Below are 144,179 nucleotides of genomic sequence, written 5' to 3' on the forward strand. Positions count from 1 at the left end.
CCAACTGACTGGACAATCCCTCTCTCCCTGTCCATCTCCAGCTGACTGGACAATCATTCTCTGCCTGTCCATCTCCAAACAACTGGACAATCCCTCTCTCCCTGTCCATCTCCAACTGACTGGACAATCCCTCTCTCTCTGTTCATCTCCAACTGACTGGACAATCCCTCTCTCCCTGTCCATCTCCAACTAACTGTACAATCCCTCTCTCCCTGTCCATCTCCAACCAACTGGACAATCCCTCTCTCCCTGTCCATCTCCAACAGACGGGACAATCCCTCTCTGCCTGTCCATCTCCAACCAACAGGACAATCCCTCCTCCCTCCCTGTCCAACTCCAACTGACTGGACAATCCCTCTCTCCCTGTACGGCTCCACCCGACAGGACAATCCCTCTCTCCCTGTCCATCTCCAGCCGACTGGACAATCCGTCTCTCACTGTGCATCTCCAACCGACTGGACAATCCCTCTCTCCCTGTCCATCTCCAACTGACTGGACAATCCCTCTCTCTCTGTCCATCTCCAACTGACTGGACAATCCCTCTCTCTCTGTCCATCTCCAACTGACTGGACAATCCCTCTCTCCCTGTCCAGCTCCAAATCTCCAACTGACTGGACAATCCCTCCTCTCTGTCCATCTCCAACTGACTGGGCAATCCCTCTCTCCCTATCCAACTGACTGGACAATCCCTCTCTTCCTGTCGATCCCCAACTGACTGGACAATCCCTCTCTCCCTGACCATTTCCAACGAACTGGACAATCCTTCTCTCCCTGTCCAACTGACTGGACAATCCCTCTCTCCCTGTCCATCTCCAGCTGACTGGACAATCATTCTCTGCCTGTCCATCTCCAAACAACTGGACAATCCCTCTCTCCCTGTCCATCTCCAACTGACTGGACAATCCCTCTCTCTCTGTTCATCTCCAACTGACTGGACAATCCCTCTCTCCCTGTCCATCTCCAACTAACTGGACAATCCCTCTCTCCCTGTCCATCTCCAACCAACTGGACAATCCCTCTCTTCCTGTCCATCTCCAACTGACTGGACAATCGCTCTCTCCCTGTCCATCTCCAACCGACTAGACAATCCCTCTCTCCCTCTCCATCTCCAAATGACTGGACAATCCCTCTCTCCCTGTCCATCTCCAAACAACTGGACATTCCCTCTCTCCCTGTCCATCTCCAACCAACTGGACAAACGCTCTCTCCCTGTCCATCTCCAACTAACTGGACAATCCCTCTCTCCCTGTCCATCTCCAACTAACTGGACAATCCCTCTCTCCCTGTCCATATCCAACCTACTGGACAATCCCGCTCTCGCTGTCCATCTCCAACTTACTGGACAACCCCTCTCTCCCTGTCCATCTCCAACCGACTAGCCAATCGCCTCCTCCCTGTCCATCTCCAACCGACTGAACAAACCCTTCTCCCTGACCATCTCCAACAGACTTGACAAACCCCTCTCCCTGTCCATCTCCAACTTACTGGTCAATTCCTCTCCCACTGTCCATCTCCAACTGACTGGACAATCCCTCTCTGCCTTTCCATCTCCAACAGACTGGACAATTCCTCTCTCGCTGTCCATCTCCAACTGACTGGACAACCCCTCTCGCACTGTTCTTCTCCAACAAACTAGACAATCCCTCTATCCCTGTCCATCTCCAACTCACTGGACAATCCCTCTCTGCCTGTCCTTCTTCAACCAACTGGACAATCCCTCCTCTCTCACTGTCCATCTCCAACTGTCTGGACAAACCCTCTCTCTTGTCCATCTCCAACTGACTGGACAATCCCTCTCTCCCTGTCCATCTCCAACTAACTGGACAATCCCTCTCTCCCTGTCCATATCCAACCTACTGGACAATCCCGCTCTCGCTGTCCATCTCCAACTTACTGGACAACCCCTCTCTCCCTGTCCATCTCCAACCGACTAGCCAATCGCCTCCTCCCTGTCCATCTCCAACCGACTGAACAAACCCTTCTCCCTGACCATCTCCAACAGACTTGACAAACCCCTCTCCCTGTCCATCTCCAACTTACTGGTCAATTCCTCTCCCACTGTCCATCTCCAACTGACTGGACAATCCCTCTCTGCCTTTCCATCTCCAACAGACTGGACAATTCCTCTCTCGCTGTCCATCTCCAACTGACTGGACAACCCCTCTCTCCCTGTCCATCTCCAACCGACTAGCCAATCGCCTCCTCCCTGTCCATCTCCAACCGACTGAACAAACCCTTCTCCCTGACCATCTCCAACAGACTTGACAAACCCCTCTCCCTGTCCATCTCCAACTTACTGGTCAATTCCTCTCCCACTGTCCATCTCCAACTGACTGGACAATCCCTCTCTGCCTTTCCATCTCCAACAGACTGGACAATTCCTCTCTCGCTGTCCATCTCCAACTGACTGGACAACCCCTCTCGCACTGTTCTTCTCCAACAAACTAGACAATCCCTCTATCCCTGTCCATCTCCAACTCACTGGACAATCCCTCTCTGCCTGTCCTTCTTCAACCAACTGGACAATCCCTCCTCTCTCACTGTCCATCTCCAACTGTCTGGACAAACCCTCTCTCTTGTCCATCTCCGACTGTCTGGACAATCCTCTCCCTGTCCATCTCCAGCTGACTGGACAATCCCTCTCTCTCTGTCCATCTCCAACGGACTGGACAATCCCGCTCTCCCTGTCCATCTCCAGCTGACTGGACAATCCCACTCTCTCTGTCCGACTCCAACGGACTGGACAATCACTCTCTCTCACTGTCCATCTCCAACCAACTGGACAATCCCTCTTTCCCTGTCCATCTCCAACTGACTGGACAATCCCTCTCTCTCTGTTCATCTCCAACTGACTGGACAATCCCTCTCTCCCTGTCCAACTCCAACCGACTGGTCAATTCCTCTCTCCCTGTCCATCTTCAATGGACTGGACAATCTCTCTCTCCCTGTCCATCTCCAACTGACTGGACAATCCCTCTCTGCCTGTCCATCTCCAACCAGCTGGACAATCCCTCTCTACCTGTCCATCTTCAACTGACTGAACAATCGCTCTCTCCCTGTCCATCTCCAACCGACTAGACAATCCCTCTCTCCCTGTCCATCTCCAACTGACTGGACAATCCCTCTCTCACTGTCCATCTCCAACTGACTGGACAATCCCGCTCTCCCTGTCCATCTCCAACTGACTGGACAATCCCTCTCTCCCTGTCCATCTCCAACCAACTGGACAATCCCTCTCTCCTTGTCCGTCTCCAACTGACTGGACAATCTCTCTCTGCCTCTCCAACTCCAACCAACTGGACAATCCCTGTCCATCTCCAACTGGCTGGACAATCCCTCTCTCCCTGTCCAACTGACTGGAAAATCCCTCTCTCCCTGTCTATCTCCAACTGACTGGACAATCCCGCTCTCCCTGCCCATCTCCAACTGACCGGACAATCCCTCTCCCCCTGTCCATCTCCTACCAACTGGACAATCCCTCTCTCCCTGTCCATCTCCAACTGACTGGACAATTCCTCTCTCCCTGTCCATCTCCAACTGACTGGACAATCCCTCTCTGCCTGTCCATCTCCAACTGACTGGACAATCCCTCTTTCCCTGTCCATCTCCATCTGATTGGACTATCCCTCTCCCCCTGTCCATCTCCAACTGACTGGACAATCCCTCTTTCCCTGTCCATCTCCATCTGATTGGACTATCCCTCTCCCCCTGTCCATCTCCAATTAACTGGACAATCCCTCTCTGCCTATCCATCTCCAAACTACTGGACAATCCCTCTCTCCCTGCTCAACTGACTGGACAATCCCTCTCTCACTGTCCATCTCCAAATGACTGGACAATCCCTATCTGCCCGTCCATCTCCAACCAACTGGACAATCCCTCTCTCCCTGTCCATCTCCAACTGACTGGACAATCCCTCTCTCCCTGTCCATCTCCAACCGACTGGACAATCCCTCTCTCCCTGTCCATCTCCAACCAACTGGACAATCCCTCTCTCCCTGTCCATCTCCAACTGACTGGACAATCCCTCTCTCCCTGTCCATCTCCAACTGACTGGACAATCCCTCTCTCCCTGTCCATCTCCAACCGACTGGACAATCCCTCTCTCCCTGTCCATCTCCAACTGACTGGACAATCCCTCTCTCCCTGTCCATCTCCAACTGACTGGACAATCCCTCTCTGCCTGTCCATCTCCAAACTACTGGACAATCCCTCTCTCCCTGTCCAACTGACTGGACAATCCCTCTCTCACTGTCCATTTCCAACTGACTGGACAATCCCTGTCTGCCTGTCCATCTCCAACCAACTGGACAATCCCTCTCTCCCTGTCCATCTCCAACTGACTGGACAATCCCTCTCCCTCTGTCCATCTCCAACTGACTGGACAATCCCTCTCTCCCTGTCCATCTCCAACCGACTGGACAATCCCTCTCTCCCTGTCCATCTCCAACTGACTGGACAATCCCTCTCTCCCTGTCCATCTCCAACCAACTGGACAATCCCTCCTCTCCCTGTCCATCTCCAACTGACTGGACAATCCCTCTCTCCCTGTCCATCTCCAACCGACTGGACAATCCCCCTCTCCCTGTCCATCTCCAACCGACTGGACAATCCCTCTCTCCCTGTCCATCTCCAACCGACTGGACAATCCCTCTCTCCCTGTCCATCTCCAACTGACTGGACAATCCCTCTCTCTCTGTCCATCTCCAACTGACGAGACAAACCCTCTCTCCCTGTCCATCTCCAACTGACTAGACAATTCCTCTCTCTCTGTCCATCTCCAACTGACTGGGCAATCCCTCTCTCCCTATCCAACTGACTGGACAATCCCTCTCTTCCTGTCGATCTCCAACTGACTGGACAATCCCTCTCTCCCTGTCCATCTCCAACTGACTGGACAATCCCTCCTCTCTCCCTGTCCATCTCCAACTGAATGGACAATCCCGCTCTCCCTGCCCATTTCTGAATGACTGGACAATCCCTCTCTGCCTGTCCATCTTCAACCAACTGGACAATCCCTCTCTCCCTGTCCATCTCCAACTGACTGGACAATCCCTCTCTCTCTGTCCATCTCCAACTGACTGGACAATCCCTCTCTCCCTGTCCATCTCCAACTAACTGGACAATCCCTCTCTCCCTGTCCATCTCCAACCAACTGGACAATCCCTCTCTCCCTGTCCATCTCCAACAGACTGGACAATCCCTCTCTCCCTGTCCATCTCCAACCAACTGGACAATCCCTCCTCCCTCCCTGTCCATCTCCAACTGACTGGACAATCCCTCTCTCCCTGTCCATCTCCAACCGACTGGACAATCCCTCTCTCCCTGTCCATCTCCAACTGACCAGACAATCCCTCTCTCCCTGTCCATCTCCAACCGACTGGACAATCCCTCTCTCCCTGTCCATCTCCAACTGACTGGACAATCCGTCTCTCACTGTCCATCTCCAACTAACTGGACAATCCCTCTCTCTCTGTCCATCTTCAACAGACTGGACAATTCCTCGCTCCCTGTCCATCTCCAAATCTCCAACTGACTGGACAATCCCTCTCTCCCAGTCCATCTCCAAACTACTGGACAATCTCGCTCTCCCTATCCAACTGACTGGACAATCCCTCTCTCCCTGTCCATCTCCAACTGACTGGACAATCCCTCTCTCCCTGTCCATCTCCAACGAACTGGACAATCCCTCTCTCCCTGTCCATCTCCAACTGACTGGACAATCCCTCTCTCCCTGTCCATCTCCAACTGACTGGACAATCCCTCTCTGCCTGTCCATCTCCAACCAACTGGACAATCCCTCTCTCCCTGTCCATCTCCAACTGACTGGACAATCCCTCTCTCCCTGTCCATCTCCAACTGACTGGACAATCCCTCTCTCCCTGTCCATCTCCAACTGACCAGACAATCCCTCTCTCCCTGTCCATCTCCAACCAACTGGACAATCCCTCTCTCCCTGTCCATCTCCAACTGACTGGACAATCCCTCTCTCCCTGTCCATCTCCAACCGACTGGACAATCCCTCTCTCCCTGTCCATCTCCAACTGACTGGACAATCCCTCTCTCCCTGTCCATCTCCAACCAACTGGACAATCCCTCTCTCCCTGTCCATCTCTAACCAACTCGACAATCCCTCTCTCCCTGTCCATCTCCAACTGACTGGACAATCCCTCTCTCCCTGTCCATCTCTAACCAACTCGACAATCCCTCTCTCCCTGTCCATCTCCAACCGACTGGACAATCCCGCTCTCGCTGTCGATCTCCAACTTACTGGACAACCCCTCGCTCCCTGTCCATCTCCAACCGACTGGATAATCCCCTTCTCCCTGTCCATCTCCAACCGACTGAACAAACCCTTCTCCCTGACCATCTCCAACAGACTTGACAAACCCCTCTCCCTGTCCATCTCCAACTTACTGGTCAATTCCTCTCCCACTGTCCATCTCCAACTGACTGGACAATCCCTCTCTGCCTTTCCATCTCCAACAGACTGGACAATTCCTCTCTCGCTGTCCATCTCCAACTGACTGGACAACCCCTCTCGCACTGTTCTTCTCCAACAAACTAGACAATCCCTCTATCCCTGTCCATCTCCAACTCACTGGACAATCCCTCTCTGCCTGTCCTTCTTCAACCAACTGGACAATCCCTCCTCTCTCACTGTCCATCTCCAACTGTCTGGACAAACCCTCTCTCTTGTCCATCTCCAACTGACTGGACAATCCCTCTCTCCCTGTCCATCTCCAACTAACTGGACAATCCCTCTCTCCCTGTCCATATCCAACCTACTGGACAATCCCGCTCTCGCTGTCCATCTCCAACTTACTGGACAACCCCTCTCTCCCTGTCCATCTCCAACCGACTAGCCAATCGCCTCCTCCCTGTCCATCTCCAACCGACTGAACAAACCCTTCTCCCTGACCATCTCCAACAGACTTGACAAACCCCTCTCCCTGTCCATCTCCAACTTACTGGTCAATTCCTCTCCCACTGTCCATCTCCAACTGACTGGACAATCCCTCTCTGCCTTTCCATCTCCAACAGACTGGACAATTCCTCTCTCGCTGTCCATCTCCAACTGACTGGACAACCCCTCTCGCACTGTTCTTCTCCAACAAACTAGACAATCGCCTCCTCCCTGTCCATCTCCAACCGACTGAACAAACCCTTCTCCCTGACCATCTCCAACAGACTTGACAAACCCCTCTCCCTGTCCATCTCCAACTTACTGGTCAATTCCTCTCCCACTGTCCATCTCCAACTGACTGGACAATCCCTCTCTGCCTTTCCATCTCCAACAGACTGGACAATTCCTCTCTCGCTGTCCATCTCCAACTGACTGGACAACCCCTCTCGCACTGTTCTTCTCCAACAAACTAGACAATCCCTCTATCCCTGTCCATCTCCAACTCACTGGACAATCCCTCTCTGCCTGTCCTTCTTCAACCAACTGGACAATCCCTCCTCTCTCACTGTCCATCTCCAACTGTCTGGACAAACCCTCTCTCTTGTCCATCTCCGACTGTCTGGACAATCCTCTCCCTGTCCATCTCCAGCTGACTGGACAATCCCTCTCTCTCTGTCCATCTCCAACTGACTGGACAATCCCGCTCTCCCTGTCCATCTCCAGCTGACTGGACAATCCCACTCTCTCTGTCCGACTCCAACGGACTGGACAATCACTCTCTCTCACTGTCCATCTCCAACCAACTGGACAATCCCTCTTTCCCTGTCCATCTCCAACTGACTGGACAATCCCTCTCTCTCTGTTCATCTCCAACTGACTGGACAATCCCTCTCTCCCTGTCCAACTCCAACCGACTGGTCAATTCCTCTCTCCCTGTCCATCTTCAATGGACTGGACAATCTCTCTCTCCCTGTCCATCTCCAACTGACTGGACAATCCCTCTCTGCCTGTCCATCTCCAACCAGCTGGACAATCCCTCTCTACCTGTCCATCTTCAACTGACTGAACAATCGCTCTCTCCCTGTCCATCTCCAACCGACTAGACAATCCCTCTCTCCCTGTCCATCTCCAACTGACTGGACAATCCCTCTCTCACTGTCCATCTCCAACTGACTGGAAAATCCCGCTCTCCCTGTGCATCTCCAACTGACTGGACAATCCCTCTCTGCCTGTCCATCTCCAACCAACTGGACAATCCCTCTCTCCTTGTCCGTCTCCAACTGACTGGACAATCTCTCTCTGCCTCTCCAACTCGAACCAACTGGACAATCCCTGTCCATCTCCAACTGGCTGGACAATCCCTCTCTCCCTGTCCAACTGACTGGAAAATCCCTCTCTCCCTGTCTATCTCCAACTGACTGGACAATCCCGCTCTCCCTGCCCATCTCCAACTGACCGGACAATCCCTCTCCCCCTGTCCATCTCCTACCAACTGGACAATCCCTCTCTCCCTGTCCATCTCCAACTGACTGGACAATTCCTCTCTCCCTGTCCATCTCCAACTGACTGGACAATCCCTCTCTGCCTGTCCATCTCCAACTGACTGGACAATCCCTCTTTCCCTGTCCATCTCCATCTGATTGGACTATCCCTCTCCCCCTGTCCATCTCCAACTGACTGGACAATCCCTCTTTCCCTGTCCATCTCCATCTGATTGGACTATCCCTCTCCCCCTGTCCATCTCCAATTAACTGGACAATCCCTCTCTGCCTATCCATCTCCAAACTACTGGACAATCCCTCTCTCCCTGCTCAACTGACTGGACAATCCCTCTCTCACTGTCCATCTCCAAATGACTGGACAATCCCTATCTGCCCGTCCATCTCCAACCAACTGGACAATCCCTCTCTCCCTGTCCATCTCCAACTGACTGGACAATCCCCCTCTCCCTGTCCATCTCCAACCGACTGGACAATCCCTCTCTGCCTGTCCATCTCCAACCAACTGGACAATCCCTCTCCCCCTGTCCATCCCCAACCAACTGGACAATCCCTCTCTGCCTGTCCATCTCCAATTGACTGCACAATTCCTCTCTCCCTGTCCATCTCCAACTGACTGGACAATCCCTCTCTGCCTGTCCATCTCCAACTGACTGGACAATCCCTCTCTCCCTGTCCATCTCAATCTGATTGGACAATCCCTCTCCCCCTGTCCATCTCCAACCGAGTGGACAATCCCTCCTCTCTCCCTGTCCATCTCCAAATCTCCATCTGACTGGACAATTCCTCTCTCCCTGTCCATCTCCAACCGACTGGACAATCCGTCTCTCCCTGTCCATCTCCAACCAACTGGACAATCCCTCTCTCCCTGTCCATCTCCAACCGACTGGACAATCCCTCTCTCCCTGTCCATCTCCAACCGACTGGACAATCCCCCTCTCCCTGTCCATCTCCAACTAACTGGACAATCCCTCTCTCCCTGTCCATATCCAACCTACTGGACAATCCCGCTCTCGCTGTCCATCTCCAACTTACTGGACAACCCCTCTCTCCCTGTCCATCTCCAACCGACTAGCCAATCGCCTCCTCCCTGTCCATCTCCAACCGACTGAACAAACCCTTCTCCCTGACCATCTCCAACAGACTTGACAAACCCCTCTCCCTGTCCATCTCCAACTTACTGGTCAATTCCTCTCCCACTGTCCATCTCCAACTGACTGGACAATCCCTCTCTGCCTTTCCATCTCCAACAGACTGGACAATTCCTCTCTCGCTGTCCATCTCCAACTGACTGGACAACCCCTCTCGCACTGTTCTTCTCCAACAAACTAGACAATCCCTCTATCCCTGTCCATCTCCAACTCACTGGACAATCCCTCTCTGCCTGTCCTTCTTCAACCAACTGGACAATCCCTCCTCTCTCACTGTCCATCTCCAACTGTCTGGACAAACCCTCTCTCTTGTCCATCTCCAACTGACTGGACAATCCCTCTCTCCCTGTCCATCTCCAACTAACTGGACAATCCCTCTCTCCCTGTCCATATCCAACCTACTGGACAATCCCGCTCTCGCTGTCCATCTCCAACTTACTGGACAACCCCTCTCTCCCTGTCCATCTCCAACCGACTAGCCAATCGCCTCCTCCCTGTCCATCTCCAACCGACTGAACAAACCCTTCTCCCTGACCATCTCCAACAGACTTGACAAACCCCTCTCCCTGTCCATCTCCAACTTACTGGTCAATTCCTCTCCCACTGTCCATCTCCAACTGACTGGACAATCCCTCTCTGCCTTTCCATCTCCAACAGACTGGACAATTCCTCTCTCGCTGTCCATCTCCAACTGACTGGACAACCCCTCTCGCACTGTTCTTCTCCAACAAACTAGACAATCGCCTCCTCCCTGTCCATCTCCAACCGACTGAACAAACCCTTCTCCCTGACCATCTCCAACAGACTTGACAAACCCCTCTCCCTGTCCATCTCCAACTTACTGGTCAATTCCTCTCCCACTGTCCATCTCCAACTGACTGGACAATCCCTCTCTGCCTTTCCATCTCCAACAGACTGGACAATTCCTCTCTCGCTGTCCATCTCCAACTGACTGGACAACCCCTCTCGCACTGTTCTTCTCCAACAAACTAGACAATCCCTCTATCCCTGTCCATCTCCAACTCACTGGACAATCCCTCTCTGCCTGTCCTTCTTCAACCAACTGGACAATCCCTCCTCTCTCACTGTCCATCTCCAACTGTCTGGACAAACCCTCTCTCTTGTCCATCTCCGACTGTCTGGACAATCCTCTCCCTGTCCATCTCCAGCTGACTGGACAATCCCTCTCTCTCTGTCCATCTCCAACTGACTGGACAATCCCGCTCTCCCTGTCCATCTCCAGCTGACTGGACAATCCCACTCTCTCTGTCCGACTCCAACGGACTGGACAATCACTCTCTCTCACTGTCCATCTCCAACCAACTGGACAATCCCTCTTTCCCTGTCCATCTCCAACTGACTGGACAATCCCTCTCTCTCTGTTCATCTCCAACTGACTGGACAATCCCTCTCTCCCTGTCCAACTCCAACCGACTGGTCAATTCCTCTCTCCCTGTCCATCTTCAATGGACTGGACAATCTCTCTCTCCCTGTCCATCTCCAACTGACTGGACAATCCCTCTCTGCCTGTCCATCTCCAACCAGCTGGACAATCCCTCTCTACCTGTCCATCTTCAACTGACTGAACAATCGCTCTCTCCCTGTCCATCTCCAACCGACTAGACAATCCCTCTCTCCCTGTCCATCTCCAACTGACTGGACAATCCCTCTCTCACTGTCCATCTCCAACTGACTGGAAAATCCCGCTCTCCCTGTGCATCTCCAACTGACTGGACAATCCCTCTCTGCCTGTCCATCTCCAACCAACTGGACAATCCCTCTCTCCTTGTCCGTCTCCAACTGACTGGACAATCTCTCTCTGCCTCTCCAACTCGAACCAACTGGACAATCCCTGTCCATCTCCAACTGGCTGGACAATCCCTCTCTCCCTGTCCAACTGACTGGAAAATCCCTCTCTCCCTGTCTATCTCCAACTGACTGGACAATCCCGCTCTCCCTGCCCATCTCCAACTGACCGGACAATCCCTCTCCCCCTGTCCATCTCCTACCAACTGGACAATCCCTCTCTCCCTGTCCATCTCCAACTGACTGGACAATTCCTCTCTCCCTGTCCATCTCCAACTGACTGGACAATCCCTCTCTGCCTGTCCATCTCCAACTGACTGGACAATCCCTCTTTCCCTGTCCATCTCCATCTGATTGGACTATCCCTCTCCCCCTGTCCATCTCCAACTGACTGGACAATCCCTCTTTCCCTGTCCATCTCCATCTGATTGGACTATCCCTCTCCCCCTGTCCATCTCCAATTAACTGGACAATCCCTCTCTGCCTATCCATCTCCAAACTACTGGACAATCCCTCTCTCCCTGCTCAACTGACTGGACAATCCCTCTCTCACTGTCCATCTCCAAATGACTGGACAATCCCTATCTGCCCGTCCATCTCCAACCAACTGGACAATCCCTCTCTCCCTGTCCATCTCCAACTGACTGGACAATCCCCCTCTCCCTGTCCATCTCCAACCGACTGGACAATCCCTCTCTGCCTGTCCATCTCCAACCAACTGGACAATCCCTCTCCCCCTGTCCATCCCCAACCAACTGGACAATCCCTCTCTGCCTGTCCATCTCCAATTGACTGCACAATTCCTCTCTCCCTGTCCATCTCCAACTGACTGGACAATCCCTCTCTGCCTGTCCATCTCCAACTGACTGGACAATCCCTCTCTCCCTGTCCATCTCAATCTGATTGGACAATCCCTCTCCCCCTGTCCATCTCCAACCGAGTGGACAATCCCTCCTCTCTCCCTGTCCATCTCCAAATCTCCATCTGACTGGACAATTCCTCTCTCCCTGTCCATCTCCAACCGACTGGACAATCCGTCTCTCCCTGTCCATCTCCAACCGACTGGACAATCCCTCTCTCCCTGTCCATCTCCAACCGACTGGACAATCCCTCTCTCCCTGTCCATCTCCAACCGACTGGACAATCCCCCTCTCCCTGTCCATCTCCAACTGACTGGACAATCCCTCTCTCCCTGTCCATCTCCAACTGACTGGACAATCCCTCTCTCCCTGTCCATCTCCAACCGACAGGACAATCCCTTTCTCCCTGTCCATCTCCGACTGACCAGACAATCCCTCTCTCCCTGTCCATCTCCAACAGACTGGACAATCCCTCTCTCCCTGTCCATCTCCAACTTACTGGACAATACCTCCACTCTGTCCATCTCCAACCTAGTGGAAAATCCCTCCTCTCTCCCAGTCCATCTCCAAATCTCCAACTGACTGGACAATACCTCTGTCCCTGTCCATTTCCAACTGACTGGACAATCGCTCCCTCCCTGTTCATCTCCAACCGACTACACAATCCCTCTCTCCCTGTCCATCTCCAACTGACTGGACAACCCCTCTCTCCCTGTCCATCTCCAACCGACTGGACAATCCCCCTCTCCCTGTCCATCTCCAACCGACTGGACAATCCCCCTCTCCCTGTCCATCTCCAGCCACCTGGACAATCCCTCTCTCCCTGTCCATCTCCAACCGACTGGACAATCCCTCTCTCCCTGTCCATCTCCAACCAACTGGACAATCCCTCTCTCCCTGTCCATCTCCAACCGACTGGACAATCCCCCTCTCCCTGTCCATCTCCAACTGACTGGACAATCCCTCTTTCCCTGTCTATCTCCAACCGACTGGACAATCCCTCTCTCCCTGTCCATCTCCAACCGACAGGACAATCCCTTTCTCCCTGTCCATCTCCAACCGACTGGACAATCCCTCTCTCCCTGTCCATCTCCAACTGACTGGACAATCCCCCTCTCCCTGTCCATCTCCAACTGACTGGACAATCCCTCTCTCCCTGTCCATCTCCAACCGACTGGACAATCCCTCTCTCCCTGTCCATCTCCAACCGACAGGACAATCCCTCTCTCCCTGTCCATCTCCCATCCCCCCCGACTGCTGCCCCTGGGCACAGACCCTCACTGACTGGCACAAGATCCGGACGTTTCCAACTTTTCGTCCAAGGGAACCTCAACTTCCTATCTTCAAATTGTCGAGGGAGTGACAGATGGCCCGTGATGGATCAAGGGTGAGAGAGAGAAAGAGACAGAGAGTGAGGGAGGGGGAAGAAAGAGAGTGAGAGTAAGGAAGGGGGGTGAGAGACAAGAGGGAGGGGGAAAGAGGGAGTGTGGGAGGAGAGCTGGAGAGGTGGGGAGGGAGAGAGAGGAAAAGGAGGAGGGGAGAGAGGAAGAGCGAAAGAAGAAGAGGGGGATAAAGAGAGATAGAGAGAGAGGGGGAGGAGGTGGAGGGAGCAGAGTAGGGGGAGAGGTGGTAGAGAGAAAGTGGGGATCTGTGCTCCCTCTATCCACGTTATGCACCTGCCTGCTTGTTAGAAATGAGTGCACTTCAATGTAAGGCTGCGTCTGTCGAATGAGGAGTTTGTGGGTGGAAATCAGACACAGAGGAGCTGCTGTCCTTGCTCATATGGAGGAGGTGATGATGAGAGGACGATGGGTGTTCTGTACAGGGCAGATAGAAACTGCTCCCAGGTCAGTGGAAATGGGGGTGATCTCATTGAAACCTATCGGATGTTGAAAAGCCTCGATGGGGTGAATGTGGAGAGGATGTTCCCAGTGCTGGGGAGATCCAAAAGCAGACAGCACCAACTCAGAATGGAGAGTGCAGATGGGGAGGAATTCCTTTGCTGAATCTGGGGAATTTGTTGCAACAAATAGCTGTAGAGGCCGTCATTGGGTATATTTAAGGCGGAGGTTGATGGATTCTTAGTTAGACAGGGTATCAATGTTTATGGGGAGAAGGCAGGAGAATGGGGTGAGAGGGATAATAAACCAGCCCTGATGGAATGGTAGGGCAGGCCTAATTCAGCTCCTATGTCTTATGGTCTATGGTCACTGGACCAAACATGTCCTGAGGGAAAAATGTTTTTACACAGTGAGAGGTGAGGAAATGGAATTCGCTACAAGAGGGGGAATGAAGTTGAGAAGGAAAATAAATCAGCCGTGATGGAAGGGTGGGACGGACATGACGGGCCAAATGGTCTCTTTCTGTTCCTATGGTCTTGCCCTCTGTTGGAGTGTTGGAGAGGTATGGAGGAAAGTTCTATTGTGATGGGAGCAGGACACGAGTCCCTGATGCAGAGTTTTGACCCAAATGGTCAACAATCCTTTTTCACTCACAGATGCTGCTCAACCATCTGAGTTCATCGGCAGATTGTTTGCAGCTTCATATTCCAGCGTCTGCAGTTTCCTGTGTCTCCATGTTGGCTCTGTCCTGGGAGTGTGTGATGGGACGGTGTAGAGGGAGCTTCACTCTGTATCTAACCCGTGCTGTCCCTGTCCTGGGAGTGTGTGATGGGACAGTGTAGAGGGAGCTTCACTCTGTATCTAACCCGTGCTGTCCCTGTCCTGGGAGTGTGTTGGGACAGTGTAGAGGGAGCTTCACTCTGTATCTAACCTGTGTTGTCCCTGTCCTGGGAGTGTGTGATGGGACAGTGTAGAGGGAGCTTCACTCTGTATCTAACCCGTGCTGTCCCTGTCCTGGGAGTGTGTGATGGAACTATTTTAATTGTAAGATGGAATAGTTTGTCTGGTTCTGCTTTAGTTTAGATTTCCTTTGTTTAATGTGTGGGGGAATAAGGAAAAGCTCACTTACTGCTCGGGGCTTGAAGCCTGGTTCAGGTCCTTGTTGGAAACAGCAATTCTTTCATTTCCCTCTGATCCGTGTTACATCTACCAGGATCTCGGACTACATGGACCTGTCCACGGCAGACGTGGTTGGGAAGAACTGCTATCACTTCATTCATGCCGAGGATGTGGAAGGGATCCGACATAGCCACCTGGACTGTGAGTAAATCCGTTCCTTCCCGATTCCCTGACAGCCCCACTACACGGACCACATTGCTCCAGGAACACAGTACTTCAATGAGTGAGAATTGTCCACAACAACACAATTCAGTCAGTGGATATACTGACCGTAACTGCAAGGCAGCAAAGAAAAATATCTTTCTTTACTTAGAGGTCTCAGTCCCCAGGCATTCAGACTATCTCCAGTTGGTGTAGAGGGAGCTTCACTCTGTATCTAACCCATGCTGTCCCTGTCCTGGGAGTGTGTGATGGGACAGTGTAGAGGGAGCTTCACTCTGTATCTAACCCGTGCTGTCCCTGTCCTGGGAGTGTGTGATGGGGCAATGTAGAGGGAGCTTCACTCTGTATCTAACCCGTGCTGTCCCTGTCCTGGGAGTGTGTGATGGGACAGTGTAGAGGGAGCTTCACTCTGTATCTAACCCATGCAGTCCCTGTCCTGGGAGTATGTGATGGGACAGTGCAGAGGGAGCTTCATTCTGGATCTAACCCGTGTTGTCCCTGTCCTGGGAGAGTGTGATGGGACGGTGTAGAGGGAGCTGTACTATTCATCCAATGAGTATCTGTAGTAATGAGAAGAGGGCATGTCCTGGATGATGAGGATTATATAAAGCTAGGGTGTCTAAGACGTTTGCACAGTACTGTAGTAATTTTATGTATTGCACTGTACTGCTGCCACAAAAAAAAACAAGTTTTATGACATTTGTGAGTGATGATAAACCTGATTCTGATCTGGGTCTCTATTGTGGACTGAGAGTGGGAACGGGTCAGGGAGAGGGGAATCATGGTTGGGAAAAGGGGAAGGGAGAGGGGAGGGAGTGGGAAGCACCAGAGAGACATTCTGTAATGATCAATAGACCAATTGTTTGGAATCACCAGCCCCTGGCACTCCTTCTCTGCCACCTGACCCACACCCCTCCCGCAGCGCCCCACCCTCACCATTCCCAACGTCCTTGGCTCCCTCCATATTTACAACCTCGCTCTCCGTTCCATGTTGAGATAACCCCCTTATCTCAGAAAGGATGTATTGTCTTTAGAGAGAGTCCAGAGGAGATTCACGAGGGTGATTCGGGAAATGAAGGGGTTAACATATGAGGAGCGTTTGGCAGCTTTGGGCCTGTACTCACTGGAATTTAGAAGAGAATGGGGGCATCACATTGAAACCTACCGAATGTTGAAAGGACTAGATAGGGTGGATGTGGAGAGGACGTTTCCTATGGTGGGGTATCCAGAACTGAAGGGCACAGCCTCAGAATTGAGGGGCGACCTTTTAGAACAGGGGTAAGGAGGAATTTTTAGCCGGAGAGTGGTGAATCTGTGGAATACTCTGCAGTGGAGACCAAGTCGGTGGGTATATTTAAAGCAGAAGTCGATAGATTCCTGATTGGTCGGGGCGTCAAGGGATACGGTGAGAGGGAAGGTGTATGGGGTTGAATGGAATCCGGTATCAGCCATGATGAAATGGTGGAACAAAGTTGATGGGCTGAATGGCCTAATTCTGCTCCTATGGCTTGTGGTTTTATGGTTGACAATTACAGAACTGTTCAAAAGCCTTCAGCAACCTAGCAATATATATATATGCCTAAAGCCCAAATTATACTTCTGCGTCAAATGTACGCCGTAGATATAGCGTAGCCGTGTACCCTACGCTGTACTCTATGCCGTAGCCTAACGCGCACCTCTCCCAAAATGTAACTACGCATCGCGGCGACGCAGACCACAACAACTGTGATTGGTCCGCTTGGTAGCGTCGCATTTCCTCCTACGCATTTCCGGTTGCTTCTTCTTCTCCGCCATTTCAGAATTGAGAGAGAAGAGAGAAGAACGTGAGTTGAGCGTTCTTCGCTCAACGTGAGCTCCAACTCCAACATGATGCGCTCAGTTTCAGTCGCCATTGTTTCAAGTACAGGAAGAAACTCAACACAGTGGCATAGAAACCCCACCGCCAACTAGTGTTTTGGCGGTGAATTGCAGGGCAACGCAGACACACCAACGCACAAATATAAATGCTCACAACGGCGTAGGCCACTTGCGTAGGCTACCGCGTGGCCCGTACGCGCAAGTATAAATCAGTCTTCAGGCTTATGCACTGCACTGTGCAAGGAGTGAGAGGGAAAGAAGGCGGCGAAAGGGAAAGGGAGATTGAAAGGCAGCCAAGGAAGGAATGCAGAGAGAAAAGAGAGAGGGCCCGAGAGTAAAGGCAACGAGGGTGATAGAGGCAAAGAGAGAGTGAACGGGGGCAGTGAGGGAAAAGGACTAAAAAGGGAATGGTGGAGAGAGAGAGTGAACAAAGAGAGATGAAGGTGAGAGAGAGATGGAGACCCTGAGGATGGGCAATGTGAGAAAGACTGGAAGGGGACACAGATAGGGGGAGGTGTGACAATCAGATCAGAAGATGGGTATAGTGGAATGAAACCAATAAAGTGAAATAGTTACCAAATTGCTGCTGACAGGCCAGCGCCCTCACCTTGGCTCACCGACTGTATCTTCGCTGAAATTAATCCAACCCCCTCACAATGTCCCTCAGTAGCCCCTCTCCCCAACACCCCATCTCTCCGACTGTATCCCCGCTGACGTTAACCCAAACCCCTCAGAATGTCCCTCACTAACCCTTCTTCTTCAGCCGCCTGTCTCTCTGACTGTATCCCTGCTGACATTAATCCAGCTCCCTCACACCGTCCCTCAGTAACCCCTCTCCCCCAGCACCGTCTCTCTGACTGTATCCCCGCTGACATTAATCCAGTTCCCTCACACCATCCCTCAGTAACCCCTCTCCCCCAGCACCATCTAACCCAGTAGCTCTACACGACGGGGCAGATTTTGGCCCAGCCTTTTGCCCCGATCCAGGGTTCTGTTGACGCTGATCTGCTGTCCTCTCTCCCTAGTGTTGAACAAGGGTCAGGTGGTCACGAAGTATTACCGCTGGATGCAGAAGAACGGAGGGTACATGTGGGTCCAGTCCAGCGCCACCATCTCGATCAACGTGAAGAATGGGAACGAGAAGAACATCATCTGGGTGAACCATGTGCTGAGGTGAGGACCATGTTCTTCCTCGTTATCTTCAACATCAACGAGCAGTCTCACCTCGAAATCAGAACCAGAATCAGGTTTATTAGCACCAGCATAGAAACATAGAAAAACCTACAGTGCAATACAGGCCCTTTGGCCCACAAAGCTGTGCCGAACATGTCCTTACCTTAGAAATTATCTAGGCTTACCCATAGCCCTCTATTTTTCTGAGCTCCATGTATCCATCCAGGAGTCTCGTAAAAGACCCTATTGTATCCGCCTCCACCACTGTCGCCGGCAGCCCATTCCACGCACTCACCACTCTCTGAGTAAATAACTTACCCCTGACATCTTCTCTGTACCTGCTTCCAAGAACCTTAAAACTGTGCCCTCTCATGCTAGCCATTTCAGCCCTGGGGAAAAAGCCTCTGACTATCCACACGATCAATGCCTCTCGTCATCTTATGTGGCGTGAAATTTGTTAACTTAGCAGCAGCAGTTCAATGCAATACATAATCTTGCAGTGAGAAAAAAAAGAATAAATAAAATAAAAAATAATAATAATAAATAAACAAGTAAATCAATTACATAGATTGAATAGATTAAAAAACGTGCCAGAACAAAAATACTGTATATTTTTAAAAAGTGAGGTAGTCTTCATGGGTTCAATGTCCATTTAGGAATCGGATGGCAGAGGGGAAGAAGCTGTTCTTGAATCGCTGAGTGTGTGCTTTCAGGCTTCTGTACCTCCCCCCTGATGGTAACAGTGAGAAAAGGGCATGTCCTGGGTACCGGAGGTCCTTAATAATGGACGTTGCCTTTCTGTGACACCGCTCCCTAAAGATGTCCTGGGTACTTTGTAAGCAGTACCCAAGATGGAGCTGACTAGATTTACAACCTTCTGCAGCTTCTTTTGGTCCTGTGTAGTAGCCCCTCCATACCAGACAGTGGTGCTATGATGCTACCTGACTGGCTGAGCTAGAATATAGAAGGGTATCATACAGAGCGGCTCTTTGGCCCACGATGTTGTGCCGATCTTTTTAATCAAGATCACTCCCTCCCTCATAGTCATCTATTTTCTATCATCCATGTGTCTTTCTAAGCCTCTTAAATGTCCCTAATGTATCTGTCTCTACCAACACCCCAGTTGTGCATTCCACACACCCACCACTCTGTGTTTAAAAACAACTATCTCTGACATCCAATCACCCCCACACTTTCCTCCAATTATCTTAAAATTAGTCACAGTGCGCACTGAACCCAGGAGTGGAGGAACGGCGGTATCTGCTGTGGTGAGCGCCGGCAACGACTGTGGCTGGGAGCAGGAAATGGCAAACTCTGTCACGGTGAGCGCTGGCAACAACTTGACCCCGATGCGGAGGAACGGCAGACGTTGAGCGCTGGCTACGGCTGAACCCAGGACCAGAGGAACCCACGTAGGGACGGAAACAAGAGGTTACACACAGGAATACCAACAGAGCATTGGAGGCACGACTGAGTGACACCACAAGATAATTCGTTCTCTACAAACACAAGGACTCCGCCCCGTGCTAAACGAGAGTCCCCTTTAGATTACCATAGAACACGGAAAACCCGGGCCAGTCACAATAAACTTGACCAGATTAAACAGAAAGCACCAGGGCTTAACAATTCTAGTTAAGACAATAGTTAGTGTCCCCGGCCTATTGATGTTGTTGCCTAGTAGGGGACAGAGCAGGGTTCAAAGTTCAAAGTAAATTTTATTATCAAAATATATACATGTCACCATATACAACCCTGAGATTCATTTCCTTGTGGGCATACTCAGCAAATCTATAGAATAGTAACTGTAACAGGATCACTGAAAGATCAACCAGAGTGCAGAAGACAACAAATTGTGCAAATGAAAATATAAATAAATAGCAATAAATAATGAGAACATGAAATAATGTGATAGAGTCCTTAAAGTGAGATCATTGGTTGTGGGATCATCTCAATGGATGGGCAAGTGAGTGTAGTTATCCCCTTTTGTTCAAGAGCCTGATGGTTGAGGGGTAGTAACTGTTCTTGAACCTGGTGGTGCCAGTCCTGAGGCTCTTGTACCTTCTACCTGATGGCAGCAGTGAGAAAAGAGCATGGCCTGGGTGGTGGGGATCTCTGATGATGGATGACTATATAATATATGGCGCTGCTTTCTTACGACAGTGTTTCCTGTAGTTGTGCTCAATGGCTGGGAGGGCTTTATCAGGGATGTACTGGGCCGAATCCATTACCTTTTGTAGGATCCTCCATTCAAAAGCATTGGTGTTCCCAAAGCAGGCCATGATGCAGCCACCACACTACACACCTATAGAAACATAGAAACATAGAAAATAGGTGCAGGAGTAGGCCATTCGGCCCTTCGAGCCTGCACCGCCATTCAGTATGATCATGGCTGATCATCCAACTCAGAACCCTGTACCTGCCTTCTCTCCATACCCCCGATCCCTTTAGCCACAAGGGCCATATCTAACTCCCTCTTAAATATCGCTGATGAACTGGCCTCAACTGTTTCCTGTGGCAGAGAATTCCACAGATTCACCACTCTCTGTGTGAAGAAGTTTTTCCTCATCTCAGTCCTAAAAGGCTTCCCCTCTATCCTCAAACTGTGACCCTTCATTCTGGACTTCCCCAACATCGGGAACAATCTTCCTGTATCTAGCCTGTCCAATCGCTTTAGGATTTTATACGTTTCAATAAGATCCCCCCTCAATCTTCTAAATTCCAGAGAGTATAAGCCTAGTCAATCCAGTCTTTCATCATATGAAAGTCCTGCCATCCCAGGAATCAATCTGGTGAACCTTCTTTGTACTCCCTCTATGGCAAAGATGTCTTTCCTCAGATTAGGGGACCAAAACTGCACACAATAGAAGGTTGTCAAGGTATGAGATGTCACGTTAAATCTCTGCAGACTCCTAAGGAAGTAGAGGCCCCTGTCGTGCTTTCTTCACAATTGCCCTTACGTGGTGGGTTCAGGTCAGATCCTCTGATTTCAATAGGTTTCAGAGGTACATTTAATGTCAGAGAAATGTATACAATATACATCCTGAAATTCTTCTTCTTAGCAAACATCCACACAAACAGAGGAGTGCCCCAAAGAATGAGTGATAGTTAAATGTTAGAACCCCCAAAGCCCCCCACCACAGCTTCCTCCTCCCATGCACAAGCAGTAGCAAAGCAACGACCCCTCCCCCCACTCCCCCACCAGCAAAAGCATCAGCGCGCCCCCCCCCCACCGAGCACTCAAGCGTGCAGCAAAACATCAATAACACAGACCTGCAGTACCCCAAAGACTACTCGATCACCCGGTAATTCGACATACCGCAGGCTCTCCCTCTCCCTAATAAGGGAGAAAGAGGTGTCCCCGTTTCACAGCGAGGGGGGAGACATAACGAATGACTTGCTGATATTTACGATGTTAAAAGTCTGTTGCGTCGCTTTTTCTGAGTTCCGTGCCCCAGAAAGGAGCAGCTCTCCAGTCACACAGCCCCCGGCAGCGAACCCACTGCTCCCGATGTTCCATGTTGTCCTGCAGCGCCTCAGTCGGGCACTGGCCTCGGATCAGCCCATCCCCAGAGCCACGAAAATCCGGCACCCTGAAGGCACATCAGTCTTCCAGGCCGCATCCTTGGAATATCAAGAAACGGCCGGTCATGAGGTCCCATTCCCGCAAAGAACCAAAGTCAGAGTGTAGCTCCAGGTCAGGATCGTCAAAATTTAAAGCTGCTGACCCTCTCCACCTCTGATCCATCGACGAGGACTGGCTCAGGAACCTCTGGTTTCCCTCTCCTGAAGTCTACAGTCAAGGGTGAACCTCCTTCGAAAGGTAGATCAACTCAGTTTTAATCTGTGCCGTCCAGCACCTTCACAGAGAGGAGATATGTCACAGTCGTTCAGTCAGCTAACCTTCCCACTGTGGCCACAGGTCACTCACCAGCCGGTTACTAAGCCTTCCTCTGCGTTCTGAGTCCTTGGGGACTCAGCCCAACGGTCTTGCACCAGCTTTAACCCATGGTGGTGCAGAGTTCAATCCATCAATCACAGTACATTTATTAACAAAGAATGTATAAATTATACAACCTTGAGATTTGTCTGCTTACAGGCAGCCACAAAGCAAGAAACCCGAAAGAACCCAATTAAAAAAGAATAAAGACCAACCCCTAACGCGCACAGAAAAAGAAAAAAACAAATCATGCTAACAACAGAAGCGAGCAACAACAAAAGCATTCTGAAGCAAATTGATTCCTCAGATCCAATTCCCTAGAGCAGCCCAAAGCCCCAGTATTCAATGCATCGTATTAGCCAGGCAAGTCGCTGCAGAGGCCATAGACACGTCCCCCCAGATGTCAACAGGAATTCAGGCTTTCCTCAGACCTTGCTGCCGTATCATGGCTTTTGATATTGGCAAGTCTTACATTGTCTCCTCTAGCACAGAGTCTGCCTGATACACAGCAGCCCCGCCATCAAACCTGTGATTTATGCTTCACTACAGTCTCTTAATCACACCCCCACCCCGCCCCCCCCCCCGTGCCTTCAGAGAAATAAATCTGGAAATGTTACTGCACAGCCTGCATTTTCAGTCCCCATTGCATTTGTGGAAAGGGGAGAACGAAATGTCATCTCTGCAATACTGTTTAGTAATCTCTACACTGCAAATAATTAGCTGTGACTAATTCAACATAAAAGCATTAGTTGCTGCAATTTATATTTTAATTGCAAGCATTAATTACAAGCCCTAATTAACATGCACCCTAACAGAAGGAGTCACGTTTCTTCATTCCAGTGTCAACTCAATCTCTCTCTCTCACACACACACTCACATGCAATCTCTCTCACACTCATGCATATACTCAAATTTATAATCTCTCACACACACATTTGAACACACGCACACACATTCAAACGTAATCTCTCTTTATATGCATTCCCTCTCTCTCATACACACACACACACAAACTCTCACACACACTCACACAATCTCTCTCTCATACACTCAGACACAATATCTCTCTCACACACACACAAACTCACAATCTCTCTCCCACACACACATTCCCTCTCACACACAATCTCTCACACATAATCTCTTTTTGTCTCTCCCCCCTCTCTCTCTCACACACACACTCATTCAAACTCCAGACTCCACATACTCAGTTTTTCTCTCACACACACAAAGTCACACTCAATCACACAGACGTCCAAGCTCCTGATCTCTCACAGAAGGCTGTGGTTGGAGTCTGATAGCAGTGGGGAAGTAATTATTTCACAGTAAACCGAGGAGGTTCTTTCCCGAGCCTGCCTCACTGAAGCAAAGCGACGGTATCTTGCTAACTGCAGATCCAACGACTCCAACGCCTCAGTACCGCAGCCGACCGAGCCTTCCCACCCAGGTCATTCCCTCTCCTCCTCGCTCCCACTGGGCAGTAGGTACAAGAGGACACATCACTCCAGGCTCAAAGACAGCTGGTAATGGTTCTTGAATAGACCTCTTGTATGATAAACTCTTGATCTCACAATCTGCCTTGCCGTACCCCTTTATCTAGCAGATAGAGAAGTGGAGGGCTATGCCGCAGGGAAGGGGTTACAGTGATCTTGGAGGGGCTTAAAATGTGTCAGCACAACATTGTGGGCTGAAGGGCCTGAACGGATGTAATGTGCTGTGCTCTATGCAACTTTAGCACTACATTCTGCATTCTGTTTTTTTTTAATTATCTCAACGTACTTAAAGTATTGTGCAAAAGAATCAATCAGATATAGGTAGCTGGGGTGCCTAAGACCTTTGCACAGTATTTGTCAACGTGGAGCAGAGAGCGAGTTTGTAAATCTGGCGGGAACAAAGGACATTGGGAATGGTGAGGGTGGAGCACCGCGGGAGGGGTGTGGGACAGGCGGCGGAGAAGGAGTGTCAGGGGTGGGTGCAGACACACCCAGCCCTAAGACACCAGGCAAGGTCATTTGATTCCAAACAATTGGTTTATTGATCATTACAGAATGTCTCTCTGGTGCTTCCCACTCCCTCCCCTCTCCCTTCCCCTCTTCCCAACCATGATTCCCCTCTCCCTGTCCCCTTCCCACTCTCAGTCCACAATAAAGACCCAGATCAGAATCAGGTTTATCATCACTCACATTTGTCATGAATTCTTTTTTTGTGACAGCAGTTTAGTGCAATACAAAAAATTACTACATTACTGTGCAAAAGCCTTATGCACCCTAGCTATATATATATATGTGTGTGTGTGTGTGTGTGCCTAAGACTTTTGCACAGTACTGTAGTCCATGTCCCTCACCCCTCCCACAGCGCTCCACCCTCACCATTCCCAACATCCAGATTTACAAACTAGCTGTCGACTCAATGTTGACCAATACAGTACTGTGAAAAAGTCTTAAGCACCCTAGCACAGTACAGTACATTTGGAATGATCTGTCCTGATAGTATGCAAGCTTTTTGGGCACATATGACAGTAATCAGTCAATTCCAAACTGACTGCTGGTGTCTGCACGAAATAAAATGCTTTGGGACGTCCCGCAGTGCTGAGAAACGTTCAAAGAATCGGTGCCTATTTTTTTAAGGCTCATGTACTGTGCAGATGACAGAGGCCACCTCCCATTCAAGACCATAATGCATAGGAGCAGAACTAGGCCATTCGGCCCATCGAGTCTGCTCCAGCATTCCAATCCCGAACAAGGGAAAATCCGCAGACGCTGGAAATCCAGAGCAACACCCACAAAATGCTGGAGGAACTCAGCAAGCCAGGAAAAGAGTAAACAGTTGACGTTTGGGGCTGAGACCCTACAGCAGGAATGGAACAAAAGATGAGGAGTCAGAGTAAGAAAGTGGGGGGAGGGCAGTAAGATAGGTGAAATCGGGAGGGGGGAGGCGTTAAGTAAAGAGCTGGGAAGTTGATCGGTGAGAGAGAGACAGGGCTGGAGGAGGGGGTGACTGATAGAAGAGGACAGAAGACCGTGGAAGAAAGGAAAGAGGGAGAAGCAGAAGAGAGTGGTGATAAGGTGAGAGAGAGAGGAAAAGGGATGGGGAATGGTGGGGTGGGGCATTACCAGAAGTTTGAGAAATCGATGTTCATGCCATCAGGTTGGAGGCTACCCAGAGGGAATTTAAGGTGTTGCTCCTCTACCCTGAGTGTGGCCTCATCGCAACAGTGGAGGAGGCCACGGACTGACATATTGGAATGGGAATGGAATTTAAATGGCGGCCACTGGGAGATGTGGTGCTTTTACCAAGTCTATACTGGTGTTGTTCCTCCACTCTTCCTACGCTATATCGGTGACTGCATTGGCGCTGCGTCCTGCACCCACGCGGAACTCAACAACTTCATCCACTTTGCCTCCAACTTCCACCCTGCCCTCAAATTTACCTCGTCCATTTCCAATGCTTCCCTTCCCTTTCTCGATCTCTGGAGACAGCTTATCCACTGATGTTTATTATAAACCCACTGACTCTCACAGCTACCTGGACTCTACCTCGTCCCACCTTGTTCCAGCCTCTTCTCTCAATTCCTCCGTCTCCGCTGCATCTGCTCTCAGGACAAGGCATTTCATTTGAGAACTAAGGAGAAGTCCTCCTTCAAAGAAAGGGGCTTCCTTTCCTCCACCGTCAACATGGCCCTCAGTCTCATCTCTTCCATTTCATGCACGTCTACTCTTACCCCATCCTCCCACCACCCTACCAGGAATAGGGTTCCTCTTGTCCTCACCTACTGCCCCACCAGCTTCCAGGTCTAGCACATAATTCTCCACAACTTCTGCCATCTCCAACAGAATCCCACCACCAAGCATATCTTTCCCTACTCCCCCCTACGTGACTCCCTTGTCCATTCGTCCCTCCCCACAGATCTCTTTCCTGGCAAGCAGAACAAGTGCCACTCCCACATCCCATCAAAGTGCATCCATAAAGATTAGCTTTGTTTGTCACGCGAACACCGAAACACCAAAACGTCGTTTTGTGTCAAGAACCAACCCAGTTCGAGAATGTGCTGGGGGGCAGCCTGTAAGTGTCAGCATGCTTTCAAAACCAACATATCATGGCCCCAACTTACCATCCCTAACCGTGTGCAGTTGGATGCCCGGGAGAACATACAGACTCCTTACAGACAGCGCCGAGGGTTGAACCCCCAATCACTGACGCAGTAATTCATTACGCTAGTCACCGGTAAATTACCGCAAGTGTGAAGGTAATTCACAAACCTTTGGTGGTGTTTTTGGGAACGCAGGTGGGAATAAAATGGGATTAGTGTGATTGGGTTTTCGGTGGCTGCTGAGGATTTGATGGGCCAAAGCGACTGAAAATTAACTCTTGATGTTGGCTTTGATACTTTTATTTCACATTACAATTCTGTCCCACAAGAATCAAAATCAGAATCAGGTTTATTATCACCGACGTGTGTCGGGAAATTTGTTAGCTTAGCAGCAGCATTTCAATGCAATATATAATATAGAAGAAAATTTAATAATAATAATAAATAAATTACAGTATACATATATGGAATCGATTAAAAAGCTGCAGAAAACAAATAATATATACTTTAAAAAGTGAGATAGTGTTTATGGGTTCAGTGTCCATTTAGGAATCGGATGGCAGAGGAGAAGCTTTTCCTGAATCACTAAGTGTGTGCCTTCAGGCTCCTTGATGGTAGCAGGATCTTCTGCCTCAGAATCCTTAGCACCCTTTAACGGTGGCGTATTTATTTAGAGTCACAGCGCAGAACAGCGCCTTCTGGCCCAATAAGCCGCAGCGTCCAGCAACCCATCTGTATAAGACTAGCATAACCACGGGACAATTTACAATGACCAATTAACCTACTAACCGGAATGTGGGAGGAAACCCTCATGCCCACGGGAAGAACGTACAAACTTACCACACCAGGCGTCAGAATTGAACTCTGAACTCTGAACCGTGACATCCTGAGGTGTAGTAGTCTCGCGCTTACCCACGGTGCCTGTGGTAAACCTGCCTTGTGCGATGAATGGTGACGTACTATTTTTCTTTTGCCCTTATAGCAAACCGGAGCTTCGAGACACTCCGATGGATATCTCACAGCTCCCGCTATCGTCCATCAAAGCTTCCAAGCAGCTGGTGTTGTCAGATTCGGAGTCCGACTCTCGGGAGCACATAGGTAAAGAAATCTCGCAACCCACGCCCCCCTGTGAAGCACCAATCCCATCCCCTTGGCCAGAGCGTCTGATTGCAGACCCTGAAGCCAATCCAACTGCAAGCCAATCAGAGCTTGTGGTCCGTGGGTTGAAGGACCCCAAACTCAGTTGTCTGCATGCTTGCACGGGTCGAGAAGGCATGGATTTGCAGCAAAGTCCTTGGGAACTCAGTGACTTTCATAGGGGTTATGAAGCTGTTGCTCTCACCGAGACACTGGCCTGAAGGGTGGGCAGGAACTGCAGTGTCCCAGGGTCTGGAATTTTCATGAAACTCAGAGTCATAGTCACAGTCATACTTTATCGATCCTGGGGGAAATTGGTTTTCGTTACAGTTGCACTATAAATAATTAGTAATAGAACCATAAATAGTTAAATAGTAATATGTAAATTATGCCAGTAAATTATGAAATAAGTCCAGGACCAGCCTATTGGCTCAGGGTGTCTGACCCTCCAAGGGAGGAGTTGTAAAGTTTGATGGCCACAGGCAGGAATGACTTCCTATGACGCTCTGTGTTGCATCTCGGTGGAATGAGTCTCTGGCTGAACGTACTCCTGTGCCCAACCAGTACATTATGTAGTGGATGGGAGACATTGACCAAGATGGCATGCAACTTGGACAGCATCCTCTTTTCAGACACCACCGTCAGAGAGTCCAGTTCCATCCCCACAACATCACTGGCCTTACGGATGAGATTGTTGATTCTGTTGGTGTCTGCTACCCTCAGCCTGCTGCCCCAGCACACAACAGCAAACATGATAGCACTGGCCACCGCAGACTCGTAGAACAACCTCAGTATCGTCCGGCAGATGTTAAAGGACCTCAGTCTCCTCAGGAAATAAAGACGGCTCTGACCCTTCCTGTAGACAGCCTCAGTGTTCTTTGACCAGTCCAGTTTATTGTCAATTCATATCCCCAGGTATTTGTAATCCTCCACCATGTCCACACTGACCCCCTGGATGGAAACAGGTCACCGGTACCTTAGAGGAGGGTGTAAAGGGGGAGAGGAGGTGTTGCACTATTTAGTCAACAATTGCATTACCTCAGATGTGAATGAGGCATCCGTTGTTCAAGGTCAACCGTGGATGTTGCACCCTAGCTGTGTAGATATGCAAGCCTGGGCTGTACTACAGGGAGAACAAGCTGTTGCCCAGGTAGCAGGCTCCCCCTCTCCACGCATCTGATGAACCCACAGGAACAGCAGAGACCGATACAGTTTGACACCAGCAGCATCGCAGGAGTCACCAGTTAGCATTGAGCTCGACGTAGGACTGCAATTCCGGATTTCTGTATTTTCCCTCAGCACCCAGAGGAAACCCACGCGGTCACGGGGAGAACGTACAAACTCCTGTACACGAGTGTGAGGAGAATGAAATAACTGTTACTGCGGATCTGAATCAGCACAAGAAAAACAGATAAAGAAGGCATTAATAAAAAATAATAGATATATAGGATAGCTCACTTACATACATTAATTGTATGTCCATAAAGTGGCATACAATCCCACGCGGTCACAGGGAGAACACACAAACTCCTTACAGACAGTGGCGGGAATCGAATCTGTGTTGCTGACACCGTAATAGGCTACGCTGACTGCTGTTGTACCATTTTTTTCCCGGAGCAGAGGCGATTAAGAGGGAACATAACTGAGGTATAGAAAACTGAGGGGTTTGGAGAGGGTAAACTGCAAGAAACCCAAACTTATATCGTTTACGGTCCTGTGAAACTTTTTCAAAGTTTGTAGCTTGTTGTCATATGCACAGGCACATTGTAGAGTACTACAGCACAGACTAGATGGGCCAAAGAGCCTGTTTCCATGCTGTAGAGCTCTTTGAGGTATGGAGGGGTCTGGTCTGGGTGCAGATCAATAGAACTAGGCGGATTAAATAGATTGGCATGACCTAGGTGCGCCAAAGGGCCTACTTTTGTGCTGTAGTGCTCTATAGGGTATGGAGAGCTGTGACACAGATGCAGGTTGATGGGACTAGGCAGAATAATAGTTGGGACTAGACACCTGTTTTGGTGCTGTAGGATTATATAAGGTAAGAGGGCTATGGTCTGGGCGTAGGTAGATGGGGCAAGGCAGAACATTCAGCATGGTCTAGATGGGCCGAAGGGCCTGTTTCTGTGCTGTAGAGCTCGTTGACTCTATTCCAGCACAAGTATAAATGAAAGACTTACTTGCGGCAGCTTCACGAGCACACAGCTTTAGAGACACATCGCTCACGAGAAAAGTATTAACATAAATTATACGAGAAAGAACACAATTAGAATAAAAAGGGAGTCCATTCCAGTGCAAAGTGGACTGGAATTGTGCTGTGCTGTTCTCCTGAGGTAGGGACGTGGTTGAGAAAGGGAAGTTGTACTTCATGAATCCGGTGTGTGGAATGAGACAAATTGCACATAGAGCATTTAAGGAGCAGTTGGAGAGCCAAACGAGAGAGGAAGCAGTGGCTTTTTCAGTGGGATGAGTTGAAAAACGAGGGAGATCATTTTTAATTATGAACGTCAGAAGGGACTGATTGACAGTTTAAAACCACAAAATAGGTGGGCTAGATGCCTACAAGGAACAGTTCAGATTAGATTGAAGTTCAAAGTTCAAAGCAAATTTTATTATCAAAGTAAATATATGTCACTATATACAAACCTGCGATTCATTTTCTTGTGAGCATATTCAATAACTCTGTAGAATAATAACTATAACAGAATCAATGAAAAACTAGGGTGTTCAGCCAGAGTGAAGAAGACAACAAACTGTGTAAATACAAATATAAATAATAATAAATAAGCAATAAATATCGAGAACATAAGATGAAAGTGAGTCCATGGTTGTGGGAACATTTCAATGATGGGGCAAGTGAAGTTGGGTGAAGTTACCTGCATTGTTTCAACAACCTGATGGTTGGGAGGTAGAAGTTATCCCTGAACCTGATGGTGTGAGTCCTGAGGCTCCTGGACCTTCTTCCAGATGGCAGTAGACAATAGACAATAGGTGCAGGAGTAGGCCATTCGGCCCTTCGAGCTAGCACCGCCATTCATTGTGATTATGGCTGATCATCCACAATCAGTATCCAGTTCCTGCCTTATCCCCATAACCTTTGATTCCACTATCTTTAAGAGCTCTATCCATCTCTTTCTTGAAAGCATCCAGAGACTTGGCCTCCACAGCCTTCTGGGGCGGAGCATTCCATACATCCACCATTCTCTGGGTGAAAAAGTTTTTCCTCAACTCCGTTCTAAATGGCCTACCCCTTATTCTCAAACTGTGGCCTCTGGTTCTGGACTCACCCATCAGCGGGAACATGCTTCCTGCCTGCAGCGTGTCCAATCCCTTAATAATCTTACATGTTTCAATAAGATCCCCTCTCAGCCTTCTAAATTCCAGAGTATACAAGCCCAGTCGCTCCAATCTTTTGATATATGACAGTCCCACCATCCTGGGAATTAACCTTGTGAACATACACTGCACTCCCTCAATAGCAAGAATGTCCTTCCTCAAATTTGGAGACCAAAACTGCACACAGTACTCCAGGTGTGGCCTCACCAGGGCCTGCACAGCTGCAGAAGGACCTCTTTGCTCTTATACTCAATTCCCCTTGTTATGAAGGCCAGCATGCCATTAGCTTTCTTCACTGCCTGCTGTACTTGCATGCTTGCTTTCAGTGACTGATGTACAAGAACACCTAGATCTCGTTGTACTTCCCCTTTTCCTAACTTGACTCCATTTAGATAATAATCTGCCTTCCTGTTCTTACCACCAAAGTGGGTAACCTCACATTTATCCACATTAAACTGCATCTGCCATGCATCTGCCCACTCACCCAACCTGTCCAAGTCACCCTGCATTCTCATAACATCCTCCTCACATTTCACACTGGCACCAGTTGTGAGAAGAGAGCATGGCCTGGGTGGTGAACAGTCTTGGATTGTTTCCCTTGGACCACAGGAGATTGAGGGGTGATCTCATAGAGGTGTATAAATTATGAGGGGTATAGATGGGGAGAATAAACTCTCTTTTTTCCCCCAAAGGTTAAGGAGAAAAGAACTAGATAACTCTGATTCAGATTTAGAGTGAGAGGGGGAAGATTTAATCGGAACTTGAGAGGCGACATTTCCACCCAGAGGATGGGCCATAAATGGAATGGGCTGCCAGAGGGAGTGAGGCAGCTACAAATCCTTTGTTCGACATGTGCTGTGTCGTATGACTTGAGTGATCATGGTCTCACCATGATTGTTCTTGGCAATTCTTCTGCCATCACCTTCTTCTGGGCAGTGTCTTTACAAGAGGGGTGACCCCCAACCATTATCAATACTCTTCAGATATTGTCCGCCTGGCGTCAGTGGTCGCATAACGAGGACTTGTGACCTGCACCGGCTGCTCATACGACCAAAAACCACCTGCTCCCATGGCTCCAGGTGACCCTAATCAGGGAACTAAGCAAGTGCCTTGCCCAAGGGTGACCTGCAGGCTAGCGGAGGGAAGGAGCACCTTACACCTCCTTTGGTAGAGACGTATCTCCACCCCGCCACACCGCAGGTCCAATAATCACTTATAAAAGACATTTGGATACATAGATAGGAAAGATTTTGAGGAATAGGGACAAAATGCAAGAAAACAGGACCAGCTACAATGGACCAAAGGACAGATTCTCCAATGCTGTATGACTCTAGAGGCAGTGTAGCATCATAAGGTTGGTGATTATACAAGACACAGTGGTCTTGTGAGGGTTCTGGTCTTCTGGTTGTCCAAAAGCTGCTGCCTGGTCTTCATGAAGATTTTGCCCATAAAAGGCGACTGTCCATTTCTCTCCATTGATGCAAGTATGGAAAAAGCTGCCAGTGGAGTGGTAGACATGGATTCAAAGTACATTTATTATCAAAATAGGTTTACATTATACAACCTTGGGTTTCATCTCCTAACGGGCAGCCACGAAACAAAGAACACCAAAAAAAATTATTTTTAAGACCATCAAACACCAGATGTGTAGAGAGCAAAAAAAAACTCATGCAAACAATAAACACAAGCAAACAGCGTTCTGAAGTCCACAGAGAGTTTGTCCACTGACACGTAGTTCAGAACAGAGCAGCAAGCCAAACTGGCCCATCCTTCACCCTGGTCCCACACACCCTGACCTTTCCAAACTGGTCCACCGCCTAACTTGTCGCCCAGTCACTTCGATCTGTTCTGGGGCCTGGACCCCGCCACCTCCATTTGGGATGAAGCTTAAATCGATCGAACCTCAGGTCTTCCTCGTTCTCGTCAACTGCTGCCTCACCTCGGCTCCACGCCACATCCAGTTGCCTCTGGGTCCAAATGGATTTTACAGGCTATTGTTTGCAAATGTAACATTTAACACATGTTTGGATAAGGCGTATGAGGAGCATTTGATGGCTTTGGGATTGCACTCGCTGGAGTTTCAAGGAATGAAGGGAGATCTCTTTTAAACCTACCAAATATTGAAAGGCTGAAACCGAGTGGACATGTAGAGAACGTTTCCAATAATAGAGTCAAAGATCAGAGGGCAGCCTCAGATTATAAGGGTGTCCCTCCAGAACAGAGATCAAGAGGAATTTCTTTTTCTGAAGAGTTTATATACGTACTTACTTACTTATTAAGCTTCAATGCGGAATAGGCCCTTCCAGCCCTTTGAGCCGCACTGCCCAGCAATTCCCCGATTTAACCCCAGCCTAATCACGGGACAATTTACAATAACCAACTAACCTGCCAACCGGCATGTCTTTGGACTGTGGGAGGAAACCGGAGCACCGGGAGGAAACCCACGCATTCACGAGGGAGAACGTACAAACGCCTTGCAGGCAGTGACGGGAGTTGACCCTGGTCACTCGTACTGTAAAGCATTGTACACAAAACGCTGGAGGAACTCAGCAAACCAGGCAGTATCTATGGAAAAGAGTACAGAGTCGACGTCTCGGCCCGAAATGGGGACTGTTTACTATTTTCCGTAGATGCTGCCTGGCCTGCAGAGTTCCTCCAGCATTTTGCTCAGATTGTGAACACTCTGGTTAAACACCCTAGTTGCTCAGATTTCCAGCATCGGCAGGTCTTCTCTTGTCTGTAAAGCATTGTGCTAACCACAACACTACCTTAAAGAAGAGGCTGATAGGTTCATAATTATTGAAGACCTCAAAGGTTATGGGGAAAAGGCAGAGGGAAAATAAATTAGTTGTGTTTGAATAGCAGAGCAGACTCGACGGGCTGAATGGCCTAATTCTGCTCCAATGCCTTGTGTTTAGATAGGCAGATGAAGGGTTTTTGTGGGATTTGGTACCAGCTGATGCCCCTTTCATCGCCCTCCTTGCCCCTCTCTCCTGCAGGGAGCCACGACCCGAAGGCCACGGGGAAGGCCAGCAACCTGGAGGCAGGCGTCCGGGCGCGCTCGGAGGCCTGGAAGCGGTCCGACAGCCCGTCCGAGGAGGAGATGACCTCGGCCAAGGACGACAGCGACTCCAGCCTGTCGGACAGCGAGGGGCCGAGCGGCAGCAGGAGGAGCCTGGTCCTGCCGCGCGTCAAGCGGATGAAGGTGGAGGGCCAGGCCGAGGCGGGGCCGGGCCGAGAGCTGCGGGGCTCGGGACCCAGTGACGGGGGCTCGGGGGCCAGCTCGGAAGAGGACAACTTGGCCGCCCGGCACCTGTACCCCAAGCGGAGGAAGAGGCCGAGGGACGCCTCGGGGCCTCGGGTCAAGGCTCCGGGGGTGGCCGATCGCGACTCTACCCTCAAGGTCAAGACTGAGGCCACTCCAGCCATCGGCTTCGAGGGCCGCCGTCCGGCCTGGGACTACCCGGCCGAGCGGGAGGCGGCCTACCACCAGCGGGTGGCCAAGGCCCCGCCCGCCGCCTCCGACCACTTCGGCGCGGATCCCCCCCTCAGCCCACCCGGCGCTGCCGAGAACCCCGGCGGCAGGAAGACGCCTTTCGGCCCGTCTCCCCGGGCCTCCGACGCCCTGTCGCCAGCTCCGCCGTCCGCCGACGACAAGGCCGACGTTCTGGCCCTGGCGCAGGCCCAGGCCCAGGCCCCGCCGCCGCCGCCGCCGCCGCCCTCCAGCCTGTACGCGGCCAGCACCATCCGCTACGCCCCGGCCGACGTGGCGCTGGCCGTGCCCGGCAACCTGCTGCCCGCCGCCGCCGCCCACGCCCTCAACTTCGTGGAGCTGAACGGCCCGGCGTTCGGCGCCGAGCAGAAGGCGCAGGTGGAGATGATCTACCACCACGTCCAGCGCCTCAACATGGCAGCCAACCCCTTCGGGTCGCCGGCCGCCGCCGCCGGCCTCACCCAGGTGCCGGCCGGCAGCGTCTTCACCACGGCCGAGGCCCTCTTCTCCACCCTGCCCTTCCCCATGAACGCCGGCACCATCCACCCCCCGCAGGCTCTGGAGCGCAAGGAAGACTGAAGCCCAGCGCCCACCGAGATGGGCCGGAGGATCTCTCTCTCCGGCCGGCCAGTCGAGACAATGGACCTCTGCTCCCCATCTCCTTCCAGTCTCCCCCTCCCTTAACCAAACCCCCTCTTCCCTCCCAACCAGAACGACCACCCGTGTCTCCTTGGCCCAAGTCCACGTGGGCAGTGGGAGTGGGAGAGCTGGGGGGTGGGCATTGGATGCCCCAGGTGGCCACCACCTTGGCGGCTGGTTGTCCATAGGGACTGGCCGACTGTTGGGACGAAAGGGAAGGGTAGTGGTGGTGGTGGGTGTGCCAGCCGAGGCTTCGAGGCCCATTTCCACCTCCGCTACTCGGTTGGGGAGTACCGTAACGAGGGAGGGGAGGGGAGGGGAGGGGAGGGGAGGGGGAAGACTCGAACCTGCCACCGGCCAGGTCCCGGCCCTCTGGGACTTCTCCTTTGTCCGCCCCGGGTCTCCGGCCTCGCCTCGCCCACTCAGTGGACACCGTCGGCGTATCCTGTCCGAGACCCGTAAGGTCGCCGTCCACTCGGCCCACCCAGTGAGGCCTGACCCGTCTCCACCTCGACCTCTTCTTCGGCCGGAGCCTCTCCGGTCCATTGCCCCGTGGGACCGTTCTGTGTATAATGTACAGCCAGTCGGTAAAACTTGTAAAAAAAAATAAGGCAAATTGAGAGAGAAAAAGAAACATTTCCCTTGGGACAGGTGGCTTTAAAGCCGGATTAAGTGGCGTTTCCCCCCCTTGATGGATATCGGATGGGACTTAGCATTCCCCGCTGTGGGGAAGACCCAAACGTCGTTCAGTGTATCCTCGTACCGTCTAGTTTCACACTTGCCTGAAGCTTTGGGGGAAAGTGAGGTCGAAACATCAGGCCGCTTTTTCCGGAGGTTATCCACTTGGAGCGGGGCAGCACCGTTTCGGAGTGAGTCGTTGGGGGTAATGCAGGGGAAACGTTACTGTGCATCTAACCCGCGCTGTCCCGAATCCTGGAGTGCTTGATGGGACAGTGTTAGAGGAGTTTTACCCTGTATCTAACCAGTTTCTTTATTTCCCCCCCCCCCCTTCTCTTCGGGACTATGTAGAAGGAGCATCCCTCTCGCGTCTAATTGTGACAGGGTAGGGTCAAGGACAAAAAGCTGGGTAACCGGACCATTTTATTTTGGGTGTGCGCGATGGCGAAGAGGGTCTGGCCCATTCCGACGGGAAACAGCATCAACGCTAATAGGTAAAACCTCCGACATAAATAGTGGTAATTCAGATCGCAGCTAATATGTACAGTGACCGTAGGCTTTCAACTTTTCGTTCTGCAAGCCCAAAGTTATCACCCAAACCACTCCTTGTACGTTTGAACGACGCAATTTGCACTTAGCCCCTTTCTCCCCTTTTTGTTTTCCTTTTGGTAAATTCAACGTGACCCAAGACCAGATGGTGACTGAGGGCTTCTGCACCGCGCTGGGCGTCGCCCGTGGCACTGTGCCCTGCCGGGCTTTGTGGGATGGGGGGCGGGGGGTGGATTTTCACCCAAGCTCCTCTGCCTCGCCATGGCCCCCGTGGCCCATCGGTGAGCCCCGCCGATGTTGGTGCATTCCGCAGCCCCTGGTGGGTCCAAGACCCCAGGGGTTTTGTGTGGCAAAGCCATTACCTTTCCGTTCGATGGGTCGTACGCAGCACTTACACCCGATACAAACTGCAGACTTGCATTCCTATAGTGCCGTTGACAGCCTCAGGACTTCCCAAAAGCGCTTTTCAGCCGATCAGGTAACCCTCTGGAGTTTAAGTCACTGCCTTTGTGTGAGGCGGCCGGCAGCTTGTGCACAGAAAGCTTCCACACGGGCCGGGGCGATCAGCGGCCGATAACCAAGTCGCCCGGTCGGACGCTCAGGCTGGTCACCCCCTCAGAGCAACGGCCCCCGGGGGCGACACGGGCTCCCTCCCGGCGTCGCAGTGGCGGCTTCAGCCCGGATGACTGAGCGTGCGGCCCCGGAGGACGGTAGCCAAAGCTCGCAACCCCCGGACTCCCAAGCCAAGCGCAACGCCTGCCGAAAGCCGTGTTGCCAACGCAGCTCATGAAAGCCACGGTTTCGTCCCAGGACTGGAAGCGGCTGAAAGGTTTGCGTTGTCAAAATACGGGCGCCTCCTAGGAAGCGGCTTTCTGTTGTATTTTCTCTATCTCTCTCCCCACCCTCCCCCCGCCCCCAACAAGTCGATGTTTGTTAGTCTAAGGCATTCTGTAACAGCAATAATCAGCACCAAGGTGTGGATTAATACTGGCGGCGAGAAGTAATTACAGAGAGGAAGACACACACGGGGGTCGGGAGGCAGCATTTAAACCGTTGGTAGGCAGAGTGACGATTACTTACAGGCCCTTCGGCCCACAAAGTTGTGCTGGTTTTTGGCCAACCAAGATCAACCTAACCCTTCCTTCCTTCCCACATTCCCAACGACCGGTAAAATTCTCCAACTTCTGTAACTTTTCGCATCTCCTGAGTTCCCCTTACGCTCGCCCCATCGTCTTGCCCCAACCCCTCCCCAACCATCCTTCCCTGTCGTCCGGCCAATCCAGTGGCTTCCATTTGACCCAATTCCATGAATCACCTCCCTCTCCCGTCACGTTCGACCATTGTGGCCTTTCGTTGTTTCCAACTTCCCGCCTCGGTCACTATTCCCCCACACGATTCACAATATCTGGCTGTCCAATCAACCTTTGCTTCTTATCATTTCTGTACATCTGATGAAGATGTCCTGCTCTTCCTCGAAGATGGATTTAGAGTTGGTGAACTCCAGCCCTGCCTCCACTCAAGATGTTGACAATGGAGACCCTTACTAATGCCCATGGTATATCCAAATACGACTATCCCAAAGCTATCCTGGCTGGTGTCTTTTGATCTTCTCGGTGTGCCCGCTCTAATAACAATCTAACCCTTTCCTCTCGTGGCCCTTCATCTTTCTTTCATCCCTCATGTCTCTCACCACGGCCCATGCACTCACAACTTTCCGTAAAAAGGAAACTTACCTGTGACGTCCCCCCTCCTCCCGACTTTCTTCCATTCGCCTTGAAGCTATGCCCTCCTTGATGCTTTTTCCCTCTGCACGGAGTCCACAACACAAGCCAGCCCTGCTCAAAGCGGAACTGTTCACGGAGTTTGGCGGCCTGGCGGCTACCTCTATGGAGTGGAATAAAGAGTCGACGTTTTGGGGCCAAGTCCCTTCATCAGGAAGGGGGAGGAAGCCAGAATTAGAAGATGGTAGGAGGGGAGGGAGTTCAATCTAGAAGGTGACGATTAAAGCACAGTACAGACCCTTCAGCCCTCAATCTAGCCCGTCCTTCCCTCCCCTAACTTAGACTCCTTCCCCTTCCTTACCTTCTTATCCTGGTTTCTTAGCCCTTCCTTTCCAGTTCTGATGAAGGGTCTCGGCTGGAAACTTGGACTCTCTATTCCCCTCCATAGATGCTGCCCGGCCCGCTGAGCTCCTCCAGCATTTTGTGTGTGTGGCCCTGGATTTCCAGCATCAGTAGAATCTCTTCAGTGTTTAGGTGGTGGCTACCTTCTGGGCGTTATGGCAATATCAAATCCCTTAATTACATCAGCTGACCAAAGTTGTAAAAGCACATCTGGTTTACTAACACACTCCGTGCAGTCCTAAGCCAATTTAGCCTTGACCACATTGCAACTCTTCAACAGCTTCTCCAGGGCCGTTCCCCAATGGTCAATGAATGCAGGCTTATACAGGAATCGAAGAAAATCCCCCAATCCTTGTAGCAGAGAAGCAGAATTAAAGTACATTTATTATCAAAGAATGTATAGATTATGCAACCTTGAGATGAGACTCTTTACAGGCATTCACAAAACAAGGACCCCATTAAAAAGGCCGTCAAACGCCCAATGCGCAGGGGTAGAAACACAAAACAAATTGTGACAATGCAAGCAAACAGCTCTCTGAACCGAAGTCCATAGAGAATGTCCATCCGCAGACCCTTAGTCCCTCGCCTCCAGCCCCCAAACCCCGGCCTTTTCAATCTGGCCTACATCATCGTCCAAGCATCAGGCTCAGTCGCTCAATATAAATGGAGGAGAGATTTATAATCTCCTTTGACTATGATGCTTGAAGCCCACAAGAGCAGAATTAGGGCTTTCAGCCCATCGAGTCTGCTTTGCCATTCTATCATGGTTTAACTGTTACTCCCCTCCTTCCCCTCTACCCAATAACTTCCTTACCAGTCAAGAAGCGATCTTTTCTGCCTTAAAGACACCCAATCACTAGGCCTCCACAAGCCTCTCTGACATCAGATTCCATAGATTTGCCACCCTCTGGCTGAAGGAATGCATCCTCATCTGAGTTTCCTATTTTCTGAGGCTATGCTTCCCGATGCTAGACTTGCTCTCTACTGGAATCATCCTCTTCACATCCACTCTATCAGAATTGCAGTCAGGTTTAATATACCAGCATATGACGTGAAATATGTCGATTTGTGGCAATACATGATAAAACCTGTAAATTACAGTAAATATTTTATATATATATAAAAAGTTAAATTAAATAAGTGCAAAAGACTGAGGTAGTGTCCATAGGTTCAATATCCATTCAGATAGCAGAGGGGAAGAAGCTGTTCCTGAATCACTAAGTGTGCGCCTTCAGGCTCCTGTACCTCCTTCCTGATGGTAGCAATGAGAAGGAGGCATGACCTGGGTGATGGGGGTCCTTAATGATCACCTTTGAAGCATCGCTCCTTGAAGATGATTTGGATGCTGGGGAGGCTATTGCCCGTGATGTGGCTGACTGAGTTCACAAGATTCTGCAGCTTCTCTTGATCTTGTGCCGAAACAACCCCCCCCCCCAATACCAGACGGTGATGTAACCAGTTAGAATGCTCTCCACAGCTCAGCTGTAGAAATTTGAGAGTATCTTTGGTGACAAACTAAATCTTCTCAAACTCCTAATGAAGTACAGCTGCTGTCGTGCCTTCTTTGGACACGCATCGATATGTTGGGCCCAGGATAGATCCCCAGAGAGGTTGACACCGAGGAACTCGAAAATACTCACTCTCTCCATGCCTGATCTCTCTATGAGGATTGGTGTCTGTTCCCTCTTCTTATCCTTTCTGAAGCCCACAATCAATTCTTTGGTCTTACTGACATTTCAGTAATGATAAAAGTTTAATGGTGAATTTTTAAGTAAATCATAAATATTTAAGGAAAGTTGGTCGGTGTTCAGATGAAACACATTAGAATGATCTCTAACACAAGGAAGCGATTCTGTAGATGCTGGAAATCTTGAGAAACAGGAACAAAATACGGGAGTAACTCAGTAAGTCAGGCATCCTCAGTGGAGGGGAAGAATCAGTAGAAGTGTTGGGCCGAGTCCCAAGACGACAACGGTTTATTCGCCTTCATGCTACTTGACTTGCTGAGTTCCTCCAGTATTTTGGGTGCGAGTTAGAATCACCTCAACTTAAGTTGCATTACAAGATTTCTGCCAGCAGGGGGAAGCACTGCGTCCGTTTTCCACAGTTAGATTTTGACCGGGTTGGAGCTATGTCCAATTGCAATGAATATTACCAAATAAATTACGCCCCAAGTTAGATCATGGCACTCGTCAGGTGTCTGTGTGTCTCCTCCCACCCCCACCTTCCAGGAAAGGTGGTGATAAACTCCAGCCCTGAACCTCTGCAGTTTATGCAGGAAAAGTATCCCCTGTTTATTCATTTTCATAAATGCTGCTGAGCCCCTCCAGCAGAATTATTTAGCAACACAGTAGGCCCTTTGAGCAGGGCCACCCCGGCAAACCTAATTACCCCTGACAATCATGAGACAACTTACAATGACCAGTTAATCTACCCGGTACGTCTTTGGACTGTGGGAGGAAACTGGAGCACCCGGGGAAAACCTTTGTACAGAAAGTACAGAGACTTCGTACAGAACAGCACCGGAATTGTACTTCGAACTGAGAACAACCCGAGCTGTAAAAGCGTCATGCTAACCCTGGCAATATTCCGTCGATACAGCATCGACACAATCTCTTCTGTTCCCCAATACCGGTGGGTTATATCAGAACTTACACCCAATTAGAAGTGATCCCCAACTTCAAGACCAGGGGGTCCCAACCTTTTTTATGCCATGGGCCAATACCATTAAGCAAGGGGTCCATTGACCCCAGGTTGGGAACCCCTGATCTGGATTCAGGGTATGTGTGTGTTAGTTTTAGGTCAGCCCAGAGGTGAGTGTGACCCTCAGATCTGCTGCCCTTGACCTTGGTAGAGCTTGAAGTTTTACTGTTTCTAATGATGACCTCTCCTCCAACCTCCTCCCCCCAGTAGATTTTCATATAATCGCACTTACAAATGTATATTCTGTTATGAAAATGCTTTTCACCTTTGGAGTTCCTGGAGGTTGAGGATGCCTGAGAATTTTACATTCCCAAGGAGTTTGGAGTAAGAGACAGGAGGGATTCATAAGACTTAGGATCAGAACCAGGGAATTCGGCCCATCGAGTCTGCTCACGATTCTATCATGGCTGATTTATTTTCTCCCTGGACCCCATTCTCCTGCCTTCTCACAACCTTTGACACCCTGGCTAATCAAGAATCTAACAACCTCCGCTTTAAATACATCCAATGACTTGGCCTCGACAGCCGTCTGTAGCAGAAATCCACCACCTCCTTGCTAAAGAAATTCATCCCTCTATTCTGAGGCTGTTCCACTTGGTCCTAGACTCTCCCAGGATCAGATAGATACACCCCCTTTCCTGTTCATTTCTGCCCATCCCAACCTCCTGGAGTTCTGCTTTAGTATTTTGAAAAGAAACCTACAACTAGTTGATGACTGTGAAAGAGACTATTCAGCCCACTGATTTGATGCTAGCTCTTAGCAGAGCAATCCCACTCCCCCTGCAGGAATTTGTCCAGGGAGGAACAGAGGGGGTGTACATGGAGAGGAATGTGTGCTGGGGAGAGGCAGAGAGGATTTCCGGGTTTACAAGAATTCCTTCCAAAATGCAACTCGGGAACGAAGGGATATGGGGAGAAGGCAGGAAAAGGGTGCTGATTGTGGATGATCAGCCATGATCACAGTGAACGGTGGTGCTGGCTCGAAGGGCTGAATGGCCTACTCCTGCACCTATTGTCTATTGACTTAGCAGCTCCGGCTGCTTCAACAAACGTAGAACAGGCCCCTTCAGCCCACGATGTTAACCCATTCCAAGATCAACTTAACCCTTTCCTCCCACATAGCCCTCCGATTTACTTTCATCCATGTGTCCCCTATGCCTCCTAAATCTCCCGAGTGTGCCTGCCTCCAGCAGCAACCCCGGCAGGGTGTTCCAGGTCTGTTTAAAAAAAAATCTGCCTCTGACATCTATTTCTTCCTCCAGTCGACTTAAAATTATGCCCTGTCGTTTTAGCCATCTCAGAACGCCTGGTCTAAAGGGTGCACCATGGCCCTAACACAAGTCATGAACTTGAATGACTTAAAACACTGGGAAATTGTCGAGAATCTGTTGTTTATTATAACTGACATATCACAGAGATAATGAACAGGGGGCATTTAACCTTAACCTGCCTTTGGGATGTGGGAGGAACCCCACACGGTCACAGGAGAGCACGCAGACAGCACTGCGGATCAGGATCAAACCTGGTCTCGGCCCTACCGCCCGCAGCACGGCATTTTTTTTTGGTGTTCTACGAGCCCCGAAGTTTAACCACCGAGGGAATGCTTGGGCCAAAAGCGCGAATGACAACTGCTGCCCGAGGTAAGCAGCGCCTCGGACACAAAGGGAGAAGTGGGCGACTTTGAACGGATCTGTGGGGCCTTATCCACCCAGTGGGAAGCAAGAAGCCTCCATACGCACAAAAGTTCGACAAACCAATGTGGGGGTTATAAATATTAATATAGTTACCTAGACCTCACTGCCTTGACGTGCAGGGGCTGGAGAATGAGAGCAATTAATATTCACTCCCTGTCCCAGTGAAAGTGACATTCCCTTGATCGGTGGCTCCGGATCGGGCTACTCGATGACCGCACAGAGTATGACAGTAGTCCCTTCGGCCCATTTATTGTCTGTGTTCTGTCAGGGGCCCAGTAACGAGGTTGTGGCCGCACGAACGGGGGCTCCCAACACCCCCAGTCCCGATTTCTCTCCGTTCGCCGCCAGGGTGAGCTGCCTTCCCTTCGGGTACTCCCCCGCAAACCCACTCAGACCTGAATGGTCACTGTCGGTGTGGGTGGGAGGGTGGGGAGGGAGGAGGGCGGAGCGGTAAAGGGGGGTAGCCCACCCCACTACAACCAGGAACGTCCACTCGCACATTTCAGCCCGTAAGCAAGCGGCAGACACGTTTCTCAAACCTCGTCCGTGAAATCTGAGAACAAATGGTTAAAAAAGGGTGAGTTACCCCGCCACAGGCCCCCACCTTGTGTAATAAGATAGTGAGGCGGGTGGTGGGGTCCGGTGTACATATTGACATACTTGTCAATTGCTTATTGAGGGAGGACTGTGTCCGACCGCCCGCACAAATCCTTGAGGTCGGGCGATACAAGGAAGGAAGAGGTATCCAGACAATGTTACAAGGGACCGAGCTGTCTGTTTAATCCACACCGGCTGGCTTATTGTTGCTTTTCACTGTATTTTGTTTGTAAAACGTAAGCTGTTGCTAAAAGCACTTGTCGAAGGTGCGGTTTCCAATGCATTCCATTGCCTCTCACCTCTGTGTAAGCTGTATAAATGTTAAACATTTGATGTTGCCAATCCGACCTGTGAGGACAAATTGGCTTTAAACTGAGAAGATTAAAAAAAAGGACAAAAAAAAAGCTTGATCTGATCAAGGTTCAAAAAACAAAAAAATACAAACTAACAACAACACTCTCCCGTGTCTGCGAGCCGTCTTTTGGTGTCTTGTTCGTTGTGTGGCTCCTGGTGTCCTCGTCCGCCCTCTGTTCACGGCGTGAAAACTGCAAGTTGTGTCGGCGGCGGGCGTGGAAAAGCCCGGGGCTCCCGCAGGGCCTGGCGCCTCCTCGGGACGGCAGGAGGTGTTTCGGGGGCATCTTGAGGCGGGGGGCACGGCGAGTTCACAGGCCCCCCTCCGGCTGCCGTTCGGTGCACCGATCCGCCCGCTTCCCCCCACACCGGGGCATCTGAAGGCACGGTCACCGACACTGAATTATCGGAAACTGGGCGGCGCGCAACAGGAGGACAGAGAGCATTAGGGGGGGCTATAGGAGCAGAGAAAGTACACCCGTGTCTGGGGGCGGGGGAGTTATATGGCATGCAAATATTTTTAAAAAGGGCAAAAATATGTCAAACATAAAGCCCTGCCCAGGCATTGGCAATGAGGAAATGCATGCAGCGCACTGTCACGGTGCCCACGGTGACTGCAGTCTAACGGCACACCTATCATCCGGAGTCGCTCTAGATTCATCGGCAAGACAAAACAATCCTACCGTCCCCTGTTTCACTCTGAAACACAGGACACAGGGCCAGGCCATTCGGCCCACAATGAACCGGCTAAAAAGCAAGTGTAAAACACACAAAAACTAATCCCTCCTACCTGCACCGTGTCCCTATCCCTCCATCTTCTTCACATCCCCTTTGAACCTACCCCCTCTCACCTTCAATGAATGCCCTCTGGTATTAGACATTTCAACCCTGGGAGACAGATACTGTCCGTCCACTCTATCTCTGCCTTTCATAATCTTATAAACTTCTATCAGATTTCCCCTCAGCCTCTGGCGCTCCAGAGAAAACAACCCAAGTTTATCCAGCCTCTCGTGATAGCACACGCCCTCTAAACCAGACCCTGGTAAACCTCTTCTGCACCCTCTCCAAAGCCTCAACATCCTTCCTATGGTGGGGTAACTGGAACTGTATGCAATTCTCCAGATGTGTCCTAACCAGAGTTTTATGAAGTTGCAACATAACTTCTTCACTTTTGAACTCAGTGCCTCGACTAATAAGAGCAAGCATTCCATAAGCCTTCTTAACCGATATCAACCTTCAAGCAGCCTTGGATCCCAAGGTCTCTCTGCTCAGCAACGCTGTGGCATGGGGAAACAGGATGTTACCAGGGCATCTTGGTTGGCTTTGCCAAGTTGGGCCAGAAGACCTGTTTTTGTGCTCATTTTTTTCTAGGCATCCGTTAGTCTCGTGAGACCACGGATTTGAGTCTTGGAAGGTTTCCAGGGCGCAGGCCTGGGCAAGATTGTATGGAAGACTGGCAGTTGCCCATGCTGCAAGTCTCCCCTCTCCACGACACCGATGTTGTCCAAGAGAAGGGCATTAGGACCCATACAGCTTGGCACCGGTGTCGTCGCAGAGCAATGTGTGGTTAAGTGCCTTGCTCAAGGACACAAACACGTTGCCTCAGCTGAGGCTCGAACTAGCGACCTTCAGATCACTAGACCGATGCCTTAACCACTCGGTGCTCAGTATCCTGCTATTCTCCTATACACCAACCTTAATGGCCCAGTCCCATCACAAGGCTCAGTCTAACAAATGATATTTCAGTGACAATTTTATGACAGTGCTGCACAGCGGACACAATGCAACTCCAATGCAGAGAACTGCCTCGAGGCACAATCTGACATTGTCGGAGATTGGAGAAGCCCCACATCTTGGCAGAGGCACAATTTAAGGATCATTATTGGCATTTAGTGTGTAGTAGACCCTCTGAGCTGCGCTGCCACCAATTCCCCCCCCCCACCCGACTTAATCCCAGCCTAATCACGGGACAATGACCAACTAACCAGTAGGACTTCGGAATGCGGGAGGAAACCGGAGCACCCGGAGGAAACCCATGCAGTCATGGGGAGATCATAGACAGAAAATGAACCCAGGTCGCTGGTACTGTAAAGCGTTGTGCTAACCACAACGCTACCGTGCCATCCCAATAGTCAAAGAGCTTCAAAGAAAGAACATCTATCGCTCTAGATCAGAGGTTCCCAACCATTTTTATGCCGTGGACCAGCGAAGGGTCCGTGGACACCAACAGATGAAGGTCCTCGAGCTGAAGCGTTGGCTGTCCACTTCCCTCTGCAGATGCTGCCTGACCCACTGAGTTTCTCCAGCGTTTTTTTTCCAAGTCAGAATTTAAACTGTTGGCATCTGGAGGCAGTCCCCAACACTGAAGGAATAGAAACCGGACAGAGAATTCAAGGGGCTACAGGAACAGAGAAGGATGCAAATATTAAAAATAAAGGCAAACAACTTTTTAAAAAGACACATAAACGGGTACGTGGATAGGAAAGGTTTGGAGCAGGGGTTCCTAGACCTTTTTTATGCCATGGACCCCTACCATTAACCAAGAGGGTCCATGGACCCCAGGTTGAGATGTGGAACAAACGTGGGCAAGTGGGACTGGCTTGGATGGGCATCTTGGCACGAATCAGTTGAACCAAAGAACCTGTTATGTACTCCTGTTGTTGTTCCTTCATGCCTTGTGTCGCATCGGGTGGCATTTTTGCTGTTTCTGTAGCATTTGTCTGTTTTTATTTTACAAGGCCGAGTTGCTAGCTCGACGATCGACCCGACACGGAAGGAAAGCATGCAAGCAGCCAGCCAGATTCGAACTCGGGACCGTTCACCTCGAAATCCAGTCCTGATGCCACTACACGACTGGCCGGCAACTCTGAGTTTATAATATATAGGCATGTTAGTCTTGTGAGACCATGGATCTGCGCCTGGAAAGTCTTCACTCTCCAGGGCGCAGGCCTGGGCAAGGTTGTATGGAAGACCGGCAGTTAACTATGCTGCAAGTCTCCCCTCTCCACGACACCGATGTTGTCCAAGGGAAGGGCATTAGGACCCATACAGCTTGGCACCAGTGTCGTCGCAGAGCAATGTGTGATTAAGTGCCTTGCTCAAGGACACAACACGTTGCCTTGGCTGGGGCTCAAACTCACGACCTTCAGGTCGCTAGTCCAGTGCCTTAACCACTTGGCCACGTGCACACACAAACTCTGAGTTGAGTTGCTCCAAATTCTATTCTATGTTTACTTGTTTGTCACGTGATGGGGGCTCAGTTGGTGATGAGCGTTCCCATTTTAAAACTCTCCCAACTTACACTAATGAACTGGGGGTGGCAGGGTAGCGTAGTGGTGAGTGCGTTTTACAGTACCAGCGACCCAAGTTCAATTCCCGCCACTGCCTGTAAGGACTCTGCACGTCCTCCCTGTGACCGCGTTTGTTTCCTCCGGGTGCTCCGGTTTCCTCCCACGGTCCAAAGACGTTCCAGTGGGAGGTTAATTGGTCACTGTAAATTGTTCCGTGATTAGGCTCAGATTAAATCCAGGGGTTGCTGGGTAGCACAGCTCGAAGGGCCACTCCACGCAGTATCGCAATAGCCAAATAAATAAATAAATCTCTAGTCCTTGATTCCGTAACCCTGGGAAAAAGACTTGCGCACTTACCAAGTCTATGCCCCTCCTGATTTTATACACTTCTCATTCTCCTACACTCCAATTAAGTCCCAAATTGAACTTACTTTCTGCTTCCCGCATTCCCATTAATTTCCCCCACATTAAGCTGCACACTCAGGGCAATTCAGAACGTCCAGTCTGCAGGTCTATGTGGGAGCGCCCCGGGAAAGCCATATGGTCACAGGGAGGACATGCAAACTGCAGACAGGCAGCATCGAACACAGGCCCCTGGCGCAGTAAGGTTGTGGCTCTTCCTGCTGTGTCACTGTTGACCCTGTCTCGACTGAAGCTCACTCTACACACTCAGTGGCACCCGAACACCTTGTCGTCAACGCAAATACCTTATCAGCCAATCACGTGGCAGCATCTCAATGCATAAAAGCATGCAGACATGGTCAAGAGGTTCAGTTGTTGATCAGATCCAACATCAGAATGGGGAAGAAATGTGATCCAACTTTGACCGTGGAATGATTGTTGGTGTCAGATTCAGTGGTTTAAGTATCTCAGAAATCGCTGATCTCCTGGGATTTTCATGCACAACAGTCTCTAGGGCAGGGGTTCCCAAACCCCTCGGTTAATGGTAGGGGTCCATGGCATAAAACAGGTGGGGAAACCCTGCTCTAGAGTTTACTGAGTATGGTGGGGGGAAAAAAAATCAGTGTGCAGCAGTTCTGTGGGTGAAAACACCCTGTTAATGAGAGAGGTCAGAGGAGACTGGTTCAAACTGGCAGTAACTCAAATAACCACATGTTACAAAGGTGGTGTGCAGAAGAGCTTCTGTGAATGCACAAGACGTCAAACCTTGAAGTGGACAGGCCATGGTAGCAGAAGACCACACCGGGTTCCTCTTCTGTTTCTAATGAAGTGGCCACTGAGAGCATATTTATTTATTTATTGAGGTACAGTGTGGAGTAGGTCCTTCTGCCCTTCCAGCGCACTGCCCAGTAATCCCCCTGATTTAGTATCAGCCGAAACATGGGACAAATTACTATGACCAGTTAACCAGAGCACCAGGAGGAAACCCACGGGGTCAAGGACTGACCACATTCTGGGTGGTAAAAGTTACCCCCCACCCCACCCCAAGGTTCCTATTAAATCACCCTCCTCTCACCTCCTTCACAGCAGCATCCGAACAGGTGGGCTTACTGACAACCAGGGTAAACCATCAATAAATGCTAATCGATCACATTCCACCCTTGCCATTCTCACACAGAAATCAGGCACACTTTTAAAGTTTTAATATCACTTTTTATTTCATTCAACTTTTTTTTTAAAACAGAAAAATGCAAGCCGCCCGAAGTGCTTGGGGTTGAGAGCTCAGTGTTGGGAATGAGCAGCGAGGGTTTCTACGGCATCGGGGAGGGGCTGCTTCTCATTTCCGCACGGCACCCCTATCCACAGCCAGAGCCCAGGAGGAGAGGACAAACGCAGCATTGAAAGATGTGTCAAAAGCACACCATTCAGCCCCTTGCTGATTATTCCTATCCTCCCCATATCCTCTCCGCTCCCGAGGGTGCTAAAGCAATGCCCTTTCGATTATTGCCCCCAAATGCAGACAGGAACAAGGACAATATGCACAGCATGCTGGAGGAGCTCAGCAGGTCAGGCAGCATCTATGGATGGGACTAATCAGTCGACGTTTCGGACCGACCCCCTTCACCCAGTCCTGATGGAAGGTCTTGTCCGGAAACGTCAGCCGATTATAGCATCCATAGATGCTGCCTGACCTGCTGAGCTACTCCAGGACATTGCGTGCATCGCTCCAGATTTCCAGCATCCGCAGTACCTCTTGCGCCTCGGAACAAGGGGAAGCTGTTCGGCAGTGGGAGGCGCCGAGCTGCAGCCAAATGCGAATCACTCACAACGCACACATTGCACCTGGGGGCGGTGCGCTGACTGGACAGGGATCGGGAGAAGGGAGCCCCTGCCTGGGAGTTTATTAACCCAGGACTGCAGGGGCCCCTTCTAGCTGCACGAGGCAAGACAGGATAGCGCAACGCAGACGAGTGACTTTGTTACAGGCACACATCGGTGGGTGAAGCTGCCGACCGCTTCCAGCAACTAAACTACTTGCAGGCAGGGAACAGAAAATGAAGGGCAGCCACAGGCTCTTAAAATCAATAATTTTCCTTTCTAAGCCCCACTCCCCCCCCCCCGATTAAATAGAGAGATTTTGCATTTCTATAGCCTCCTTTCAGCTCTTTATGGATAGTGAGGCACTTCCGGCGCCCCGTCAGCCGCGGCACCGTGCGTTACGTACAGGTTTCGACAGGTCCAAATTCCCGCTTCCACCGTCCACTCCACTCCTCTCCTCTCCACCCCCCGCTACTTGTCCGATTTGCTGCTGTCCTCTTTCGGCTGGCAGTCCTCGCACTCCTCGTCGTAGACGAACTCCACCTCGAGCCGGCCGATGTAGAGGGAGAGGGCGCAGACCCAGAAGAGCGCCACGGTGCCCACCACCAACCCGCTCAGCACGGCCGTGGGCACCGTCAGCATCATCATCCGCCTGAGCAGGAGGAGGTTGGTGATGTAGGACCCGCTCCCGTAGGAGATGCACACTCCGCCGAGGATGAAGAATCCTGGAGGGGCAGAGGACCAGCGGATAACATTAAACAGGCTCACGCCAAACATGCAGCTGCAACAAAGCCGTACCCGCCACAATCATCCGTGCACAGACATTCAGAAGCTCTGCAAGCTCTGACAGACTTATTAAGGCCCCAAGTAACAGTTCAGTTTGAAAACCTCTCAGTTACTGTGCACATCTCAAAGTCAAAGTAAGTTTTATTATCGAAGTTCACAGACGTCACCACATCCAACCCCGTGATTCATTTCCCTGTGGGCCTGCTCAGCAAACCTACAGAATAGTAACTATAACAGGATCAATGAAAGATCAACCAGAGTGCAGAAGACAACAAACTGTGCAAATGCAAATGTAAATAAATAGCAATAAATAACAAGAACATGAGATAAAGAGTCCTTAAAGTGAGATCATTGGTTGTGGGAACATCTCAATGGAGGGGCAAGTGAGTGTACATAGGACATAGAAATCTACAGCACATTACAGGTTGTGCTGACCATGTGCCTAGAGTTTCCCTACCGCAGAGCCCTCTATTTTTCTAAGCTCCATCTACCTATCTAAGAGGCTCGTAAAAGACCCTATCGTATCCACTTCCACCACCACCGCCAGCAGTGCATTCCACGCACCCACCCCTCTCTGTGTGAAAAACTTACCCCTGACATCCTCTCAGTACCCATTTCGGAGCACCTTAAAACTGTGCCCTCTTGTGTTAGCCATTTCAGCCCTGGGGAAAAGCCTCTGACTATCCACACAATCAATGCCTCTCATCATCTTATACACCTCTATCAGGTCACCTCTCATCCTCCGACGCTCCAAGGAAAAAAGGCCGAGTTCACTCAACTTATTCTCACAAAGCACGCTCTCCAATCCAGGCAAGATCCTTTTAAGAGTGTAGTTATCCCCTTTTGCTCAAGAGCCTGATGGCTGAGGGTTAGTAACTGTTCTTGAACCTGTTGGACAAGCCCTGAGATACCTGTACCATCCACCTGACGGCAGCAGCCAGAAGAGAGCAATGTCTGGGTGGTGGGGATCTTTAAAGATGGATGCTGCTTTCCGATGACCGCACTTCATGCTCAGTGGTTGGGAAGGCTTCACTGAGCCTGAAGTGGTCACTGGGCCGAATCCACTACCTTGTGTATAGCAACCTTGACAATCTCAGGATCTTCCCTCAAGTGAACTGCCAGATCACTGCTTACGTACAGAATGCAAAAGCCAAATTTACAAAGAAAGTTCCCGATAACAGCAAAACTTCTAGCAGTGGCCCATCAATCTGCCGAAAGAAGTTAGATACAGAGTGAAGCTCCCTCTACACCGTCCCATCACACACTCCCAGGACAGGGACAACACGGGTTAGATACAGAGTGAAGCTCCCTCTACACTGTCCCATCACACACTCCCAGGACAGGGAAAGCACGGGTTAGATACAGAGTGAAGCTCCCTCTACACCGTCCCATCACACACTCCCAGGACAGGGACAGCACGGGTTAGATACAGAGTGAAGCTCCCTCTACACCGTCCCATCACACACTCCCAGGACAGGGACAGCACGGGTTAGATACAGAGTGAATCTCCCTCTACACTGTCCCATCACACACTCCCAGGACAGGGACAGCACGGGTTAGATACAGAGTGAAGCTCCCTCTACACCATCCCATCACACACTCCCAGGACAAGGACAGCACGGGTTAGATACAGAGTGAAGCTCCCTCTACACCGTCCCATCACACACTCCCAGGACAGGGACAGCACGGGTTAGATACAGAGTGAATCTCCCTCTACACCGTCCCATCACACACTCCCAGGACAGGGACAGCACGGGTTAGATGCAGAGTGAAGCTCCCTCTACACTGTCCCATCACACACTCCCAGGACAGGGACAGCACGGGTTAGATACAGAGTGAAGCTCCCTCTACACCATCCCATCACACACTCCCAGGGCAAGGACAGCACGGGTTAGGTACAGAGTGAAGCTCCCTCTACACCGTCCCATCACACACTCCCAGGACAGGAATGGCATGAGCAATCACATAAAAAGCAAGCTTGACTTGCCACAAGGGATCCTCTACACTATCCTATAAACCACACCCAGGCCAGAGACAGCATCCCCCTCTACTCTGTGCTATCAAACAGTCCCAGGGCAGGCAGTGCACACTTCAGATTCAGCACAAAGCTCCTCCTAACACTGAAGGTTACAGCATGACAAAGTAACAAGTTCCTTTGATTTCCCTGGAATGCAGAAGACTGGGCAGAGATCTGATAGAGGTTACAAAATTATGAGGGGTATAGATAGGGTAAACACAAGCAGGGTTTTTCCACTGAGGTTAGGTGGGACTACAGCTAGAAGTTATGGGTTAAGGGTGAAAGGTGAAAAGTTTAAGGGGAATGTGAGGGGAAACCTCTTCACTCAGAATATGGAGAGAGTGGGGAACGAGCTGCCAGCACAAGTGGTGCACGCGAGCTCAATTTCAACGTTTAAGAGAAGTTTGCATAGATACATGGAAGTTAGGGGTATGGAGGGTGATGGTCCCAGTGTAGATCAATGGGAGTAGGCAGCTTAAATGGTTTGGCACAGACTAGATGGGTGAAAGGCCTGTTTCTGTGCTATACTTTTCTACAACTCAATAACATGGCTCGGAATTATTTGATTCTACCTCTGGATCCTTTGTAGTTTTCCCAGGAGGAACACTTTGTGCAAGTCACCTATGTCATTCACAGCCTCAAATGCTGGACACAATTCACATTATCTCACAGGCCCTTATTATCTTCCCAGTCTACACACACGACCCAACTTGTTGACAGGACACACCCAGTTCACCACTATCCTTCAGGAAGACAGATCAGCTGCCCCAGACCAGGTGGCTCTTGTAAGATAAAGGGACAGAATTACGCTATTCAGCCCATCAAGTCTGTTCTTTGTTCAACCTCATTCTCCTACAACCCTCTGCCCATCAAGAACCTATCAATTTCTGCCTTCAATACACCCAGTGACGGCCTCTATGGCAACGAATTCCACAGATTCTCCGTCATCTCCGTGAAGAAATTCCTCATCTCAGTTTTAAAGGGGCATCTCTTTATTCTGAGGCTGTTCCCTCAGATCTTACTCTCGTACTAATGGAAAATCCTCTCCTTGTCCATGCAGTACAGGCCTTGTCCTCTAGAACGGCTCTGAATGGAGCTATGAGGGAGGATGAAAATGTACCTTGCCCACCACCACGAGCTACCTATAACTCGACAGCACAGAGCAGAACAACCCACAGACAGGGCTGGGAGGCAGTTCCAGACCCCTGCCCATCCTCGATTTCCACTGCCAGGCCCAGGTACTCTTCAATAATCTTCACTTCCTTTAAGATGCTCCTTAAACCTCTTACTTTTTGCCTCCCTCCCCTGACCTAACCCAGCACAGCACCATCCCTGTACAGGTCCTCCTGAGCTTACGAGCACCCAACTTAAAATTCTGCCTGTGCGTGTGAGGGGCATTTGGGAGACTGGCAGAATGCGTCTGCGGACCTGCTGCGTAGCTGCAGGAGCGAACGCGGCTCGTGGCTGCATTTCCGACTTGTGAACTGTTCAGGTTTGCAAACAGTCCTCAGGGACAGAACCTGCGGGCCATTATAATGTAAAGCACGTCAGATACGTGCAATAAGATTTAATCCTTATCTGTAGAGAGAGGGAAGAGGAGTAAAGAGGCTCTGTTGTTAGATGAGAAAATTGATGGCCAGTTGGTGGGAGTTCAATCCAAGAGATTGTATGGCTGCAGTATCATGTATGAACACAAGGGGGAGCTGGTTTCTTTGACTCACCGTAAGCTGCCTCCCTCGCCACGTCACTCTGCATGTAAGCCATAACTCCAACTCCAGTGGCCAGCAGTCCATTCCGAAACCAGGAGAGAAAACCTGTGGGAGACATGTGCGACGTCACATTGTGAAACCTCAGGCCCACCTATCGGCTGTAAACCCAGTGAATTCCTCAGCTTTGGCATCACAACTGAGGGGGTGAGACTACTCGACGGGCCAAATGGTCTACTGGCTCCTATGTCCCATGGTGTAAAGGCAACCCCTTACTCGGCCTGAGGAGTCTACAACCCGATGTATGAACACTAATAAAATGCTACCTCTTTCCTCCTTTCTCTCCTCCTGATCTCCCTACATCTTCCAACACTCACCCCAGACTGTCCCCTGTTCCTTTAATATCCTCCCCCCACTCCATCTGCCCATCACTCACATACCCCCTCCCAGCATTGTTCGCATCTGCCCCCCACCCTCCTCCTCACCACGCTCTGCACACCTCTCCTATCAGCTTTTACCACCTGCAGCCCTTCATTGCCGCCGTTCACCTCTGAGCTTTTGTCACTATTCCCACCCCTCCCTCCCCGCCTGGATCACAGAGCACAGAACGATACAGCACAGGCCCTTCAGCCCACAATGCTGTTCTGACCCTTTAATCTACTCTAAGATCAACCTAAACCCTGCCTCCCACACAGCTCTCCATTTTTCTTTCATCCATCTAAGTCTCTTAAATGTACCTAATGCATCTGCGTCTATACCGCTCCTGGCAAAGCGATCCACTCCCTGTGTAAAAGGAAGTGTCTCTGGTACAAGGGGGAGATGGTTTCTTTGACTCCGCTTACACATTCCTTTAAAGCACCTTAAAATGATGCCCTCTTGTATTAGCGTCCAGCAGAATTTCAGGATTAAATTCAGCAGTGCAACCAGAGTTAAAGAGGGCAGCACCATCAAAGTAAAAGCTGGCAGGGTTAGATTTCAAAATAAGAGCCTGACGCTCCTCGCCTGGCATCTGTAAGGATGTCGCAAGCAATTAATGGAACAGGTTTCAAAGTTCAAAATGTATTTGTTATCAAAGTACATATATGTCACCATGTACAACCCGGGTATTTATTTTCTTGCAGGCATACTCAATAAATCCAATAACCATAATCGAATCAATAAAAGACCGCACCAATAGGGTGGACTACCAGTGTATAAAAGACAATAAACTGTGTAAATACAAATAGAAAATAACAAACAAATATATATATATATATATATACACACACACACACACACACATATACAGAGAAGATGAGATAAAGAGTCCTTGAAAGTGAGTCCATAGGTTGTGGGAACATTTCAGTGCTGGGGCAAGTGAAGATGAGTGAAGGGGTAACGTCTGTTCCTGAACACTATGCCTCGTCATCTTGTACAACCTTTATCAAGTCACCTCTCATCCCTTCGGTCCAAAGAGAAAAGCTCTAGCTCACTTAAACTTTCCCCATAAGGCAGGCAGCATCCCGGTACATCTCTTCTGCCCCCTAAGAGCTGGCAGATGATCCAATTATCGTCTGCCAGTTTTTCCTTCACTATCTCCCCTCCTCACCTTTCAGTACAGAAGAAGGGTGTCAAACCAAGACGTTGACTATCCATTTCCCTCCACAGATGCTGCCTGACCCACCGAGGTCCTCCAGAATCTTGACTATGGCCTAATGACAAACAAGCCTTCATCTGGCACCCAAACCTCTGCCGGAAGCCACTCCGACCATAATCCCACTGGTTTATCTGTTGCCTGAGAGGAATTGGACCTCTCTCTACCCCTCCAATTCCCCAAACTACATCCAGCTGCTGCAGCACAGGAGGAGGCCATTCAGCCCATCAGTCTGTGCCAGCTTCAAGTAGAGTCCCTACCGCTCTACAAGTTATTCTCGTTCAACTGCCTATTCAGGGCCCTGACTGATCCTGTACTGCAGCATCACAGCCAAGTTAAGGCTGAAGACACTCTTGAGGAACAGCACCTCTTCTTCCCCCTTGGGAGTTTACAACCCAATAGCATAAACACTGAATTCTCCAAGTCCTGATCTTGTAAAAACCTACACTGTGTAAAAAGGTTCCTTCATAAGTGCCGCCCCCCTCAACCCATATCACTTGCCCAAAATATCCGAAGGCAACAGCTTCCCTCTGTTCACCCTCTCTAACGCAACACGATCCAACCTACCTCTGCCAATAACAATCAGCCAGGCTCGAGGGGCTGAATGGCTGAATTCTGCTGAAGAAGCCCCCTTTCAACCTTCTCTACTCCCTGGAAAACAATCCTGGGTCTAACTGCAGAAATATCCCTCCATCAAATCCTCCTTCCTGGGACATTTCCAGATCAGGAATGTTGGAACACGTACCTTGATAGCTTTGGCAACCTGACAACAGCCAGCTGAAAATGAACAAGCTGACAATAACATTAAGGTGCAACATCTCATATTCCATCTGGGTATTCTCCAACCTAATGGCACAAATATCAATTTCTCCTTCCATAAACCAATTCCCCCCCTTCCTTTATTTCCCACTCTTTTACTTCTTCTCACCCATCTAACACCTCCCCCTGGGTCCCCTCCTCCTTCCCTTGCTCCTCTCCTATCAGATTCTTTCTTCTCCAGCCCTTGACCTTTCCCACCCATTAGGCTTCATCTATCACCTTCCAGCCAGCCCCCTTCCCCTCTTCTCTTTTTATTCTGCCGTCTTCCCCCTTCCTTCCCAGTCCTGATGAAGGTATCGGCCCAAAACGTCGACTGTTTCATTTCCATAGATGCTGCCTGAACTATTGAGATCCCCCAGCATTTTGTGTGTGTTGCTTTGGATTTCCAGCATCTGTAGAATCCTTCATGTTTATACAGTAGATTATTAATGAAGCACAAGAAAAACCCCACGAAATGCTTTTAATGATTTATACATTAGAAACATTCATACCTGCTTCATGAGCCTTCCTGAGCATCTGTGAAGAGAAAGATGACAGGTAAAGAAATGACACAAACACCGCCACACAGCATCAATTGTACAGCCAACACTATAAAAGCCATTCTTTGTTGCAATGCCTTAGCAGGCCACTTGATGGGAGGTTCGATATCTTGCCCTGGTGAGGCACCAGTGGTTTTTAAACCTGGGCAGTATCTTCTCCAGGAGCTCAGAATCTTCGCTGAACTTCTCCGAGCTTTGGAACCATTAAATGGTGTGAGCCCATGAGACGCAAAGAGAAAATGCACGAAACACTCGGCAGACCAGCCAGCGTCTGAGGACAGAGATGTACAGTTCACGTTTCTAATCAATCTACTTCATTAGAAGCGAGAACACAGTTATGATTTCCACATCTAAAGGGGAAGATGTGCGACACAATCGCATAGCGGATAATGTAAACGCCATTAAAGTGCCAGCGACCCAGGGTCAATTCCCGCTGCTGTCTGTAATGAGTTTGTACATTCTCCCCGTGACTGTGTGGGTTTCCTCCGGGTGCTCTGGTTTCCTCCCACAGTCCAGGTTAGTAGGTTAATTGGTCACATGGGTGTAATTGGGTTGTAAGGGCCAGTTAGCGTGCTGTCTCTAAAACAAAGGACAAAGAAAACATAGGGAATGCTTCTCATCAGTTAAGGACCTAGATTGTTCAGGTGATACCATGAGTCCAAGAAGCAGAATTAAGCAATTCAGCCCATCGAATCTGCTCCACTGTTCCATCATGGCTGACTTATATCCCTCATAACCCCATTCTCCTGCCTTCTCCCCATAACCTTTGACACCCTGATTAATCAAGAACCTGTTGATCTCTCCTTAAAATATACCCAATGCTTTGGCAATGAATTCCATAGATTCACCACTCTCTGGCTAAAGACATTTTTCCTCATCTCCATTCAAAATGGACATTCCTCTATTCTGAGGCTGTACCCTTTGGCCCTAGAGTCACCCACTATGGGAAACATCCTCTCCACATCCACTCAATCCAGACCTTTCAACATTCAACGGATTTCAATGAGACCTCTCCCCCACCAATTCCTCTGAATTCCAGTGAGTACATCAAACACTCCTCATATGTTAACCCTTTCATTGCTGGGATCATTCTCCTGCACTTCCTCTGGATCCTCCCCAGTGCCAGCACATCCTTTGGATAACAAGCCCAAAGCAGCACCCAATACTCCAAATGCAGTCTGACCAATGCCTTATAAAGCCTCAGCATTACACCCTTGCCCTTATATTCTAGTCCTTTTGAAATTAATGCTAACATTGCATTTGCTTTCATTACCACCAACTCAACCTGCAAATCAACCTTTAGGGAATCCTGCACAAGGACTCCCGTGTCCTTTTCCACCTCCGATTTTTGAATTTTCTTCCCATTTACAAAACAGCCCGTGCCTTTATTCCTTCTACCAAAGTGCATGACCATACACTTCACTACGCTATATCCCATCTGACACTGCTTTGCCCATTCCGCCAACCTGACCAAGTCCTTCTGCAGATACCTTGCTTCCTCAGCACTACCTGCCCCTCCACCAATCTTCATATCGTCTGCAAACTTGGTCACAAAGCCATCAACTCCTCCATCCATATAAGCAGAAGTGATACCAACACAGACCCCTACGGAACACCACTAGTCACTGGCAGCCAACCAGAAAAGGACTCCTTTATTCCAACTCGTCGCCTCCTGCCAATCAGCCATTACCTTATCCATGCTCCTGTAATACCACGAGCTCTTAACTTGTCAAAGGCCTTCTGAAAATCCAAGCACAGAACATCAACCAATTCTTCTTTGTCTAACAACAGGAATTCTGCAGATGCTGGAAATTCAAGCAACATACATCAAAGTTGCTGGTGAACACAGTAGGTCAAGCAGCATCTATAGGATGAGGCGCAGTCGACGTTTCAGGCCGAGACCCTTCGTCAGGACTAACTGAAGGAACCTTCAGTTAGTCCTGACGAAGGGTCTCGGCCTGAAACGTCGACTGCACCTCTTCCTATAGATGCTGCTTGGCCTGCTGCGTTCACCAGCAACTTTGATGTATGTTGCTCTTCTTTGTCTATCTTGTTTGTTATTTTCTCAAGGAATGCCAACAGATTTGTCAGGCAAGACTTCCCTTCAGAAAACCACGATTACTTCAGCCTATTTTATCATATGCCTCCAAGTACCTCAAAGCCACATCAGTAATATTTGATTCCAACATCTTTCCAACAAAGGATGTCAGGCTAACTGCCCTATAATTTCCTTTTTTCCGCCTCCCTCCCTTAGAGCAGAGTGACATTTGAAATTTTCCAGTCCTCCAGAGCCATTCCAGAATCTAGTGATTACTAACGCCTCCACAATCTCTTCAGCTAACGCTTTCAGAATCCTGGGGTGTAGTCCATCTGGTCCAAGTGACTTATCTACTGCCAGACCTTTCCAGCTTCCCAAGCACCTTCTTCTTAGTAATTGCTAAGGTCCTGCTTTTCAGCTTTCTGCCTAATTCCCTATATTCTCTCTTCAGGACCTTCTCCCTTTTCCTACCCATGTCGTCGGAACCACGACTTCCGGCTGTTCACCCTCCCCCTTTAGAATGCCATGGTCCCAATCCCGGTGTCTGAATCTGCTTTCTGCTCCTTTAGCTATGGAATCTCTATCGCTACTGCACTCCTCTCCTCTCTTCTGAGTCTCGGAGCCAGACACAGTGCCAGAGACGCGGTTGCTGTGGCCTCCCCGGTAAGTCATCCCCCACAACAGTATCCAAAGTGGTACACACTTATTATTGAGGGGAATCGGCCACAGGGGTACTATTCCCTTTCCCTCTCCTGACAGTCACCCAGGTACCTGTCCCCTGCAACCTATGGGTGTACTACCTCACTGTAGCTCTTATCCACCACCTCCTCATTCTCCCGTATGGGCTGAAGGTCAGAGAGATGCAGCTCCAATTCCTAAACACGGTCTAAACACGGAGCTGAAGTTCGATGCACCTTGTGCAGATGTAGTTATCAGGGAAACTGGAGGTCTCCTGAATTTCCCACATCTAACATAAGGAACCTCTGGATCACTTCTCAGCACACTACATACTAATAGAAAATAAAACTCAATAGAAATGCTCTTAGTTATTTAGAACCTCCACCCGTGTTTACCTAAGCCTGTTGAGCAACTCTAACAATGCCCCACTCCAACAGTGGCCGCTCCGCTTACACCTCCTTTCTTTATATTGGCCTTGCATTGATAGCCACCCGCTGAGAAAAAGCCGACAAACACCCGAGCTCTTTTTAAACCTTGTACTGTGTCATCAACAAATGACCTCTCGCACTGAGTGCTGCCCGTCAAATTTTAAAAAGCTTTTGCAGCTTTCTAGTTAACAAGGGCACTGAGGCCTCCTTACAACGGTTGTCCCGTGATTAGGCTAGGGTTAAATCGAGGGATTGCTGGGAGTCTCAAAGGGCCTTTTCCGCACCGTATCTCAATAAATAAATCATAGTTACAACCCAGCATATAAAGTCACAAGATAATATTAACTCAACATTCAAATCGTAAGTGGCTGCAGTTTCTGACTTTCATATTTTTATAGATATCATCAGCTGATCTACTACCAGCACAGCTTTACTGACACAGCAAACGTGGCCCAGATCGTGTTTGCAATGTTCACTTTAATACTTAATGGTACTGATCCATGGCATAAAAAAGATCGGCAACACCCGCCCAATATCACACCATCTTTTTAATTTTGCCTAAGTTTGTGCAGACTGAGAAAGAACAAAAAGCTGCATTTAACGTTGAATTACATCCCTTCATAAATAAGAACACATCCCACTTCCAATACCCAAATCAAAGCCTACCCTCGCAACAAACTGCATCCATAGAGTGGCCCTACCATCAAGAATTTGTCTCCCCACCCAACCCCCACACCAGCCTGTCACAGCAAAAACGGGCTAATGTTTTTCAGAATTTCACACCAAGCTGTGAACCAGACTTGGAATGTACCTCGGCCAATGAATGGCACAGGAACCCATTCAGCCCATCAGATCTAGGTCAGTCCCGTCAGTCCCTTTCACCCGTACGTCTGTAGATTAGTCACTTACACAATTTTGGGTTTTTTGTCTCCACTTCAAAACTTACACTTAAGTTTGAGTGCCTTCTTTCAGACAAAGCATTAAACATCCAGAAATTTCTCCTCCCTCCCCCCTTCTCTCTTTTTCCATTCCCCATTCTGGCTGCCCTCTCACCCCTTCGCTTCTCCTCAATTGCCTTGCCCAACATCTCCCTGAGGTGCCCCACCTCCTTCCCTTTCTCCTGTGCGCCACCCTCCTCTCATCAGATTCCTCCTTCCTCAACCCTTTACCTTTTCCACTATCACCTCCCAGCTTCTCAATCCATTCCCCCTCCCCCAACCAGATTTCCTCTCACCTGGCTTCACCTTTCACCCGGGTGCTCGTCATTCCCTCCCACCCCCACACCCCCCCCAATCTTCTTATTCCAGCTTCTTCCCCCTTCCTTTCTGGTCCTGATGGAAGACCTCAGCCTGAAATTGTTCATTCTTCTCAACAGATACTGCCTGATCTGCTGAGTTCCTTCAGCTTTCAAAGTACATTTATCATCAAAGTATGTATATTATATATAATCCTGAGATCGTCCCCTTACAGGCAGCCACAAAACAAGGGAACCCAATAGATCCCATTGAAAAAGACCGTTTAACTCCCCCAGGAGAAAACCTGCAGATGCTGGAATCTAAGCAATTTAATCAACAAGAATCTAAGCAACACACACAGAATGCTGGAGGAACTCAACAGGCCAGCCAGCGTCTGTGGAGAAGAGTAAACAGTCGACCCTTGGTCCCGATGAAGAGTTTCGGCCCGAACCATCAACTGCACTCTTTTCCTGGCCTGGCCTGGCCTGCTGAATTCCTCCAGCATTCTGTGTGCGTTGGTCCGTCAAACACCCAACGTGCAGGAAAAAAAAATTAATTGGTGCAAACAATAAAAGTAATCAAATGACTGAAGTTGACGAAAGTGAGTCCCCAGCCACGAAGGCAGTCAACACTCCAGCTGGTCCAAGATCCCGTTAGTTGTGGGCCACGGCCTCAGTTCAGCGCAGGGACGAGTAAACCTGGCAGGGCAGCGAGCTGACCCAACCCGTCTCTCGCCTCCAGCCCCAATACCTTGACCTTTTCAATCCGGCCAGGCGATTAAATTGTCCAAACCACAGGTTGCTCCTCACTCTCACACCTGGACCCTACTGCTTCGATACACCCTCAGGCGTAGTAAACAAAGGCTCTGTCAGCCCCAGGATCCCATGGCACTGTCCTGAAGAGCAGGAGAGTTTTTCATGATGTCCTGACCAATTTTTATTCTTCAATCAACACGACTGAACACAGGGCCATCATATGATCACCGGCATGTGACGTGAAATTTGTTAACTTATCAGCAGCAGCTCAATGCAATACATAATCTAGTAGAGAGAAAATAATAATAATGAAATAAAACAATAATAAGTAATCAAGTAAATCAATTACATATATTGAATAGATTTTTTTAAAAACATGCAAAAACAGAAATACTGTGTATTAAAAAAGTGAGGAAGTGTCCAAAGCTTCAATGTCCATTTAGGAACCGGATGGGTGAGGGGAAGAAGCTCACTTCGCCACTGTCACATTGCTTCCAGTTGGAGCATGCTGCTCTCCTGTTTCCCACCGCGATCACACACCGCATTTAAACTAATTGCAGGGAGTTTAGGAATATCCCGCAGCAGCAGAAAAATGCAACTTTACAGGGGGTGATAAAACTTCTATGCCTCCCAAGAAGCTGGCCGGTTTGGGTGCCTCTCACACCACGGACCGGCCCACAACTCCAGCCACGAACACATTTTAAAAAGTTCCCCGTTCCCACAGCACTTGGTCACCAATGCAACAGGCTGCATTTGCATAGCGCCCACCACCACGAACAATTTCTCCCACAACCCCCACCACAGCAACAGCAAATATTTTTACAACTTTTGACTCCAAGGCTCTGACTGCGTACCAAGATGATTTTCAGCCAGTGAGTGGCAGGACAGACTGTTCAGCCCATCAGTCTCGTCTCTTTCACCCGTTACTCCTTATGCTCACCAAGTTCCTTTGCCACCCACCCAAACTAAGGGGAATTTTACCACGGCCAATGAATCTACCAACCCATTACGCAAGAGGAGACTGGAGCTCCCTGGGGGAAACACCCCCCCCATGCAGTCACAGGGAGAAGGTGGATGCATGAACAGAACCCCAGGTCAGGATTGAATCTGACACTCTAACTGCTGGAGTCATTTTCCCCTGTCATAAGGGAAACACTGTCAAACTATGCATAGCAAGTTCCCACATAACAATAAGCACCTCCTAAACACAAGGAATTCTGCAGATGCTGGAAATTCAAGCAACACACATCAAGGTTGCTGGTGAACGCAGCAGGCCAGGCAGCGTCTCTAGGAAGAGGTACAGTTGACGTTTCGGGCCGAGACCCTTCGTCAGGACTAACTGAAGGAAGAGCTAGTAAGAGATTTGAAAGTGGGAGGGGGAGGGGGAGATCCAAAATGATAGGAGAAGACAGGAGGGGGAGGGATGGAGCCAAGAGCTGGACAGGTGATTGGCAAAAGGGATATGAGAGGATCATGGGACAGGAGGCCCAGGGAGAAGGAAAAGGAGGAGGGGGGAAAACCCAGAAGATGGGCAAGGGGTATAGTGAGAGGGACAGAGGGAGAAAAAGGAGAGAGAGAAAAAGAATGTGTGTATATAAATAAATAACGGATGGGGTACGAGGGGGAGGTGGGGCATTAGCGGAAGTTAGAGAAGTCAATGTTCATGCCATCAGGTTGGAGGCTACCCAGACGGAATATAAGGTGTTGCTCCTCCAACCTGAGTGTGGCTTCATCTTTACAGTCGAGGAGGCCGTGGATAGACATGTCAGAATGGGAATGGGATGGGGAATTAAAATCAGGACACCTATGCTCTGTTCACCAGAGAAAGCAGGATCTCCCAGTGGCCACACATTTTAATTCCACATCCCATTCCCATTCTGACATGTCTATCCACGGCCTCCTCTACTGTAAAGATGAAGCCACACTCAGGTTGGAGAAGCAACACGTTATATTCTTTATATTAGCACATCTTTCCCTCCCCCCCCCTCTGCATTCCGCAGGGATCGCTCCCTACGCAACTCCCTTGTCCATTCGTCTCCCCCCATCCCTCCCCACTGATCTCCCTCCTGGCACTTATCCGTGTAAGCGGAACAAGTGCTACACATGCCCTTACACTTCCTCACTTACCACCATTCAGGGCCCCAAACAGTCCTTCCAGGTGAGGCAACACTTCACCTGTGAGTCAGCTGGAGAGATATACTGCGTCCAGTGCTCCCGATGTGGCCTTTTATATATTGGTGAGACCCGACGCAGACTGAGAGACCGCTTTGCTGAACATCTACGCTCTGTCTGCCAGAGAAAGCAGGATCTCCCAGTGGCCACACATTTTAATTCCACGTCCCATTCCCATTCTGACATGTCTATCCACGGCCTCCTCTACTGTAAAGATGAAGCCACACTCAGGTTGGAGCAACAACACCTTATATTCCGTCTGGGTAGCCTCCAACCTGATGGCATGAACATCGACTTCTCTAACTTCTGCTAGGCCCCACCTCCCCCTCGTACCCCATCTGTTACTCATTTTTATGCACACATTCTTTCTCTCACTCTCCTTTTTCTCCCTCTGTCCCTCTGAATATACCCCTTGCCCATCCTCTGGGGTCCCCCCCCCCCGCCCTCCTTGTCTTTCTTCCCGGACCTCCTGTCCCATGATCCTCTCATATCCCTTTTGCCAATCACCTGTCCAGCTCTTGGCTCCATCCCTCCCCCTCCTGTCTTCTCCTATCATTTTGGATCTCCCCCTCCCTCTCCCACTTTCAAATCCCTTACTCACTCTTCCTTCAGTTAGTCCTGACGAAGGGTCTCGGCCTGAAACGTCGACTGTACCTCTTCCTATAGATGCTGCCTGGCCTGCTGCGTTCACCAGCAACTTTGATGTGAGTTGCATGATTCAGGAACAGCTCCTTCCCCTCTGACATCCGATTTCTGAATGGACATTGAACCCGTGAACACTTCCTCACTACTTTTCTATTTCTACACTACTTATTTAATTTAATTATTTAAAATATATATCCTGACTGTAATCCACAGGGTTTTTCCTCTATTATAATGCACTGCTGTCGCAAAGACAACAAATTTCACAACCATATGCCGGTGACAGTAAACCCGATTCTGGTAAAAGAAAGTGCAAACGCCAACTGGATGGAACAAGTCACATCTCACTGACGGGTGGGATAGACTCGAGGGCCTGAGTGGCCTCCTCCCGGCACACAGGAGCGATCCCCATGGACGGACGAGAGACGGGAGCATCCTAAGAGAAATGCCACGCTTATAACCTTAACATTTCGTTGCATTGCACGATATTTTAAACATTTCACTGCAATAACATGCGTTTGATTTAACTGCATTTTGATTGCACGATGGCTTAGCATTGCGCTCAGTGCAGGACACCCAGCTCTTCTCACCCAAGCATCCGCCCTGTCCAGTGCGGTCACCCCCGGTTGCCCCGTACCCGAGGTCGCTGCTCCCTCTCGGGGACCAGGCCCAACCCCGGACCTGGCTCCGGCTCGGCTCTGGTTTCCTCTCCCGCTGCACAAGCCGAAGCTCCTGCCGCTAAAGTGCGAGTAAAGGCGCCGGCGGAAAACGCCGAGAGCCCGGAAAGACGCCATCAGATAAGTGCGGCGGCTGAGCGGCGAAAGTCGGCCCGCATCGCCACTGTCTTCTCCCGGACGTCGGTCGGTCGGTCCTCCGGGCGCACGGCAGCGCTGCTCAGGAACAATAGCGACGCCCCTCGGCGGTCGGAGTACGGAACTGCAACTCCTCCGGAGTGCAGCGCCTCTGCCATCGGAGGACTGAACTGCAACTTCCCGTTCACAGCGCCACCTAGAGCTCGGAGGGCTCCCACTCCGTGGCTCCACTTTCGAGCACAGCACCCCTGACACGGTGGGAGGACTGAATATAAGTGTGTGTGTGTGTGTGTGTGTGTGTGTGTGTGTGTGTGTGTCTCTGTGTGTGTATAATAATTTTTTTAAATCGTTAAGAGTGTGTGCCCTCGGGCCCCTGTACCTCCTCCCTAATGGTGACAATGAGAAGAGGTGATGGGGATGGGGGTCCTGCCTTTTTGAGGAAATGCTTCTTCAAGATGTCCTGGATGCCAAGGAAGCTAGTGCCCACGATGGAGCTGACAAGAGTTCACAACTTATTGCAGGTTATTTCGATCCTGTGTCGTGGACCCTTCCCCTGCCTCCCCCACCCCGGCATACCAGACGGTGATGCAGCCAGTGACAATGCTCTCCACAGCCACCTCTGTAGAAGTTTGCGAGTGTTTTAGGTGACAAACCAGATCTGATCAAACTCCTTATGAAATACAGCTGCTGTTGTGCCTTCTTTGTAGCTGCATCGTGACCCGGGTACATTGACAGGTTGACCAATGCTCCAGATCCTAAATCGTTAACTGATTCTATCTCCCCAGACACTGACTGACCTGCTGAGGTGTGTTTTTGTCTTGGGCTTTCAGTACCTGTCTTTGCGCTGGTTTTCAGACCTACCTCCCCTTAGCCGTCAGAGGACCCAGCTGTGCCCTCCGACACCCCAGTGAGAGGGAAATGCCACCACTGGTTGGTTAGAGTACTCAGTTACAGCAGGCCGGGCACAGCACCTCCCGCCAGTCAGCGGACTCAACTGCACACTTGCAATCAGGATAGTGGCATCACCTGGTGGGTGGGTGAAATGAGCAAAGAGGTGATGGGCTGAATAACAACCTCTTTGATAAGGAGCCCCCAAGTATGTGAGGATCCAGGCTACATCACTGCTTATTACAGAGGCATTCCCGTGGACTGGTCTCTGCGTCCCATTTTGCACCAATGTCTACTTTTCTCTTGCGTTATGTATATTACATGAATCCACACCATGAGACACCAGAAGGTTCTCTGTATCTTCTGGCCAAGAAAGATCTCCAACCACACCCTACTCCTTCAATGTTGTCAAGAGGACATGGCCACAATCATCGCGAGGAAATGAAAAGAGAGGCCAACTCCATCATCAGGACAGCACTTCATTGACCCTGAGGACGGAGAAAACGTGGGAGACGAAGGACAACTTGGCACCGTGCCATACAGGCAGAAACGAGGACCGTGGACCAACCACACCTGGGGCACGGTAGGGAAGATGGCCAAGGACAGAGAGAGATGTTGTACCTTCACTACTGCCCTAAATACCAGCGTGGTGACGGGCGGTAACTAACCACATGACTGTGATGGTGCTGCAAGCAATTTTTTTCATTGCACCCAGGTGTCATCGTACCTGTGCACGTCTGACCTGTTTGGCATGAGCGACCCTACCGAGAGCCAAAGCATAAAGGCCCGACTCCAGCCAACACACAGTGACTCTCTGGGTCATTGAAGCACGCAAGCCTCTAAACCCTACGACAACGTAGGAGGATCACAGGCACAGAGTACCAAGTTTATCCAGCTGTCTTTTGCACTCTGGTTCAATGCCAAAGTTGGTATAATCTTTCATTATTTTATTATGAATTTATTGAACTTGGAACTTTTAAGTAGGCTCACAAGGAAATGAATCTCAAGATTATATATAGTGACATATATGTACTCTGATAATAAATTTACTTTGAACTTTCTCACCAAATACTACCCTGCAATTCATTTCTTGCAGGCATTTACAGGAAAGCAAAATAGAATTTGTGAAAAACTATACATAGACAGCCAATACGCAAACGAAGATCAACCATGCAAATTTGTTGTCCTTTCTTTATTAATTTATAGCTTTAACTAAGAAAGTGAGTTCTAGAGCCCTCAAAAGTGAGTCCATAGGCTGTGGAATCAGCTCAGAGTTGAGTTGAGTGAAGTGAAGTTACCCACACTGGTTCAGGATCCTAATAGTTGTAGGTAATAACTGTTCCTAAGCCTGGTAGTGTGGGACCTAAGACTCCTGTACCTCCTGTCCAATGTAACAGTGAGAGGAGAGCATGGCCTGGATGGTGGGGTCCTTGATAATGAATGCTGCTTTCTTCTGGAAGTGCATCAGTGGTGGGGAGGACTTTGTCTGCGATGGACTGGACTGCATCAAACCGCTCTCTGTAGACTTTTCCCTTCCTGTGCATTGGTGTTTCCATGCCAACCAGTTCAGAAACTCTCCACTGTGCATCATTAGAAGTTTGTCAAAACTTTAGGAAACAGGCTGAACCTGAACAAACTTCCAAGGAAGCAGAGGGGCTGTTGTGCCTTCTTTGTGTTGGCAGATACCTGCTGGTCCAAGAACAAATCCTCTGAGATGATTTCACCAAGTAAGACAACGAGCCAATGGGCTCCCTGCCTCCAGCTACCAAGACAAACTCCCCGAACATTTACCAACAGCACCTGGAGAACTCCTGCAACTTAATTCTTTTCCATCCACTGGACCAAATATCTAGCCGATTGGAAAGAATTCAGAAGATGCATAGCTCCGGTGGTCGATGGTTGGGATGAGTTGTTCCCCAATCTTGGCAATCCATTTGCAAACTTTTCGTCTCCATACGAGGAGACATCCTCAGTGTGCTGTCAACTGTGTGTGTCCTTCGAATGCTTGGCCTTCGTATACTTATCAGCTGACTGGCCGTCATTTCAAAAAATGCAATTGTGATGTGGGAAGTCTCGTCGCTGATTGCCTGTGTGGTGAACTTTGTGCTTGTGGTCTGGAATTTTGCCCACATCAGCTCATAAATAAGACCAAGATCATCATCTCTGCTTACAGAATTGTTTGCAGAAAACCAAGCTTCTAGGAATCCCCTTGCACGCCGCATGAGCTTGAGACACGACTCTCACCGATGCCCAGTCGAATGTGTGCCCCTCTCAATCTTCATGGGTGGAAATTAGGGAGAGTTGGCCACGCTGCTTCTACAGCCAGTTGATGTTCTTGGATCCCTGTGGAAAAGTTTTTTCCCAAATTGGCCGAGGTAATATTTGCTTTAGTCCCCGCGTTGGATGTTGTAGACCACATTCGTCTCGTCCAGCAGCTTCCTCCCTACATCACAATTCAGTTTTCGAAATGACGACCAATCAGCGGATTGGTAAGTACATAAAGGACAAGCATTTGGAGGACACACCAGAACCAACAGCGCACTGACAAAGTCCCCTCGTATGGGTGACGAAACATTTGCAAGTAAATTGTCAAGATCAGAGAACTCAACCCAGCTCTGGAGCTGATTAGATATCTTGCAGATGGAACCAGATGGGGAGGGAAAGAACAGTGGAGAGAGGCTTGGAAGTAGTAAGTGGTTGGGGGGGGGGGAAGAGTTGGCAAAGTCAAAGTCCAGTTTGTCATCACGCTAGTGTAGCGGTCAGCATGACGCTATGACAGCCCAGGGCATTCCAGAGTTCGGGGTTCAATTCCGGCGCCCTCTGTAAGGAGTCTGTACGTTCTATCCGTGACTGTGCGGGTTTCATCCCACAGTCCAAACACGCACAGGTTAGGTGATTCAGTCATTGTAAATTGTCCTGTGATAAGGATGGGGTTAAACAGGTGGGCTGCTGGGCTTATTGGGCCAGAAGGGTTTGTTTCGCACTGTATCTCGAAATAAATATCTCTAAATCATTTCGCTGAAAACCTACGCTCTGTCCGCCAGAGAAAGCAGGATCTCCCAGTGGCCACACATTTTAATTCCACATCCCATTCCCATTCTGATATGTCTATCCACGGCCTCCTCTACTGTAAAGATGAAGCCACACTCAGGTTGGAGGAACAACACCTTATATTCCGTCTGGGTAGCCTCCAACCTGATGGCATGGACACTGACTTCTCTAACTTCCGCTAATGCCTCACCTCCCCCTCGTACCCCATCTGTTATTTATTTATATACACACATTCTTTTTCTCCCTCTGACTATACCCCTTGCCCATTCTCTGGGTTCCCCCCCTCCCCCTTTTCCTTCTCCCTGGGCCTCCTGTCCCATGGATCCTCTCATATCCCTTTTGCCAGTCACCTGTCCAGCTCTTGGCTCCATCCCTCCCCCTCCTGTCTTCTCCTATCATTTTGGATCTCCCCCTCCCACTTTCAAATCTCTTACTAGCTCTTCCTTCAGTTAGTCCTGACGAAGGGTCTCGGCCCGAAACGTCGACTGTACCTCTTCCTAGAGATGCTGCCCGGCCTGCTGCGTTCACCAGCAACTTTGATGCGTGTTTCTCGGAATCGTTGTAAGTGTACAGTGCAGTTTAAAACTTACCTGCAGCAGCATCACAGGATGAAATAATATTTATATTTTACGTATTGCACTGTACCGCTGCCACAAATTTCACATCAGTGATAATAAATCAGATTGATTCTAATAAACCGATTACCCGTGTCAATAATAAACTGCTTACCTAGGTTAGTAAGAAACCGATTCCCCTTCCCAGCCACAGAGCAGCTGACAGAGGGAAACTAGCGGGGGGTGGGTGGAGGTGTCACGGTGCAAACCCCTCTGCGTGTGTGTGGGAAGGGAACACCCCCGCCTCACGCAACCCTCAGCCGGAGCCCGCTACCTCAGGTATCTGCCGCGGTGTGCAGCGGACGGGTGGGCCAGTCACCCATGTCTCCTCGCTGATCTCACCGCGCCGGGGGCTTTCCCGGACGCTTCAGGCGCCGCTCAGTTCGTGACTTCCGACAACTGATCCGCGGAAAATGCCGCCGAGGTAGGCCACGCAAGGCAGAGCTGGCCATTCGGCCCGCGGTGATAACTCTGGCCAACCCCAACTAGCATCAAACTTGTTCCCTTCTTGAACCCCTAGTAATTCCCCCCACCCGTTCACCACTTCCCTACACACTGGGGGCAATTAGTTACTGAGAGAGGGCGAGGAAGCTGCAGTGTAGGAGGGGCATAGACAGGGTAAATTCACAGACAATTTACAGGTTTGGGGGATCTAGGACATATAGTACTGTGCAAATATCTTAGGCACATTTATAACTAGGGTGTATAAGACTTTTGCACAGTACTGTAGTAATGTTATGTATTGCACTGTACTGCTGCCGCAAGATAATACAAATTTCATGACAGATGTGAGTGATGATAAACCTGATTCTGATCTGGGTCTCTTGTGGACTGAGAGTGGGAAGGGGACAGGGAGAGGGGAATCAAGGTTGGGAAAAGGGGAAGGGAGCGGGAAGCACCAGAGAGACATTCAGTAATGATCAATAAACCAATTGTTTGGAATCCAATGACCTTGCCTGGTGTCTCAGGGCTGGGTGTGTCTGCACCCAGATCCACCCCGCCCGACACTCCTTTTCTGCCACCTGTCCCGCAACCCTCCCCCCCCCCCCGCCATTCCCAACCTTTGCTCCCGCCGGATTTGCAAAATTCACTCTCCGCTCCATGTAGACACAGTATTGTGCAGAAGTCTTCGGCACCCTAGCTGTCTATAGGCGTCTGCGGCTTTAGCTCAATACTGCATCCTGCTGCTGTAAGGAGTTTGTACGTCCTCCCCGTGACTGTGCGGGTTTCCTCCGGGTGCTCTGGTTCCCTCCCACAGTCCACAGACGTAGGATTGGTAATTGTAAACCGTCTCGTGATAACGCTAGAATCAGGGGTTGCTAGGCAGTGTGGGTCAAAGGGCCGGAAAGGTCTATTCTACACATCTCTATAATTTCTAGGTAAGGGGCCTAAAACAGTACCGCAGGTTCCTATTAAATCTCTTCCCTCCCAGCCTAAACTTGAGAGGGAACATTTTTGCCCGGAGGGTGGTTGTATATAGAATGAACTGCCAGAGGAGGTGGTTGAACTAGGCCCATTTACAAATTTAAAGGACCCTTGGACAGGTAACTGGGGAGGAGAGGTCAGATTCAGGTTTATTATCATGGACAAATGTGGCGGGGGGGGGGGCGGATACGGGCCGCACGCAGACGAAAGGGGCTGGTTTAAATAGCTCAGAATGGACACGCTGGGCCGAATGGCCTGTGCGGCTTTCTGGGTGAAAGCGGGCGCGTGGATCGACTCGCGATCGTCTTCGGTCGCGGGACAGTTTCAAGGGACCACGCAGCTTCGCCGGAGGGTCAGGGTGTCGGAATCCACAGCCACGAAGAACTCGGCAGCCGCACGGCGTCGGCGAGAGGGAAGGGAATGGCCGGGGTTCCTCGGGCGAGTGGGCGGCACGGGAGGGCAGCTGTCGGTGTGAAGTTACTTACGGCGCCAGTGACCCGGGCTCACCACGGCCACTGTCTGGCCGGAGTTTATCCGTTCTCCCGGTGACCGTGTGAGATTCCTTCCTGCTGCTCTGGTTTCCCTCGCACTCTAACAACGTACCGGTTAGGGTTATTACGTTTTTATTGACCCACAATGCGGAGTACTTGGTAGTGTGGAGGAGCAGAGGGATCTCGGGGTACATGTCCACAGATCCCTGAAAGTTGCCTCACAGGTGGATGGGGTAGTTAAGAAAGCTTATGGGGTGTTAGCTTTCATAAGTCGAGGGATAGAGTTTAAGAGTCACAAAGTAATGAAGCAGCTCTATAAAACTCTGGTTGGGCCACACTTGGAGTACTGTGTCCAGTTCTGGTCGCCTCACTATAGGAAGGATGTGGAAACATTGGAAAGGGTACAGAGGATATTTACCAGCATGCTGCCTGGTTTAGAGAGTATGCATTATGATCAGAGATTAAGGGAGCTAGGGCTTTACTCTTTGTAGAGGAGGAGGATGAGAGGAGACATGATAGAGGTGTACAAGATAATAAGAGGAATAGAGTGGATAGCCAGCGCCTCTTCCCCAGGGCACCACTGCTCAATACAAGAGGACATGGCTTTAAGGTAAGGGGTGGGAAGTTCAAGGGGGATATTAGAGGAAGGTTTTTCACTCAGAGAATGGTTGGTGCGTGGAATGCACTGCCTGAGTCAGTGGTGGAGGCAGATACACTAGTGAAGTTTAAGAGACGACTAGACAGTTATATGGAGGAATTTACGATGGGGGTTATATGGGAGGCAGGGTTTGAGGATCGGCACAACATTGTGGGCCGAAGGGCCTGTACTGTGCTGTACTATTCTATGTTCGATGAATAAGCCCTACGAGCCACGCCGCCCGATTTTAACCCCGGCCTACTCACGGGACAGTTTACAATGACCAATTGACCTATCAACCGGTACATGTCTGGGCTCTAGGAGGCACCCGGAGGAAACGCACACGGTCACGGGCAAAATGGACGCCGTCGCCTGTACTGTAAAGCGTTGTTAACCTCTCCGCCGCCGCGTTACGCTCCGCTCCGCGCCCCAGGCGTGGCGACACCCGCGGGTATCCTTGGACCGTGCGTGAATGCCACCCATCGCCGTCAGCTCTGATGTTCCCGGCAAACGGAGCCAGCCTGACCTGAAGCGTCCACAGCTCCTCCCCGCCTCCCGCAGGTGCTGCTCGGCCCGCAGACGCTCTGCTGTCCCTTCTGCCTCCCCCCCCCCCAGTAGCAGCAGCCCGACCCCAAGAGTAAACAATTCAGTTTTAATCCGATTCACGCTCCCAGTACAATGTCGAGATCTCAGAAAGGACTGTGCCGAACCCGTCAAGCGGGAGCATTAGATGAGAGAACGGTTAACAATTTAGGCGATTGGCGAATCAAGGCCCCAAACCCCTCGAAACCATCTCCCTCTCCAAAGGCGAATGCATTAAATCTAAAGTGGCTCTGCAAAGAATTATCCTCAAAATGTAGTTTCCCGGGGAAAATTCAAAGTCACACCGGGTGAAAACATAAAACACAGGAGGATGATTAGGCCATTCGGCCTATCGAGTCTCCTCCACCACTGCCCCCCTCAACCCCATCCTACCTTTTTCCCGTAACTTTTCACACCTTTCGCAGGGATGCCGGGGGTCAAATCCCGCTGTTGGACGACAGGAGCCCGCCGGACCGTGGGGCCCTGCCGGAGAGGGGCGTGGGAAGTCCGCGGGGGGGGGGGGGGGGAGAGAAGACAGCTGGATGGCAGGATTCCCCCCACCCCTCCCAGCGGCTTTGACAATCCGAGGTCTGTGGGGTCAAGTCCCGCTCTGGGAACTTGACTATGGAAATCCCGATACCACCTCCTCAGAAATGCCAAATTAGACCCCACCCCCGGGACTACCCTCTCATTAACAGGTGTGTTTTTAAAGAATACAAGTGTTCTCTCATGTCCTGGCCAGTTCGACCAATCAACATTATTAGTTTACCACCACCACGTTGCTGCTTGTGGGATCTTGCTGTGTACACCAAATGCCAAGCGTCCACTGAGATCTCACTTTTAAAATGCCATGCTCTTCAGATGCCTTCCCTGGCCTGCGTGCTCCCAGGCCTCTGTAGTGGACTGGTCTCCAATTCCTGGAGGTTCTGGCCCGTTCCTGGGGAGGGGGCGGCGAAGGGGGTGCAGTGTCCAAAGGGATGGGGGGCGACAGCGTCGTGTCACTTGGCCTCAATTTCCACTGGGCCGAGAATGCTGCCAAAGGCACCGGGTCACGCCGGTCCTAGCTCGAGATTCCGGAGCTGATGGTATCCTCCTGAGGGCCTGTATTCGGCCACCTCCCCTCTCTCCAACAACTCCTTCCCCCCCACCAAAAAAACGGGGGCTGGGAGTTCTTCCTTTCGTCCCTTAACTACACTTAGCAAGCGGGAACGGTAGCAGGGGAGTGGGTGGACCCTGTCGGATCACCAGGGGAACTTCCGCACGGACCCTGACACGTGCTTCCCCCTCCGGAACCGGGCTGGAGATGGGACCAGGCTGAATCATGGGCTGGCACGGATCAAATGGGCCGAAAGGCCTGTTCCTCTCCTGTCGCGCTCTGTGATTCCACGGGCCAGATCAGCGCTGATAGGCCGAGGTGCAGGGCCCAAAGATGTCGTGTACAACATGGAGACGGGGTTGGAGGGGTGGAGGGAGAGTTGTCCTTGGCTGGGAAGGGGGGAGGGGAGAGAATGACCAAAACTTCCAACGTTCGCTCTCCAACGCCCACCGCGCACACCAGCGAAGTGGTCAGGCTCCACCCGACCCAGGCCAATTTGTCCATGAGGACTGGGGTCCTCTCCCGACGCAGCAGGAGATCCACCGGGTCCACGAGGGGGGCCGAGAGGCTGGCGCAGCGGCACAACGCACGCTGGCAGGGTGGCCGGCCCGTCCAACGCAGCTTCCGGTCACCCTGCTCTCAGTCGAACTTCAAGGCCTTCTGGGCCAAGGCTGTGAAGAGAGGAGGACAATGCGTGAGAAAGAGCAGGGCCAGAGAACGTAATTAAACACTCCTGCGGTTACACAGAAGTCCATTTGCGAATGACAGATGGTTTTGACCTTTCCTTCTCCGCACTTAGTTCTGCTGTGGACGCTGTGTTGGGACCAAACGGAGTCCCCAAAAGCAGGTTTCAGGATTTGTTTATTAGAACAGAGGAGGCCATTCGGCCCACTGGGTTCAGCCTTTCCCTCTCCCACCCCACCATGCAGCACTGGGGCGTAGCGGTCAGGCAACACCAGCAATAAGGGTTCAGTTCCACCGCTGTCTGCACGTTTGTACAATCCCCTCCCGTGGCTGGGTGGGTTTCCCTGCACTTTCCAAAGACGTACGGGACAGGGTTAGGGCAGGTAGATTGTGGGCGTGCTACGCTGGCGCCAAAGAATGGTGACACTCGTGGGCACATCATCAGTCTATGTTGATTGTCAATGTAAATGGCACGTTTTACTCTCAGTTTTAGTATTTGTTATGTGCTGTATCGTACGACATGATCATTATGAGTTGTGCTGTACGACGTGGGCAATCACGGTCTTCCCATGACCGTGACTGCTCTTGGCGAATGTTTCTACAGAAGTGGTTTGCCGTCGCCTTCTTCTGGGCACTGACTTCGCAAGACGGGTGACCCCATCTGGCACCTACAATCATTCCACCATCAAAGTCACTTAGATTACACGACTTCCCCCATTCTGATGTTTGCTCTGAACAACAGCTGAATCTCTTGACCATGCCAGCATGCTTTTATGCATTGAGTTGCTGTCACATGATTGGCTGATTAGATATTTGCATTAAGGAGCAGGTGGACCTAATAAAGTGATCAGTGTGTGTGTGAGAGAGAGACAATAAGGGATTGTTCTCCTGGATGACAGAATGGACTCGATGGGTTGAATGGCCTCACCTACCATTATAAGGAAGATGACATTACTTTCTTTGCTGTAAAGCAGGGGTTCCCAACCCTTTTCACGCCATGGACGAATACCATTAAGAAAGGGGTCTGTGGACACCAGGTTGGGAACAGCGGCTCCACTAGTTTGTCCCGTGATCCAGTTCCTTGGGTTACTTGGGGTCACTCTCTCTTAAAGCCCCTCTTTAATTGCTCAGGGGCAGCGTCAAACTCCGACCCTCGTCTTTCTGAAACAAGGAAAGACAACAGCTTCCCTCTGAAGGTGCGAGGGGAAAGCAGTCGGGAGAGCTCGGGGGGAACCGTGGCTCGGAGAAGCCAGCACAGGAGTCCCTCGCGCGGACGGGAAACGAGATGGGGCAGAAATAGCGGCTGCTGGTGCCTGACCGTACCGGACACCGCCTCTAATCGTTCCATGGCGTAAACCCCAACCCCCCCCCAAGGATACGCGTTTCGCGGGGGGGTGCCGCACCTCTCTTGAATCGCTCTTTAGCTTCAACCCTCTCCTTGCCGTCAAAATACCAGACAGTGATGGCGTACCTGGGGGGGAAAGGGGAGGAAATGGTCAGTCAGGCAATTAATCCTCGCCTTCCGCTCACGCTCCACCGACACCAAGCTACAAAGGAGAGGAGGCTGGGTCATGTGGCGCACTCCTAGAGTGTAGTTTTAATCGTAGTTTCTTTTTCACTGACATAATTTGCATCTTTAACAATCTGAATCTTTAACAAACACAGTATGTGTTTTGTCGCCACTTACTGGCAGAAGGTGGTATAGCAGTTACATATACAGTATATACCTTTTCATTTCTTAATTGGCTAAAAAGTGTTAGCACATTAAAGCAACTGTTATCATTGCTTTAATTGTGTAGCCTCTTAATTGGTTTATCTTTATCTAAGGAATTTCTGTTATCTCGAGTATAAAGGTGATAGATTTTTCAAAAGCGCCATATTGAATCTTTCATCTCGGCTCCGCTCAGCTCCTCACTTAGTTTCTATCTTTAGGTTAAACTTTAAGATAAAGGGGCGTGAAGTATCAATAAATCAAAAGAGCTTGTCCCAATACCTCTCCGGCTGTAACCTGTCTAAATGTCTCTTTAAACACCTCCTTCACAGCCTGTGGAAAGAAAGGTTAAAATGTTTGGGGAGTAGATATATATAGAGGTCAGCGCAACATTGTGGGCCGAATGGCCTATATTGTGCTGTAGCATTCTACGGTTAGTGGGGTTGAGATACGTCTCTACTAGAGGAGGTGTAAGGCACTCCTTTCTTCTGCTGGCCTGCAGGTCACCCTCAGGCAAGGCAGAGCACGAACATCCACAAGAATCCCACTGGGTCCCCTACCCAGCTCTCTTATTTGGTTCCATTCTCCACCTTCCTCTCCCATTATCTTCAGCCTCGTGTTGCCCCCCCCACCTCTTAGCCTCTCCCCTCCTGCACCTGCTTACGACGGCGTCTCACCCGGACCCACCTATCACCCGCCACCCCTCGCCCCGCTCTCTACGCACCCGATCTCCCCTCCGCACTCCCAGGAGGAGGTGTTGCCAAAAGCCGGAGGAAGAAGATAGCTGACATCGTCAGCTGGGATTTCTGGGACACGCACTGAGGAACGAGAAGCTCGAACATCTTGCAGCGACGGGAGTGGGGTGGGGGGAAGTGATGGAAGAAACAGTCACGGTCAACAGCGCACGATATTCACGAGTCACATCAAGGGAAAGTTCTGAGGAGCTTATGACATGGCGCGTGATGACGACAGTGGTGATAATTCTTCCAAACCGGCTGAAGAATCCAACACATCAACTGTGCATTTCCGCCCGCCCCCCCCAAGGTGCTGCCTGACCTGCTGAGCCCTTTTTTTCCACAAAAGTATAAAAAAATTATTTATGCATTTAAATACATTTAAAATCGGAAAGCTGAGCCTACTGGGCCTGAACACCTCCCTGTGCAACTGGATCCTAGGCTTCCTGACTGGGAGACCTCAGTCAGTTCGGATTGGAAGCAGCATCTCCAACACCATCACACTGAGCACGGGGGCCCCCCAGGGCTGTGTGCTCAGTCCACTGCTGTTCACTCTGCTGACCCACGACTGTGCTGCAACACACAGCTCAAACCATATCATCAAATTCGTCGATGACACGACCGTGGTGGGTCTCATCAACAAGAACGACAAGTCAGCATACAGAGAGGAGGTGCAGTGGCTAACGGACTGGTACAGAGCCAACAACCTGTCTCTGAATGTGAACAAAACAAAAGAGATGGTTGTTGACTTCAGGAGGACACAGAACGACCACTCTCCACTGAACATCGATGACTCCTCCGCAGAGATCGTTAAGAGCACCGAATTTCTTGGTATTCACCTGGCGGAGAATCTCACCTGGTCCCTCAACACCAGCTCCATAGCAAAGAAAGCCCAACATCGTCTCTACTTTCTGCGAAGGCTGAGAAAAGTCCATCTCCCACCCCCCATCCTCACCACATCCTACAGAGGATGTATTGAGAGCATCCTGAGCAGCTGCATCACAGCCTGGTTTGGAAATTGCACCGTCTCGGATCGCAAGACCCCGCAGCGGACAGTGAGGTCAGCTGAGAAGATCATCGGCGTCTCTCTTCCCGCCATTACAGACATTTACACCACACGCTGCATCCGTAAAGCAAACAGCATTGTGAAGGACCCCACACACCCCTCATACAAACTCTTCTCCCTCCTGCCATCTGGCAAAAGGCACCGAAGTATTCGGGCTCTCACGACCAGACTGTGCAACAGTTTCTTCCCCCAAGCCATCAGACTCCTCAATACCCAGAGCCTGGACTGACACCAACCTACTGCCCTCTACTGTGCCTATGTCTTGTTTATTATTTATTGTAATGCCTGCACTGTTTTGTGTACTTTATGCAGTCCTGGGTAGGTCTGTCGTCTTGTGTAGTTTTGTGTTGTTTTACGTAGTTCAGTGTAGTTTTTGTATTGTTTCATGTAGCACCATGGCCCTGGAAAACGTCTTGTTTTTACTGTGTACTGTACCAGCAGTTATGGTCGAAATGACAAAGTGACTTGACTTGACTTGACGAAGTACAAACATTCAGCATTTACAAGACAGTGAATGAATTCAAATTAAAATGTGATTACTACTGTCTGTAAAAGTCAATTCCCAGGGGGGCCCACTGCTCCCGGAGATCCCCCACTCCACCTATTGTGAGCGCGTGCTCCCTCTCCAAGGACAGCCGGGCACGAACACATCCTCGAGAGAGGGGCAGGCAGTCGGCCCTCCATTTTCTGCCCCCTAGGCGCAGGAGCAAGCCCACCAGTTGATCCTCCTCCCAACCCGCACCCCTCCGAACTGGGTGCCCGTCTATGAGCAGAGCGGGGCTGTATTGCAACCTGAACCCCAGCAGCAGATACTCAAACGGGGGCTGCAACCTCTCACCACTCCATATAAGCGTGATACACTGACTCGAAGGAAATTGAAGGAAACAAGAGTGCCCCCCTCGGGGAAGCTCAGGGAACGTGCAAACTCCACAGAGACAGCACTACAAATCCGATTGCACCTGGCTCTCTGGCGGTAGGAGGCCGGGTAGGTCGTACAACAGCTTGCTGTTCCTTTCCGCGCCTCGTGGCGCGTCGAGCAGCAACCTTAGCATTTTTATCTGTCTTTAACGAGGCCTGAGTCGCTAGCCCCATGCTCAACCCGGCACGGGTGGAAAGCATGCACGGCGACGGTCGGATTCGAACCCTAGACCACTCGCCTCGAAGTCCGGTGCTGATACCACCGCACCACCGGCCGGCTCGTACGACAGGTGGGAATAAAAAGATTAACTTTATTTGTCATACATTCATCAGGATATACAGTGAACTGCATCGTTTGCGTCAACAACCAACACAGTCAAGTATTGTGCTGAGTAGCCAACAATAGAACTAGCACAAACGGAGAACGCCCACAACTTATCCGGTCGGTACGTCTTTGGACTCTGGGAGGAAATGGAAACACCCGGGACGAAACCCACGCAGTCGTGGAGAGAGTGTTCGAGCTCCTTGCCGACAGCAGCGGGAACTGAAGCCGCTGTAAAGCATCAACCACTATGCTACAGCGCTGACAAGCCCAGGTAGCACAGGGAGAAAGGGAGAAGTCCGGGGGGAATCCTGCCAATTCTGTCACAAGCAGTCAAATCCTTGCTTGAAAGGCCTGTGTCTATCCTCTGGGCTCCCAGAGGAAAGTGGCTGGGAAGGAAATTTAGCTGGGATGTGGGAATACAGTGTCCGGCCGCCCCGAGTCTGCTCTCCAGCAACAAGCCACAGTTAAGAGTCTTTCTTCCTGCTTTGCCACAGTGCTTCCAAACGGGCTGCCCCCGTCCCACAGCACCAGCCTGGCCTGGAACACACACTCCAAACGGGCTGGCCCCGTCCCACAGCACCAGGCTGGCCTGGAACACACAGTCCAAACGGGCTGGCCCCGTCCCACAGCACTGGGCTGGCCTGGAACACACAGTCCAAACGGGCTGCCCCGTCCCACAGCACCAGGCTGGCCTGGAACACACAGTCCAAACGGGCTGGCCCCGTCCCACAGCACTGGGCTGGCCTGGAACACACAGTCCAAATGGGCTGGCCCCGTCCCAAAGCACCGGGCTGGCCTGGAACACACATTCCAAACGGGCTGCCCCCGTCCCACAGCATTGGGCTGACCTGGAACACACAGTCCAAACGGGCTGCCCCCGTCCCACAGCACTGGGCTGGCCTGGTACACGCAGTCCAAACAGGCTGCCCCCGTCCCACAGCACTGGGCTGGCCTGGAACACACAGTCCAAACGGGCTGCCCCCGTCCCACAGCACCAGCCTGGCCTGGAACACACATTCCAAACGGGCTGCCACCGTCCCACAGCACCGGGCTGGCCTGGAACACACAGTCCAAACGGGCTGCAACCGTCCCACAGCACCGGGATGGCCTGGACCACACAGTCCAAACGGGCTGCCCCCGTCCCACAGCACAGGGCTGACCTGGAACACACAGTCCAAATGGGCTGCCCCCGTCCCACAGCACTGGGCTGGCCTGGTACACAGAGTCCAAACGGGCTGCCCCCGTCCCACAGCACCAGGCTGGCCTGGAACACGCAGTCCAAACGGGCTGCCCCCGTCCCACAGCACCAGGCTGGCCTGGAACACACAGTCCAAATGGGCTGCCCCCGTCCCACAGCACCGGCCTGGCCTGGAACACACAGTCCAAATGGGCTGCCCCCGTCCCACAGCACCGGGCTGGCCTGGAACACACTGTCTAAACAGGCTGCCCCCGTCCCACAGCACTGGGCTGGCCTGGAACACACAGTCCAACCGGGCTGCCCTCGTCCCACAGCACCAGGCTGGCCTGGAACACACAGTCCAAACAGGCTGCCCCCTTCCCACAGCAAGGGGCTAGCCTGGAACACACAGTCCAAACGGGCTGCCCCCGTCCCACAGCACTGGGCTGGCCTGGTACACACAGTCCAGACGGGCTGCCCCCGTCCCACAGCACTGGGCTGGCCTGGAACACACAGTCCAAATGGGCTGCCCTCGTCCTACAGCACTGGGCCGGCATGGTACACACAGTCCAAACGGGCTGCCCTCGTCCCACAGCACTGGGCTGGCCTGGTACACACAGTTCAGAAGGCAGGGTGCAGTTCCACTGACCACACCTCGCTCAAGAATTTCAAAGGGTTCTGCCAGTAGGGTTACACCTGCATTGCTCTTTTTAAAGGGCAGTCCCTGCATAGGTTCCTTAAGGTTGTTAAAGCCTGTTGGGGTGATAGTGGGGACAAGCTCCCACTACCTTTTAAATGCTCCCAATGGCGTGTGCCTCAAATAGCCTCTGACAACCAAGTCCAGCTCCTGGCCTTCATGGGTGGCTTAGCTACCAAGCCCAGCGGAACTGTTTCTACCAACAGGAGGAGGGGCAAAGGCGGGTCACTGGCGCCTGAAAACCAGTCGTTTTGGGCAGAAATGGGGCTCGTCAGCCATGGTTGGCAGCTCATCGAGAAGGAAAACTCTGATCTCAAGCCTCCACTGCCTTGTGGCTCTACCCGCTCACGGGGAAGGCTTTGGGAGAGAAGAAGCCAGAGGTGAGGTCCCTAAGGCAGTCCTACATTGAGTTCAACGCTGACTGGAAACTCCTGCGACGCTGCTGGTGCCAAACTGTATCAGTCTCTACCGTTCCTTTGGGTTCATCAGCTGCGTGGAGAAGGGGAGCTTGCTCCTTGGGCAACAGCTTTCTCTCCATATCATACTCCCCCGGCACACGTGTCTAGACAGTTAGGCACAACATCTATCTATGATCAACTCTGACCAACAGGGGCATCACCCTGCATAGGGTGACAGAGACCTACAGTGCCGAAACAGGCCATTCAGTCCATTGAATCAGCACTGACACCAATCCCTGCCAAACTTACACTACCTGCCCCCACATTTCCGTCAATTGCGCCCCCATGTTTTAATCACTCACCTTCACATAAGGTGGCAGGGATGGGGGTACGTCTCCACCAGAGGAGGTGCAAGGCGCCCCTTCCCTCCGCTAGCCTGCAGGTCACCCTCGGGCGAGGAGGAGTACTTGCTTAGCCCTTCCCTCCCCCCCACCCCTGAACAGGGACACATGAACCCATTGGGGTTCAACTCCCGCTGCTGAACGTCAGGAGTTGGTCCCTTTTAACCGCGACCGCGTGGTCCCTTCTAACCGCGACCGCGTGGGTTTCACCCCGGGTGCTCCGGTTTCCGACCACAGTCCAAAAAAGTCTTCTGCTGCTCCAGTGTTCGACTGGAGGACCAACAGGCTAGACTGCAGCTGCTACATGCTGCCGAGAACTGTACTGTCAATCTGCGGGACGCGTCACCCAGGGACTATATAACGTGATTTTTTTTGGCGTGACTGTTTTTTTTTGTCTGCTATTTCGCTTCATGTGCTGTGTATGTTTTGCACCTTGGAACACTGTCTCATTTGGCTGTACTCCGTGAATATGAATTTTGAATTTGGGTGAGGGTCAGTAGGCACTGGGCATGCTATGTTGGTACCGGAGGCGTGGTGACACTTGTGAGATGCCCTCAACGCATCCCTGGGCTGTGCCGGTCGTTGGCGCAAACGACATATTTCACTGTACAGTTCGATCAATAAGGCTCTTCTTTCAAATTTCAATCTTCACACTCCCTCTGTGTGGGAAAAACCCCCCTCAGATTACCTCTAAACCCCCTTCCTCTCACCTCAAACCTCCGTCCTGTCGTCCTGTTTCAGATCACTCTGCTTGGGAGGGTTGGGCATGGCACTAGCAACCCCATCCCGTAAAAAAAACCCAGGGCTACAGAACCTCCAAAGACCTCAACCCAGGGAGAGGAAGGATCTTCAAAGATGGGTAACACCTGGGGACAACCTGAAAGTCCGGCCCAGGACAGAGGACTCCGGTGGGCTGCCGTCGGTGGCCGATGCCCCACTCTCTTTCAGGCTCACCACTGTGGAAAAGGCGATGTTCTGTCCCCTCCAATAGGACACCCGTCAACCTCTTCCCCTCGAGGGAAAACTAGCCCAGACAATCCTGTCTCCTATTAACTGCTGTAGTCCAGTCCAGGCAATACCTTGGTGAATCACCTCTGCAGCACTTCACCAGGTTCAGGCACAGCTACCACCCTGCAGCCATCAGGGTCCTGAACCAGCGTGGATAATAGGAGCAGAATTAGGCCATTCGGCCCATCGAGTCTGTTCCACCATTTCATCATGGCCTGATCCATTTTCCCTCTCAGCCCCAATCTCCTGCCTTCTCCTCGTATCCCTTCACGCCCTGACCGATCAAGAACCTATCAACCCCTGCCTTAAATGTACACCAAGACCTGACCTCCACAGCTGCCTGTGGCAACGAGTTCCACAGATTCACCAACCCCTGGCTGAAGAAATTCCTCCTCATCTCCGTTCTAAATGGACAGCCCTCGATGCTGAGGCCGTGTCCTCTGGTCTCAGACTCTCCCCCCACCAGAGGAAACGTCGATCACCATGACTCTGAACTGACTCTTCACCCACCACACTCACTTTCAAGGACTCGTTACAGCTCATGTTCCCAGGGTTAATTTTTTTTTAAATTTGCATTACTTGTCTTCTTTTGTACATCGGTTGTTTGTCAGCTTATATATAGTTTCTGTACAATTCCATTGTATTTTCCCTACCCTGTGGTACTTTGATAATAGACTTACTTTGAACCCTCGCCAGCTCAATCACATCCTTCCTACTGTGTGACGGCCACGGCTGTACACAACTCCAAGACGACCACAACCTTGTCGTTGGCTTTGGAGGCTCGCGTGCCTCAGTGACCCGGCTGGGGTCAGGGCTTTATGCTTTGGTAGGGTCGCCCATGCCAAGCAGGTCAAAGGGTAGAGGTCAGACTAAGAGTGGTCCACCGGTCCTCCGGGGGGGTTCAGCTCAGGGCTAACAACCCTGACTGGTCAAACAAAACTGTTACAGAAACAGTAATGAAGAATCCTTCTATATCTGAGTGTGATGATATTCCTGAGTCTCCACCCGGGACTTGCATGACTGACAGTGGTGGAAACTGAGAGGAAGCTTCTGACATGATGAAGGAAGCCCTGAACACCACCAGAGATGGAGGACCTTCATTGCTGCCCTAAACTCCAGCGGCGTAATGGAGGGTAGGGAGAGAACTGTACTCGGGTGTAGCTAAAATGTTAGCACTCACTTCAAGAGGGTTAAAATGTGAAGCAGGGATGTGATGCTGAGGCTTTCTAAGGCACTGCTCAGACTGCATTCGGAGTATTGTGAACAGTTTATGGTCCCTTATCTCAGAAAGGATGTGTCAACGTTGGAGAGGGTCCAGAGGAACCTCACGAGAACGATCCTGGGAATGAGAGGGTTAATGTACGAGGAGGTTTGGAGGCCCTGGGCCTGTACTCACTGGAGTTTGGAAGAATGTGGTGTGGGAATCTCATTGAAACCTATCGAATATCGAAAGGCCTGGATGGAGTTCCTGTGGAGAGGATGAGAGGATGTTTTCAACAGTCCAGGACTGGAGGCCATAGCATCAGCACACACGGACACTGTTCTAGAGCAGGAGTTCCCAGCCTGGGGCCCACAGGCCCCCTCGGTTATCGGTAGGTGTCCATAGCGTGAAAGAGGTTGGGAAACCCCTGCTTCAGATCAAAGATGAGGAGGAATTTCTTCCGCCAGTGGGTGATGAATCTGTGGAGTTCATCACCACAGGCAGCCGTAGAGGCCAGGTCACTGGGTGTACTTAATGCAGAGAAGGCAGGAGATTGGGGTTGAGAGGGAAAGTAAATCAGCCATGATGGAATGGTGGAGCAGGCTCGATGGGCTGAATGGCCTAATTCTGCTCCTATGTCTTATGGTCTTAAACAAGAGTTTCTATTCAGCTTTAACATGATGTACCAGTGCTGATATCACAAGTCCCGGCCACTGAAAACAAGGATTATAGACTTCTCCATCACCTTATCCACTAACCCATCATGTTCAGAGGTTCTCCCATATTGATCCCAGATCTCTCAGCACCTGGCTAATCGCCTTCTAGGCGATCCAAGCGTTCGTTTGGAAACTTCCTAAACACTGTCCGTGTGCCCGCTTCCATCACCCTCTCAGGCATTGGGGTCCAGGTGCCCCCCGCCCTCACACATCTCTGGGTGAAAGAAATTCCCCTCAGACCTCCTCAGAACGGAATTTATCCATTTATCTTATTGATCGAGATACAGCACGGAATAGACCCTTCTGGTGCTTTGTGTCAGGCCGCCCAGCAATCCCCTGATTTAACCTTAGCCCAATCACAGGACAATTTACAATGCCCAATTAAACTACCAACCAGTACATCGTTGGACTGTGGGAGGAAACCAGAGCACCCGGAGGAAACCCATGTGGTCACGGGGAGAACGTACAAACTCCTTACAGGCAGCAGCGGGAATTGAACCGGGTCACTGGTACTGTAAAGCGCTGTGCTAACCACTGCACTACTATGCCACCATGTCACTGTCACATGGACTGAGATACAGTGAAAAGCTCGTCTTGGATACTGTTGATACAGATCAGTGCACTGAGGTGGAACAAGGGGAAACGCTAACAATGCAGAATAAAGTGTAACAGCTACAGGGAAAGTGCAGCTAGATGGGAAGGTGTAAAGATCATAACGTGGTGGATCGTGAGGTCATTGTCTTGTCATCCTAGGAAACTATTTAACAGCAACACACACAAAACGCTGGGGGGGCTCAGCACGTCAGACAGCATCCACAGAAAAGAGTAAACAGTCGACCTTTCCGGCCCAGAGCCTTCCTCAGGATTGGAATGAAAGAGAAGTCGGAATAAGAAGGCAGGGGGGAGGGGAGGAAGAAGTACGAGGTGGCAGATGATAGGTTGGATCGGGGGGGGGTGAAGTAAAGGGCTTGGATGTTCATATGTGGGAGAGATAGAGGGCTGGAGAAGGGGGAATCTGGGAGGAGAGGACAGAAGGCCATGGAAGAAAGGGAAGGGGGAGGAGCACCAGAGGGAGGTGATGGACAGGTAAGGAGAGGGAGAAGGGGATGGGGAACGGTGAAGGAGGCAAGGCAATCACTGGAAGTTTGAGAAGTCAATGTTCATGCCACCAGGTTGGAGGCTACCCGGACGGAATATAAGGTGTTGCTCCTCCAACTACTTAAAAAAGGCATCCGTTAGCCTTGCGAGACCATGGATCTGCGCCTGGAAAGTCTTCACTCTCCAGGGCGCAGGCCTGGGCAAGGTCGTATGGAAGACCAGCAGTTGCCCATGCTGCAAGTCTCCCCTCTCCACGACACCGATGTTGTCCAAGGGAAGGGCATTAGGACCCATACAGCTTGGCACCGGTGTCGTCACAGAGCAATGTGTGATTAAGTGCCTTGCTCAAGGACACAACACGTTGCCTCGGCTGGGGCTCGAACTCACAACCTGCAGGTCGCTAGTCCAATGCCTTAACCACTTGGCCACGTGCCCACAACTATTTAATAGTCTTATTACTGCGGATAGAGCCTGGTGGCAGCAGCTTCCAGGCTTTTGTATCCTCTGTCCGATGGGAGCGGGGAGAAGAGGGAATGTGTGGGGTGAGTGAGTCTTTCATTATTCTGGCTGCTGTACTCAGGCAGCAAAGGACCTTACCTTAAACCCAGTTTTTATCTACCTATATTAAGGGGGAACTGTCTCCTCCATACCCCTCTTTATGTAATCGATCTCCCAACTCCTTCTGTCGTTCCTTTCCTCGGGCACCGGGTAGCATTTTTGCTGCCTCAGTTGCATTTGACGGTTTTTCGACGAGGCAGAGTCGCCAGCTCGACGCTCAACCCAGCGCAGATGGAAAGCGTGTACGGAGCCGGCTGGATTCGAACTTGGGACCGCTCGCCTCGAAGTCCGGTGCTGGCAGCGTGACACCACCGGCCAGCCCCCGCCTCTTCCGCTGCAGGGAGAAGGAGACCCACCCCTCCAGTACCAAGTGGCTGAAAGGTTCTGGATTAGTCAGGGCATGAAAGGCCACGGGGAGAATGGGGTTGAGAGGGACGATACACCAGCCATGATGGACATGACCGATGGGCTGAATGGCCTAATTCTGCTCCTATGTTCCACGTTCTCTCCTTGTAACCAAGACATTTCATTCCAGGCCACATTATGAATTCCTCTCCATCCTCACCAGAAAATTATTTATTATTTATAAATTAATTATTTCAGAAAATGATTACCCAAGTCCAGAAGGGTACTGCCGGGCCCAGTTCCCAGTTTAGCCCATGTTCTTTTTGCTTTTGCACACGGAAAACCTCAAGGTCACTGCGGCCCAGTAGCCCCACCCCAACGTCACCATCTCACTCACCACACCCCCTAGCCGGAACCAGGAGGGCCCGACCGGCTCCCTCCCAATTACCTAGTGGCGTAGGCAGGCTTCACTTCATGGGGGTTCCGGCGGTCAGACCAGAAGATGAGTAACCTGTCAAATAAAGGCTCAATATTGGCAACCTCCGATCGATTCTCCGGGAATATCTGCAGCAAGCCGCCATGGACCTGGGGAACAAAAAAAAGGGAAGAGGTGGGCGGCGAACGGCAGTTGCAGAAGGTTGCGAGTTCAAATCCCGCCCTGGGGACATAAATTCGAGCTGATATCTGGCACACGGCCAAGGAAACGCTCTACTGCCATAGAAACATAGAAAACCTACAGCACAATAAGGCCTTTCGGCCCACAATACTGCGCCAAACACATACTTACTTTAGAAATTACCTAGAGCCCTGTATTTTTCTGAGCTCCTTGTACCTATCCAGGAGTCTCTTAAAAGACCCTATCGTTTCTGCCTCCACCATCTTCACTGGCAGCCCATTCCACTCTTTGTGTAAAAAACTTACCCCTGACATCTCCTCTGTACCTATTCCAAGCACCTTAAAACAGTGCCCTCTCATGCTAGCCATTTCAGCCCTGGGAAAAAGCCTCTGCCTAGCCACATGATCAATGCCTCTCATCATCTTATACACCTCTATCAGGTCACCTCTCATCCTCCGTCGCTCCAAGGAGAAAAAGCCAAGTTCACTCAACTTATTCTCATAAGGCATGCTCCCCAATCCAGGCAACATCCTTGTAAATCCCCTCTGCACCCTTTCTATGGTTTCTACATGCCATTTGGATGAGATGGCTGATTATATAGAACATAGAATAGTACAGCACAGTACAGGCCCTTCGGCCCACAATGTGCCAACCCTCAAACCCTGCCTCCCATATAACCCCCCCCACCTTAAATTCCTCCATATACCTGTCTAGTAGTCTCTTAAACTTCACTAGTGTATCTGCCTCCACCACTGACTCAGGCAGTGCATTCCATGCACCAACCACTCTCTGAGTAAAAAACCTTCCTCTAATATCCCCCTTGAACTTCCCACCCCTTACCTTAAAGCCATGTTCTCTTCTATTGAGTGGTGGTGCCCTGGGGAAGAGGTGCTGGCTATCCACTCTATCTATTCCTCTTATTATCTCTATCATGTCTCCTCTCATCCTCCTTCTCTCCAAAGAGTAAAGCCCTAGCTCCCTTAATCTCTGATCATAATGCATACTCTCTGAACCAGGCAGCATCCTGGTAAATCTCCTCTGTACCCTTTCCAATGCTTCCACATCCTTCCTATAGTGAGGCGACCAGAAATGGACACAGTACTTCAAGTGTGGCCTAACCAGAGTTATATAGAGCTGCATCATTACATCGCGACTCTTAAACTCTATCCCTCGACTTATGAAAGCTAACACCCCATAAGCTTTCTTAACTACCCTATCCACCTGTGAGGCAACTTTCAGGGATCTGTGGACGTGTACCCCGAGATCCCTCTGCTCCTCCACACTACCAAGTATCCTGCCATTTACTTTGTACCCTGCCTTGGAGTTTGTCCTTCCAAAGTGTACCACCTCACACTTATTATTGAAAGAAATTTATTGACCTTGACAAATTTTCAATGATTCATCACCTAAAGTGTAAGGTAATGTAATTGGTGCAACAAGCATAATTCACAAGCACTGACAATGAGTTGGGGTTCACTTTAAGAGGCTGCTCTGACATGACGTTAATCTATATCGGTGAATCCAACGTGATCTGAACATACACCCTTCCAATGTAGGATTTCCCCAATAAAATGACCTGAGAATAGGTTGAGTGAACTTGGCCTTTTCTCCTTGGAGCGAAGGAGGATGAGAGGTGACCTGATAGATGTGTATAAGATCATGAGGGGTATTGATCATGTGGATAGTCAGAGGCTTTTTCCCAGGGCTGAAATGGCTAACACAGGGGGGAGCAGAATTTTAAAGTGCTTGGTAGTAGGTACAAGGGGGATGTCAGAGGTACATTTTTCATACAGAGAGTGGTGGGTGTGTGGAATGCAGTGCCGGCGATGGTGCTAGAGATGGACACGATAAGAGTTTTTTAAGAGACTCTTAGATCAGTACCTGGAGCTTAGAAAATAGAGGGTTATGCGCTAGGGAAATTCTAGGCGGTTTCTAGAGTAGGCTACATGGTCAGCACAACATTGAGGGCTGAAGGGCCTGTAATGTGTTGTAGATTTCTACGTTCTATGCTTAAGAAGAACCATAACAGCTCATTTATTGAACTCCAAAACCTGAATATGAAGCCCGGTAAATGAACTTCACGTAATTACGCCGTCACGTCAGACCAGCCTCTTAATCAAGTGAACCCCAACTCAACGTCAGCGCTTGTGAATCCTGTACGTTTCCACCGACTGGATTACCCTCCAAAACCATTCCGTCCAGATGCATCAAGTCTTGTTATGGCCACTGCTCCAACCACGGCCACAAGAAATTGCAGAGTTGTGGACACAGCTGAGAACCTCACGGAAACCAGCCTACCCTCCATGGACTCTGTCTGCACTTCTCACTGCCTCGGTAACACGCCCAGCGTCATCAAAGACCCCCCCCCCCCCATCTATACACAACATTCTCTCTTCCTCCCCACTCCCATCAGGCAGAAGATACAAAGCAACCCACACAGAATGCTGGAGATACTCGGCAAGTCAGGCAGCATCTATGGAAATGGATAAACAGTCGAGGTTTCAAGTGGGACCCTTCTTCAGGACTGGAGAGGAAGGGGGAAGACGCCAGAATAGAAAGGTGGTTGGGTGGGGGAACAGGGGAAGGAGGATAGCTAGAAGGTGCTATGTGAAGCCAGGTGGGTCGGAAAGGTAAGGGGGTGGCCCAGGTAGACTGGAAAGGCAGGGTGTTGGGACCAGAGGCGAGAGTCTGGCTGATTTCACTGACTCTCCTCGCGACGTTGAGGTTGTGAGACTGCCCAGGCTGCCGTGCTTCGTGTCTGCGAGCTTTGCAGTGATTTGCCCTGCTAATGTGATGAACTGAGACCGAGGCTTTGGGCCTAGTCCAGGCTGCTCTAAGGATTCGGATCTAAGGACTCAATTTGGCTTGGAATGCTGTTGCTCACTTCTGCTGTTTGCATGATTTATGTTTTCTTTCCTCTTTCTCTGCCCATTGGGTGTTGTTTTTTTTCAATCGATTTCTTTTGGCTTTTTTGTTTTGTGGCTGCCTGTAAGCAGACAAATCTCAGGTGTATAATTTATACCTACTTTGAATCTGATAGGAGAGGGGGAGGTGATAGGCAGGTGAGAAGAGGTAAAATGTCAGAAAGGGGAATGAATGAAGAGGGAAGGGGGGGGGTATGAATCTTTTTCACCAGAAGGAAAAATCGATATTCATGCCATCAGGTTGGAAGCTACCCATTGGAATATAAGGGTGGCCTCATCTTAGCACAAGAGGAGGCCATGGACCAACATGTCAGAACGGGAATGGGAATTGAAATACTTGGCCAGCGGGAAGCCCTGTTTTTGGCGGATGGAGCAGAGGTGCTTGACAAAGCAGTCCCTCAATTCACGACGGGTCTCACGGATGTGGAGCAGGCCGCACCGGGAGCACCGGACACAAAAGGCGACCCCAGCAGGCTCGCAGGTGAAGCACTGCCTCACCTGGATGGACTCTTTGGGGGCCCCGAATGGAGACGAGGGAGGAGGTGAGTGGGCAGGTGTAGGAGTTGGGCCGCTTGCAGGCAGAGCTGAGAGCACGTACTACCAAACTTAAGGACAGCTTCTATCCCACTGTTACAAAACTAATAAACCTCTGTATAAAATACAGTACCTACTGAATTCTAAATCACAAAATACTCTGCAGATGCTGGGGTCAAAGCAACACTCACAACACGCTGGAGGAACTCACAGAATTCTGAAAGGCCTAGCTAGAGTGGAGGTGCAGAGGATGTTTCCAATAGAGGGAGCAGTCTTCTGGAGTCTATCTTTATGATTTGTTAATTTATTTGTGGTAATATTACTTGTGTTGTGTGTATGTGTGAGTTATATGTACTGTGTTTTGCACCTCGGTCCAGAGGTATGTTGTTTCATGTGTATGGTTGAATGATAAAGAACTTGATATTGAACTTAAACTCAGAATACGAGGATGTCCCTTTGGACCCAGAGATGAGGGGGAATTTCTTTAGCCAGTAGGGTGGTGAATCTGAGGAGCTCATTACCACCGACGGCTGTGGAGGCCAAGTCATTGGGCATATTTAAAGAGGAGGTGGCCAGGCTCTTGGACGTTGCTCCGGTTTGCTCCCACAAGGTGTACAGGGAAGGTTAATCGGTCCTGTGATTGCGCTAGGGTTAGTCGGGGTTCTGTGGGGTTGCCGAGGCAGCCTGGCTCCACGCTGCAAATGAAATGAAACGGGGTTGAGATGGAAAATAAAATCAGCCACGACTGAACAGTCGAATCCTACTCCCATCGTCATAAGAACATAAGAAATAGGAGCAGGAGTAGGCCATCCGGCCCATCGAGCCTGCCCCGCCATTCAATAAGATCATGGCTGATCTGTCCGTAAACTCAGCTCCATCAACCTGCCTTTCCCCCATAACCCTTAATTCCCTTACTATGTAAAAACCTATCCAACTGTTTCTTAAATATACTTAGTGAGGAAGCCTCAACTGCTTCCCTGGGCAGAGAATTCCACAGGTTCACCACTCTCTGGGAATAAAACACTTTCTCCTCATCTCTGTCCTAAATCTTCTCCCCTGAATATTAAGGCAATGTCCCCTAGTTCTAGTCTCACCTACCAATGGAAACAACTTTCCTACTTCTATCTTATCTATCCCTTTCCAATAGTATTTATAAGATCCCCTCTCATTCTTCTGAACTCCAGAGAGTATAGTCCCAAGCGATTCAATCTCTCCTCAAAGGTTAACCCCTTCATCCCTGGAATAAACCTGGTGAGCCTCCCCTGCACTGCCTCCAAAACCAGTATATCCTTCCTCAAGTACGGAGACCAGAACTGCACATAGTACTCCAGGTGCGGCCTCACCAGTACCCTGGTCTTATAAACATGGACTCTCAGTCTCACAATCTACCTTTTCATGGCGTTTGCACCTGTCTGCCTGCACTGCACTTTCACTGAAACTGTAACACTCTATTCTGCATTCTGCTTTTCTTTATACTGTCCTGAGGTTCTTGTGCTTGGAATGATCTGTGCAAATGGCAGAAGTTTTTGCAAAGGTGTTCACTGTATCTCAGTACACAGGGCAATAATTCCAGTTCCAATTCCTTCTTCAGAGCAATGCCTCAGAAAGGCAGCGTCCATCATTAAGGACCCCCATCACCCAGGTCATGCCCTCTTCTCACTGCTACCATCAGGGAGGAGGTACAGGAGTCTGAAGGCACACACTCAACGATTCAGGAACAGCTTCTTCCCCTCTGCCATCCAACTTCTGAATGGACATCGAACCCATGAACACTACCTCAATATACACATACACACACCTAATCATCTATACCCGTACATAGATCGATCCATCTGTATTATATCATATATGACTGTATATCCGGGTGGCAGAGTGAAGATACGTCTCTACCAGCAGAGGTGTAAGGTGCTCCTTCCCCCCGCTAGCTTACATGTCACCCTTGGGCAAGGTGTAGCACCTGCTTAGCCCCCGATCAGGGTCCCGTGAAACCATGGGAGCAGGTGGTGAATAGTTGGATGAGCAGCCGGTGCAGATCACAAGTCCTGGTTATGTGACCACTGACACCAGGCAGACAACCCAATCTCTTGTAAAGACACCACCCAGAAGAAGGCGATGGCAAACCACTTCTGTAGAAAAATTTGCCAAGAACAATCATGGAAAGACCATGATCGCCCATGTCATATGACATCGCACATAATGATGATGTCATACGACACGGCACATAATGATGATGACATTGAGAACATAGAACAGCACCGCACAGTACAGGCCCTTCGGCCCACAATGTTGTGGCGACCCTTTAACCTACTCCAAGATGAATCTAACCCATCCCTGCCACACATTTTTCTCTCATTCACGTCCCAGCGAATTACCTCAGGAGTAATCCCCACATTCCTCGACTCTGTCCAAACCTGCCAACCCACATCAAGAGTCCTGCTGGGACTGGATTCCCGTTACACCACTGACAGCCGAACGTAGGGGCCTGCCGGCCTCCGTGGGGCTCAACGCTTATCCCAGCGGGCAAACCGGAGGGGAGGCCGTACCGCTACTTACACTGACGTCCCAGTCCCTGTTCAGGTAATAAATGCAGGTGACGCAGCGCCCGTCTCCGTTTGGATTGTCGATATGACGAACGTAGCCCGTTCCGTGCCCGGGGTAACAAGCGACCATGGCCTGTAGAGAGGAAACAGTGTTAACCGCAAGGCCAAACCATCCGCGGCAAAGCAAGTGTATGCGGTAGTGTAGTGGCCAGCATAACTCTATAGTGCCGACGACTCGGGTTCGGTAAGGCGCTAGTACGTTCTCCCCGTGACCGCGAGGGTTTGCTCCCACATTCCAAAGGCGTGTGGGTTAGGGTGAGTGAGTTGGGGGCATGTTACTCTGGCACGGGAAGTGCGGCAAAACTTGGGGGCATCCTCGGATTGTGCTGGTCGCTGGTGCAAACACGTTTTACTGTGCGCTTTGATGTACGTGTGACAGATAAAGCCAGTCGCTCTTCTGAAAGATCTGGCCTGCACGGGGCTGTCCTCATCCAGGCGGGGGCACAGTTCCACTCCAGTCCCTGGTCCTGAGGAAGGGTACGGGGACTCAGGGGAAGGACCCATCCGTCAGTGATAGCGGAGCTCACAGCTGACTCTGATATACCTGTGGTGAGGCAATGCTAACGCCCAAGAGGTCTGCGACCTCATCGTAGGGTTTGGAGGCTTGTGTGCCTCGATGACCCAGAGGGTTATGCCGGCTGGAGTCAGGGTTTCGTGCTTTGGTAGGGTCACCCATGCCGAACAGGTCAAAGGGTAGAGGTCAGACTAAGAGTGGTCCACTGGTCCCCCAGGTTCAGGGGTTCAGCTCAGGGCCAACAACCCTGACTGATCAAACAAAATTGTTACGGAAACAGCAATGAAGAATCCTTCTGCATCTGAGTGTGACAGTATTCCTGAGTCTCCACCCAGGACTTGCATGACTGACAGTAGTGAAAACCGAGAGGAAGCTACTGACTGATGAAGGAAGCCCCGGACACGGCCAGAGATGGAGGATCTTCATTGCTACCCTAAACGCCGGCGGCGCTAGGCTAAACCCTTCACCCCCTGAATGAACAGTGACTCGGTACGTCTACACAGTGCTTCAGTCTCACCCCACTGGATGGCGATCCTGCGGAACGACTCTGCTTTTACACAAATGAACCCTCTCCCTACAAGATGAAGTGACCTTGCAGTTACTCAGTAACTAACCTTTACCTAGCTGAATCAACACGGTGCAGTGTTCCACCCTGAACGGCTCTGCAGTTATACAGTTTAACCCTTTCTCTACCAAATCAACCATAACTGTGCAGTTCCAGCATTTAACCCTTATCCTGCTTTTTAAACTTGTTCACACCTCTTCGTTATGTGCGCGTCACTCTCTTTTACAATTTAAAGTGGTTCATAGAGCCTATATGACTAAAGATAAGCTCTCTCCTTTTTACTCAGATTTTTCTCCATACTGTAATAGGTGTAATATCGAAGAGGCCTCTCTAATTCATATGTTTTGGTCCAGCCCGCGGCTTGATAGATTTTGGAAAGAAGTATTTCAAACTTTCTCGGAGATTTTTAAAGTAAACTTTAAACCCAACCCTCTGACTGCCTTGTTGGAGGAAATGATTTTACTCTTAAGCTGAATGATTTGCATATTTTGGCTCTTATTTTTCTTTTAGCGTGAGCATCCTCAGCAGCTGCATCTCTGCCTGGTTCGGAAATTGCACCGTCTCGGATCGCAAGACCCTGCAGCGGACAGTGAGGTCAGCTGAGAAGATCATCGGGGTCTCTCTTCCTGCCATTACAGACATTTACACCACACGCTGCATCCGTAAAGCAAACAGCATTGTGAAGAACCCCACACACCCCTCATACAAACTCTTCTCCCTCCTGCCATCTGGCAAAAGGCACCGAAGTATTCGGGCTCTCACGACCAGACTGTGCAACAGTTTCTCCCCCCAAGCCATCAGACTCCTCAATACCCAGAGCCTGGACTGACACCAACCTACTGCCCTCTACTGTGCCTATTGTCTTGTTTATTATTTATTGTAATGCCTGCACTGTTTTGTGCACTTTATGCAGTCCTGGGTAGGTCTGTAGTCTAGTGTAGTTTTGTGTTGTTTTACGTAGTTCAGTGTAGTTTTTGTATGGTTTCATGTAGCACCATGGTCCTGGAAAATGTTGTCTCAGTTTTACTGTGTACTGTACCAGTAATTATGGTCGAAATGACGAAGTGACTTGACTTGACGAAGTACAAACATTCAGCATTTACAAGACAGTGAATGAATTCAAATTAAAATATGATTACTACTGTCTGTAAAAGTCAATTCCCAGGGGGGCCCACTGCTCCCGGCGGCATTCAGCAGCACAAGGTGAAACACTGGGTAACAATTCAGAGTTATTTTGTAGATTTAGTGGAGAAAGGGTTAACGTGTATAACTACACAGACATTCAGCATAGTTAAGGGTTGAACACTGGGTAACTGTACACTGTTATTGGTAATTTGGTAGAGGAGGCGATAATCTGTATGACACCAGAACAATTCAGCAGGGTAATGGTCATTACTACCATTACCGTAGATTACTATTACTGTGATTACTATCATTACTGTAGTTTTGTGTTGTTTCAGGTAGCACCATGGTCCTAGAGAAACGTTGTCTCTTTTTTACTATGTTCTGTACCAGCGGTTATGGTTGAAATGACAATAAAAAGTGAATTGATTTGACTTGACTTGAAGAGTTTTGTTGCTTAAATGGAAAGATGCCGCTCCACCTACTCGTGCGCATTGGTTGATTGATGTTATGTCATGTTTAAGTCTAGAGAAGATTAGGTGTTCTACTTCTATACCTAGACAAGATTTTTTCACTTTACGGGGATCTTTCTGGAACTACTTTCACAGTTTTCAATTTGGTCCGTAATGATGATGGCTATTATATGTTCGAATTTACAACTATATGTCAGAGAATTTTTTTTTCTTTCAACCAAACCGCTTTTTTTCCTGTTTTTTTTTCTCTCTTTTTTTTCCTATTTTGTTATGGGATTTTGTTTTTGCTTTAGATTAGAATAAAAGACACCTTTTCAATATTATGGTTAATTCACTATACAAAGTTATGGGGAAATTCAATCTTGTTTCTGTTTCCATAATACCAAAATATATTTTGTATTCGTCTATGCAAGTAATTAATAAAAGTATTAAAAAGAAAGAACCCTTAAGTGGACTGCAGGATACTTGGTAGTGTGGAGGAGCAGAGGGATCTGGGGGTACATGTCCACAGATCCCTAAAAGTTGCCTCACAGGTGGATAGGGTAGTTAAGAAAGCTTATGGGGTGTTAGCTTTCATAAGTCGAGGGATAGAGTTTATATAGAGCTCTATAAAACTCTGGTTAGGCCACACTTGGAGTACTGTGTCCAGTTCTGGTCACCTCACTATAGGAAGGATGTGGAAGCATTGGAAAGGGTACAGAGGAGATTTACCAGGATGCTGCCTGGTTTAGAGAGTATGCATTATGATCAGAGATTAAGGGAGCTAGGGCTTTACTCTTTGGAGAGAAGGAGGATGAGAGGAGACATGATAGAGGTGTACAAGATAATAAGAGGAATAGATAGAGTGGATAGCCAGTGCCTCTTCCCCAGGGCACCACTGCTCAATACAAGAGGACATGGCTTTAAGGTAAGGGGTGGGAAGTTCAAGGGGGATATTAGAGGAAGGTTTTTTACTCAGAGAGTGGTTGGTGCGTGGAATGCACTGCCTGTGTCAGTGGTGGAGGCAGATACACTAGTGAAGTTTAAGAAACTACTAGACAGGTATATGGAGGAATTTAAGTTGGGGGCTTATATGGGAGGCAGGGTTTGAGGGTCAGCACAACATTGTGGGCCGAAGGGCCCGTACTGTGCTGTACTATTCTATGTTCTATAAATGAGCAATGATTGTGCGCAGTGTTTAACCATTACCCTGCTGAATTGTTCTGGTGTCATACAGATTATCCCTTCCTCTACCAAATTACCAATAACAGTGTACAGTTACCCAGTGTTTAACCCTTACTATGCTGAATGTCTGTGTAGTTAGACACATTAACCCTTTCTCCACTAAATCTACAAAATAACTGAATTGTTACCCAGTGTTTCACCTTGCGCTGCTGAATGTCTGTGTAGTTATACACATTAACCCTTTCTTGGCTAAATGAGCAATAGTGTTTAGCCCTACAGTTCTATACTGTAGATTAACCCTTTCCCAGTAAAAGAGCAATATTTGTGCATACATAGTAGTTAACCCTTACACTGCTGAATGAGATGTAATGTAAAATTTAACACTGGGAAGCAATCTGTGCTCCCTGTCAGTCTCCCCTACCTCCCCCACCCCACAATGCACAGTTCAACGGTCTGTCGAAACAAGTTGGCTGCTTGTGTCTCCGGTGTGCCACCTTCTGCCGGTAATCGGCCAGAATTAACACTCCCTTCCCCATTGGACAGGTACAAACTCCGGCCCAGAGAAGCGAGTGGCAGCACCAAGTTATTGCCAGAGATGCAGTCCGCGGGTACGCTTCGGTCTGGCGGACGGGCGAATGGAGAGGGTTCGAGGCACCTAGCACGCCGTGGAGATAAAACTTGTCCCACACATCTCCTTCCAACATTTGCCTTCTTACCTTAAAGCTAAGCCGTCTAGTGTTTGACATTTCAACCTTGGGAAAAGGATTCTGACTGCCGACCCTATCTAAGCCTCTCACAATATTCTACATTTCTCCTAGGTCTCTCCTCAGCCCCTGACAGTCCAGAGGAAACATCCCAGGTTTGGCCAGCCTTCTCATACACCCAGGCAGCAGCTTGAGAAACCACTTCAGCGCCCTCCCGGGCCGGCTGGCGGTGCAATGGCATCAGCGCTGGACGCCGGAGCGAAGGTTCCCGAGTTCGAATCCAATTCGGGCCGCACCCCCCACCACCACCCCCCAAGCATGCTTCTGATCCGTGCCGGGTTGAGCGTCGAGCTAGCCACTCGGCCCCGTAAAAAAAAATACAAGGGTCGACTCAGGATCGTTCATATCGTGACCCGGTTAATCCGAAAGGAAACCAGTCCTGACACCACGCGCCAGACAAGAATGGCTGACTGTCGCTAAAAAAAAAAATCACCCTCTCCAGAGCCTCCACGCGCTTCCTGTAAACAGATGGACAGAAAGGCACACAATATCCTAAGTAAGGGGTGGTGGGGTGCAAGATACTACCGAAGCACTTAGACTTTCTGTCCCCAGGGAGGATGTGCTGAAAGCAAGAGGGCACACGACTATAAGATCAGGGACAAGAGATTTAAAATGGACATCGGGGGCTTCTTCACACCAAGGGGCGGGGCGTATTCTGAACTGCCATGCGCCAATTTCACCGCATGGAAAAGTGTCGTGGGAGACTGAAACGTGGAGACGGCAGGCGCTGTGTGCTGCCCTCCCCATGAAGAAGCAGTCCCTCGTTTTCCTTTTTGATGGAGAGGAGGACAGCCTGTCGGCCCCCAAGACAAGAGGGCTTCGAGAAGCGACGGGGAAGATGGTAAGACCGGAACAGCGAGTGTTCGGTGTCTGCAATCGTTGCAGGAGCGGCGTCTCTCTCTCCCTCGGTGGGGGCAGAGAGCTGTCTGAGATACCAAAGTACTGTAGTTTTCGATGGACTTTGCATCAAGGTCTCTTTGTGAGGTTTTGCTACTGCGTGCATGGTGGAGGGTGGGTTTCTCAGGGCTTTACCTGGCATGGGGGGGGAGGGTCGACGGTTCTGCTGGCACAAATAGGGTGGGGGGGCTTCGGGGTTCCGATGTTACAAACATTCATTTTCTGGGATCTCTTGTTTCATGGACGTCTGCAAAGAGTAAGAATTTCAGGCTGTATGTCACCTACATGTTGCGCCCCGATTACGATGTAGTTGCAATCGTGTTACAAAACAAACAGAGGTAGCCACCTTAAATACAGTAAACAAACAACACGTACACATTTACACATCCCCGTTGCTAAAGTGGGATGTCCCGCTGTGTATGACGGGACAGGCGTCAAAAAGGCAACCGGAGCACATCAGCTCGGTTCCGGACCCGTTATGAGAACGTACCGGGAGGAGACACTGAAGGTCATGGTTAAACATAGACAATAAATACCCTCGCCGTTCACATTACTACCATCAGGGAGTACATTCAGGAGCCCAAAGACTCAGACTCTACGTTTTTGGAACCCTTCTTTTCAAACCCATGAGCACGACCTCACGGTTCATCTTTTACACTTGTCAGCTTTTAACACTGAACCTTGCAACCGGCTTTTGCACTTTAAAAACTCGCCTGCACGGGCCTCCTGTCATCGTCGGACACGATGGACAACCACCAACGTGCAAAAAGTCTCACACACATACATATAGCCGGGGAGCCTCAGACTTTTGCACAGTACTGTAGTAATTTTACATATTGTGCAGTACTGCTGCCGTGAAGAAGAAACAAATTTCACAGCGTATGTGAGTGATGTGATAAACCTGATTCTGATCTGGGTCTCTATTGAGGACTGAGAGTGGGAGGGGGACAGGGAGAGGGGGATCGTGGAGGGAAAAGGGGAAGGGAGTGGGAAGCACCAGAGAGGCATTCTGTCAAGTCAAGTCACTTTTATTGTCATTTCAACCATAACTGCTGGTACAGTACATAGTGAAAACGAAACAACGTTCCTCCAGGACCATGGTGCTACATGAAACAACACAAAACTACAGTAATAACAGTAATAGGAACCTACGGTAATGGTAGTAATGATCTATAAATCAAATGTTTGGAATCAAATGACTTTGCCTGGTGTCTCAGGGCTGGGTAAGTCTGTACTTGCACCAACGTCCTGCCCACCTCCCCCAACACTCCTCCTCTGACCCTCACCATTCCCAACATCCTTTGGTCCCGTCAGATTTACAAACTCGCTCTCTGCTCCACGTTGACAAGTACAGTACTGTGCAGAAGTCTTAGGTACCCTCGCTACATATATGTGCCTGAGACTTTTGCACACTGTATATTCTTAATTTAAGAGTTTTTTTTAAACGTATTGCCTGTACTGCTGCAAAAGAACAAATTTCACAACATACATCAGTGATGATAAGGCTGATTCTGAGATGGGACTAGCTCGCTGGGCAACCTGGTTGGCAGAGACAAGTTTGGCCGACGGGTTTGTTTCTGTGTTGTATGACTCGATGACTGTCCAAGGGGCATGGGGAGGGAGAATTAATCCAGACCCAGTGAGCACTGTGTTGCAAGGAAGGCCGTGGCCATTAATACTGAAGTGTTTGTCCCAGCAAGAGATGGTAAGCAGCTGAATTATTCACAGGACAGAATGTAAAAGGAGAACGACAATTATCTCCGCCTCCCAGTAAAGGCCTTGAAACCTGCTGGTACTGGCCTACCCCTGGTCTGGATACAGATCGGGACCGGCCTACCCCTGGTCTGGATACAGATCGGGACCGACCCACCCCTGGTCTGGATACAGATCGGGACCGGCCCACCCCTGGTCTGGATACAGATCGGGACCGGCCCACCCCTGGTCTGGATACAGATCGGGACCGGCCCACCCCTGGTCTGGATACAGATCGGGACCGGCCCACCCCTGGTCTGGATACAGATCGGGACCGGCCCACCCCTGGTCTGGATACAGATCGGGACCGGCCCACCCCTGGTCTGGATACAGATCGGGACCGGCCCACCCCTGGTCTGGATACAGATCGGGACCGACCCACCCCTGGTCTGGATACAGATCGGGACCGGCCCACCCCTGGTCTGGATACAGATCGGGACCGGCCCACCCCTGGTCTGGATACAGATCGGGACCGGCCCACCCCTGGTCTGGATACAGATCGGGACCGGCCCACCCCTGGTCTGGATACAGATCGGGACCGGCCCACCCCTGGTCTGGATACAGATCGGGACCGGCCCACCCCTGGTCTGGATACAGATCGGGACCGGCCTACCCCTGGTCTGGATACAGATCGGGACCGGCCTACCTCTGGTCTGGATACAGATCGGGACCGGCCTACCCCTGGTCTGGATACAGATCAGCACGCACTTGCCATAGTACAATCCTGCTGTCAAACCTCAACTTGCCTTTCCGTCTGTACCTTCTGGCCCCCTTGCCTATTAGCCCCCTTGGTATCCCACGTCTCCCTCACGGGGGTCACCGAGCTGCCATTTGAAGGGCTAAGCCTCGGCAGCAACCTGCCCCGAGTGTGTCACTACGTGCGCTAGGCAGCGGTGAAATAAAGGACGCTGGAGTAGATTCCCGTCCAACTCCGAGCAGGGTTGCCATGGTAACGGGGTGAATTGGCACCGAGCCTCTTACACTGGAGAATCGTGTTTTTCTTTTAAAAAAAGGAAACCTTAATAAACAAATCCTGGAGAGCGATGGGAAGGATTTCAAAATCTGAAATCAGGTTTTATTATCACCAGCGGACAATATGTCGTGAAATTTGTTGTCTTGCATCAGTAGTTCAGGGCAAGAAATTGCTTCAATTTACAATATGAAAATATTTTTAAAAAGCACAAAAATACAGAGAAAAATAGTGTCGAGGTGGAGATACCAAAGGAGGTGTAAGGCCCTCCTTGCCTCTGCTGGCCTGCAGGTCACCCTTGACCAAGGTGTAGCACCTGCCTAGCCCCCCAACCCCAATCAGAGTCACGAGAAGCCATGGGGGCAGGTGGTGGATGGTCGTATGAACAGCCAGTGCAGATCACAAGTCCTGGTTATGTGACCACTGACACCAGGCAGACAATCTCTGAAGAGTATTGATAATGGCTGGGGTCACCCGTCTTGGTAAGGACACTGCCCAGAAGCAGGCGATGGCAAACCCCTTCCGTAGAAAAATTTGCCACGAACAATCACGGTCACGGATAAAGACCATGATCGCCCACGCTGCCTCCTTGGGGCATCGCCTTTTGAAGATGTCCTCGACAGCGGGCAGTGTTGTGCCCGTGATGGAGCTCGCCCAGTCTACAAGCTCTCCGCAGCTTTTGCCCCCATTGCAGATGGCGAGGAAACTAGTCATTAAATGCTCTCCGTGGTACAACTTGTGGGTTCCTCCCAGATACCCCAGTTTCCTATCACATCCCAGAGTCATTGCCCACTATCAATTACCCCTGATGTGTAGCTGGGGGGGGGGAGAGAAGGGCATTGACGGGAATCTGGGATTAGTGTCAACGGGTGGTTGGTGGATCTGGTGGTTTGAAGGGCCTGTTTCTCTACTGTATCCATGACTCCTAAGTCCAATGACTTTACACAAAGTGAAGCATTGGAAGCCCAGACAGTCTGCCTTCCATGGGGGGGGGGGGTCTGGTGCCAGCTGAGGAGGGGCACGACAGGAAGTTTAAGCACCCCAACAGCAGAATCAGTCGCTAGTAAGCCAAACGAGCTGGTCATTAACGTCAGGAAGGGGAGGAGGAGTGACATACGTGCTCCTGTCTCCATCAACAGCGTCAAAGTTGAAAGGGTTCAGGACATCCTGGTCCGACCACGTAAATATCACGGCCAAGGAAGCCCACCAGCCTCCTCAGGAGGCCAAAGAAATTCGGGCACGTCCCCGTCGGCTCTTGCCAATCTTTAATCAACGCACCACAGAGCACCCTGGATGTACAACAGCATCAGCTCTGCACGAGGAACCGCAGAGTCGTGGGCAGAGCTCAGCACATCATGGGAACCTCTCTGAACTCCGTCTGGAATTTTCGCTACCTCATTAAAACAACCAGCATCATCCGCCACCCGCCCCGGACATTTTCTCTTCCCCCCTCTCCCATCGGGAAGAAGACACAGAAGCCTAAAAGCTCGTACCACCAGGTTAGTGACTACCCCACCGTTATCAGTGTCTGGAATGGACCTTTTACATGATAAGACAGACGCTTGGCCTCAGAATCTACCTCGTTATGATCCTGCTCTTTACTGTTTACCTGCACTGCACTTTTCAGTAGCTTTTACACCCGTATAGAATATAAAAAGCGTTGGCGCGTGGCCAAGTGGTTAAGGCATCGGTCTAGTGATCTGAAGGTCGCTAGTTCGAGCCTCAGCTGAGGCAACGTGTGTGTCCTTGAGCAAGGCAGTTAACCACACATTGCTCTGTGACGACACCGGTGCCAAGCTGTATGGGTCCTAATGCCCTTCCCTTGGACAACATCGGTGGCGTGGAGAGGGGAGACTTGCAGCATGGGCAACTGCCGGTCTTCCATACAACCTTGTCCAGGCCTGCACGCTGGAAACCTTCCAAGGCGCAAATCCATGGTCTCACGAGAGTAATGGATGCCTATAAGAATATAAAAGCAGGGAAGTAATGCCAAGGCTTTGTTGGGCATTGCTCAGACTGCACTTGGGAGTACCCTGAGCAGGTTTTGGGCTCCTTAACTAAGAAAAGATGTGCTGGCCCTGGAAGGGATTCGGGCATGAAAAGGTTAAATACAAGTGCTTTGAAAGCTCTCGGACTGCACTTGGGGGCATTTAGTAGAACGACGGGGGAATCTCATTGAAACCTACCGAGTATTGGAAGAGCAACACACATCAAAGTTGCTGGTGAACGCAGCAGGCCAGGCAGCATCTCTAGGAAGAGGTACAGTCGACGTTTCGGGCCGAGACCCTTCATCAGGACTAACTGTAGGAAGAGTTAGTAAGAGATTTGGAAAGGGGAGGGGGGGGGAGATCCGAAATGATAGGAGAAGACAGGAGGGGGAGGGATGGAGCCAAGGGCTGGACAGGTGATTGGCAAAGGGGATATGAGAGGATCATAGGACAGGAGGCCCAGGGAGAAGGAAAAGGGGGAGGGGGGAAATCCCAGAGGATGGGCAAGGGGTATAGTGAGAGGGACAGAGGGAGAAAAAGGAGAGAGAGAGAAAGAATGTGTGTATATAAATAAATATCGGATTGGAAGGCCTAGATTTGGTCAGGATGCTTCCTGCAGTCTCGGACCAGAGGACACAGCCTCAGAGTAATAGGGCGTCCATTTAGAACGGAAATGAGGAGCAATTTAATCAGCCAGAGGGTTGGTGAATCCGAGGAATTTGATGTAGGCCGAGTCATTACTTAAACAGTGCTTAAAGCAGAGGTCGATAGACCCTTGGTAAGTCAGGACGTGAAGGGTTACGGGCAGAAGGCAGGAGGGCAGGTGGGGGGAACAGATCAGCCACGATGGAATGGCGGAGCAGACTCGATGGGCCGAGTGGCCTACCTCTGCTCCTGTGTCTTATGGTCTTATTCTGCATCGTTACTGTTCGACCTTATGCTGGCTCAGTGCAGTGTGGTAGTTTGACCCGTGTAAAGAGTATGCAAGACAAGCTTTTCGCTGTATCTTGGTACATGTGACGTTAATGAACGAATACCAATACCCAGACAACAAACACCACTCTTTGCTCTCCGCACGCACCCACAGGCCTCCCCTGCCGCTGCAAGACTCGGGCTTTTATTGCACAGGGCACAAGCGAAAGGTGAGAGGAGGGGGGAAGGCGAGAGGTGGGGGACCCCAACGCTCTCGCAAGGCTGGAGATCCCAGCTTATATAGCTTCGACCGGCTCACGTCTTCCAGCGCTGTCGCCCACACCAGCACGCACGGGGAAAGGGAACGAGACCAACTAGGAACTGGGAACACAGGAACCCGGAACACAGGCTCAAATCCAGAGGGGCACTGGCACTGCTGGGAGGGTGTAAACAGGCACAAAGTATTCTGCTACTCTCCTTATCTCCCCCTCATTCCTCTCTCTCCCTGTCTCCGTCCCTCCTGGCCCCTGCCCACTCTCTCCTCTTCCCTTCCCATCCCTTTCTCCCCTTCCTCCTCTCTTACATCCCCACACGAACTACATCCTCTCTCTCTCTCCCCTACATTCCCAAACTACAGACATCCCACCTCTCCCGGAAGTTCCGGGAGTCTCCCGCATATTAATAGTGGCTCCCTGATGCCCGCAAATTATATACAATATCCCGGAAATCAATTTTTTTGAGAGCAAGCGAAAGAAAGCAAGAAAGAGTGCGAGAGTGACAAGAGAGAGAACGAGAGCAAGCAAGCGAGTGAGAAAGCAAGAGTGCGTGAGCGTGTGAAAGCAAGAGAGAGGGCTTGAGAGCCCGCAAGCAACGAGAGAGAGAGAGAGAGAGAGAGCGCGCGAGCGAAAGCGCGCCATGGCAGAGTGTTCCAAAAAAAATATAAAACGTACTTCACCCCAGACTACACTAAAGTGTACCCCTGCCTAACAGGGGTCAAAATAATGACAGTGTTGCTCACTGCACTGTTTGCAACAGTGACTTTTCTATTGCCCATGGTGGGTTAAGACTGTAAAAGACATGTTGAGGTGAGTTTAACAGGTGTCATTCGTTCATTAGCGTAGCTAACGTTATTTAAACTAGCTGGCCAGCTGCTAAGGAGCTACTCTATTGCAAACATCTCACCTCTTCTGGAAGTTCCAGGAGTCTCCTGCAAATTGATGGTGCTACCTCCCTGAAATGAGTTTTTGCAGTGTGGGATGTCTGAAACTATACTCTCTCTCTCTCTCCCCCCGCCACATTCCCACACAAACTACATTCTCTCTCTATTTCTGTCCCACTCTCGTACCTGCCACCCCGAAGGTTGGCTGACTGCAGTCAGCTTGACAGAACCAGTTTGTCACCTGACTTAAATTCAGATCGAGTGCTGGAAACTCTCAGTTGTTCGCACAGCACACTTCAGGCCGAAAACCAGCATTTGATCTCTGAACTTATGACGACACACAAGGCCGTTCAGCCCATCGGACCCTCTGCAGCTCATCGCAGAGTAATCCCATTCCCTCTCAATCCTGCCTCCCGATAACACCCTCCCCTCAGATTCTAACATTCACCCTCATACTGGGGGCCAATTTACAGCGGCCAATTAACCCACTAACCCGCACGTCTCTGGGTGGGGCACGCGGTCAGCGCAAAGTTAGTACAGGTCGGAGCATTCCAAATTTCTGAGTTCGATTCTGACACCGTTCCGTGAGGAGTCTCTGCCCGTCCTCCCCGCGGAATGCCTGGGCTTTCTCCTGATCTCCTGATCAAAGACGGACCGGGCAAGCTAACGGGTCATTGTAAATTGTCCCGTGATTACGTTAGGCCATGGAGCCTTACCACTAACCGTGGACCACAGGTTGGAAACTCTTGGGTTAGAAACAGGAGCAGGAGTCGGCCATCTGGCCCATCGAGCCTGTTCCGCAATTCAATAAGATCATGGCTGATCTGACCATGGACTCATCTCCACCTACCTGCATAACCATTAATTCCCCTGATGGACTAAAATCTATCCAACCTTGTCTTAAATATATTTACTGAGGCAGCCTCCACTGCTTCATTGGGCAGAGAATTCCACAGTTTCCCTACTCTGGAAAAAGCAGTTCCTCCTCTCCGTCCTAAATCTACTCCCCTGAATCTTGAGGATATGTCCCCCTCGTTCTAACCTCACCTACCAGTAGAAACAACATTCCTGTCTCTATCTTATCTATCCCTTTCATAATTTTATATGTTTCTATAAGATCTCCTCCCAGTTAATTGGTGTCGTTGGGTTGCCGGGTTATTCCCGGGTTAATCGGCGTAGGTCAAAGGGCTGCAAGGGCCCACTCCACACCGTATCTCAATAAACACAATAAATAAATCTGCAGAGACAGCTCAGCACATCACGGAAGCCCCTGGACCCCGCTCACACTTTCGCCGCCAGTCTCATTGGAGAGCATCGCACACAAAATGGTGACGGCCCTCAGCATCCATACAGCCCGACCCGCTGAATCTCCCCGGCGTTTCGTGGGCATCACCCAGGATATCCACCGTCTGCAGGATCGCCTGTGTTCTAACCCCACCCACCGAGGATATTCTCCCTCCTGCTCCCCCCCTGCCCATTAATAAATCACTCCATTGGAACCCCCCCATACAATAAAGATGAACTCTGGACTGCAAAACCTACGTCATCATAGACCTTCCACCTTATCGACTACCTGCCCTGCACTTCCACTGGAAAGCCACACACGCCCTGCTTTCCCTTGTTTGCGTGCTTGCTTACTTACCTACCCACTTACTTATCTATTTATTGGGATACAGCGCGGAAAAGGCCCTTCCGGCCTTTCCAGCCCCACCGCCCAGCGATCCCCCAATTCAACCCCAGCCTAATCACAGGATAATGTACAATGACCAATTCACCTACCAACCGGTACGTCTTTGGACTGTGGGAGGAAACCGGAGCACCCGGGGGAAACCCACGCGGTCATGGGGAGAACGTACAGACTCCTTACAGGCAGTGGTGGGAATTCAACCGGGGTCGCTGGTACTGCAAGTCGTTCTGCAAGGGACGTTATCCCTTGTACTTCGGGCAGCTGGGGCTCGACAGCCCTGGATGGCAGCCCGCCTGGGAGATGGAAAACTCTGATTTTAAACCTCCGCTGCCTTGTGGCCATACCCACCCACGGGAAAGGCTTCGGGAGTAAACCCTGAGGAAGAAATCTACAGCCGGGGTCCCTGAGGCAGTTTGATGTTGTTTACAACCTCACTCTGGCAACCTCTGTGACGACACTGGCTCGAGCTGTATCGGCACTTGCCCGTCCCTTGGTCTACATCAGTGACGTGGAGAGGGGGAGCCCACTGCACGGGCAACAGCCGGTTCTTCAAATCTTCCCGCCCAGGCTTGCGCCCTGGAGAGGACACAGTCCACCAGAGGCGCAAACCCATGATCCCCCAGGATCGATGAATGTCAACTACTACCATCCCCTGTACTATATGATCAGCTTGCCAGATGAAGTTTTTCGCTGTTATCTCGCCGCACATGAGCTTGCTCAAGTCTGAAGACGTGGGTGAGGGTTCGAGTGGCACACGAGCTAAGGATGGAGTTAGGTGATGTCCCCGAAGGAGAAACAGACCTTAATGACATCAATAACGTTGCACTCTTAGTTAAACAGTTTTACAATGGCAAATTTATAACCACATCTCCTCAACATTTCCCTAAATTTCCTTTACTCTTCTGTTTTGGATGAAAGAAAATGAACAGCTCCGTGTCGGAGGGAAGGGTTTGACTGGTTAAAGGACAGCACAACATAGTGGGCTGAAGGGCCTTTACTGTGCTGCAATGTTCTATGTGACAACAATAAACCAAGGTTGTTGTAGTCAGGGGTGGTAATGGGGACAGGCTCCCACTACCTATTAAATGCTCCCCATAGTGTGTGTGTGTCTCAGATAGCCTCTGACCACCAGCGTCCAGCTCCTGGCCCCCACATGGCTGAGTCCATTGGAACCTGCTCTACTGACAGGGGAGGGGGCAAAGGCACTTTAAAACCAGTCGCTTTGGGCAGATGGGGCTCGTCAGCCGTGGTTGGCAGCTCATCTAGGAGGAAAACTCTGATCTCAAACCTCCGCTGCCTTGCGGCAATACCCACTCACGGGGAAGGCTTCGGGAATAAACCCTGAGGGAAAAATCCGGAGCTGGAGACTGTAAGGCAGTCCTACATTGAGTTCAATACTGACTGGCAACTCCTGCGACACCGCTGGTTCCAAACTGTATCGGTCTCTGCCGTTCCTTTGGGTTCATCACGTGCCTTTAGAAGGGGTGCTTGCTACCTGGACAACAGCTCGCTCTCCATATCATACTGCCCTGGCTCTGCGTATCTAGACAGCTAGGGCACAACATCCACGGTCGACCCTGATCGACGGAGGCCTCAGAAACCAATACTGATATTGGGCATCAGACTTTGCAGTTGCTACCAGCACACCCTTGAGAAAGCTCTACCCCACAACTCCCAGGTAACGGCGGAGGTGTTAATGGAGATAATTATTGTGAATGAAAGATAAATTGTAGATGCTGAATCATGAAATATAGACAGAAACAGCAAGAAATGTATGAGGAGATCTCACTGAAACCAACCAAATATTGGAAGGCCCGGACCAGGGGTTCCCGAGCTCTTTTGTGCCATGGACCCTACCATTAACGAGGGGGTCCGCAGACTCCAGGTTGGGAACTTCTGGCCTGGACAAAGTGGATGTGTAGAGGATGTTTCCTATAGTTGGGGAGGGAGATCTAGCACCAGAGGGCACAGCCTCTGAATAGAAGGACGTCCATTTAGAACAGAGATGATGAGAGTGGTGGATCTGTGGAACGCATGGCACAAACAGCCAGGTCATCGGGTATATTTAAAGCAGAGGTTGATTAGTCAGGGCGCTAAAGGTTACGGGGAGAAGGCAGGGGAATGGGATCCAGAGGGATGAAGCATCGGCCGTGATGGAACGGCACAGACTTGATGGGCTGAGTGGCCTAATTCAGCTTCTATGTCATACGGAGACACTCAGCAGGTGAGGCAGCGTCTGTGGAGAGAGAATGTGTCAGTTCCAGCATTTTGGGATTTTTTACTTTGGAGATAACTATTTCGGCTGTTACAAGGTAACAGGCTGTCCCTGGTTAATGAAAGGGGGCCCCATCTTTAATCTCTGCTTTGCTTGTATCACTGCTTCCTGACTTCAAGGGCACGCAGGCCACTTCTGCTTTTAGGTTCTCGAGTCGGAGGGAGCCGGAGGGGGTAAATATGGAGGAGGAGTGGTCTTTTGTCTCGGTCGCTGTCTCTGAGATGAGCACAGGGACGGGAGGGGGAACAGAAACCGCGTCTCCATTGGCAGCCGCACTGCAGACCTAACACCTCGCAAACAGCCCGTCCTATCCATCCGCCGTGAGGAATTGAAATTGGACTCTTCATTGTCCCACATACCGAGATACACTCGCCTTGCACACTGTTCAGTCAGATCAAATCAAACGACACAGAGCACTGAAGCAGATCCAGGTAAAACAACATTGCAGAATAAAGTGCAGCAGCTACAGAGAAAGTCCAGATAATTGTTAAAAGTGCAAGATCATCATGAGACAGATTTTATGGACACTGACTTGCTTACAGCCTGTTACGTCGCTCGTGTTTAGGGCAGCAATGACAGTCCTCCATCTCTGGCAACGTTCAGGGCTTCCTTCATCGTGTCAGAAGCTTCCTCTCGGTTTTCACTACTGTCAGTCATGCAAGTCCCGGCTGGAGACTCAGGAACACCGTCACACTTGGATGTAGAAGGATTATTCATCACTGTTTCCGTAACAATTTTGTTTGACCAGTCAGGGTTGTTAGCCCTGAGCTGAATCCCCGAACTAGAGGACTGGTGGACCACTCTTAGTCTGGCCTCTACCCTTTGACCTGTTTGGCATGGGTGACCCTACCAAGAGCCAAAGCATAAAGCCCTGACCCCAGCCAACACAGCCTTCCAGGTCGTTGAGGCAAGGCCGACGACAAGGTTGTGGTCCTCTTGGAGAAGACTGTGAGGCCTTAAGAACCTGATGAGAACAGGATAGAATCTGTCCTCCAGACTGGTGGGATGTGCTTCTTCTGCCCGATGGGAGAGCGGAGAAGAGCAGATGTCCGGTAATGGATACAGTCTTTGTAATGTGTTGGTGTTCCTTGGTTTACAGTCTGCCCCAAGTTATGAAAAGTATAACTTCTGTACACCTCTATATATACCAACTCCCAAAATATTACTAAATTCTGAAGTCTGACATAAGTACATACGTTCCTACAAACAGCAGAAATAATTTCCTCCCTTGTGCTACTTTTAATAACTGTTCTTCCTCATCAGTCTTCTGTGCTTTTAGGCTATTCGGCCCACAATGTTGTGCTGACCTTCTAACTCACTCAATAAGTCAAAGTACATTTACTATCAAAGTGTCTATGCAGTATACAACCCTGAGATTCATTTTCCTCACAGACAACCACAAAACAAAGAAACACCGTGAGAAACATCGAACACCCAACCCGCAAACAGAAAAGAAAGAATCAATTGCACAAATGGCAAAAAAAAAACAAGTGAAAAGCACACAGAATATTGAACATCAAACCACAGAGTGCTTGGAACAGTCCAGGACTGTTCAGTTTAGGTCAGTTCAGTTCAATTTAGCACAGCATCGCTCGCTGACTGTAGGCCGCGGAGTCAGTCTGCCCCGATCAAAATCGCAATTGAAAAAAAAGTAACCAGAAGCACACAGCATGAACTACGGAGTCCTATCCACAAGCAATGCAACCCTTCGCTCCTACACAGTCCATAACCCTCCATCTTTCTAACGTCCAGTCTCTTAAAATACCCTGAATGTATCAGCCTCTATCACCACCCCCGGCAGCCTGTACCACACACCCACCCCTCTCCAACATCGGCCCTGTACTTTCCTTCAATCAGCTTTAAACACGGGCTCCCAACCTGGTGTCCACACACCCCTCGGTTACTGGCCGGGGTCCATGGGTTGGGAACCCCTGCCTTAAAAGGATTTCTTCTGGGAAAGCCATTGCCACCCTGGGGCTGGGCTGTCTACTCCATGTCTCTATCTTATACACCTCTATCTCATCCTCCTCCACTCCCAAGAGAAAAGCCCTAGCTTGTTCAAAATATCCTCAAAAAAAAACGGGTGACAAGGTTGTGACCTGATAGAGGTGTATAAGATGATGAGAGGCATTGATCGTGGGGATAGACAGAGGCTTTTTCCCAGGGCTGAAATGGCTAGCACGAGAGGGCATAGTTTCAAGGTGCTTGGAAATAGGTACAGAGGAGATGTCAGGGTTAAGTTTTTCCACAGAGAGTGGTGGGTGTGTGGAATGCACTGCCAGTGGTGGAGGTGGATACAATAGGGTCTTTTTAGAGACTCTTAGATAGGTAGATGGAGCTTAGAAAAATAGAGGGCCATACGGTAGGGAAATTCTAGGCAGTTTCTAGAGTAGGTAACATGGTCGGCACAACATTGTGGGCCGAAGGGCTTGTAACGTGCAGCGGATTTCTATGTTCTACGCTTTATGTAGTGTCGCTGTTCGCGTAACGCTGTGACAATGCCAGCGACCCAGATTCCATTCTGCCACTGTCTTTGCGTGGCTTGTACGGCCTCTCTGTTACCGTGGGGGTTCCGCCTGAGCGCTCTGTTTCCTCCCACAGTCCAAAGGCTCTCAAGGTGCTCGGGTGATTGGTCGCAAGGGTGCAGCTGGGCAGCGTGAGATCGCCAGGACAGTCCGGTCAGTTATTGCCGCCAAAACAGGGTGGGGGGGGGGAACTTTACAGTATTTGGAAGACTTCAGAGAGTGCTGGGGTTGCGTGGAGCACGCTACCGTGGGAGAGACAGATACACCGTGGACATTTCCGAGACTCTTAGCCAGGTACATCAATGAAAAAAAAACGGAGGGCTGTGCGTGAAGGAAGGATTAGATTTTTCTTAGAGATGGTTAAAAGGACCCCATCACCCAGGTCATGCCTCTGAAAAGAGGATGCTGTCCAAGTTGCATGCCATCTTGGACAATGTCTCCCATCCACTACATAATGTACTGGGTGGGCACAGGAGTACATTCAGCCAGAGACTCATTCCACCCAGATGCAGCACAGAGTGTCATAGGAAGTCATTCCTGCCTGTGGCCATCAAACTTTACAACTCCTCCCTTGGAGGGTCAGACACCCTGAGCCAATAGGCTGGTCCTGGACTTATTTTCTGGCATAATTTACATATTACTATTTAACTATTTATGGTGTTATTACTATTTATTATTTATGGTGCAACTGTAACAAAAACCAATTTCCCCCGGGATCAATAAAGTATGACTATGACTATGTTCTCATTGTTACCATCAGGGAGGAGATACAGAAGCCTGAAGACACACACTCAGTGATTCAGGAACAGCTTCTTCCCCTCTGCCATCCGATTTCTGAATGGACATTGAACCCATGAATACTGCCTCAATACTTCTTCTTTCTCTATTTTTGCACTACTTATTTAATTTAACAATTTAATATACTTAATGTGAGTCACATTTTGTTTCCTTTTATTACGTACTACATTGTACTGCTGCCACAAAGTTAACAAACTTCACGACATACGCCGGTGATTTTCAACCTGATTCTGGTGCTGAAAAGGTCAGTACAACATTATGGGCCGAAGGGCCTCTACTGTTCTACGTTCTATAGCGGGTCCCTCCTCCACTACCTAGTAACAGATTAAGACACAAGAGGCGACAGAGTCACGGTCCCTCACTCAAGGTCTTCGGAGTAAGCTGCATTTTTCGGATATTTGGCACAGGAGTCCAGCCACATTTGACATTTCACAGGCAGAAAAACAAAGGAGAATGTACAGGGATGGGTAAGCCTGATCTTAGAGTGGGTTAAAAGGTCGTCGTCATAGCGTGGGTGAAGAGCCTGTGCTGTGCTGTGATATTCTACGTTCTGCGACCACTGTGATCGCTCTGCACGAAAAAGTACTTCTCGCAATTGGCAAGAGGACAAAGGTCGTTAACAGTGTTGCTGAGCAGGGGATCTTGGAATCCAAGTTCATAGCTCCTTGAAAGTGACTACACAGGTCGATAAGGTGGTTAAGAAGGCTTATGGAATACTTGCTTTTATTAGTTGAGTCATTGAGTTCAAAAGTCAAGAGGTTATGTTGTAACTTTATAAAACTCTGGTCAGGCCACATCTGCGGTATTGCATACAGTCCTGGTTGCCCCACTATAGGAAGGATGTCGAGGCTTTGGAGAGAGTGCAGAAGAGGTTTACCAGGATGCTGCCTGGTTTAGAGGGCGTGAGCTATCATGAGAGGCTGGATAAACTTGGGCTGTTTTCTCTGGAACACTGGAGGGTGAGGGGAGATCTGATAGAGGTTTACAAGATTATGACAGGCCTAGATAGAGTGGACAGAGAGTATCTGTTTCCCAGGGTTTAAATGTCTAATACCAGAGGGCATGCATTGAAGGTGACAGGAGTAGGTTCAAAGGGGTTGCGAGGGGGAAGATTTACTCAGAGAGTTGTGGATGTCTGGTATGATGGTAGAGACAAATACATTAGAAGCTTTTAGAGCCATTTGGATGTGAGGAAGATGGAGGGATACGGACATGGCGTAGGTAGGAGCAGTTAATTTTTGGAGGTTTTTGTGATTTACTTTTTAGCCGGTTCAGCACAACACTGTGGGCTGAACGGCCTGCTCCTGTGCTGTACTCTTCTCTGTTCTACAGTACGTTAATTCTAACTGTGTTCTCTCATCTACAAATTGAGCGTAATGTCTGTTTAATTTCTGTGAATAGGCGCTGAGGGGGGCTGTCATTCCATCAGGTGGTCGGTGGGCTGGACGAGGAGAAGTCAACTCAGTGCCCATCTTCCCTTGAGTACAAGCTCCAGCCAGTCTCGCCGTACCTCGGCTCTGCAATGTGATGCCACTGCAAGTTCGTTTTTCACTGCACCTGCACACACACGTTCCTGTGCAGATGACAATAAACTTGACTTTGACCTTGCTCCTTCTGTTACCCATTTCCCTGAGTAACGAACAGCATAGTTCTTTGCCACAGTAATTGCTTGCTTGACCTGTGCTCTAGCCTTTCTGACTCGTGCTCTGGAATGCCCAAAAACCCTGCACCTCGCTTCTCTTCGACCTCTCAAAATTTTCATATTTCCCCTTTTCCTCCTCCTGTCAAAGTGGACAACCCCACCACGTCAGAAATTGTATTCCATTTGACGGATCTTTGCCCTTTCACTTAACCTATCCATATCCTCCTGTGCCTCCCCCATGCCTTCCCAGCAACCACACTGCTAGTGCCTTCACCCACTTCACATAGAAAATGCAGCATATAACGTGGCCAAGTGGTTACGGCATTGGACTAGCGATCTGAAGGTCGTGAGCTCGAGCCTTGGCCGAGACAGCGTGTTGTGTCCTTGACCAAGGCAGTTAACCACACATTGCTCTGTGATGACACCGGTGCCAAGCTGTATGGGTCCTAATGCCCTTCCCTTGGACAACATCGGTGGCGTGGAGAGGGGAGACTTGCAGCATGGGCAACTGCCTGTCTTCCATACAACCTTGCCCAGGCCTGCGCCCTGGAGAGTGAAGACTTTCCAGGCACAGATCCATGGTCTCGCAAGACTAACGGATGCCTAAAAATAACAGCATAAGACACAGGAGCTATAATCAGGCCATTCGGCCCATCTCTCTGCTCTACCATTCTATCATGGCTGATTTATTTTCTCTCTCAACACCATCCCCTTGCCTCCTCCACCCATAACCTTTGATGCCCTGACTAATCAGGAACCCATCAACCTCTGCTTTAAGTATAACTGATGACTTGGCAATGAATTGCGCAGACTCACCACCCTCTGGCTAAAGAAGTTCATCTGCGTCTGGGGTAAAGGGACATCTCTGCACTCTGAGGCTGTGCGCGCTGGTCCTGGGTTCCACTAGTGTTGGAGACATTCTCTCCACCTCCACTCTATCTAGTCCTTTCAACTAGATGGCCGATTTTTTTTTTTAAAGAGACTCCTGGATGGCTACATGGAGCTTAGAAGAATAGAGGGCTACGGGTAAAGCCTGGGTAGTTCTAAGGTAGGGACATGTTCGGCACAATTTTGTGGGCTGAAGGGCCTGTATTGTGCTGTAGGCTTTCTATGTTTCTAACACCGCCAAGATGGAGGATGTTCATCGCTGCCTTAATGCCACGGGAAGTACCTGGATGCAGAGGACACAGCCTCTGAAGAGGAACGTCCATTTAAAACAGAGACGAGGAGGAATTTCTTTAACCAGAGGGTTGCAGACCTGTGGAATTCGTTGCCACAGGCGGCTGCGGGGGTCAAATCACTGGGTATATTTAAGGCAGAGGTGGATAGGTTCTTGATAGGTCAGGGTTTGAACGGATATGGGAAAAAGGCAGGAGAATGGGGTTGAGAGGGAAAACAGCTCAGTCATGATGGAATGGCAGAGCAGACTCGACGGGCAGAATGGCCTAAATCTGCTCCCATCTCTTACGGTCTTATGGGATCACCGATGTTTCACGCTGAAACCCGGCATCAGGACAACTGACGGTCCCATTCCCTCCGCAGGTGGCGCTCGACCGGCTGAGCGCCTCCAGCGGGTTGGCGCTTGGCCGCATTTAACCCTGCGCCGTTCCACTGTCGACCCTCCGCTGACATCAACACGCAACCCTTGCACCACGAACTTTGACCTTCCATAATAGCACAGCGACAATCGCACTGATCAACAGAGCCGGCAAACACCCGACATGGTGGTTCAGTTCCCGCTCCAGACTGTAAGCTCGGTGTGGCACCTTTGCGGCCTACAACCAATGGATCACTTCCAGGGACCCTTTATCCCACGTTCTCGATATTTATTATTACTATTTCTTTCTTTTTGTACTTGCAGGGCTTATTGTCTTTTGCACGCTGGTTGGCCGCCCTGTCCGTGTGGACTTTCAACGATTCTATTGTGGTTCTTGGACATATTGAGTAAGCGCACAGGAAAACGAATCTCAGGGTTGTATATGTACTTTGATAATAAAACTTATTTCGAACCTTGAAGGAGTTTGTATATTTTTTTCCCGGGACTGCATGGGTTTCCTCCAGGAGCTCCAGTTTCCTCCCACAGTCCAAAAGGCGTACGGTTGGGGTTAGGGTAAGTGGTGGGCATGCGAGGCTGTCGACACTTGCAGGCCGCCCCAGCGCACAACTGGACTGAGTTAGTCACCGATTCAAACGGTGAATTTTACCGCAACACGCACAAAATGCTGGAGAAACTCAGCAGGCCAGGCAGCATCTACGGAAAACAGTTTCGGCCGGAAACGTCGACTGTTTATCATTTCCATAGGTGCTGCCTGACCTGCTGAGTTCCTCCAGCATTTTCTGCGTGTTGCTCGGATTTCCAGCATCCGCAGATTCTCTCTTATTTGTGATAAATCTCACTGTATGCTTCTATCTACATGTGACTGATAAAGCTCACCTTTAAAATCTTATTTTTAATCTTATAAATTAGGAAAATATTTACATTTCTATGGGCCCTTTGCAGACAACGCAATAACGGGAGAAAAACTGTTCTCGTCAGCGGGAGAAAGCGGGCAGAGATAAAATTTCAGGCATATGATACGAGTAAACGATCTGAAGGAAAGTTTCCTTTTTACGCAGAGAGGGACGATGATCAGCAGTGCAGTGCCTGGTGCCCGGAGTGAAGGGAAGGCTTCATTCTTATGCGAGGCCTGTTATAGCGTCAGTAACAGAATCCATTTCCAGAAAAACGAGGGGTGACCTCACTGAAACCTATCAAAGGCTGAAAGGCCTCGATAGAGGGGATGTGGAGAGGATGTTTCCTGTGGTGGGGGAAGTCCAGGACCAGAGGGCACGGCCTCAGCACAGAGGGGTGTCCTTTTAGAACGGAGATGAGGAGTAATTTCTTCAGGCAGAGAGTGGTGAATCTGTGGAATTCGTTACCACAGATAGATACGGAGGCCAAGTCTTCACGTATATTTAAGGCAGAGGTCGATAGATTCTTGATTAGTCAGGGCATGAAGGGATACGGGGAGAAGGCAGGGGATTGGGGCTGAGAGGGGAAATCGATCAGCCAGGATGGAACGGTGGAACAGACTCGACGGGCCGAATGGCCTAATTCTGCTCCTATATCTTCTCTGAAGTGGATGGGGACCAGAAGGTAGACAATGTGGGGATTGACCGAGAGAATGAGATTGGGAGCCGTAACGGATTTGACAGGCCGAAACGCCTCCCGCTTCACCGAATTTTTAAACTAAAAACACAGTTCCTATTGTAAGATGGGAAATTCCACAGCCGATGTATGCACAGCAAGATCCCACAATAAGCACAGATAACAACGTTCCTGAGGGAATTTTATTTTCCCACGGGATACCTTGCCTCTAAGAGGGCCACAACCTTGTCACAGGGTTTGGAGGCTCGTGTTCCTCAATGACCCGGAGAGCGACGTCGGCAGGGCCTTGTGCTTTGGCTCATGGTGGGTCACCCTTGCCAAACAGGTCAAAGGGTAGGAGGCCCCCCTGGAGTGCCCTCCTGTTCCATCGGATCATGGCCAATTTATGCTGAGCTCAGCTCCCCTCAGCCCTCACTCCCTGATCTTCCACCTTAAACAGAGAACATTCAACTGTCCAGCACACATCCAGGCCATTCCGCCCACAGTGCTTGTGCTGAGTACAATGCAGAACTGAACCAAACCTCAGCTGCCATACCAGTCCATTACTGCAAACCTGTGCGTCTACCCAACAAGGACCAAATTGCATCTGCCTCCTCCATTAACACTGGCGGCTCGCGCCAGACGCCCGCATCCTAGTGGAGGGGGGGGAAGAGAGGGGGGAAGAGGGGGGGAGAGAGGGGGGAGAGGGAAAGAGAGAGAGAGAAAGAGAGAGAGAAAGAGAGAGAGAGAGAAAGAGAGAGAGAGAGAAAGAGAGAGAGAGAGAAAGGAGAGAGAGAAAGAAAGGAGAGAGAGAAAGAAAGGAGAGAGAGAAAGAAAGGAGAGAGAGAGAAAGAAAGGAGAGAGAGAGAGAGAGAGAGAGAATGAGAATGTGTGTACAGGGGTTGAGGATGACATTGAGACAAGGAATAATCCCAATTCCATTGCCCTGTCTGGGAGGAGTTTGTACGTTCTCCCCGTGACCGCATGGGTTTCCTCCGGGTGCTCTGGTTTCCTCCCACCGTCCAAAGACGTACTGGTTGGTAGGTTAATTTGTCATTGTAAATTGCCCTGTGATTAGGTTAAATCAGGGGGCTGCCGGGCAGCGGGGACAAAGGGCCTGTTCCACACTGTATCCTGATGGGGTGGGGGGGTGGGGGGGAAGAGACTCACCTTTGTCCGCCCATTGATCCCGTAGTTGCCCAGCCGTCCGGAGCTGCAGATAATCAGCTCGTCGATCCTGGCCATCAGCTCGCCGATGCTCGTGCAGTCGGGCTCCGTGCCCTCCACCCAGGCAATCTTGTCGCCCCGGATGCTGCGGGTGGGGACGCTGAGGGGGCTGACCACACGGCCGTCCATCAGGGTCCCATTGCGGTGCAGGGAGAGCACCTCCAGCAGGACCTTGCCGCCCAGCACCGCCCCGAGGAAGTTGTCCTTGACGCAGATGCCGTAGCTGTTCATGCAGGGCACGATGTACTTGTTCACCAGCTCCAGGGTCTGCCACCGCAGCTGCGCTCCCGGCGGCCCCTCGCCGTGGCCCTCCAGCAGCCCCACTCGCTCCCCCTCAGCCTTCCTCCTCTTGCAGGCCGCCACGGCGTCGCAGTGCCCGTTCGCCAGCCTGCCGCTCCCCCCACCTTCCCCGTTCTCCAGCCTCTTCCGCTTGAGCTGGGCGCCTGCCTCCCCCTGCCAGCCGCCGGGCACCGGGCTGGGGGTCTCCCCACCGCCCGAGGCCTGCCGGGTAGGGGGGAGGGCGCAGAGCGGGTCAAGGGGGAGCAGGAGGTCGCCAGGCGGGCAGCAGTCTGGGTGGCACCTCCTCGAGCACCCGCTGCCGGGCACGGTGCCTACTGTAACCACTGGGGAGTCCTGGGGTGGAACCAACTGGATGGCAGCTGCTGTAGCAAACCGATTGCCAGGCGACACTGTAACCAATCGGGTGCCAGCGGATGTAAGCAACTGGGTGCCAGGCGATACTGTAACCAACTGGGTGCCAGCAGATGTATCCAACTGGGTGCCAGGCGATACTGTAACCCATCGGGTGCCAGCAGATGTATCCAACTGGGTGCCAGGCGATACTGTAACCAATCGGGTGGCAGCAGAAGTATCCAACTGGGTGCCAGGCGATACTGTAACCCATCGGGTGCCAGCAGATGTATCCAACTGGGTGCCAGGCGATACTGTAACCAATCGGGTGGCAGCAGAAGTATCCAACTGGGTGCCAGGCGATACTGTAGCCAGCTGGGTGGATACAATGTCTCTGCCCGCTTCGCTCCTCTTGCCACCTTCCGCCGGGCACAGGAGCTGGCAGGGCGGGCTGCAACCAGCCGCCGGCTCGCCTCCGAAGCCCTCCAGCCCCATGCGGACGCCCTGCGAGGCGGCCGATCCCCGGAGCCGGGGACGCGGCGGCGGCTGCGGGCGGCGAGCGGGGCGAGGGGCACCGGCGTGGGCAGCGAGCAGACCCGCGATCCTCAGGCACTCGGGCTGCGGCTCTGCCATCCCGGCTCACGTCCCCGGGCCATGACTCGCCACCATCCCGCTCGCCCCGAGACCGCGGCGGAGACGCATCCTCACTCCCCCAAACTTGGCCCGCCGCGCAGTATCATTTCCTGCCGAGACACACAAACGCGCTCACACGAAACACCGACGGGGCGAGACGGGGAGGCTCCTCCGCGAATTGCAAACGTCCGCGATCTCCCGGGCGTTGCATTTAATTGGTTGCATAGACTCCGAGTTGCATTGAGCGCCGGACCAGCCCGGGAACCCGCCACCTTTTCTCCATCAGCCCTTGTGTCAATTACACGTGCACACCCGCACCACGTGACCCGGTAAACACAGCGAGCCCCGGCACTTCCGCGGCGCCGCCGGCAGGGGGCGGCGGTGGGCGCGCTCTTAAAGGCGCAGGCACCCTGGGGGGGGGAGGGGCGACCTGCGGAGGTGCCCACCTCTGCACCCACCAGCATTGAACATTCAGCTCAAATGTGCAAAGCATCGCCCACCATCGAGCCATGCTCTTCTCAGGTAGAAGGAGAGCCTCAGGACCCCCACCAGCAACCTCACAGACAGTTACCACCCCTCAACCATCAAGCTCTTGAGCAAAAGGGGATAACTAGTCTCATCAATTGAGCAGTTCCCCACAACTAGTGACCTCACTTTAAGGACTTTTTATCTTGTTATTACTATTTATTTATGATTAATGCTATTTATCTATAATAGAGCCATCTCTATTTCCTGAGGAGACTGAGGTCCTTTAACATCTGCCGGACGATGCTGAGGATGTTCTACGAGTCTGTGGTGGCCAGTGCTATCATGTTTGCTGTTGTGTGCTGGGGCAGCAGGCTGAGGGTAGCAGACACCAACAGAATCAACAAACTCATTCGTAAGGCCAGTGATGTTGTGGGGATGGAACTGGACTCTCTGACGGTGGTGTCTGAAAAGAGGATGCTGTCCAAGTTGCATGCCATCTTGGACAATGTCTCCCATCCACTACATAATGTACTGGTTGGGCACAGGAGTACACTCAGCCAGAGACTCATTCCACCGAGATGCAACACAGAGTGTCATAGGAAGTCATTCCTGCCTGTGGCCATCAAACTTTACAACTCCTCCCTTGGAGGCTCAGACACCCTGAGCCAATAGGCTGGTCCTGGACTTATTTCCTGGCATTTACATATTACTATTTAACTATTTATGGTTCTATTACTATTTATTATTTATGGTGCAACTGTAACAAAAACCAATTTCCCCCAGGATCAATAAAGTATGACTATGACTATGATTTGCATTTGCACAGTTTGTTGTCTTCTGCACTCTGGTTGATCTTTCATTGATCCTGTTATATAGATTTGCTGAGTATGCCCGCAGGAAAAAAGACCCTCAGGGTTAAAAAGGATCAAGTGCTTTCCTGGCGTGTCTGATGGATAAACTCTTCTCAGGCTTCCAGCCGGGTACAAATATTGATTTTAACTGATGTTTCAATGACAAACTCTGCCATCTTCATCAGGGGTGATGCCTAGTCTGGTGGTATTTACACCCCGTCATCCATCACTCCTGATTGGTTAGTGCTCATCCAATCAGGTTTCCACTGTCCTACCTTGGTTACAGTCAAATTCCAGTTCTTACTCAGAGTAAGACATTGCCGATTGTGAACAAGGAGTCACCTGATTGGATGAGGACTAACCAATCAGGAGGGATGGACAACAGGGGTATAAACACCACTGGGCTGGGCGTGCCCAGGCTTCATCCCTGACGAGGATCCCAGAAAACCAAGAGATAGGAGCAGATATAGGCCATTCAGCCCATCAGGTCTTGACAAAGTTTCGTCATCGAAATACCGCTTAAAATCGATACCTGGTGGCTGGAAGCCCGAAAAGATTTTATTAAACTCGGGGTTGTATGTGGTGACTTATGTGTACACTGAAAATAATATTTATTTTGAACTTTAAACTTCAAAGCTGAGTCGTTGCTGCAACACGGCAGATGTATCAGTTGTGTTGCACAGACCAAGATTAAATGCTGGAGGAACTCAGCTGGTCCAGTAGCATCTATGGAAAAGAGTAAACAGTCGATGTTTTGGGCTGAGGCCCAAATTTTCCTGTGATTAGGTTAGGTTAATTGAGTTTGTTGGGGTTGCTGGGGTGACATGGCTCGAAGAACTGAAAGGGGCCTACCCCACACTAAAATACAGTAAAATATCTACATTACGCCCTTCGAGGCTTTTATAAATTTCATTCAGATCAGCCCACGTTCCCCCACACTCACAAAACGATAGATCTAATTGTGTTTGTATTACGACAGGCCGGGATTAGCCGAGAGAATCGCTGTTTGGATTGCGGGAGCACCTTCATCGAACAGGAGAATCAGCAGCCTCAGTGAAGATCACATCCCAACAGTGAAAGAAAACTGCATGAAACACAAGAGGGTCTGCAGACGCCGGAATTGCTGAGCTACACGCACAAAAAGCTGGGACGAACTCAGCAGGTCAGGCAGCGTCTATGGAGGAGAATAAAGTGTTGATATCTTGGGGCTGAGATACTTCAAAGTTCGAGCAACATACACAAAACGCTGGAAGAACTCAGCTGGCCAGGCAGCATCTGTGGAAAAGGTCCCACACTGCCTCCTCCTTCACTACCATTCAAGGCCCCAAACAGTCCTGCTAGGTGAGGTGACACTTCACCTCCGAGCCTGTTGGGGCCATCTACTGTGCCCGGTGCTCCCGGTGCGGCCTCCTGTATATCGGTGAGTCCCGACGCGGATTGGGAGACCGTTTCGCCGAGCATCTACTCTCCGTCCGCCAGAGAAAGCGGGACCTCCCAGTGGCCGTCCATTTCAATTCCACTTCCCTTTCCCATTCTGACATGTCTGTCCATGGCCTCTTCTACTATCGTGATGAGGCCACACTCAGGATGGAGGAGCAACACCTCATATTCCGTCTGGGTAGCCTCCAGCCTGATGGCGTGAACATTGACTTCTCTAACTTCTGGTAATGGCCCCCCCCCCCTTCATCATACCCCATTCCCTTCTCTCTCTCTCTCTCTCTCTCTCTCTCTTTCTCTCTCTCTCTCTCTTTCTCTCTCTCTCTCTCTCTCTCTCAAATGATCCCCTTATATATCCATCACCTCCCTCTGGTGCTCCTCCCCCCTTTTCTTTCTTCCAAGGCTTTCTGTCCTCTCCTATCAGATTCCCCCTTCTCCAGCCCTGTATCTCTTTCACCAATCAACTTCCCAGCTCTTTGCTTCCCCTCTTCCCCCTCCCCCTCCCGGCTTCACCTTTCACCTTTCACCTTGTGTTTCTCCCTCCCCTCCCCCCCCCCCCAGTTTCCAACTATGACTCCTCATCTCTTGTTCTTCGCCAGTCCTGCTGCAGGGTCTCGGCCCGAAACGTCGACTGCACTCCTTTGCCGCAGACGCTGCCTGGCCTGCTGAGCTCCTCCAGCATTTTGTGCGTGTGTGTGTGTGCATTGCCGGGATTTCCAGCGTCTGCAGATTCACTTTTACCTCAAAGTTGAAACTACATTTGTTGCCAAAGTACGTACGCAATATCCAACCCTGGGAGATTCGTCTTTACCGCAGGCGGCCACTAAACAAAGAAACGCCACGGAACCCATTTGGAGAAGAACGCCAAACACCCAAAGCGCAAAAAAGAGAGAACAAATCACACAAATGGGAAAAGACGAGCAAAAGACACACAGAATATCAAACATCAAACCACTAGAGTCCTTGAGTTCAGTGCCGTGTCATCCAACCATCGTCAGGAAGTGGGTAGAAGCCAGAATTAAGATAACCAGGCTGGAAGTGGCTAATACAAGGGGGCACGTTGATAAGGTGATTGGAGGAAAGTACAGGGCTGCGGGGGAGGGGTATATTTTACACAGAGAGTCGGGGGGACGTGGAACACCCCACCAGGGGTGGAGGAAGACAGATACACTAGGGACATTTGAGAAACTCTTGGGCACATGAATGAGAGAAACAGGAAGGGCTACGTGGGAGGGAAGGGTTGGACTGATTTTGGTGTAGGCTAAAAGGTCAGCACAACATTGTGGGCTGAAGGGCCTGTATATTTATTTATGGGGATACTGCGTCAAATAGGCCCTTCCAGCCCTTCAAGCCACACCGCCCGGTAACCCCTGATGTAACCAGTAACCCCCGATTTAACTGGTAACCCCTGATTTAACCGGTAACCCCTGATTTAACCAGTAACCCCTGATGTAACCCCAGCCTAATCACAGGACAATTTACAATGACCAACTAACCTACCAACCGGCACGTCCATGGACTGTGGGAGGAAACCCAAGCGCTCACGGGGAGAACGTACAAACTCCTGAAAAACCCGGGGTCGCTGGTACTGTAAAGCACTGTGCTGACCACTACGCTACCATGCTCTAAGTTCTCTGCTCAGCAATGTGGCGTGATAGATGAATATTGTTCAGAACACCGGGGCAAATTCTTCTGTAACAAATAAGTTGAAGGAGCAATATTTGCTTCGTTTATAATTTCACTTTGAGTCAAATCCAGTTTATTGTCATTTAACTATATGTATACCGTCAAACGAGATGATATCTCTCTGAACCAGGGTGTAAAGCACAGTAGTGCATATAACACACTAACACGATAACTTAGGAAAGTAAGGATGAAATCTACAATTGATAAACAGGATGAAATCTACAAATGATAAACAAAGTAAAATCCATAAATTAAATATTTTCAGGTACAGAACAGATTATCCAGTGACACTTCGTTTGTGATACGACAGGGAGTTCAGAAGCCTGATGGCCTGAGGGAAGAAACTGTTTCCCATCCTGACCATTCTTGTCTTTATGCATCGGAGTCTCCTGCCTGATGGTAGAAAGTCAAAGACGATGCTGGACGGATGGGTGGGGTCCTTGATAATACTAAGGGCCCTGCGTACGCAGCGCTCCTGATAAATGTGTCTGATGGATGGTAGGGAGACCCCTATGATCCTCTCGGCCATTCTCACCGTCCTTTGTAGGGACTTCCGGTCCAATGCTCGGCCGCTCCCAGACCAGATGGAGATGCAGCTCGTCGGGACGCTCTCAGTGGTGACCCTGTACAATTCAGTGAAGATGGGGAAATTCCCACTTTCCTCAAGCTCGTCAGTGCAATAATGGAGAAAGCACAGCAGCAGCTCTACCTCCTTAAACTTTCCCTGCACACGGTCAAACGTACTGGTGGGTAGGTGAGCAGAACCACACACAATACTCTGAATCTGGATTCACCAGCTGCTACCAACTGCAGCCTAACATCCCACCTCCTTACGAAGACCAACAGGCCAAAACCACTCACTTCGGTTCTGTCTACACCTGACACCATTTTCTTTCTTTCTCTCTTATAAAGATCAATAATTTCTCAAAAGTGGCAGGAATCACGGATCTATTTGCCAATTTACTTTTCGTGCCGCTCGGACTTTTGACCTCAAACCCCTGATACTTGGACTTGACCCATTATCACTGAGGCAGGCACAGGTTTAGAAACCCCGCTGAGGTCTAAGCAGTACCACGTGCTCTGGGTAATCCAATCAGTGAGATGGAACGTACAGGTTTCATATTTTAATCTTCCTCTATTCCCCACTCTGACCTTTCACTTCTCACCTGCCTACCACTTCCCCCTGGGTCCCCTCTTCCTTCCCTTTCTCTCCTCTCCTTTCAGATTCCTTCCCCTCCAGCCCTTCACCTTTCCCAACCACCCGGCTTCACCCGTCACCCTCCAGCCGGCCTCCTTCCCCTCCGCCCACTTTTTTTTATCTTGGCATCTTCCCCCTTCCTTCTCAGTCCTGAAGAAGGGTTTCAACCAGAAACATCGACTGTTTATCCATTTCCATAGATGCTGCCTGAGTTCCTCCAGTGTGTGCTTGTGTGTGTGAGTATGTGTGTGAGTGTGTGTATGTGTGAGTGTGGGTGTGTGTATTTGAATGTGTGTGAGTGAGTGTGTGTGCGTGTGTGTGAGTGTGTGCATGTGTGTGTGTGTGAGTGTGTGTGTGTCTGTGTGTGTATGTGTGTGAGTGTGTGTGTGTCTGTGTATGTGTGCATAAGTGTGTGTGAGTGTGTGTGTCCGTGTGTGAGAGAGAGAATGTGTGTGTGTATTTGTGTGTCTGTGTGTGTGAGAGAGAGAGAGAGTGTGTGTGTGAATGTGTCTGAGAGAGTGTGTGTGTGTATTTGTATGTCTGTGTGTGAGAGAGAGAGAGAGTGTGTTTGTGAGTGTGTGTCTTTGTGTGTAAAAGTGTGTGTCTGTGTATCTGTGTATGTGTGCATGAGTGTGTGTGAGTGTGTGTGTCCGTGTGTGAGAGAGAGTATGTGTGTGTGTACTTGTGTGTCTGTGTGTGTGAGAGAGAGAGAGAGAGAGAGAGTGTGTGTGAGTGTGTGTCTGAGAGAGTGTGTGTGTGTATTTGTATGTCTGTGTGTGTGTGTGTGCGAGAGTGTGTTTGTGAGTGTGTGTCTGTGTGTAAGAGTGTGTGTGAGTGTGTGTGTGTGTGTGTCCGTGTGAGAGAGAGAGAGAGTGTGTGTGTGAGTGTGTGCCTGAGAGTGTGTGTGTGTATTTGTATGTCTGTGTGTATGTGTGTGTGTGTGTGTGTGAGGGAGTGTGTTTGTGAGTGTGTGTGTATGTGCTTGTGTGTGTGTGTATGCGTGTATGTTGCTGTGGATTTCCAGCATCTGCAGATTTTCTCTTGCTTATCACTAATGGAAGTTTGTTCTGCGCAATTTGACTGCCACGCTATGACATAGAAAACAGCATTTACATTGTGGTGGTGCCTGTCACGTCCCCAGCTGTTGTCCATGTGAGAGGCAGGATTTCTGGAACAGAAGAGTGGTGGATATGACAGGAATTACAAAGGAATATTCCCTGGGTCTTTTGGAAAGGAGAGGAATTGCAGAGTTACAAGGAACTGTGAAAAAAAAGTTCCCTCAAATGCCTCAGTGGTGACATAAATTTCTCCGAATTATTTCTTCCAGCTATCTGTTGTGTAAGTTGTTTTTTCTCTACCAGTCAGTAATTTCACAATAGCTGCCTCATTGTTTTTTCACACACCATCTCCAGTTAATGGCGGGCCTTCCCAGGCCACGGCTTTGGAGCTGTTTTATGCATGTTGCTAAGCAACTGTCTCCTTAACGTTTCCCACAAAGGGATTCATTAATTTGCGGGGACGGGGGCGGGGGGGAGCTGGAACTTTTGGTGGACACCGTCAGAAAAGGGGGCTCTTATCCTGCACCCCCATCTGCCCTGAGGAGGCAGCAAAGAGTCACCCACTGTGGTGGGCCCGGAGGCCCAGACGGGGTAAGGGCAACAGGGGGTGATAAATGAGTCAGGTATGTCTCTACTGGTTCCAAGAACCAAGCTTGCTTATTGTAATGGTTCAGTACAGGAGTGGTTTGTGGATTGGCTCCCTGCAGTCCATGTTATGATGTCTCTTGTGGTTTCTGGTTACTCCCTTTTCCCTACTGCCATTTTGTGTGATTTTGACCGGGGCGGACTGACTCTGCGGCCGGCAGTCAACGAACGGCGCCGTGCTAAATCGAACTGAACTGAACCAAACGGAACGGCACATTAATAGGCTGTTTCAAGGACTTTGTGGTTTGATGTTTTATATTCTGTGTTTTCGGCTCGTCTTTTTGCCGTCTGCGCGATTTATTTTGTTTTTTTTTTGCACGTCGGGTGTTGGACGTTCTTTTCCTCGTGGTGTTTCTTTGTTTTGCGAGAAGACAAATCTCAGGGTTGGGTGCACCCAGTACATGCTTTGACAATAAATGTACTTTGAATCTTTGAATCGTTGAGTGTAAAGGAGTGTGAAACAATTGTTACTTTGGATCCGATGCAACATAAGAAAACACAACAAGCAAAAAAAAAACCGCAATACACATAAAATAACACAATCTAATTATAAAGCAAAGTGAGCAATTTCACGTTCCTGGGTATCAACATCTCTAAGGATCTAACCTGGACCCAACATATCGATGCAGGCACAACAGCAGCAATATTTCATTAGGAGTTTGAGGAAATTTGGTTTGTCACCAAAGGTCCTGTCTGCGTCACCGTCTGGTATGGGGAGGGGAGGAGGGGTTGTCACTACACAGGATCAAAATAAACTGCAGAAAGTTGTAAATTCGCTCAGCTCCCACTGAGCCTCCGTAGTATCCAGGACATCTTCAAGGAGCAGTGCCTCACAAATCCATCATTAAGGACCCCCATCACCCAGGACATGCCCTCTTCTTATTGCTACCATCAGGGAGGAGGGACAGGAGCCTGAATACACACACACTGTCAATAATTCAGGAAAAGCTTCTTCCCCTCTGCCATCCGATTCCTGAATGGATATTGATCCCATGAGCAATACCTCACCACGTTTTTTTCTCTCTTTTTCAGTCCGCAATGTCTATACCAATCATGATAAACTATTCCCAGCTGTCTAATTGGAGGCCTCTGATGGTCAGGGTCGACCATAGATGTTGTATCCTGGCTGTCTAGACACACCAGCCTGGGCAGTACGATACGGAGAGCAAGCTGTTGCCCAGGTAGCAAGCTCCCCCTCTCCACGCATCTGAAGAACCCAACGGAACGGCAGGGACTGATACAGTTTGGCACCAGCGGATCACAGGAGTTGCCAGTCAGCATTGAACTCAACATAAGACTGCCTTAGAGACCCCAGCTCTTACTTTATACTTCATACTTTATTGTCGCCAAACAATTGATACTAGAACGTATGATCATCATAGCAATATTTGATTCTGTGCTTCGCACTCCCTGGATCATGAATCAATAGTAAATATTAAAAATTTAAATTATAAATCATAAATACAAAATAGAAAAATGGAAAATAAGGTAGTGCAAAAAAAAAACAAAAGGCAGCTCCTGATTTGTCCCTCGGGGTTTGCTCCCGAAGCCTTCCTCATGAGTGGGTACAGCCACAAGGCAGCAGAGGTTTGAGATCACAAACAAGAGGAATTCTGCAGATGCTGGAAATTCAAGCAATACACATCAAAGTTGCTGGTGAACGCAGCAGGTCAGGCAACATCTCTAGGAAGAGGTACAGTCGACATTTCGGGCCGAGACCCTTCGTCAGGACTAACTGAAGGAAGAGTTAGTAAGAGATTTGAAAGTGGGAGGGGAGGGGGAGATCCAAAATAATAGGAGAAGACAGGAGGGGGAGGGATGGAGCCGAGAGCTGGACAGGTGATAGGCAAAAGGGGATACGAGAGGATCATGGGACAGGAGGTCCGGGAAGAAAGACAAGGAGGGGGGGAACCCAGAGGATGGGCAAGGGGAATAGTCAGAGGGACAGAGGGAGAAAAAGGAGAGTGAGAGAAAGAATGTGTGTATATAAATAAATAACAGATGGGGCACGAGCGGGAGGTGGGGCATTAGCGGAAGTTTGAGAAGTCAATGTTCATGCCATCAGGTTTGAGAGGTTTGAGATCAGAGTTTTCCTTCTCCTTGATGAGCTGCCGACCACGGCTGACGAGCCCCATCTGCCCGATGTGACTGGTGTTAAGGTGCCAGTAACCCCCTCATCCTACAGTAGAAACGGTTCCTCCAAGCCGAGAAGCTAAACCGCACGTGAGCGCCGGGATGTTACAGCCGGGGGTGGTAATGGGGACAGGCTCCCACTCCCCATTCAATGCTCCCAACGGCTTGCGTGCATTTAAATATCATCAAAGATTATTTATTTACTCAGAACTAGAATCAGAATCAGAGTCACTTTATTGCCAGCCTGTGAAACAGCCCAGAATTGACTGTGGTTCGGTGCCGAGCATAAGACACAGGACAATACCATATCAGACAACACAATAGCGACCAACAATTCACAAGACAATCGTGCAAACACCCTTCAGCAGTCAGCAATTGTCGCATGTGCAAAGGTCAATAATCAAACTTAAATAAACATGAACATGTGAACAAACTCAACAACTATCAATAGAACCAGGAGATCAGGAAAGGCCATTTAACGGATGTTAGAAACATAGCAAACCTACAGCACGATACAGGCCCTTCGGCCCACAATGCTGTGCCAAACGTGTACTTACTTTAGAAATTACCCAGGGTTACCCACAGCCCTCTATTTTTCTTTTTTTTGGGCGTGTGCATGTGAGTCTGTGTGTGCGTCCGTGATGTTGGATTTTTCATGGCTTTTTACAAGGCGCGGAGTGAGAGAGAGACTGTGTGGCACGCTACTCCCCACACAGACACCTTCGCAGTATTTTCCCTTTGTCTTACGAGGTCGAGTTGCGATCTCGACACTCAACCCGGCACGGATGGAAAGTGTACTCGGTAGTGGACCCGACTGGTTTCGAACCGGGAACCTCCGCTCCCGGGTCCGGTGCTGATGTCGTTGCGCCACCAGCCGGCCCATCCCTCAGTTCTTCTAAGCTCCACATGCCTATCCAGGAGTCTCTTAAACGACTCTTGGCCGGGGACAGTTAGGGTATCACACCTGAGTGAGTTTTGTTGAGAAGCTGGACAGCTACAAGCAAAGAAGCTTCGGAGGTGACGTGTAGGCCTGGTGCTGATGGACTTGTAGCGTCTCCCTGATGGCAATTTGGTGAATAGGGTGGAGCCAGCTCGTTTCTTCGCTCTGCTGATGAACAAGTTGTTTTATGTCGGTGGCTGACAGCCATTGACCTTCTCGACCGGGTGGGCCACACACTGCAACCTGGACTTGGAGAGGGAGGACGAATGGCCAAGGGAGTCCCGTAGGGAGCGATCCCTGCGGAAGGTGGGAAGTGCGGAGGGGAGATGTTCTCAGTGGTGGGACCCGTTGGAGATGGCAGAAGTTACGGAGAATTATGTGCTGGACGTGGAGGCTGGTGAGGTGGTAGGTGAGGACAAGAGGAACCCTATCCCTGGTGGGGTGGCGGGAGGATGGAGTGAGGGCAGACGTGCGCAAAATGGGAGAGATGCAGGCGAGGGCGGCGTTGATGGCGGAGGAAGGAAAGCCTCTTAATCTTTGAAGAACTAGGGTTGTGCTTGGTGACTTTGACAATAAATTTACTTTGAACTTGGAACTCACAAGTCCTGCAGTGGGGAGAGACTACAGCCAGTGACCTTTGCTGTCGACCTGACGGTTCGCTGTAGCTTTCGTACGTTGTGAGTGGATGTTGCACCAAACCAGCCGGTCATGGCTGACGTGAAAATGCTCTGTGATGTTTGCTGTCTGCTCTGGGAAGCCCCATTGGGTCAGAGCCTTGGGTGGTGGGAATGTATTTCCTTCCCGAATCCAGGTCCCAAGACAAATGTTCAGGATCCTGGATGGATTGCATGAATTGTCAGAGTTCACCACATTTCCAGTAAGTGAATGAACAGCCGGCCAAGTTGGGGCCGGCTTGATAACCTGTTTGTGAAATGTTGGCTCTGTAGTGAGGGACGGGAAGGGTTCTGAGAAACAGGCGATGAAACTCTGTGCAACAGCCCCAGCGAGAGTTGGCAGAGCCAGCACGGGCCTCCAGTTCCAGGGTCGCGGGGACCCCCTCCTCTGTACGAATGCGGGATTTGAGAGGGCGCGGACCCGCACAAAATACTGGAGGAACTCAGCAGGCCAGGCAGCACCCACAAAGGGGAATAAACTGTCGACAATCTGGGCTGAGATCCTGCGACAGTACTGGAGAGGAAGGGGCAGCAAGCCAGAATAAGAGGGAGGGGAAGGAATGGGGGGGGCAGATGAAGTAAGAAGCTGGGAGGTGATAGGTGGAAGAGGCAAAGGGCTGAAGATGAAGGAATCTGATAGGAGAGGAGAGTGGACCATGGGAGACAGGGAAGGACATGAGGCACCAGAGGGAGGTGAAGAGCAGGTAAGGAGAAGAGAAGGGGTAGGAGGGGAGTCAGAAGGCCCCAAAATTCCCGGCTTTGCCTGCTGCCGGTGACCCGAGGCTGAGGTCGAAGCGCTCGGCAGAGATGGTGCTCGGTATTCGGTGTCGGGGGGCTGATTGGAGGCTCGAAGTTTTCGGATGACTCAGAGTCCAAATGTGGTCGGGCATGGTAGGGAGAGTTTTCTTCCTTCTCCCGTCCGCGTGAGATGTGGGACTTTTGAGAGACTTTGAACTTTTTTACCGTGCCCACGGCCTGTTCTTCATCAAGTTATGGTATTGTTGCACTGTTGTAACTATATGTTATAATTATGTGGTTTTTGTTAGTTTTTCAGTCTTGGTCTGTCCTGTGTTTTGTGATATTACACCAAAGGAATATTGTATCATTTTTTAATACATGCATTACTAAATGACAATAAAAGAGGACTGCGTGTCCTCATTATGTAATCTAATCTAATCTAATCAAACAGGGATAGAGGAGGTTTCAGGATGTGACAGGATTAACCGGAAGTTCTGAGCTGGAGATGCTGTGGGTTGCTGAGCAGAGAGACCGATGAGGTTTAGGATAGTGTGGGTTGGGAAGAGGGGCAGCGAAGTCATTTGACTAGTCAGGGCTTTTTTCAATGCTATGTGACCCCACGTCTCTAGTACATGGTCAAGCTCATGGAGAAAGCTTTGTGACCTGGAAGCACTCAAGTTACACTGAAATAAGTACTCAAAAGAGTCCCTTCAAGGTCAAATTCCAGTCTGGCTGGGAGCTCTTGAAATTCAATGAGGAGTGACCAAAGGTGAGGAATTATGAAGAGGTGAGGATTAACACTAATCAATGAGAGTTATAGATTCTGGTTTGGAGTTAAGGGGAAGGTCAGGGGTCAGAGAGAAACTGAAGGATTATGGGAAAAACAAACTCAAGAATATTTGCAGCTGCGGGAAATCCAAAGCAACACACACAAAATGCTGGAGGAACTCAGCAGGTCAGGCAGTATCTGTGGAAAGGAATAAACAGTTGAGACCTGATGAAGGATCTCGGCCAGAAGCGTCAACTGTTCACTCTTTCCCATAGATGTTGCCTGGCCTTCTGAGTTCCTCCAGCATTTCATGTGTGTTGATTAGGGTAAAAGGTAAGGTTGGGAAGTAAGGTGTCAGGGAGAAGTTGAGAGGTCAGAGAGTAAAGTGAGAGGTTCAGGAGAAAGGAAAGAGGTCGGGAAGCTGGTCTGTGGGCTGACATGAAACCTGATGCCTTCCTGTCACTGCAGGAGATTTCACCCAGGCCAGCTTGAAGAAGTCTCTGAAGAACCACCACCAACTTATCACCTGTGGAACCAGAGGAGCCAGCACGCTCGACCACTGTTACACCAACATCAAGAACACACTTTTCCAACGTCTGATCAACCGTCCGCACTTCTACTCCCAGTGTACAGGCAGAGACGAAAGACCGCAGCACCAGAGGTGAGGACCATGAAGGTACGGTCAAGAGGGTAGAAGGAGAACCTACTTTGAGTTGGTGGACTGGACAATATTCAGGGATTCATCTTCGAGTCTGAATGAATACGCCACAGTTATCACCGACTTCATCAGGAGCTGTGTGGTTCAGCGTGCGCCTTCGAGAAAGGGTTAACATATGAGGAGCGTCTGGCAGCTTTGGGCCTGTACCCACTAGAATTCAGAAGAATTGGGGGGGGGGGATCTCATTAGAACCTACCGAATGTTGAAAGGACTAGATAGGTTGGATGTGGAGAGGATGTTTCCTATGGTGGGGGTATACAAAACTAGAGGGCACAGCCTCAAAATTGAGGGGTGATCCTTCAGAACAGAGGTAAGGAGGAATTCTTTTAGCCAAAGGGTAGTGAATCTGTGGAATGCTCTGCCACAGACTGCCGCGGAGGCCAAGACCGTGGGTATATTTAAGGCAGAAGTTGATCGTTTCCTGATCGGTCAGGGCATCAAAGGACGTGGTGAAAAGGCAGGTGTGTGAGGTTGAGTGGGATCGGGATCAGCCACGATGGAATGGGAGAGTAGACTTGATGGGCTGAATGGCCTAGTTCTGCTCCTATGGAAAACGTACCAGACAAACCAAAATCCTTGGATGAACCAGTCTGCTAGATCTGTGGCATTCAAGACCAGTGATCCAGAATGATCCAAGAAGTCCAGATATGACCAGTGGAAGGCTATCTTGCTATCTTAGGAGTGTAAAAACAATTCCGATTGAGAAGGAATCGGATGCGCAAAAACTCAGGCAGGGCTTGCAAGCCACTGCTTCCTACAAAGCAAAACCTAACATCATGAACGGCTGCGATGTTTCACCCCCAGACGAGCTCAACGCCTCTCATGCTCGCTTTGAAAGGGAGAATACAACTCCATCTGGGCAAAACCCTGCAGCACCCGGTGACCCTGTCTTGGAGGCCATTGTCAGAACATCTCTTAAGAGGGTGAATCCTCGCAAGGTGTCAGACCCTGAAGGTATCAAGACCTGGCAGGGCTCTGAAAACCTGTGCCAACCAACTGACAGGAGTGTTCAGGGACATCTTCGACCCTCTCACTGTTGCAGTCGGAGGTTCCCGCCTGCTTCAGAAGGGCGAGGATCATACCAGTGCCCAAGAAGAGCAGGGTCAGCTGCCTCAGTGACCACTGACCGGTAGCACTCACAGCTACTGTGATGAAGTTCTTTGAGGGGTTGGTCATGCCGAGAGTCAACGCCTGCCCCAGCCAGGACCTGGACCTGCCGCGATTTGCCTGTCGCCACAGTCGCTCTACAGCGGATGCAAGCTCACTGGCTCTCCACTCCCTACAGCAGATCAGAAATAACATCTCCACCTCGCCGACGATTGACACTGGAGCTCCTCAGGGATGTGTGCTTAGCCCACGGCTCTCTTTCTGCACCATGAGCGTGTGGCTAGGCATACAGGCATCCCACCTCTCCCGGAACTTCCGGGAGTCTCCCGCATATTAGTAGTGGCTCCCTGATGCCCGCAAATTATATACAATATCACGGAAACCAATTTTTTTTGAGAGCGAGCGAGAGAATAGCAAGAGAGAGGGCGAGAGGGACCACGAGAGAGAGTGTGCGCGAGTGAGAGCGCGCCATGGCAGAGTGTTCCAAAAAAATATAAAACGTACGTCACCCCAGACTACACTAAAGTGTACCCCTGCCTAATAGGGGTCAAAATAATGACAGTGTTGCTCGCTGCTCTGTTTGCAACAGTGACTTTTCTATTGCCCATGGTGGGTTAAGACTGTAAAAGACGTGCTGAGGTGAGTTTAACAGGTGTTATTCATTTATTAGCATAGCTAATGTTATTTAAACTAGCTGACCAGCTGCTAAGGAGCCACTCTATTGCAAACATCTCACCTCTCCCGGAAGTTCCGGGAGTCTCCCGCAAATTGATGGTGCTACCTCCCTGAAATGAGTTTTTGCAGGGTGGGATGTCTGGGCATAGCTCAAATGGCATCTATAAATTGCAGCAGTGTGTGCTATCTATGAGATGCACTGCAACTACACACCAACGTTCCCACAGCAGCACCTTCCAGACCCACCACCACTCTCATCCAGAAGGACGAGAATAGCAGATACCTGGGCACCCCACCACTTGGAAATCCCCCTCCACGTCACTCACCATCCTGACTTGGAAACCTATCGCTGTTCTTTCACCGGGTCAACATCATGGAATCCCCTCCCTAACAGCGCAGTGGGTGTACCCACACCTCAGGGACTGCAGCGGTTCAAGAAGGCAGGTCATCATTATCTTCTCAAGGGGCAACTAGGGATGGGCGATAAATGCTGGCTTCGCTGGCGGCACCCACATCCCGTAAATGAACAAATTTTTAAAAATTGCCAGTGACACAGCCGTTGGCAGAATTTCAGATGGTGACGGGGAGGCGTACAGGAGCGAGATGGATCAGCTGGTTGGGTGATCAGCCTTACACACAACATCAGCGCGACCAGAGAATTGATTGTGGACTTCAAGAAGGGGAAGTCGAGGGAGCACACACCAGTCCTCGTTGAGGGGCCGGCAGTGGAAAGAGTGAGTGGCTTCAAGTTCCTGGGTGTCCGCATCTCTGAGGATCTACCTTGGGTCCAGCATTTTGACGCAACGACGAAGAAGGCTATATTCCATTCAGGAGCTTGCAGAGGTTTGCTATGTCACCAAAGGCACTCGCAAGTTTCTACAGGTGTGCCGCGGAGCGCATCCTAACCGGCTGGATCAGCGACTGGCGTGGTGCTGCACAGGATCGGAAACAGTGGCAGGACTTTGTAAACTCCATCATGGCCACTAGTCTCCCCGGCGTCGAGGACTCCTTCAGAAAGCGAGGTCCGTTACTGGGGACTCCCATCACCCAGGACTTGCCCTCTTCGTTACCGGCAACTTATGCCGGTGATAATAATCCTGACTCTGATACTTGTCTTTGTTACCATCAAGAAGGAGGTCCAGGAGCCTGAAGACACACACCGAACGATTCAGATTTCTGAATGGACAATGCACCCACGTACACTACCTCAATATTTTTGGTTCTCTTCTTCCACTGCTTACTTAATATAATTTTTATATATATTTCTTGTTGAAATTAACAACTTATCAGAGGAGACTGAGGTCCTTTAACATCTGCCGGACGATGCTGAGGATGTTCTACGAGTCTGTGGTGGCCAGTGCTATCATGTTTGCTGTTGTGTGCTGGGGCAGCAGGCTGAGGGTAGCAGACACCAACAGAATCAACAAACTCATTCATAAGGCCAGTGATGTTGTGGGGATGGAACTGGACTCTCTGATGTGTCTGAAAAGAGGATGCTGTCCAAGTTGCATGCCATCTTGGACAATGTCTCCCATCCACTACATAATGTACTGGTTGGGCACAGGAGTACATTCAGCCAGAGACTCATTCTACCGAGATGCAACACAGAGCGTCATAGGAAGTCATTCCTGCCTGTGGCCATCAAACTTTACAACTCCTCCCTTGGAGGGTCAGACACCCTGAGCCAATAGGCTGGTCCTGGAACACACATCAAAGTTGCTGGTGAACGCAGCAGGCCAGGCAGCATCTCTAGGAAGAGGCACAGTCGACGTTTCAGGCCGACACCCTTCGTCGGGATAGAGATGGTTTCACTGAACTCCCGTCAAAGAGAGGATTTAAACTTCTTCGGTGTAGGCATCACCGGAAGAGGCTTCGCAGTAGTGAATTTAAAAACGCAAACAACAGGAATTCTGCAGATGCTGGAAATTCGAGCAACACTCATCAAAGTTGATGGTGAACGCAGCAGGCCAGGCAGCATCTCTAGGAAGAGGTACAGTCGACGTTTCAGGCCGAGACCTTTTTTTTTTCCAAAAATACTTTATTCAGAAATACTACAAAATAAAAATAATTACATACAAGAAAAGAAAACCATTCGTGTTTCAGGCCGAGACCCTTCGTCAGGACTGGTCCTGGACTTATTTCTTGGCATAATTGACATATTACTATTTAACTATTTATGGTTCTATGACTATTTATTATTTATGGTGCAACTGTAATGAAAACCAATTTCCCCCGGGATCAATAAAGTATGACTATGACTATGTACTGCGGTAGTGCTGCCACAGAACAATGAATTTCAGGATATATGCCAGTGATATTAAACGCACATAGACACTGCCAGCAGCACTGCATTGTGGGCAGGCCAGGGCCACAGCAGTAAACAGCAACGCCCTTGGCTCTGATTCCTTCAGCCACCTCAGCTGCTGACATGAAGGGAAACTCCACAAAAAACACACACTCACACACGCATACAGAGACCAGCTCACATGAATCCAGAGACTTCCCCGGCAAGCCGCGCCCTCCCCCTTCAGCCGGCGGAGATCCTGTCTCAGATACACACACACACACACACACACTCACACTCACACTCATTTCCACAGTGACTGCCTCCCCTTTGAACTCGAGTGTTTGAGCCGGGCTTTTCGAACTCCTCCCGTGAACCGGTTCCTGTTCCCCACCCTCTGTCCCAGGGCCGAAGCTGGCTCCCTGAATCCATCCCTTTCGTGTGGGCGGCTTCTCTCAATCCCGAGCTCCTGGACTTATTTATTTATTGAGACAGAGTAGGCCCTGCCGGCCCTTCGAGGCACACCACCCAGCAATCCCCTGATTTAACCCTAGCCTCATCACAGGACAGTTTACAATGACCAATTAACCTACTATCTTTGGAGCAGCCCAAGGAAACCCACACAGTCACAGGGAGAACGTTAAAAATCCTTACATAGTCATAGTCATAGTCATACTTTATTGATCCCGGGAAAATTGGTTTTCATTACAGTTGCACCATAAATAATAAATAGTAATAGAATAGTAATAGAAAATAGTAGTAAATAGTTAAATAGTAATATGTAAATTGTGCCAGGAAATAAGTCCAGGACCAGCCTATTGGCTCAGGGTGTCTGACCCTCCAAGGGAGGAGTTGTAAAGTTTGATGGCTACAGGCAGGAATGACTTCCTATGACGCTCTGTGTTGCATCTCGGTGGAATGAGTCTCTGGCTGAATGTACTCCTGTTCCCACCCAGTACATTATGTAGTGGATGGGAGACATTGACCAAGATGGCATGCAACTTGGACAGCATCCTCTTTTCAGACACCACCGTCAGAGAGTCCAGTTCCATCCCCACAACATCACTGGCCTTACGAATGAGTTTGTTGATTCTGTTGGTGTCTGCTACCCTCAGCCTGCTGCCCCAGCACACAACAGCAAACATGATAGCACTGGCCACCACAGACTCGTAGAACATCCTCAGCATCGTCCGGCAGATGTTAAAGGACCTCAGTCTCCTCAGGAAATAGAGACGGCTCTGACCCTTCTTCTAGACAGCCTCAGTGTTCTTAGACCAGTCCAGTTTATGCCCACGGACAGCAGTGGGCATTGAACCTGTGACGCCGGTACTGTAAAGCGTTGTGCTACCCACTACCCTACCGTGCTGCCCTGTGACGAGCCAGACAAGAGAGGGCCTCCTACTTCATTCACCCCCCCCAACCTACCTGCCCCCTTACCTGGCCCCACCTATCACCTGCCAGCTTCTGCTCCTCCTATTTCTACCTCCTTCCCCTTCCAGCCCTGAGGGAGGGTCTCAGCCTGGAATGTCTTCGGAGACGCCGCCTGCCCTGTGGACTTCCTCCAGTGGTTTGTGTGCATTGCTCCGGATTTCCGGCATCTGCAGATTTTCCCTTGTGTTTTGCGCACGAAAGGACTGCAACTTATCATGTCCTAGCTACAAAGGAGGGCACAGGTATGGGTCCTTCGGCCCGTCTAGCCCATGCCGAGCCATTTAACCTGCCTACTCCCGTCGCCATAGACCAAGCCCACAGCCCTCCATACACCTCCCATCCATGTACCTGTTCAAACTTCTCCTGAATGTTGAAACCGAGCTCGCACGCACCACTTGTGCTGGCAGCTCGTTCCTCACTCTCCGGAGCCCCTGAGTGAAGAAGATTCCCCTCTTGTTCCTCTTAAACCCGATGAAGGGTCTCGGCCGGAAACGTCCCCTGTTTATTCTCATCCATAGATGCTGCCTGACCTGCTGAGATCCTCCAGCACCTTGTATGGGTTACTCTAGATTCCCATCACCTGCAGTACCTCTTGTGTCTATGTATTCACCTTTCATCCTTAACCCACGACCTCTGGTTGTCGTCTCACCCAACTACAGTAGGAAAAGCATTGCATTTACCCTATCTATACCCCTCATAATTTTCCATGCCTCGATCAAATCTCCCCTCAGTCTTCTGTGTTCCAAGGAATAAAGTCCTAACCTATTCAATTTTTCCAAATAACTCAGGTCCTCCAGTCCTGGGCAACATCCTTGTAAATTTTTCTTCAGCCTGGGCTTTGAAAGGCCAGTTGGATGTACGATTGGTGTTGGGGTTGGCACCAAGCCCTGAGATACAGTGAAAAACCTTTGCTTACCTCTACCGTCCCAACAGATCATTCCATACAGAAGGATATGAGGACAGTAAGAAAGGAACACGGAGGTGCGGAACATGGTGTTGCTGTTACAGAGTCACGTTTGCGTGTCAATCTCAAAAGGTTGGCTTGCAGGTGCAGCAGACTATCAAGAAGGCAAATGGACTGTTGGCCTTCATTACTAGAGGGATTGAATTTAAGAGCAGGGAGGTTATGCTGCAACTGTGTAGGGTACTGGTGAGGCCGCTTCTGGGGTACTGCATGTGGTCCTGGTCTCCTTACTTGAGGAATGATATACCTGGCGGTTCACCAGGTTGATTCTGGAGATGAGGAGAGATTGAGTCACCTGGGATTGTACTCACTGGAATTCAGAAGGATGAGAGGAGATCTTCTAGAAACATATAAAATTATGAAAGGGGTAGGTAAGATAGGGGCAGGAAAGTTGTTTCCACTGTTCGATGAGACTAGAACTAGGGGACGTAGCGTCAAGATTCAAGGGAATAGATTTAGGATGGAGATGAGGAGGAACTGCTTTTCCCAGAGAGTGGTGAATCTGTGGAATTCTCTGCCCAGTGAAGCGGTGGAGGCTACCTCAGTGAATATATTTCAGACAAGGTTGGATATATTTTTGCATAGTGGGGGAATTAAGGGTTATGGGGAACAGGCAGGTAGGTGGAGATGAGTCCATGGCCAAATCAGAATGATCTTATTGACAGTCGGAGCAGGGTCAACGGGCCAGATGGCCGACTCCTGCTCCCATTTCTTATGTTCTTATGTTCTTAAATTACAATCCAGGTAGCCAACACAGAGTGAGGATCATGACGAGATAGACTGGGAGATCGTGCATTCACATTTTTGTGTGTGAGAAGTCCATACAGACGTCTGATAACAGCGGGAGAGAAGATGTCCTTGAGCCTGGTGTTGTCAAGGGAGGGAGTTCCAGAGCCTGGGACTCGGGCGGCTGAAGACAGTGGGGGATCGATCCAATGAAGCAGTGGTTATGGGGATCACATACGGAGGAGAACTCAGACCGGGAAGGGACTGAGATGAGGTGAGAAGGGTGTGCGCGGTTCAGAATTTCCATCGGTCTTCAGAGTTCGCTGCAGGGACTGGCTGCTGGGATGCCATAAAACCATAGAGTGGTACAGCTCGGGATCTGGCCCTTTGGCCCATCTAGTCCATGCTGAACTGTAATTCTGCCTAGTCTTGTGAACCTCACCTGGACCATAGGCCTTCATACCCTTCCCACCCACATCCAACACTTGGACACACACACATACGTATAGCTAGGGTGCCTAAGACTTGTGCACAGTACTGTAGTAATTTGATGTATTGCATTGTACTACCGTCACAAAAAAAACAAATTCATGACAGATGTGAGCGATGATAAACCTGATTCTGATCTGGGTTTATTGTGGACTGAGAGCGGGAAGGGGGCAGGGAGAGGGGAATCATGGTTGGGAAAAGGGGAAGGGAGAGGGGAGGCAGCGGGAAGCACCAGAGAGACATCCTGTAATGATCAATAAACCAATTGTTTGGAATCAAATGACCTTGCCTGGTGTCTCAGGGCTGGGTGTGTCTGCACCCACGTCAGCCCATCGCCCCCGGCACTCCTTCTCTGCCACCTGTCCCACACCCCTCCCTCGGCACTCCACCCTGACTATTCCCAATGTCCTTTGCTCCTGCCAGATTTACAAACTGGCTCTCCGCTCCATGTTGACACATACAGTACTGTGCAAAAGCCGAGCGATATATAAATGCCTGAGACTTTTGCACAGCACTGTGTTTGTCAACGTGGAGCGGAGAGCGAGTTCGTGAATCTGGCGGGAGCAGTTGCGCATCCAAGCGTCTCTTAAACATTGAAATTGAACCGATATCCGTCACTTCCGCTGGACCCTCGTTCCACACCCTCTTCTCTCACTCTGTTGCTGTCGCTGCTGCTTGTGTTGTTTTGTGGAACACCGTTGGCACGCTACGTGGGCGCCAGAATGATTGGCGACGTTTGCTGCTTGTCCCCAGTACATCCTGGCATTAACACAAAAGGCGCATTTCACCGTATCAATCTGAATTGGAATAAAGGAGAATATTCAAAGAAGGCTGGTAGAAAAAGTTCTTTTTTTAATGGGCCCCATGGTTTATTTTCTCAGGCTTTTCACAAGCTACTGTTGTTTCCTCAAAAGATAAATCTCTCACTCCAGGATAATCCTGGAGACGCTTGGACGTGTTGCTAATCGATATTGATTGGAACTGCGAACTGACAACGCAGTACTCACTCTGTGAGAAAACACCGCATGCAGGAAGAGGCCCGGAGAAACTGGGTCACAGGAAGTTGCCAATGGGATGTTGCCGTACAGGAAGTGTCTCGCAGGAAGCTGCCAGTAGACGTAGTATGGAGGAAGCGAGGCACCTCCTTCACATTTCACTCCGAGATTTTCTTTTCCTTCCCGCGGCTGGGTGGCTGCAAGGGGCCTTTCAGAGGCTGAGGTGTGGTTCCCCGCCAGGGCAAGTGTCTGGAGCCCTCAGTTTTGAGAGGACAGGATGAATATCTATCTATCTGTCTACCTTTCTATCTTTCTATCTGTATATCTGTCTGTCTGAATATCTATCTATCTATCTAACTATCTATCTGTCTGTCTGAATATCTGTCTATCTATCTATCTGTCTGTCTGAATATCTATCTATCTATCTGTTTATCTTTCTATCTGTATATCTGTCTATCTATCTATCTGTCTGTCTGTCTGTCTGTCTGAATATCTGTCTATCTATCTATCTATCTATTTAGTACACCTTGAATAGGTCCCCCCGGCCCTTCAAGCCCCACCGCCCAGCCATCCCCCTGATCTAACCCCAGCCTAATCACAGGACAATTTACAATGAACAATTGACCTACCGACCGGTTCGCCTTTGGACTGTGGGAGGAAACCAGAGCACCCGGAGGAAACCCACGCGGTCATGAGGAGAACGTACAAACTCCTTACAGACAGCGGTGGGAATTGAACCCGGATATTGTCCTAACCACTACACCACCGTGCTGCCCTCGAGAAATTCTCATTTCCCTTCTGACAGAGTCTGGACACCACGGGCTAAAGCTTCGTATCAAACACAGGGGACATAAGAAAGGTGCCATTAAAATGGACACTGAGTGGTCAGTTCATTGGGTACAGGAGGTGCTTCCTCTGCCTAACAGAGTGGCCACTGAGTGTATGTTCCTGGTCTTCTGTTGCTGTAACCCATCCACTTCAAGATTCAACGTGTTGTGTATTCACACCACTGTTGTAACGCATGGTTATTTGAGTTAGCACCTTCCTGTCAGCTTGAACCAGTCTGTCCATTCTCCTCTGACCTCTCTCATTAACACGACGTTTTCACCAGCAGATCTGCTGCTCACCTGGTTTCTTCTGTTTTTGTTTTCTCGCACCATTCTCTGTAAACTCTGAGACTGTTGCGCGCGTGAGAATCCCAGGAGGTCAGCAGTTTCTGAGATACTCAAACCACCCCATCTGGCACCAACAATCACTCCACAGCCAAAGTCAATGAGATCACATTTCTTCCCCATTCTGATGTTTGGTCTGAACAACAACTGAACCTCTTGACCATGTCTGCATG

General features: G+C 50.2%; 3 protein-coding genes across 8 annotated transcripts in view; 1 reads left to right on the forward strand and 2 right to left on the reverse strand.

Moving 5' to 3' along the window:
* LOC134352622 (neuronal PAS domain-containing protein 3-like) overlaps positions 1-35,420 on the forward strand; it is a 751,612-nt gene extending 716,192 nt beyond the window's left edge. For all 6 annotated transcript variants that reach the window (XM_063059934.1, XM_063059933.1, XM_063059937.1 and 3 more), the window contains 4 exons: positions 15,278-15,384; positions 18,288-18,435; positions 27,445-27,560; positions 33,932-35,420. In XM_063059934.1, the coding sequence (XP_062916004.1) occupies positions 15,278-15,384; positions 18,288-18,435; positions 27,445-27,560; positions 33,932-35,004 (1,444 nt within the window). In that variant the 3' untranslated portion in view covers positions 35,005-35,420. The remainder of the gene's footprint in view (positions 1-15,277; positions 15,385-18,287; positions 18,436-27,444; positions 27,561-33,931) is intronic.
* Positions 35,421-49,133: 13,713 nt separating this feature from the next.
* Positions 49,134-65,618, reverse strand: tmem160 (transmembrane protein 160). The gene is made up of 4 exons (XM_063059939.1): positions 65,308-65,618; positions 56,722-56,746; positions 53,794-53,886; positions 49,134-49,994 (listed from the first exon to the last, which is right to left on the reverse strand). Exons 1-4 carry the CDS (start codon positions 65,509-65,511, stop codon positions 49,741-49,743), a joined length of 576 nt encoding a protein of 191 aa, XP_062916009.1. The 5' UTR covers positions 65,512-65,618; the 3' UTR covers positions 49,134-49,740.
* Positions 65,619-73,261: 7,643 nt separating this feature from the next.
* Positions 73,262-120,997, reverse strand: egln2 (egl-9 family hypoxia-inducible factor 2). Its single transcript, XM_063059940.1, has 5 exons — positions 119,529-120,997; positions 93,978-94,097; positions 87,799-87,935; positions 76,401-76,468; positions 73,262-74,984 (listed from the first exon to the last, which is right to left on the reverse strand). The coding sequence occupies exons 1-5, from the start codon at positions 120,846-120,848 to the stop codon at positions 74,953-74,955; spliced, it is 1,677 nt and encodes a 558-aa protein (XP_062916010.1). The 5' UTR covers positions 120,849-120,997; the 3' UTR covers positions 73,262-74,952.
* Between the last annotated feature and the right edge of the window lie 23,182 nt (positions 120,998-144,179).

This window comes from Mobula hypostoma, chromosome 10, assembly GCF_963921235.1.
Source record: "Mobula hypostoma chromosome 10, sMobHyp1.1, whole genome shotgun sequence".
NCBI classification, from domain to species: Eukaryota; Metazoa; Chordata; class Chondrichthyes; order Myliobatiformes; family Myliobatidae; genus Mobula; species Mobula hypostoma.

What these genes read in the sequence shown, in the direction of transcription:
- egln2 (XM_063059940.1), bottom strand. Translation starts at nt 120,848, where the DNA reads ATGGCAGAGCCGCAGCCCGAGTGCCTGAGGATCGCGGGTCTGCTCGCT. An exon ending in ACAGGGACTGGGACGTCAGT is followed by an intron (nt 87,936 to 93,977) that starts GTAAGTAGCGGT and finishes TTTGTTCCCCAG; the next exon opens with GTCCATGGCGGCTTGCTGCA. An exon ending in AAGCCTGCCTACGCCACTAG is followed by an intron (nt 76,469 to 87,798) that starts GTAATTGGGAGG and finishes TTTCCCCCCCAG; the next exon opens with GTACGCCATCACTGTCTGGT.
- tmem160 (XM_063059939.1), bottom strand. Translation starts at nt 65,511, where the DNA reads ATGGCGTCTTTCCGGGCTCTCGGCGTTTTCCGCCGGCGCCTTTACTCG. An exon ending in CAGGAAGGCTCATGAAGCAG is followed by an intron (nt 53,887 to 56,721) that starts GTATGAATGTTT and finishes TGTCTCCCACAG; the next exon opens with GTTTTCTCTCCTGGTTTCGG. An exon ending in GGCGAGGGAGGCAGCTTACG is followed by an intron (nt 49,995 to 53,793) that starts GTGAGTCAAAGA and finishes CTGCCCCTCCAG; the next exon opens with GATTCTTCATCCTCGGCGGA.